The 140,223-nt window shown below is 44.1% G+C and overlaps 3 protein-coding genes across 5 annotated transcripts; 1 reads left to right on the top strand and 2 right to left on the bottom strand.

Moving 5' to 3' along the window:
- Window positions 1-46,354: 46,354 nt before the first annotated feature.
- On the bottom strand, window positions 46,355-48,488 carry DNAJC28 (DnaJ heat shock protein family (Hsp40) member C28). Its single transcript, XM_063447683.1, has 2 exons — window positions 48,402-48,488; window positions 46,355-47,617 (listed from the first exon to the last, which is right to left on the bottom strand). Exon 2 carries the CDS (start codon window positions 47,583-47,585, stop codon window positions 46,461-46,463), a length of 1,125 nt encoding a protein of 374 aa, XP_063303753.1. The 5' UTR covers window positions 47,586-47,617; window positions 48,402-48,488; the 3' UTR covers window positions 46,355-46,460.
- Window positions 48,489-50,052: 1,564 nt separating this feature from the next.
- LOC134586843 (trifunctional purine biosynthetic protein adenosine-3-like) lies at window positions 50,053-98,644 on the top strand. The gene is made up of 21 exons (XM_063442719.1): window positions 50,053-50,103; window positions 67,831-67,995; window positions 68,083-68,178; window positions 68,575-68,749; window positions 69,012-69,123; window positions 69,336-69,404; window positions 71,528-71,656; window positions 71,876-71,939; window positions 72,977-73,062; window positions 73,779-73,941; window positions 75,400-75,510; window positions 77,935-78,044; window positions 79,172-79,370; window positions 80,275-80,526; window positions 80,683-80,835; window positions 81,806-82,009; window positions 83,434-83,565; window positions 96,634-96,764; window positions 97,279-97,420; window positions 98,140-98,243; window positions 98,346-98,644. Coding segments are annotated over exons 1-21 (2,781 nt in total). The 5' UTR covers window positions 50,053-50,102; the 3' UTR covers window positions 98,529-98,644.
- A 10,199-nt stretch (window positions 98,645-108,843) lies between these two features.
- On the bottom strand, window positions 108,844-132,046 carry GART (phosphoribosylglycinamide formyltransferase, phosphoribosylglycinamide synthetase, phosphoribosylaminoimidazole synthetase). 3 transcript variants are annotated; one of them, XM_063447658.1, is made up of 25 exons: window positions 131,969-131,995; window positions 131,721-131,739; window positions 131,224-131,256; window positions 128,795-128,941; window positions 126,979-127,074; window positions 125,193-125,367; window positions 124,534-124,645; window positions 124,209-124,277; window positions 123,888-124,013; window positions 122,402-122,489; window positions 122,210-122,295; window positions 119,930-120,098; window positions 119,356-119,587; window positions 119,014-119,108; window positions 116,666-116,775; window positions 114,646-114,844; window positions 114,205-114,456; window positions 113,822-113,974; window positions 113,419-113,622; window positions 112,832-112,981; window positions 110,943-111,073; window positions 110,705-110,846; window positions 110,491-110,606; window positions 109,868-110,060; window positions 108,844-109,405 (listed from the first exon to the last, which is right to left on the bottom strand). In XM_063447658.1, the coding sequence occupies exons 4-25, from the start codon at window positions 128,937-128,939 to the stop codon at window positions 109,398-109,400; spliced, it is 3,051 nt and encodes a 1,016-aa protein (XP_063303728.1). In that variant the 5' UTR covers window positions 128,940-128,941; window positions 131,224-131,256; window positions 131,721-131,739; window positions 131,969-131,995; the 3' UTR covers window positions 108,844-109,397. The 3 variants fall into 3 exon arrangements, with proteins under 3 accessions (XP_063303728.1, XP_063303719.1, XP_063303738.1); XM_063447649.1 differs by lacking the exon at window positions 131,721-131,739 and having other exon boundaries at window positions 131,969-132,046; XM_063447668.1 differs by lacking the exons at window positions 131,721-131,739; window positions 131,969-131,995 and adding an exon at window positions 131,441-131,461.
- Window positions 132,047-140,223: the final 8,177 nt, after the last annotated feature.

The following is a 140,223-nucleotide window of genomic DNA, read 5'->3' as shown; positions in this document are numbered from 1 at the left end:
GTTAAAGGGAGACTGTAAGCGCTTTAATAATAACTTCATTTTATTGATGTTGTTATAGTGGCTGCGTTCCTGCCACAAGCTCCTGCAAGAAGCTAAACCCAGCTGTGCAGGGCCGGTGATCGATCAGATTTCTATATCTATCAGATTTCTATACCTACATAAACCGAGTTGGTAGCCAGTATTTTACTGATACAGCTGGTATTTGACCAGTCTGGCTGTGATTGTAAAAATAAAAATACTGGCAATGCAAAGGCCGGTATTATTCTCTGACTGGACTCAGGGCGAGTGGCGAGAGAAAGATGGAGCCACTATTACACACAACAGGTGCACACATTGCAATATACACAATGGCACATACTCAGACACACAATGACACACACACACACTGTATATACACACTTTCTCCCCCCTGTCAGTTTCTTTCTCCCACCCCCCCTGTCAGTTTCTTTCTCCCACCCCCCCTGTCAGTTTCTTTCTCCCACGCCCCCTGTCAGTTTCTTTCTCCCCCCCTCCCTGTCAGTTTCTTTCTCCCCCCCCTCCCTGTCAGTTTCTTTCTCCCCCCCTACCTGTCAGTTTCTTTCTCCCCCCCTCCCTGTCAGTTTCTTTCTCCCCCCCCTCCCTCCCTCCCTGTTTCTTTCTCCCCCCCCTCCCTCCCTCCCTGTTTCTTTCTCCCCCCCCTCCCTCCCTCCCTGTTTCTTTCTCCCCCCTCCCTCCCTCCCTGTTTCTTTCTCCCCCCCCTCCCTCCCTCCCTGTTTCTTTCTCCCCCCCCTCCCTCCCTCCCTGTTTCTTTCTCCCCCCCCTCCCTATTTCTTTCTCCCCCCCCTCCCTGTTTCTTTCTCCCCCCCTCCCTGTTTCTTTCTCCCCCCCCTCCCTGTTTCTTTCTCCCCCCCTCCCTCCCTCCCTGTTTCTTTCTCCCCCCCCTCCCTCCCTCCCTGTTTCTTTCTCCCCCCCCTCCCTCCCTGTTTCTTTCTCCCCCCCTCCCTCCCTCCCTGTTTCTTTCTCCCCCCCCCTCCCTCCCTCCTTGTTTCTTTCTCCCCCCCTCCCTCCCTCATTGTTTCTTTCTCCCCCCCTCCCTCCCTCCCTGTTTCTTTCTCCCCCCCTCCCTCCCTCCCTGTTTCTTTCTCCCCCCCCTCCCTCCCTGTTTCTTTCTCCCCCCCCTCCCTCCCTCCCTGTTTCGTTCTCCCCCCCCTCCCTCCCTGTTTCTTTCTCCCCCCCTCCCTCCCTCCCTGTTTCTTTCTCCCCCCCCTCCCTCCCTCCCTGTTTCTTTCTCCCCCCCCTCCCTCCCTCCCTGTTTCTTTCTCCCCCCCCTCCCTCCCTGTTTCTTTCTCCCCCCCTCCCTCCCTCCCTGTTTCTTTCTCCCCCCTCCCTCCCTCCCTGTTTCTTTCTCCCCCCTCCCTCCCTCCCTGTTTCTTTCTCCCCCCCCTCCCTCCCTCCCTGTTTCTTTCTCCCCCCTCCCTCCCTCCCTGTTTCTTTCTCCCCCCCTCCCTCCCTCCCTGTTTCTTTCTCCCCCCCCCTCCCTCCCTCCCTGTTTCTTTCTCCCCCCCCTCCCTCCCTCCCTGTTTCTTTCTCCCCCCCCTCCCTCCCTGTTTCTTTCTCCCCCCCCTCCCTCCCTCCCTGTTTCTTTCTCCCCCCCCCTCCCTCCCTCCCTGTTTCTTTCTCCCCCCTCCCTCCCTCCCTGTTTCTTTCTTCCCCCCTCCCTCCCTCCCTGTTTCTTTCTCCCCCCCTCCCTCCCTGTTTCTTTCTCCCCCCCTCCCTCCCTGTTTCTTTCTCCCCCCCTCCCTCCCTGTTTCTTTCTCCCCCCCTCCCTCCCTGTTTCTTTCTCCCCTACCTCCCTCCCTCCCTGTTTCTTTCTCCCCTCCCTCCCTCCCTCCCTGTTTCTTTCTTCCCCCCCCCCCTCCCCTACCTATGATGTAGCGTGGCCGAGCTTTGTATGGTCCGCGGGTACAGGGAGCTTTTGTTTCCTGTACCCGGCCGGACTAAAAGGAAGTGAACACTCAGTGTGCACTTCCTGTTAGTCCGGCCGGGTACAGGAGACAGATGCTCCCTGTACCCGTGGACCATACAGCGCACGGCCACGCTACAGTGAGCGCTGAGCTCCCTCCTGTTAGTCCCTCTCCTCATGCTGCGCCCGGGCGGTGCGCCCTCATGGACGCACCAGCCCGGGCAAAGCTGCAGCCGCCTGAGGCTCTTTACAGAGCGCTCGGGCGGCTGCAGCATTAGGGGGGCCGGCGCTCCTGGCGGCGCCCCTTCCCAAGGGGCGCCCTAGGCGGCTGCCTAGTCCGCCTAACAGGTAGCGCCGGCCCTGTGTTTCTACAAACATGAAATATGTGATTAAAGATCTAAAGGCTACTATGGAGAGAGATATGAAAAGCCAAGATTAAAGAGGCAGTCTGAAGTCTTCAGGTTACAACTGACATCTTCACAGAAACTTCCCTGGATGTAACTAGGATATTCTCTGGATCAAATGGCTTTATCTATAGCAGCTAAGAAAGCATTATGGTTCTGTTTCTGGGATGATGAATCATACTCCAAGTCTGCCCTCTACACCATTCTATTTAAAGGGGTGGTGCTGTTTGGGAAAACTTTGGATAATTCCATTGAAAAGGCGAATGAGGGCTGCAAGATATTGGTACCTCAGGATGGAAGTTCCAAGGATCCCAGCTCCTCATAGTCTGACTGGAGAACCTCCAGTGACCAGTATTTCTGAGATACATGGAGCTACTGGCCCTGCAGGGAATACTCCGGAGGTAAGTCATGGCAGTTGGTAAGCCTGCCTTTCAAGGTTCTAATGGAGCTATAAAGCAGTTGTTTTGCTCTTCAGCAATGAACATATCTCCTCCAGTACTAGGAGCCTCATTTTTCTGATCACACATACCTGGGCTCGTCATACTTTGGAGGCTTGAGTGGTATCCATGGTCCAGATTGATATAGACTGGAGTTTTTTCTTAACGGGCACAGGAGTCTCCATACCAACAGGAGTATCAAGACCAATGAATCAAAAGGTAAAGCACTGAAGGAAGAAGCCTTCTGGGCGAAGAGTTGATTTTTTTTTTTAGGTCCCAGAACAAGAGCAGTTCCAGGGACAAGTTTCGCCTCTCTTCTGGTGCTAAGAGGAAAAGCACATGAAAGCCTACACTGGACCTAAGAGGGGCCAACAAGAGGCTGAATGTCAGAGTCTTCGGGATGGAGTCAATCAGATCCATATCTCAAGCAATCTGGAAGGATAATTTCCTTAACTCTATATATCTTGTAGCGGAGAGCTGATTTCTCGCAGCTATTCTCCACTTTAGATCCAAGGAAGGCTCAGGAACAAGTCATTAGTAAATCCACAGCAGAGTTTCCAGCAGGTAAAAAGGTACAGCAAAATCCCCACAGCACTCCCAATAACTGGACGACACACAGTTTCAGGAGTAGAACTGACAATCGTTTATTCCAAGGTTTCTTATAAAGCCTGCTCCCATGCAAGGGAGGGAACTACAGTAATTATGACAGTAACCAATGCAGTGCTTGTTACCTCCCACACATCTCCTCCCCTCAGAGTGAGTCATAATCCCCTTAACTTGTACAGTACTTTACCCCAAACTTGGATGTACCCCTAAACCATCACATATCCTTAATACTAGGTAGCCCTGATCTGGGTGAATATAATATCCAAAATTCACCCAGATCGGACCAGTGGTTCGGCAGTTACAGGAAGGTGAAGTTTGACCGACCGCACACGAGTTGGTATCCGAAAAGGGTTCCATGAGAATGGGCCCTGCGGTCGGTCTCCGTTCGGCAGTTAAAACAGACATTTATAATTGCCATCCATACTTTAATTCACCTAGATAGTGATTCCCTCATTCGGTACTTTGTAACTACCGAATGGGGATTCGTTAAGTCTCTCCGTTCGGCAGTTACGGAGCTCTGGAGGTCTCAGCGGTGTTTGGTTGTTTGAGTGTCCGATTTGAGTTCCAGACACTCGACGACAAAACACCGCTGAGATTTTCATGCGTAAGATGGCCGCCGCCACGTGTACGCATGCCGAATGGCGGCCACCCAGACACACTGTTAATGAGCCGGTTAACTTGCGGTTTGGAGAGAATGTGAACCTTAATTGCTGGCACACTTCTCTCCGGGGTGGTCTCTCCGTTCGGTAGTTTCCATAAGTATATAGTACGGATGGAAACTACCGAATAACATACAATTCACATATTAAATAGGCGAATAGCAATTTCAACATAGGTAAAAATATAACAATTACAGTCACACAGGCATTTTGCAGGACAGGCTTACTGCGTTCCGCTACACTGCTCCCCCTTGCCCACAAGCCGGCATACACAGTCTGATCCCACACGGATCGGCTTGGGGATGACCGGGGTGCTCACGGATTATTTCTCCAGATCAGTTTGTCGTGACAACCCGTCGGCGTTTCCATTTTGCTTACCCGGGCGGTATTGAATTTTAAAGTCAAAGGGCTGCAGCGCCAAACTCCAGCGCAGCAGCCTGGCATTGTCCCCAGCCACCCGGTTCAGCCAGACCAACGGGTTGTGATCCGTGAGCAAAGAAAAAGCCTGTCCATACAAATAGGGTTGTAATTTCTTCAAGGCCCACACCACAGCCAGGCATTCCTTCTCGATGGCGGCGTAGCTTACTTCCCGGGGTAAAAGTTTGCGACTGATGTAAGCCACTGGATGTTCTCCGCCATCGGCCCCGACTTGGCTCAATACTGCCCCCAATCCAAACATAGAAGCGTCTGTGTGAACAAGAAAACGTTTAGTTGGATTGGGAGCGGCCAAGACAGGGGCATTAACAAGTGCATCTTTCAAGTGTTGGAATGCCTGCTCACACTCCGGGGTCCAGGTTACTTGGCGGGGAAGGTTTTTACGTGTCAGGTCAGTGAGGGGTTTGGCCAGGGTACTATAGTTGGGCACAAACTTCCGGTAATACCCTGCTGTCCCTAGGAAGGCTAACACCTGGGTTTTAGTTTTCGGGGTAGGCCACTGTGATACTGCCTCTACTTTGGCTGGTTCCGGCTTTTGTTTACCACAGCCTACTCTGTGGCCCAGGTACTGTACCTCGGCCATCCCAATGCTACATTTCGCTGGTTTTAGGGTCAAACCAGCCTCCCTGATCCTGTCTAGAACCGCTCCTATATGGGCCAAGTGTTCCTGCCAGGTATCGCTAAATATGGCAATATCATCGAGATATGCGCAGGTATAGTCTTGGAACCCATCTAGGAGGCGGTCCACCATCCGCTGGAAGGTAGCCGGCGCGTTTTTCATCCCAAACGGCATGACCTTAAATTGGTACAGGCCGAATGGGGTGACAAAGGCGGACTTAGGGATGGCGTCCGGGGCCAGGGGAATCTGCCAATACCCTTTACACAAATCAATAGTGGTAAGGTATTGACCCCTGGCCATCCGGTCCAGCAACTCATCTATCCTAGGCATCGGGTATGCGTCGGATACGGTCTTCTCATTCAATCTCCTGTAGTCCACGCAAAAACGGGTCGTGCCGTCCCGCTTTGGTACGAGGACTACTGGAGAGGCCCAGGGGCTATCTGAGGGCTCAATGACTCCTAACTGTATCATCTCTTCAATCTCTTTGCGCATATTCTCCCGTACCGCTTCAGGGATGCGGTACGGAGTCTGGCGCATGGGAAGTTGACCAGGGGTTTCTACTCGGTGGGTAGCCAGAGGGGTGTATCCAGGTACATTAGAAAAGGTCTCCTGCTTTTCTTGCAGTAGTTGTTGTACCTCGATACGCTCCTGTGGGCTCAACCGATCCCCCAGTACAACCGCTCCTAAATCCCCAGCCAGCTGTCCGTCTTCTAACAGATCGGGGAGGAGTAGGCTGTCGCCTTCTTCAGAGGTGGGGGCGCAGATAGCTGTCACCTCCTCTGATCGTTCTTGGTAAGGCTTCAGCATGTTCACATGGATCATGCGTCGCCCCCCATTCCCTGCGCAGTGGCCAATTATATAAGTGGTGTCACATCTTTGTTCTACCACTTTATAAGGGCCTTGCCAGGCGGCCTGTAGCTTATCGTGTCTGACAGGTTTTAAAATTAAAACTTTCTGTCCGACCTGAAAACTGCGGTCCCTGGCGCCTCTATCGTACCAGGTGCGCTGACGTGTCTGAGCTGCCTGTAGGTTTTCCTTTACCGTCTTTGTGAGTGCTTCCAGGCGATCTCGGAGGGCCAACACATATGGTACAATAGGGGTGCCGTCAGCGCTACGGTCTCCCTCCCAGTGTTCTCTAATCAAGTCCAGGGGCCCCCTTACTCTCCTCCCGAATAGCAGTTCAAAGGGGGAAAATCCCGTAGATTCCTGCGGCACCTCCCTGTACGCAAACAGTAAGTGCGGCAGGAATTTTTCCCAGTCTCGGTGAGTCTCTGCGAAGGTTCGGAGCATCTGTTTTAAGGTGCCATTGAACCGTTCGCAGAGCCCATTAGTCTGGGGGTGGTACGGAGCACTAATTATGGGCTTAATTTTACAGAACTTCCAGAGCTGTTGGGTGACCTCTGCCGTGAACTGAGTGCCCTGATCCGAGATGATCTCCCTGGGTAACCCCATCCGAGAGAAAATCTGCATCAGCGCCTCAGCCACCGTCTCTGCATGTATATTAGTTAAGGCTACCGCCTCGGGGTAGCGAGTGGCGTAGTCCACTACGGTCAAAATGTACCATTTGCCTGATGGGCTAGGCTTCCGGAAGGGGCCTACAATGTCTACTGCAACCCTATGAAAGGGTTCCTCAATTATGGGTAGGGGGTGCAGCTTCGCCTTACGCTTATCCCCTCTCTTTCCTACCCTCTGGCACGTATCACAGGTATTACAATACCTGTGCACCTCCTGGCTAATCCCTGGCCAGAAGAAACTTTGGGTCAGCCGATATCTGGTACGGCTGACCCCCAAATGTCCGGATAGCGGAATATCGTGCGCTATCCGGAGTAATTCGGTTCGGTACCTCTGAGGTACCACCAGCTGTCTTGCAGTAATGGGGTCTGACCCAGCTATCTCTTTACTCGTTTCCCGGTATAATAACTGCCTGTCCCATACAAATCTTTCCCCCTCCGCCCCCGGTTGGATAGAGGTGACCTTGTCTCGGTATACTTGTAAGGTAGGGTCAGTGATCACCTCGGCTACAAACTCGTCAGGAGGGGCCCAAGGGATACAGTCTAGGGAAGGGGAGGAATCTCTTACCTGGACCTCCGGCAGTGCGTTGTTGTGTTGGGTGCAGGCCTGTTGCCTGGTGACTACTGGGTGTGCTTCCTCAGTAGTTTGTGGTTCAAATGCGGAGGTGAGTTTGCCCAGATCATTCCCTAGGACCACCTCAGCAGGTAATTGCGGCATTAGCCCCACTTCCACATTCCCAAACCCCGCACCCCAATGCAAGTGTACCCTGGCTGTGTCCAGCCGATACACGGCTCCCCCTGCAACCCTGACAGCCACAGTCTTATTCAGTTTAGCTTTGTCCGAAACCAAATGGCTTTGCACCAGGGTGATGGTGGCCCCCGAGTCTCTGAGCCCCTGCATAGGCTTCCCTTCCAGATACACGGTCTGCCTATGGTGTTGTCGATTATCTGCCTGTGCTTGTAAGGGGTTGGCCTCATGCAGCACTTCCCACTGTTCTACAGTCGTGACTGGGACGGCAGAGCTGTAGGGAAGTGGTACCTCGTCCTGGTAGTGATGCGCTGCTGCTCTCGGTGGTGGTGGTGGAGGCCCTGGTCGGATCCAGGTGGTGCGGTCTCTAGACTGCGGACAATCTCGTTGGAAATGTCCCCACTTCTGGCATCGGTGGCATTGCACAGAAGCAGGTGTGCGGTATCTCTGCTGCGCTGCTGCTGGTGGAGGGAGTTGTCTTGGTGGGGGTTGAGGGTTAGGAGAGAAGGAATTCCCCCCTAGTGGTCGCATGACAGGTTTGGTACTCACTGCCTTGGTTTGTCTGCGAGCGTCCATAAAATCATCTGCCTTTTTGGCAGCCTCGGTGAGGGTGGTGGGGTTACGATCCCTCATCCATTCCTGTAGTTCTGAGGATATCCCCTCATAAAACTGCTCCAACAGCAGCATTTGTAACAAGTCCTCCATGGACCGCGCTTTACTCGACTGCATCCACCCAAGAGCTGCCCTTTCTAGTCGGCAAGCCAACTCTGCGTGCGAATCTTTGTCCGCCTTTTTCAATTCCCTGAAGCGCCTCCGGTATGCCTCTGGTGTTATTGCATACCGGGCCAGGATAATTTCTTTTACCCGGCTATAGTTCCTAATTTCAATATCAGGCACAGTGCGGTAAGCTTCAGCTGCCCTTCCTGACAGCCGTCCTGCTAATATGGGTACCCACTCTTCCCTTGGTATGTTATGCAGCGTACACAGTCTCTCAAAATCTTGGAGGAAGGCATCTATATCCTCCTCTGCTTCCACATACGTTTTAAACGCTTGATAGGGAATTTTAGGCTTACCCTCTTGTGCCACAGCTCCTGCTGCACTTCTTTCCGGTGTTTGTGGTCTCCTGTTTCTCATCACAAACTCCTGATGTGGGATTATTAAAAAATCCTTATTGTACTTATATTCAATTATTGCACTAACTCCATTTTAACCTCATATTGTGAATCCTCCATTTTGTCCTCCTAACCTGACTTCTTCATTCCTCCATTTTGTCCTCATAACCTAACTTGTTCATTTTAAAACTACCTTACTTGACAGAATTTCCCAGCACATCTAATACAATAAGACAAAGACTGTATGTTCTAACAAAGACATGATTAACACAGGAATTGCTGACTTTTCCTTAACTTGCAACATAGTATAATTTGAAGGCCATGAGAACACAGTAGTAATGAAATGTTCTATTCATAAGAGACCTTGCACCTGGCCACGAGGCCTGAGATCACCGACTGTGTAAAATGACGCTCAAGACCCCCTTGTCCCCACCCGTGTCCAGAACAATCCCACCTCTTGGTGGGTGGGCACGGGACTAACCACTTAGTTTTTAAGCCAATTAATAATATTGATAGGAGGACACTAATCCCGACACTTAACAATTAATCCAATTAATGATGTTTATTTGCTGATATTCTAATAATCAATGATGACGTAAAATGCCTCTTAAAAGGGCCTGCGCGCCCGCTTTTTAATCACTTGCCAATAAATTTTCTCGAAGTTATTTTAACCTGAACCTTGTGTGTCAGACTTAATTACTTCAGCGTATATACGCAATTCAATTTTATTAATTTGGACAGGAACAGATAGACATTTAAACATTTTGGTTTACTGCTAAAAAGTACCATAACAACTTGGCGCCCAACGTGGGGCCATCGGGCTATGTCCGGCCGGTGAGCCGTCCTAAGGAAGACAAGGGTGGACGGAGGAATCCAGGGGGAAGGAAAGGAGATTGATCACCTCCAGGTACACGGTAGAGACTTCTGCAGAGCCACCGGTATGTTCCGGCCCCTTTGATTGACCCGTCCACGTGTCTGTGACTGCTTCCCGGGAGGACATCAAAGACAGGTAATATCTTGCCCGGTGTCTCGTTACTCACTTGTTTACCTGCATTTTAGTCTATCTGTTGCCTGGGTGTGTTTGAATTGTTTGCCTGTTTCCCCATTTTGAGATAAAGGGGGGTGGACCTGCAGGGGATTTGCCTGGGGTTCTCTGTTTTGCTTGTTTTCCCCTTTTTGGGATAAAGGGGGGTGGACCTGAGGGGACTTGCCTGGGTCTTCAGTTTGTCTGTCTATCTGTTTGTATTTTACCCCTTTTGGGATAAAGGGGGGTGGACCTGTGGATGCGTTCCTGGGGGTCTTCTGTTGCCTGTTTTACTCCTTTTAGGAACCACGGTGCTGTGGTTGTAGGGAAAAAGGGGGGTTGACCTGTGGATGCGTTCCTGGGGGTCTTCTTTGCCTGTTTACCTCTTTTAGGAGCCTCGTGGCTGTGGCTGCAAGGAAAAAGGGGATTGTTGGAACTGTGGATTTTGTGTAGACTCATAATTTCCTGTGATCCTTCTTGTGACACTTTGAGAGCCCAGCTAGCCTCATTGTGCACGTGGTAACCCACAGCTTCGAGTGCTGGGGCTAGTGGAATTCCAAGTTTGGTAACCACTGCCCCGAGTACTGAGGCTGGGGGATTTCCAGTTTTGGTAAACCTCAGCTTCGGCTGGGGGGATTCCAGTTTTCTTTTGGTAACCACAACCCCGAGCGCTGGGGTTGGTGGAATTCCAGTTGTCTGTTTATTTGTGGTAGGGGACTTAGTCTTGTGGCAGGGGACTCTGTTTCCTGGGGGGATTCAAGTAGGCATTGCTTGTTTTCCGCATCACGTGGTAGTGAGACTTATAAGTGGGTTTTATAGGGGCACTACGGGAGTGAGGATAGAGGTGGCCACATTCTTGTGGACTGCTGAGTAGAGGGAGGCTGACGGAATTCGGACCGGTGTCAGTTGTTTTCCGTGGCCGCTGGTAGTGAGACTTATGAAAGTCGTTCTCCGAGCGGAGACACTACGGGGTTGAGGGAGGTGACTTTGGAGTAAGCACACGAGTAAAGGAAAGGGATTATTGTTGATTTCATTTGAACTGTGATGCATGCACTGTATTTCAATTGTATTGTTGTCTTGTCTGTTTAATTAGGAGTCTCATGAACTCCTGTGTCTGTCTCTAAGGATTTTCCTTGCCTTTCATCTTTTCTACACTTCCTATATTATTATACTATCCACTCCCATTTCTCTTAAAAGAGAAGTGATTGGTCACACACTTCTCACCTCGCTCCAATCCGTGTCTACCACCCCGGGTAGGCGGATTCAGTGACTAGTCTACGTTTTGGGAAGACGCACCTGAGAAAGTCCCACGGTTCTCGGGTGGCAGTCGAGCATTGTAGACGTTCCTGTTCAATTTTCTCTCTCTCTCTCTATATCTAGGACGCTGGTATAGGGGTAAAGGGACTATGGGACAGGATTTAGGTAAGCCCAGTAAGGGCTGGTTAGCATGTGATTTGGTAGAAAACAGAGAGGGTGAGGAGATGGTTAAAGGTGTTGAAAAGATTGCAAAAGTATGTAAAATTGCTGTACCGACATGTGGAAGATTGCAACCAGAAAGTTGGCGCAAGTTACTGGCAGAAATGAAAGGCAAGCTTACAGATAATGATTTATTAAAGACTGCTGAAGCATGGTACAGAGTAGCGAAGGCTATTCAGTTAGAAGGTTGGGTTGAGGAAGAGATAAATCACAAAGGTGTGAAATTGTTTGTGTATCATAAGAATTGTGTTGCTGGGGTTTACCCTCAGCCAGCGCCCCAAAATGGCGCCCAGGGGATGTCTATCCCCAAGGTTCAGTCAGCAATAGGTGATAGCCAGCTGACTATGTTCCCCACTCCAAATCCTCCCGAATCCCATCCCATCACCTCCCCTGTCTGCCCGGTCCTGAATTCTGATGGATCTTTCTTTACCCCTTCCCCGTCTCTAACAGTCCCATCATCCTCATCCATCCCCACGCTACCTTCCATGCCTAATCCTAACATTTCATCTGCCATTTCCTCCCTGCAATCCCTCTCCGTAGCTAATCCCCTCCCATCAGCATCCACCCAACTAACTACCCCTCCCTCCCTTGCTCCGACTCCTCCTTCTGCACCCATCCCTACCAATCCCGTCCCGTCTCCTCCCATAACCGGCTCCACCCCAGTCCAATACCCTACTTCCTTAAATGTACCTACCCACCCTACTCTACTGCCCTCCCCTGCCTGGCCCTACCCCTTCCCATATCCCATGGCCCTGCCCTACCCCGGTTACCCTCCCTTTCCCCAAGCCACTCCCCAGGTTCCGGTCATGCCCAGTCCGGCTCAGTCTGCCCCGGAAGTACCCATATCAAACATGGCCGCCACTTCTTCCCTTAATCCTAATGCAACTCCTTTTCCCGCCTCCAATATGGCGGCCCCCAGTTCAGCCCTGATGCCGGTAATCCCCGGTGACTACCTGTCCCCAGGTTATGACTCGCTAGCCACCCCTGCATCTGGGGCTCTTTCCCATCCCCCGATCCTTTCACCTCACGCGGGGCTTGCACCACGTAAGAGAGCCAATATCATAGAATTCGATGACGAAGAGGAGGACAGGGTGTCCCATGTCTCATCGGAGGTTGCTGCGGGAGCCTCAGCTCATCGTTCTATCGATGACCCCTTCGGCCACAAGGGTCGGGGAGAACGGGCCCCTCCTAAGTATGTTGCTTTCAACCCCACTCAAGCTAGTGCTCTAATGAAATCACTCCCTGACCCAGAAAAGCAGCCTATGCCCTTTTACCGAGGGATAGTTCAAATTCAAAAGACTTATTCCGCCGCATGGCGTGATCTACTCAGCATTTGTGCTATTAAAGCAGGGGATGCATATTGGCCAAGCATGGCCCATCACCTCAGTACAGATCTGCTTTCCAGTGATGTTGATTACCCCTCCGGGGTAACCTTTTGCACCCAATTAAGAGAATGGGCTAAGGACAAACTTGCAGATCAGGCCGCTGGCCTTACTGATGTTATTCAAGATAAAGGAGAATCAGTGGAAAGGTTTCATGCAAGACTGTATCAAATGTTTACAGATTTGGGGTTTGATCTTACTGACAAGATTCATTCACAAATGCTGTCAGGTGCGTTTGTCCAAGGTGTTAAAGACTCTATACGCAAGGGAATCATTGCTGCACGCCCTGAATATAAGGTTGTTCCCCTGGATACCCTGCTTTTAGTTGCTAGAGGTTTGGAATCTGCTCAGACCCCAAGAAGACCCACTTCAGCTCCTCTCATGGTATCCCGCTCCACTCCAGTCCCAAGAGGTACCAGACCGGAGGAGGGGGGACATTGCTTTAATTGTGGAGCAAAGGGGCACTTTAGAAGTGACTGTCCAGAACCAAAAAAGGAGCCAAGGGAGCCCAGAAAGCCATCCAAGCCTGCCCCGGCTCCCAAAGCCACCAAACAGGTTCCAATAGTTGAGGAACCCGATGAATAGGAAGTTGGCAAGCCTGTGTCCGTAACCCCTGTCATGGCAGTGTCTACAGGGGATAAGGGGGGGCCACTTGCCACAGTGACTTTGCCCATTGAAGGCCACCCTACCACATTTCTAGTTGACACAGGTGCAGCCCGTAGTGTTCTGCGAGAACAAGACCTGCCAGACCCATCCTTCCTGTCAAATATTGATGTCTCTTGTGTTGGAGTGGATGGCCAGCCAAGACATAGACCTTTAACAACTCCACTACGAGTTGGCTCTAGCCTGCTTGCTCGCTTTGTGGTATCCTCCACATGCCCAATTAACCTGTTAGGTGCTGATGTTCTCTCACGCCTGCAAGCATCCATCACCTTCACCCCAGATGGGCAGGTAGAAATGTCTACACCTCTATCTGAATCAGACACCTCAGCCCTGTGCTCCTTGCCTCTGATGCTGCATTTAGAAAAGCCCCGTGAGGAAGCAGCAGAATTAAGGTCCAATTTCCCAGAGGTATTAAAAACACAGGTGCCCGCCAAGTTATGGTCCTCAGGCCCAGAGGACATAGGTCACCTAAATGTTCCCCCTGTGGTGGTAAAGCTTATTCCAGGAGCTAAGTTACCAAGAAAGCCACAATATCCATTAAAACCAGCACAGGCTGCTGCCATTTCTATCCACATCAAGGCACTCTTGGAGAAGGGTGCCCTGGTAAAATGTAAATCTGAATGCAACACCCCATTATTCCCTGTGAAAAAGAAAACTCCAAAAGGTGAGCCAGAGAAGTACAGGATGGTTCAGGATCTCCGTGCTGTCAATGAAGCTACCGTCCTGGACACCCCTCTTGTACCAAATCCCCATACTCTGCTCTCTGGAGTCCCACCATCTGCAAAATTTTTCACAGTCATTGACCTAGCCAATGCCTTTTTCAGTGTCCCACTGGACCCATCCTGCCAATACCTGTTTGCTTTCACCCATGAGATGCAACAGTATACCTGGACTGTCATGCCCCAAGGGGCACAAAATTCTCCAAGCCAATTTGCAAAGGCCATGGCCACCATCCTTGACCCATGGCAAGCCGAGCACCCAGAAGTTGTTCTGCTCCAGTATGTGGATGATTTGTTGCTCTGTGGAGATGATATACCCACTACTGAAAATTGCTCAATTAGTCTCCTTTGCTATTTGGCAGAACAAGGATGTAAAGCTTCGCTCATCAAGCTCCAATTCTGCCAACCTTCAGTAATTTTCCTTGGACATTGCCTATCTCAAGGTACCAGACATCTTACTCGGGACCGGGTAAGAGCTGTACTGGACATTCCACCTCCAAGGACTTCAAAGTCTCTTCATGCCTTCCTAGGCCTCATTTCCTACTGCAGAGCATGGATCCCAGAAGCCTCTCTGCTTATGCAACCTCTCTATGATGCTCTTAAGTCTGACCCATTCTGTTTGACCAATGAAGCTCTGGACAATTTCAATGCTCTAAAACGTGCCATTGCTTCTGCTCCTGCCTTGGGCCTACCTGACTACTCCAAACCTTTCAAATTATTTGTCTCCGAAAGACAAGGCCATGCAACAGGAGTTCTCACCCAAACTAATGACTTAAGAGGCCGCCAGAGACCTATTGGATATTTCTCATGTCAACTGGACATTGTGGCCAGAGGGACTCCCTCCTGTCTCAGGGCTGTTTTTGCTGCAAGAGAGCTCATAGAAAGAACCTCAGACCTGGTCCTTGGCCACCCTCTGGTTGTTTTGGCCCCTCATGACATTTCTGCCATCATCAACCAAGTCCAGCTCAAGCACGTGTCTCCAGCCAGACACCTACGCCTACAGTGCCATCTTCTTCTGCCTGACAACATTTCCATCCAAAGATGTCAAGTTCTTAACCCGTCCACTCTTCTTCCACTCCCTGAGGGGGGTATCTATTATGGATTTATCACGGATGAAACCTACATTTACCTGCTCTGTGGATGTATCAAGAAAGTCATGCATCCACATTTGACATTTTATGAAGATGAGACACCTCTTTGTGAAGGCCCGGATTACGCCTTCTGTACCATGTGGTACAAGCCGAACATTACTCCTGAACCTTGCTATGAAGATGAGCTTTACCACTGGACTGATGTAAAGCTCACTGCTCAAGATTTCTATTGTGACTCTGAAGGCAATAGCATGGTCTTGGTCCAACTACCTCAACAACTCAACTACCTCTACCGCCATTGGGATACTGCTATCCCACATATTCCTGTTACCAAATTGAAGACAAGGTCATGGAATGATCTTGGGCCCATGGCGAAGCTATGGGCCACCATGGATGAAGAACAGCTACAGGAAAATGGTATTGTCAAATACCCAACAACTGACCTTCTGGAAGCATGGCCACGCCACTTCCTAGAAAAAGAATTTCAAGATCTGGTCATAGTGAATGATTATGACCCTGAAACACCTCATGACTGTTTTGAACAGATGAAAATGGAGACAGTGCACCTACCAACTGTGCATGAGAATCCGTTACCAGATCCAGATTTTACCCTGTTTGTGGACGGTTCAAGATATGCTGATGAAGAAGGAAGATATCATACAGGATATGCCGTAACCACAACAGATGAAGTTATCAAATCATCACCCTTACCGCCAGCAATGTCTGCGCAAGAAGCTGAATTACAGGCTCTGACTTCAGCATGCAAAATTTCCGAAGGAAAACGTGCCAACATCTATACAGATTCAAGATATGCTCTGGGCGTGGCACATGACTTCGGCCTAATTTGGAAGACAAGAGGATTTCTTACCACCGCCGGTACACCAGTCAAGCATAGTACTGCAATCAAGGAGCTAATGGATGCCCTCCTACTCCCTAAAGAAGTGGCCGTTTTGAAGGTAAAGGCCCATGGGAAATTGGATACAGATGAAGCAAAGGGCAACCATTTGGCTGATCAGGCTGCTAAGCTAGCGGCCAGGGATCTGCAGGAAGTGGATGAAGAAGTGTCCGGACAAGAAGAAGAAGTCCCTATTTTTGCTCTGCAAACTCTTCCTACTGATTTGCGAATTTTGCGAGAACAGCAAGCTGCAGTCACTCCTGAAGAAATCCAGAAATGGAAAAAGAAAGGAGCTGTCCAAAAGGACGGAGTATATTACAACAACTTCAAATTTTGTCTTCCCAAAAATTTATATCCAGCAGTTGTCCAATGGGCACATGGGCCTGCACACCTGTCAAAGGAATTGATGGCCGCCCTCATACAGAAGTATTATGAAGCACCCGGAATCACAACATTGATCAGCAGCTTCTGTAAGGCCTGTGTCATTTGTGCAAAATGCAATCCAGGAAGACCAATCAAGGTGCCTGCAAAACACCTGGCAAAGCCCATGTACCCCTTCCAGCGAATTCAAATTGACCACATCCAAATGCCCAAGAGTGGGCCCCATGAATATGCACTAGTCATAGTGGACATGTTCTCAGGATGGCCAGAGGCCTACCCAGTGGCCAATATCACTGCAAAAACAACCGCAAGACGCCTACTTACAGAGATAGTATGTAGGTTCGGACTCCCAGAAGTCATTGAAAGTGATCAAGGCCCAGCCTTTACAGCAACAGTGACTAAAGAAATTTGGACTGCTCTAGGGGTGACCCTAGCCTTCCACACCCCTTACCACCCACAAAGTAGTGGTAAAGTAGAGCGCATGAATGGCACTCTAAAAGCCAGAATGTTAAAAATGTCACAAGAAACAAAAATGCCCTGGCCAGAAAGCCTGTCAATAGCTTTATTTAGCGTTAGGCACACACCTAGAGGGAAGCATTCACTGTCCCCATATGAGATTCTATTTGGGACAGCACCCAGACTAGGTTGTTATTATCCGCAGCAGTTACAGCTCCAATCAGATGTTTTAGTAGACTATGTAACTGAACTTGCAAGTGCCTTAAACAAAATACATGCCCAAGTTTTCTCTTCAATTCCAGATCCCGATTTGGATACAGGTACCCATAACCTGCTTCCCGGAGATTGGGTTCTGGTCAAGAAGTTTGTGCGGAAAAATACCCTGGAACCAAGATTTGACGGTCCATTCCAAGTTCTCCTGATTACCGCAACCTCCGTCAAACTGGCCGGTAGGCCAAATTGGATCCACGCTTCCCACTGCAAGAAATCTCCTGCCCCCGAGGAAGCAGATACCGCACAAGCATGTACCTCTGGTACACCTTCTCCTTAATTAGCCTCATAAAGGCCCAGCAAGTAGCCATCACCAAAGATATTAGTGGGTATACCTTCTGGTACAATTCATCATGCACCCATGTGGCTACTTACACCTTTGACTACTGTGATATTGTAGAATGCCCATTTCCCACATCACAAATCCAGAGTATCTATAGAGATATCCCTCATTCAAAAGACCCATATGTTTGTGTAGTTGACAAACAATGGGGGCACAATTGTAACCATTGGGGGGCGGCGGGATGGAATGCCGGGCCTGCCTGGGGTTACAAACCAAAAAGTGCCTTATCTAAAGTAGATGATCATGGTAGATCCCTTCTCCAGAGAATAACTTTGAGAAAGCCTGGGGGGGGTACACCAATGAAATTAATTCTTAACATTGAGCATCCAAGCCCAACAGATGCAGACCAGTATGTGATGGGAATGTATTGGAAAAAAGGTTCCTACCGTAAATTAGGGCATTTCTACCTCAAAGATATGTGTAACTCTTCTGAGTGGCAAGGGGCTACCCATATGGTCCCTAACCCATTAAAACCTCATATCCAGACCTTTCAAGACATGATGGCCATTGCTAACCCCACCTTTGAAGATACCATGGCCGCTGAAACAGGTTTTAATGATGTAAATTTATGGTTAGAATGGATGAAATATAATGCTAATAAGCATAATAAGACCGCATGCTATGTGTCTGGCGGTGCCCGGCCTCACCTGGGTACTGTACCTCTTATCCTGCCAGTAGATGTAGAGGAATGTGTTTTAAGCCTTTTTGCCTATCACTATAATTTTAACAGGTCCATATGTATTGCATGGACAAAGGAGTATCCTCTCCTAACCAAGGATGTCAAACCCCCAGATGGTATTACCGTGTATAAAGGTAATTACACTTGTTATGCTAATTATGATGGAATTGGTAAATTCTTAGGTAACTTCTCTAAGGGGTATTGTGCTACCTACAGAAATGTCTCTATGAACTTGTTGCAGTTTCACACCAGGTCATTAGGGGATATTTACTGGTTGTGTGGGGATTTACAGCTAAGATCCAGAATGGACAAAGAGTGGTGGGGGGAGTGTACTCTGGCTAAAGCCATTATGCCTATACATATCATCTCTGACACACACCTCGTCACCCATGAGTCCAGGCACACTAAGGTTAAGCGTGACGCCCCAGTGAAAGGAAGTTTTGATCCTCATGTGTATATTGATGCCATTGGAGTGCCTAGGGGGGTGCCCAATGAGTTTAAAGCAAGAGATGAAGTTGCTGCAGGATTTGAATCACTTTTTGCCATAGTTACCACAAACAAGAATTTAAATTGGATAAATTACATTTATTATAATCAACAGCGTTTTGTTAATTATACCAGAGACGCCCTCCAGGGGTTGGCCGAACAGTTGCAGGCCACATCCCAAATGGCTTTCCAGAATAGAATGGCCCTAGACATGATCTTAGCCGAAAAAGGAGGGGTTTGTAAAATTTTGCCCGACACCATGACATGTTGTACCTATATCCCAGAAAACACAGGCCCTAATGGTAAAGTCACATTAGCCATAGAGAAATTAAATGACCTGTCTGAAGAGTTAAAAAGGAATTCTGGGATAAAAGATCCCTGGGAAAGATGGTTTGGTTGGATGACAGGATGGCAAAAGGCTTTAATGCATATTGGTATGGCTATACTAATTTTTCTTTTTATCTTTGCTCTTCTCTTTTGTTGTATCCTCCCATGTCTGAGAAAATCCCTCATGAAGACTGTTGACCAAGCGGCACCCACTTTCACCCATCTCGAAGTTGATGACCAAGATTTCCAAGACATCAACTCACCCTGTCTGCCGCTGCAAACAATCCCTTTTGTTGATAAAGTGCAGGAATTCTAGGAAGGGACTAGCTTAGGGACAGCATCTGTCAGTGAATGGTAAAGGCCCCGTGTGGAGAAGTGGTGGGTTAGCTGCCATGGGACACCCATGGGTGTGAAGTGTTCGAGAGCCATACTGACGGATGAGTTAGCCTATCAGGGTCAGATCTAGGGACAGTCTTGCACTTTGCATTAACACCTAGCTAGCGGCCACAGGGTTTCTGTGCCTTTGGGTTAACACGTCTTCCTGGTACTAACTTAATAAAGTTTTATCTCTTAGAATCTAACATTTCATAGGGGGGACTGATGTGGGATTATTAAAAAATCCTTATTGTACTTATATTCAATTATTGCACTAACTCCATTTTAACCTCATATTGTGAATCCTCCATTTTGTCCTCCTAACCTGACTTCTTCATTCCTCCATTTTGTCCTCATAACCTAACTTGTTCATTTTAAAACTACCTTACTTGACAGAATTTCCCAGCACATCTAATACAATAAGACAAAGACTGTATGTTCTAACAAAGACATGATTAACACAGGAATTGCTGACTTTTCCTTAACTTGCAACATAGTATAATTTGAAGGCCATGAGAACACAGTAGTAATGAAATGTTCTATTCATAAGAGACCTTGCACCTGGCCACGAGGCCTGAGATCACCGACTGTGTAAAATGACGCTCAAGACCCCCTTGTCCAGAACAATCCCACCTCTTGGTGGGTGGGCACGGGACTAACCACTTAGTTTTTAAGCCAATTAATAATATTGATAGGAGGACACTAATCCCGACACTTAACAATTAATCCAATTAATGATGTTTATTTGCTGATATTCTAATAATCAATGATGACGTAAAATGCCTCTTAAAAGGGCCTGCGCGCCCGCTTTTTAATCACTTGCCAATACATTTTCTCGAAGTTATTTTAACCTGAACCTTGTGTGTCAGACTTAATTACTTCAGCGTATATACGCAATTCAATTTTATTAATTTGGACAGGAACAGATAGACATTTAAACATTTTGGTTTACTGCTAAAAAGTACCATAACACTCCTGCACCTCTGTCATTGTTTTAGAGATGATCTCTGTTGGTGGGTTTTCCCCATAAAAGGCCAGTCTGAATTGTAAATGCCTTTGGAACTCCTCCTGTTCTGTTTCAGGTCTTTGTTCCGTGGCCTGGACCTCTTCTGCTCTGTACTCTGCCATTACTTCGGTGATAAGCGTTGCTTTGGATTTGCTGCTGGCAGAAACACCTTTCGCTTCCAGAAGGTCTTTCAATGTGGTTCTCTTTAGCGTAGAAAGGTCAATCTCCATTAATCCTTGTTCCTCTGTGAGTCTGGATCCCACCGCTGCCAACCAATGTAGCGGAGAGCTGATTTCTCGCAGCTATTCTCCACTTTAGATCCAAGGAAGGCTCAGGAACAAGTCATTAGTAAATCCACAGCAGAGTTTCCAGCAGGTAAAAAGGTACAGCAAAATCCCCACAGCACTCCCAATAACTGGACGACACACAGTTTGAGGAGTAGAACTGACAATCGTTTATTCCAAGGTTTCTTATAAAGCCTGCTCCCATGCAAGGGAGGGAACTACAGTAATTATGACAGTAACCAATGCAGTGCTTGTTACCTCCCACACATCTCCTCCCCTCAGAGTGAGTCATAATCCCCTTAACTTGTACAGTACTTTACCCCAAACTTGGATGTACCCCTAAACCATCACATATCCTTAATATTAGGGTACCGCTAGGTAGCCCTGATCTGGGTGAATATAATATCCAAAATTCACCCAGATCGGACCAGTGGTTCGGCAGTTACAGGAAGGTGAAGTTTGACCGACCGCACACGAGTTGGTATCCGAAAAGGGTTCCATGAGAATGGGCCCTGCGGTCGGTCTCCGTTCGGCAGTTAAAACAGACATTTATAATTGCCATCCTTACTTTAATTCACCTAGATAGTGATTCCCTCATTCGGTACTTTGTAACTACCGAATGGGGATTCGTTAAGTCTCTCCGTTCGGCAGTTACGGAGCTCTGGAGGTCTCAGCGGTGTTTGGTTGTTTGAGTGTCCGATTTGAGTTCCAGACACTCGACGACAAAACACCGCTGAGATTTTCATGCGTAAGATGGCCGCCGCCACGTGTACGCATGCCGAATGGCGGCCACCCAGACACACTGTTAATGAGCCGGTTAACTTGCGGTTTGGAGAGAATGTGAACCTTAATTGCTGGCACACTTCTCTCCGGGGTGGTCTCTCCGTTCGGTAGTTTCCATAAGTATATAGTACGGATGGAAACTACCGAATAACATACAATTCACATATTAAATAGGCGAATAGCAATTTCAACATAGGTAAAAATATAACAATTACAGTCACACAGGCATTTTGCAGGACAGGCTTACTGCGTTCCGCTACATATCTCAAGGATGCTGACTTTCAGTCCAATCTGCAGAGATCTTTGGCTTAGCTCAGAAGAGAACTTCCATGTTAGTGCCCTACCATTTGGCCTCAATGTGGCCCCAAGAATCTTTATGTGCTTATAGTGTTATTGAGAGTCCAGAACTCCACCTGGTTCCATTATCTGGAGGATCTACTTCTGAAAGCCTTAGACCCTCAGAAGGCAGGCACACAGAGGTATATAGTTCTTTCATAACTCCTAAAGTTTGGCTGCTTGATGAATATCAAGAAAAGCAGTTTCAGACCAGCTCAGTGGTTGACATTCCAGAGTGGAAAATTATATGCTCTGCTTTTCCCTGTCTCGGGAACAGTTCCACAGATTGTAAAGGTTTTCTATCCCAGTTTCTTCATTTCTGCTTGGTAACAGCAAGAAAATAGATGCAACTACTAGGAATCCTGGCTTCCACCAGCAGACTTGTCAGATGGGCCCAATGGCATCTCTGGATTCCTTACAGATCCTTCCTATTTTGGTCTAACAAGAGGAAGATTATTGGAGCCAGCCACTTACTATGTCCCCATCAGTGGAGTTACACCTTACCCTGGCAGCTGAAAGAGGGATTAGATCTCTGAGTTTCCAGTGAACAGAACCTCATTGGTCAATTATTAGCTTGAATTCCAGTTTTTATAAGATTGGTTGCACAGTGTTTGGACCATGTTGTGTGGTGGAATCTCGGTAAAAATAAATTTAGTAGGCCGAGATTACCACGTGGCATGTGTACGTGCATATGCTGACTTATCGATCAGTTAGTTGCACGTGGCAAGATACGATCAGTAGTGTACGGAGCATGTGCGAGAATACAGGATGTAGTATTCCCCTCCTCCATTGTGCTGGACAGGCCATGCGGTCAAGCAGGAAGTTAATTCTTATTTGTATTGATTGGTGAAGAGAATGTGCGGGTGGAGCTTAATATGGGAGGAGTTATATGCCTATATAAGGAGCCTGCACTATGGTCCGGGGCTCAGAACTTGCTGTATTTTGGTGACATTAGTCCCTCTGAGTCCCGATCGGTGAACCGAATAAAGAATCTCTTCCTTCCTGAAGAAACCTGTGTCCATCTCTCTGTGCTTGGCTTCCGTCAGTTTCTCCGGTATCATTTGGTGCATTGGCCGGGAAGCTCATCGTTCAACGGTAGCTGAGAAGCAGAGGCGTGAGACGGTCTATCTTTGCCCACTGTCAGGGTCTTACCTGAGTTGGGAGTCTGTAGCGCAGATATGTTGCTCACCCTTGCAGATAGCCACAGGCCGAGGTGGTCAGGTAAGAATTCACCTGGCCTGTGGGTCTGTGCACGGGGGCTGTGCAGGATGCAGTACCAAATACGCAGGACAGGCAAGGACAGAACCAGCAGGATAGTCGAGTGATAGCCGAGGTCAAATGATGCCAGAGGTCAGGAACAACGAGGAGTAGCCGAAGTCAAGGGATGCCAGAGGTCAGAATAAACGTAGTCTGAAGCCGAGGTCAAATATACGAAGCAGATAAACTGGAACACTGGTACGACACAGGAACACTAGATCAAAGACTTGACACAGGGCGAGGCTGGGTTTAAATACCCTGCTGATGATCGATCAGAGTCAGGTGAGACACAGACAAGTCAAGGTGCAGCCCCCGGTGTAGTAGCCATGCCAGGATGAACAAGACCGGAATCAGTAGTCTCTGTGTAAAGCTGCTGTGGCTCAGAGGCAGAAAGCAGGACTAGGATTGATAAGTTCCCCGGTTCAAGTCCCCTGTTGGGAATTCCAGGAGTGACCACGTCTGGCCGTCTGTCTCACAGGTGAGAACCCTGACAGTACCCCCCCCCCCCCCCTTTAAAAACGACCTCTGGGCGTAAGTAGGTTCTCCATCGAAATAATCTGCATCTCCAGAGTCACTATCAGAATCCATTGAGTCCCCATAGTGGAAGTCCTCAGTATGGAATCCCTTATTAGCTCGGGATTTCCCAGTACCAGCTTCTGGTACGGCTGACGATCTGTCCAGGTTTTTTAGGTTCCGGGTACAGGTGGCAAGGACTTCCACAACTTCGGCAGGAACAGTGCTCGTAGCTAGCAGTGCTTTTTCGAACACTTCTAGGTCTTTTTTACAGACCGTAGTGCCATTAGAAGCAATGACACAATCCTTAGGTAAATCCTTTTCAAGTGGGCAGGAAGTAGTGGTGGTACTACAGGAAGTAACTTTGGTAGTAGATGCAGACGACTCTGGAGCAGGAGGTGTAGTATTTTCCATGGAAGCCAAGCCTGGACAGGAATAACGGCTCCCTTGTAGCTCTTTAGGCTGATATGCGGTGTACACTGGACGAAGGATATTATTACCCAGTCGGAGAGCTGGAGGTCTAGGAGGGCGAACAGGACAAAGCGTGATGAAGTGCCCTCTTTCTCCACAGTAAAAACACAGACCATGGCTTCTCCTTCGGTCCCTCTCCCTAGGTGTGACTTTGCAGTGGACAAGTCCAATTTGCATAGGTTCCTCAGGGTCAAGTGGAACACAGGATACCTCTGGAGTTTTCCTGGGAACTGGATCATAAGAGGGCATCACTGGAGTGTGGTGATAGTACTCTGTTCCTTGGTTACGTAGACTCTGCGATTTTTTAGTAGGTGGAGCTGGCTTGGGCTTAGTGGTCCTGCACTGTGAGTCCATAGCAATAATAAAGGATTCCCAGCTGACAAGGACAGGACTCTTCCTCTGCAACATTTGGTAAGACCAAACTTTGATGCGTCCAGACAACAGGTTGATAGCCGCTCTGACCCTGATGAAATCCGTGGCGTAAGTTCGAGGCTTTAAAGAAAACAATACCTCGCAATCCATCCTGAATGACTGAAAGGACGTGTAGTTACCATCAAATCTGTCGGGCATGATGACAAAGGGTTCCGGAGCTGGATGTACTGCGCCTTTAAGAGAAAAAATTTCTTGCTGCAACTCCGAAACAGTCTGGGCCAGGCTGGACACTTGCTGGAGTGAGGGTGAGCACATTTCTGCGGACTCCATATTGGTCAAGTCTTTTGTCAAGGTCTTACCTGAGTTGGGAGTCTGTAGCGCAGATATGTTGCTCACCCTTGCAGATAGCCACAGGCCGAGGTGGTCAGGTAAGAATTCACCTGGCCTGTGGGTCTGTGCACGGGGGCTGTGCAAGATGCAGTACCAAATACGCAGGACAGGCAAGGACAGAACCAGCAGGATAGTCGAGGGATAGCCGAGGTCAAAGGATGCCAGAGGTCAGGAACAACGAGGAGTAGCCGAAGTCAAGGGATGCCAGAGGTCAGAATAAACGTAGTCAGAAGCCGAGGTCAAATATACGAAGCAGATAAACTGGAACACTGGTACGACACAGGAACACTAGATCAAAGACTTGACACTGAGCACAGGGCGAGGCTGGGTTTAAATACCCTGCTGATGATCGATCAGAGTCAGGTGAGACACAGACAAGTCAAGGTGCAGCCCCCGGTGTAGTAGCCATGCCAGGATGAACAAGACTGGAATCAGTAGTCTCTGTGTAAAGCTGCTGTGGCTCAGAGGCAGAAAGCAGGACTAGGATTGATAAGTTCCCCGGTTCAAGTCCCCTGTTGGGAATTCCAGGAGCGACCACGTCTGGCCGTCTGTCTCACAGGTGAGAACCCTGACACCCACGTTCTCTACGGCTGCACCCCTGAACTTCTGCGTGGACCTCCCTTTGTCTCGGCGCCACTGGTTTGTTGTCCAGGAGATCATCGGCCTCTACGTAGTAAGTGCTGGGGTGTCCCCGTCGATGAGTGTGAACTCAGGTTCAGGAACGAGGAGGTAAGACGACCGCTGTTTTAGACGGCGGACCCACTAGGGGTATACCGATTGTGCGGTTAAATCTGTGTATGGAATCTGCCCCCTCTGTCGGAGGGAAGGAGCGAAGGCGCACCGCTCAATCGAACGCTCTTTAGTAAGACCGTTTGATTTGGTTTGGAGTCAGGCGGGGTTCTGTGTAAATAGCCCTAGCCGGACACCGGTGTCTTGTCTAGACTAGCGTTCTAGGGTGTATATTACGTTCGCTAGGTCGGAGGGACCGGGAGACTAAGCAGACTCTGATGTACATTATCGTTTGCTAGATCTCAACCTATCTTGGCTAAGTGGGAAGGCGTGTAAATTTGGAACCCACTAGACCTTTGATAGAGTAGAAAGACTAAAAGGGTTCTGTTGTAAATTCCGCCCTCTAGTTCGCTATATGTGGTGCTTGGGCAGTGTGGCTAACCAAAACGGATGTAGATAGTTTTAGGTAGTACTGGCCAATAGTTTAGTTGGGATTGTATATGTGTTAAAGATTGTTAGTAAAGTCTTATCTTTTTAGATAGCGCGAGCTCAGCCGTCTAGCGAGAGTGTTAATAGTGTGTTGTCTAACACCATAACCACTAATAATTGTATTGTGACCTTAAATTGTACTTTGACCTATGCTAACCGTACTGTAACTGCTGTTTGTAAAAGACGATGTTACTGGGGTATGTTATAGACGGGTAATTCATATATAGAGAATTATAGCGTGGGTGACTGTATAGTTTCGCCAAAGGGCATAATATTGATTACTTAGTGACTGGTGTAACAGCTGTGTGTGTACGGGAATTCCCTGAGTGTTTTTATCGTGTTATTGTGTACGTTTCACTTGGTAACTGTACCACGTGGTGCTGTTGCCGGAAGAAACGGGTGTGACTGTTGAATAGAGTGTGTGTATAGCATTCGTTGTTAACGACGCTCCATTGCTAAGTATGGGTGCGTCGGAGTCGACGATTTTGGATCCCTTAGGTTGTATGGTGAAGAATTTTAAAAAGGGATTTACAAAATGTGATTTTGGGGTTAAAATGTCTTCTGTACGTTTGGTCACTTTGTGCACTAGGGAGTGGCCTACTTTGGTTGCGGCATGGCCGCCACGTGGCAGTTTGGATCCAAATCTTGTACAGCGTGTTCACGTGGCTGTATTAGGTAGGCCTGAACTTTACGGACAGTTTCCATACATTGATTGTTGGAGGCAGGCCGTAAACGACTCGCCAAGATGGATCCGGATATGCCACGAGGAGCAATGTCGCCTCATGGTGGCCAGGACTTGTTTGTCCACTAGGACCACGGTTAAGCCCATTTTGGACACGCCCCCTGAGTCCGAGATCCCTATGCCGCCCCCTTACTTCCCTGTAGAGGGAAGTGATACAAGTACAGGAAGTTCCACACCCACTCGTCCGTTGTCCCCATCTACTTCCTCCTCCAGCTCAGAATCCATCCCACCCGTTACTAAACCTCCCCTTCCGGTATCAACCCCCGTTAAACCCATATATCCTGATTTGGCGCCAATTCAAGCTTCCGGTCAGGCTTCTTCTAGCCCGGCTCGGAATATTCTATTTACCGACCTTCCCCAAAATCAAGCTTCTACATCCTCATGTCTTACTACCCCCCGACCGGAACCTCTAACCGACGCACCTCCACGTAGCCCTATACTAACCCGACAATTGACCGGTACCCAACGACCCAAACATTATCAGATGCCTCTTCGTTTGAATCCTGGGTCAGCCTATCTTGATGCCACAGGTCAAATGGTGTATGCTGACCCAGTCTTTGTATATGTCCCGTTCAGGACTACCGATCTCTTGAATTGGAAGACCCACAATTCCTCGTATACTGAGAAACCACAAGCCATGACCGACCTGTTCACCTCGATAGTCCAGACGCATAATCCAACCTGGGCTGATTGCCAGCAATTATTAATGACATTGTTTAATAATGAGGAGAGGACTAGGATTAATCAAGCGGCCATTAAAGCGCTAGAGGAAGAAGCCCGTACTTTAAATCAAGCCAATCCAGCAGCATGGGCCGCAACTCATTATCCTAATACCGATCCCGAATGGAATGTTAATCGCGCAGATATGCGTCATCTAAAGGCCTATAGAGATGCTATAATTGCTGGCATGAAAGCCGGAGGGAAGAAAGCCATAAATATGTCGAAGACAGTTGAGGTGATTCAGAAAAGTGATGAAGCGCCCAGTGTCTTTTATGACCGATTATTGGAGGCATACCGCCTGTATACCCCCTTTAATCCGGAAGACACCGAGAATTCCCGAATGGTAAACTCTGCCTCTGTCAGCCAAGCCTACGGGGATATTAAGCGCAAGCTACAGAAGTTAGAAGGGTTTGCAGGAATGTCCATTACCCAACTAATGGAGGTAGCGAATAAGGTGTATATGAATAGGGAATCAGAAAGTAAGAAAGAGGAAGAGCGCAAGATGCGTAAAAAGGCGGATATGTTAGCGGTAGCGATCGCAGGCGTAGATAGACGGGGCCCAGATAGAGGCGATAGTAGGTGGAATAGGGAGCCCCTGAGTAGGAATCAGTGCGCGTATTGCAGAGAAGAAGGGCATTGGAGAAGCGAGTGTCCGAAAAGAGAGCAGTACGAGAGAGACCCACCCAGGGCAGGTTATGGAAACTTTAGAGGCAGAGCGAGAGGTAGAGGAGGTCCCGGAGGGAGTAATGGTAACAGAGGAAGTGTAAGAGAAGACAGGTACTATCCTGCAGCGCAAAGGTCCCGCGATAGAGAAGGTAGGGACTTCGTAGGATTGGCTGACACAGTCATGGAAGACTATTGATACCGACCGGGCTCCATCCCCCTTGGTCGAGCGGAGCCTATGGTCGATGTATCAATAGGGGGAAAAAGGAGTGCATTCATGATCGACACTGGTGCTGAACATTCGGTGGTGACTAACCTAGTTGCTCCTCCATCTGCAAGAACTATTACCGTAATAGGAGCAACTGGAAGAAGTGCTGCAAAACCGGTTCTTAAAAGTCGACTCTGTACATTGAGAGGCCACGTAGTAAAACATCAATTCCTTTACATGCCTGAATGTCCAGTCCAATTGCTGGGACGTGATATGCTATCCAAATTACAAGCGCAGATTACGTTCCTACCAAACGGAACAACATCCTTAAAGTTTAATGGACCTTCAGGTATTATGACATTATCCATACCAAAGGAAGAAGAGTGGCGACTTTATACAGCGTTGACTAGCCAAAACCCTAGGAGTGATGAATCCTTATTCAACATACCAGGAGTTTGGGCAGAGAACAACCCACCAGGACTGGCCCGCAATATTCCACCTATTAAAATTGAACTAAAACTTGGGGTTTATCCAGTGAGCCTACGACAATATCACATTCCGCAGAAGGCTAAGAAGAACATTCAATCTTATCTGGATAAGTTCATACGGTATGGTATCCTAAAATTCTGTACTTCCCCCTGGAACACCCCATTGCTGCCTGTTCAAAAGCCCGGTACAGATGAGTATCGCCCTGTGCAGGACTTGAGAGCAGTCAATGATGCGGTTGTTAGTATACATCCAGTTGTGCCCAATCCGTATAACCTGCTTGCTTTAATTCCGGGCGGGGCAACCTATTTTACAGTCTTAGACCTCAAAGATGCCTTCTTTTGCCTCCGAATTGCCGCAGAAAGCCAATGTATCTTCGCTTTCCAATGGGAAAATGCTGTAACGGGCTCAAAACACCAAATGACTTGGACAAGACTGCCCCAAGGGTTTAAAAATTCACCTACCCTGTTCGGTTCAGCTCTAAGTCAAGATCTACTGGAGAGTGTGTATTGTTACAATATGTAGATGACTTGTTGATAGCCGCAGTCACAAGGGAAATATGTCAGCAAGCAACGCACGATCTACTACACATTCTCTGGAAGGCAGGATACAAGGTGTCTAGGAAGATGGCTCAGTTGTGTCTGCCAACTGTCAAATATCTGGGATTCCATATCTCTGAAGGTCAAAGGATAATGGGGCCAGCGAGAAAAGAAGCTGTGTGCCAAATACCAACACCCAAAAATAGAAGACAAGTGCGAGAGTTCTTGGGGGCAGCAGGCTTCTGTAGGATATGGATTCCCAGTTATGCGATATTGGCAAAACCTCTGTATGCAGCTATCAAGGGTACAGGACACGACCCCTTCTTATGGACTCCAGAACAGCAAACGGCATTGGAAGATGTGAAGAAGGCTTTGATGAGTGCCCCAGCATTAGGTCTACCTGATCACACACGACCATTCTACCTGTATGTACACGAGCAAAGAAGAATGGCTGTGGGAGTATTGACACAGTACTTGGGATCATGGCAAAGACCTGTTGCCTATATGTCTAAGCAACTGGATGCAGTGGCCAACGGACTTCCACCTTGTCTAAGAGCCGTAGCTGCAGCCGCCCTGCTGGTAGCTGAAGCCGATAAACTCACTCTGGGTCAAGAACTTTATGTACGAGTCCCACATGCAGTACAGACGTTGTTGGATTACAAAGGAAATCATTGGTTTAGTAACAGCCGTATGACCAAGTATCAAGCAATGTTGTGTGAAAACCCAAGAGTGCATTTAGAGACTGTAAATACCTTAAATCCAGCTACCCTTTTGCCACAACCTACTGAAAGTCAACATGATTGTTTGGAAGTGATGGATGAAGTATTTTCAAGTAGACCAGATCTTCGTGATTTTCCCATCCAGAACCCCGATGTTCAATATTACACAGACGGCAGTAGTTATGTGAAAGAAGGAATCCGCTATGCAGGATATGCAGTAACAACGATAGACAAGGTGATAGAAGCTCGGCCACTGGCAAAAGGAACATCAGCACAGAAAGCAGAATTGATAGCACTGACACAAGCGTTACAATTGGCTGAAGGTTTAAGAGTGAACATCTACACGGACTCCAAGTATGCGTTTTTAACCACTCATGCCCACGGAGCTTTGTATAAAGAAAGAGGACTATTGAATTCAGAGGGCAAAGAAATCAAGTACGCAGCTGAAATCCTACAACTATTGGAAGCAGTATGGGAACCGAAAGAAGTCGGTATTATACATTGTCGAGCGCATCTGAGAGGAGTGTCAGGGTACCTGAGGCCTCTACCTCTAAGGGAGGTAGAGACTTGGTGGTGTATCCGTCCAGGCGAGCTGTCTCCTCCGTTCCTCGCGGTTCATCCAGTCACTTAAACACCGGCCGCGAGGAATCCACGTCCTTTTCTAGCAGGACGCTCAATACGTGACGTCATGACGCTAGCACGAGCAATCTGTCACTCAAGTGTCCGATATCCAATCGGTACTTTTCAGAGGCGTGATTTCCATCCAGAACCAGGGTATTTAAGCTTACTCCTTACTTCAGCTCATTGCCCTGTCGTGGTTCTAGCTTGTCTAGTCACTCAGTGCTCTGGTATTCTAGTTTGCTCTTTTGGTTTTGACTCGGCTCGTTGTACTACCCTGTTTCTCTGTTATCCCTTGAACCGGCTTGTCTCTCGCTTATCTGTCTTCTCGTTCCCTCGACCTCGGCTTGCCTCTGACTATTCTTTACTCTCGGTACGTTAGTCCGGCCATTCTAAGGCCCGGTATACGTACCTTTCCACTCTTTGTACTCTGCGTGTTGGATCCCTGTCCCGATCCTGACATTACGACAGGGCCAATGGATCCTGCAGGTACAAACAGTCAGCTTGGTTCTTCGGATCCCAGGTTTGACGCCATGGAACATAGGATGGATCAGATGGCTTTGGCACTACAGGCACTTTTGTCTCGTGCTAGTAATCCACCTGAGGAGACACGTACTCCTTCTATCTCTCCTGCAGTCTCAGGTCTAGAGGTAGCCACTGTAGGTGCTTCTTCCCGTATTACCCCACCAGTACGTTATGGCGGGTCACCGGAGAAGTGTCGTGGCTTTCTAAACCAGATTAGCATCCATTTCGAACTACAACCCCGCTCTTATCCTACAGATAGAGCAAAGGTTGGATTTATTATTACTCTGCTCATTGAAAAAGCTTTGAGATGGGCCAATCCTTTATGGGAGAATGATAATCCACTCGTCTATAATTATAATGCCTTTGTAGCTGCGTTTAGAAGAACTTTTGACCCTCCTGGCAGAAAGGTCAATGCAGCTAGATTAATGTTGCGCCTTAAACAGGACAATCGAACACTTGTGGATTATGCACTAGAGTTCAGATCCTTGGCGGCAGAAGTTAAGTGGAACGAACAGGCTTATATAGATGTGTTTCTGAATGGGTTATCAGATGTAATTCTTGACGAGGTCGCTACTAGAGAACTCCCTGAAAATTTGGAGGATTTAATTTCTTTTATATCTCGTATTGATGAACGCTTAAGAGAGAGGCAGAACACTCGAGATAGGACCCGTAGACCCTCCTTTAAACTAGCGCCTACCTTTCAAATATCTGAGTTCGAAGACTTACGTATTCCTGAACCTATGCAGATAGGCAGTACTCATCTCACTGAAAGGGAGAGACAGTACAGGAGAAGGGAGGGTTTATGTATGTATTGTGGAGTCAGGGGTCATTTACGCCTAAATTGTCCCAATCTTTCGGGAAACGCTCGCACCTAAGTTCCTCTAGAGGGCAGGCCTTGGGTGTTTCTACTTTGTCCTCTATGCACAACTACAAGGAGCTCAGGCTTGTGTTACCCGTTTCTTTAAAGTGGGAGAAGGGAGTAGTTAAGACTATAGCACTAATCGATTCTGGAGCTGCTGAGAGCTTTATAGATCAGGGTTTTGCTGCCAAGCATGCTATTCCATCCCAGTTAAAAGAGACACCTCTGGCTGTTGAGGCCATCGATGGTAGACCGTTACTTGAGCCTGTTATTTTTCATGAGACCATACCGATTAACTTGACTGTTGGCATCTTGCATAAAGAGGATATATCCTTGATGCTCATTTCTTCTCCGTCTATTCCCATAGTTCTGGGGTACTCCTGGCTGAGGAGACACAACCCTATTATTAATTGGGAATCAGGGGAGATAGTTTCATGGGGAGAGAATTGTCAAGAAAAATGCTTGCGGAAGGTCTTACCTCTTGGATTAACTAATACATCGAATACCTCTGACAATCCTACAGAGACACAAATTCCGCCTCAGTATCTAGATTTAAAGGCAGTATTTGACAAAAAGAAGGCAGATACCTTACCCCCACACAGGTCCTTTGATTGCAAAATTAACCTACTCCCTGGTACCATGCCTCCCAGAGGTCATGTATACCCATTATCTATAAAGGAGAACTCAGTCCTAGAGGAATATATTCACGAGAATTTAGACAAGGGATTCATCAGGAGGTCCTCCTCTCCTGCCGGGGCTGGATTTTTTTTTGTTAAAAAGAAAGATGGTTCTTTGAGACCTTGCATTGACTATCGAGGTCTGAATAAGATAACCATTAAAAATGCCTACCCGATTCCCTTGATCACCGAACTCTTCGATCGTTTGAAGGGCTCTACAATTTTCACCAAGTTAGACCTCAGAGGGGCATATAACTTGGTGAGAATCCAGCAGGGACATGAGTGGATGACGGCATTCAATACTCGATATGGCCACTATGAATATACCGTCATGCCTTTTGGGTTATGCAATGCACCAGCAGTATTCCAAGATCTGATTAATGAGGTTCTTAGGGAATTTCAGCAAGAGTGCGTCATTGTATACCTAGATGATATACTCATTCATTCTAGTGACATTGAGATTCATCACAAACAAGTCAGGAGGGTTTTGCACAAGCTTCTCCAGCATGGCTTGTACTGCAAGTTGGAGAAATGTAGCTTTGATCAAACCCAGGTAACCTTTCTCGGCTATGTGATCTCTGGGGAGGGATTTAAGATGGATCCGGATAAGCTCCAATCCATTCTAGAGTGGCCTTTACCCACAGGTCTTAAAGCCATACAGAGATTTATTGGTTTTTCCAATTATTATAGGCGCTTTATTAAGGGCTATTCTTCCATTATTGCACCTATCACTAACATGACCAAACAGGGGGCTGACACTAAGAATTGGACTACTGAAGCTCTCCTTGCGTTCAAGACTCTCAAGGAGCTTTTCGCTTCCGCTCCAATTTTAGTTCACCCTGACACTTCTCTGCCATTTTTGCTCGAGGTAGACGCATCAGAGACTGGTTTAGGTGCTGTTCTATCTCAAAGGTTGGGTGTTGATAAACCATTACATCCATGTGGATTTTTCTCTAAAAAATTGACCGGTACTGAAAGCAGGTATGACATTGGTGACAGAGAATTACTAGCGGTTATCAAGGCTTTGAAAGAATGGAGACATTTATTGGAAGGTACATTACATCCTGTTACCATCCTGACAGACCACAAAAACTTGTCTTATATCGGAGAGGCCAAGCGTCTATCCTCCAGGCAGGCTCGTTGGTCGTTGTTTCTTACCCATTTCAATTACGTTCTGACTTACAGACCTGGGTCAAAGAATTCTAAAGCCGATGCGCTATCTCGCCAATATGAACCCTCTGCTTCAGTAGAACCACTTTTGTCTTCCATTGTACCCAAATGCAATATTATTGCTAATACCAGTCTCAAAATTCATTCCCCGCTACTTGACCAGATCTTGAAGTCACAACATCTAGCTCCCGGAAACACTCCTGAGGGAAGAAACTTTGTTCCTCCTGAACTGCAACTGGAGCTCTTACAATGTTTTCATGAAAGTAAAATAGCTGGTCATCCTGGTATTCGCAAGACGTACTCTCTGATATCCAAGGATTTCTGGTGGCCTTCACTTCGTAAGGATATTGAGGAGTTCGTCGCAGCTTGTGAGACTTGTGCCAAGACTAAACTATCTCATGCATCCCCATGTGGCCTGTTACACCCCTTGGACATTCCTGAGAAACCTTGGTCCTGTTTGTCCATTGACTTTATCGTTGATTTGCCTGCTTCCAAAAGACAGACTGTTATTCTCACGGTGGTGGATAGATTTACCAAGATGGCCCATTTCGTGCCATTACCTAAACTTCCGACTTCCCCTGAATTGGCGGAGATTTTTGCGAGAGAAGTTTTTCGCCTACATGGGATCCCTTCAGAGATTGTTTCTGATAGAGGTTCTCAATTTGTCTCACGTTTCTGGAGATCCTTTTGTTCTCAAATGGGCATCAAATTGAACTTTTCCTCTGCCTATCACCCTCAGTCTAACGGAGCTGCTGAACGTACTAATCAAAAGATCGAACAGTATCTGCGTTGCTTTGTTTCCGAACACCAGGACGATTGGGTCGGTCTGATTCCTTGGGCGGAGTTCGCACACAATAACCTTGTTTGCGATTCAACTCGCTCTAGCCCTTTCTTCATGAACTATGGCTTTCATCCTTCGATTTTTCCTTCGGTTTCCTCTTCTCAGGGGATACCGTCGGTTGATGATCATGTCGCCAACCTGAAGAAATTATGGGATCAAACTCGACAAATTCTATTACATAGTTCCTCGCTGTTCAAGAAACACGCCGACAAACATAGAAGAGCGGCTCCTGTTTTTGTTCCTGGGGATAGGGTATGGTTGAGTACTAAGAATATTCGCCTAAAAGTTCCGTCCATGAAATTTGCTCCTCGTTACATAGGTCCTTACAGGGTTCTCACTCGTATCAATCCGGTTGCGTATCGCCTTGCTCTGCCACCTGCCTTACGCATTCCTAACTCTTTTCATGTCTCCTTGTTGAAACCCCTCATTTGCAACAAATTCTCCTCTAAGGTCTCCTCGCCTCGTCCTGTTCAGGTGGAGGGTCGGGAGGAGTACGAGGTCAGCTCCATCATTGACTCCAGAATTTCGAGGGGAAAATTGCAATATCTGGTCAACTGGAGGGGATATGGTCCTGAGGAGAGGAGTTGGGTACCTCAGGAGGACGTCCATGCTTCTCGCCTTCGCAGAGCATTTCACCTTCGCTTCCCATCTCGCCCCGGTTCATTCCGCCCGGTGGGCGTATCTGAGAGGGGGGGTACTGTCAGGGTACCTGAGGCCTCTACCTCTAAGGGAGGTAGAGACTTGGTGGTGTATCCGTCCAGGCGAGCTGTCTCCTCCGTTCCTCGCGGTTCATCCAGTCACTTAAACACCGGCCGCGAGGAATCCACGTCCTTTTCTAGCAGGACGCTCAATACGTGACGTCATGACGCTAGCACGAGCAATCTGTCACTCAAGTGTCCGATATCCAATCGGTACTTTTCAGAGGCGTGATTTCCATCCAGAACCAGGGTATTTAAGCTTACTCCTTACTTCAGCTCATTGCCCTGTCGTGGTTCTAGCTTGTCTAGTCACTCAGTGCTCTGGTATTCTAGTTTGCTCTTTTGGTTTTGACTCGGCTCGTTGTACTACCCTGTTTCTCTGTTATCCCTTGAACCGGCTTGTCTCTCGCTTATCTGTCTTCTCGTTCCCTCGACCTCGGCTTGCCTCTGACTATTCTTTACTCTCGGTACGTTAGTCCGGCCATTCTAAGGCCCGGTATACGTACCTTTCCACTCTTTGTACTCTGCGTGTTGGATCCCTGTCCCGATCCTGACAAGGAGATGGTGATGTAACCAAAGGAAACCGGATGGCAGATAATGCAGCTAAGCGTGCCGCTGAATCAGGAAGACAGGAATATGTGGAACATATAGCTGCTCTTATACCAACCCCACTGTCTCAATGGACTCCAGTTTATACAGCTCAAGAAGAAGAGTGGTTAAAGACTGAACCTGGAAAGTATTTGGAGAACAAATGGTATCAGTTAGAAGATGGGAGAATAGTTATCCCAGCATCACTAGCGGTAGAAATTGTCCAAAACTATCACAACGGGACACATTCTGGGAGAGATAGTACAGAAGAATCTCTCAGAAAACATTTCTACATACCAAGATTGTCCAACTTAACTCAAGCCATTGTACGAAGATGTGTGACGTGTGCTAAAAATAATGCAAGGCAAGGACCAGTAAAGCCACCAAGGGTTCAGTTTATGGGGGGACTCCCTATGTCCGATCTACAAATTGACTATACAGTAATGCCTAAATCTGGTGGAAATCGCTACCTACTAGTAGTTGTGTGCACCTATTCAGGCTGGGTAGAAGCATGTCCTACTCGTACAGAGAAAGCAGGAGAAGTTGTGAGATTCCTGCTACGAGAAATAATACCCCGATATGGACTACCCTGCTCTATAGGATCGGACAATGGTCCAGCTTTTGTTCATCAATGCCTACAACAACTGACTCATATGCTTGGTATAAAGTGGAGACTTCATACGGCATATAGACCTCAGAGTTCTGGTAAGGTAGAGAACCAGTTGGCAAAAATGTGTCAGGAAACCCAACTTAAGTGGAACGTTCTTTTGCCCATAGCTCTGTTACGAATCCGCAGTACACCTACCAGAAGGATGGGCCTCTCTCCTTTTGAAATCATGTATGGGCGACCACCTCCCGTACTTGGTAACTTAAGGGGGGATTTGAGTCAGTTGGGAGAAGGAATTACCCGGCAGCAGGTTGTAGAGTTGGGTAAGACTATGGAGGAGGTACAGAAATGGGTACAAGATAGATTACCTGTGAATATTTATCCCCCTGTTCATAGTTACCACCCAGGAGACCAAGTGTGGATTAAAGAGTGGAATAATGTACCGTTAGGGCCCAAGTGGAGAGATGTTGTTCTTTTGTCTACCCCTACAGCGATAAAAGTGGCCGAAGTGACTCCGTGGATACATCACTCCAGGGTTAAACCAGCAGCGGTCGATTCTTGGCAAGTTACCGCAGACCCAGAGAATCCCTGCAAGATCCGGTTAAAGCGCACGACTCAGTCGGAGTGACGAGGAACCTTGTGGATTACAAATTTTATTGTTTCAGAGATTGGTAAGTGAGTGAGACGGCCATAATAAAGCTTGTCCGCTCACCAACGAGTGATTTAAAAGTCAGGAAAAGTCTCGAAGGGACCCCTGTGAAGACGAGCAGAACTCCATTCCCTGCAGCCCTTACATCCTAGAAGCTGAGGTGCCTTCGCACGGACGAAGACTGAGGATGCCGACGAAAGATGTGTTTCTGATAATGTTTTTATATATGTATTTTTATATTCAGGAAGGTAGAGGTACCGACACTCCTAGCTGTGAGGTATGCATTAAGACTACAAGAACAGGTAACCATATTTCCCAGACCCTAATTTGGCATTCGCAATACGAGTGCAAAGGAGATGTATCAAGATGTAGATACTTAAATATAGAGTATAGTGTGTGCCATTTAGGAGTAGGAGAACCTAAGTGCTTCAGTCCAGAGTATCAACCCCGTACAATTGGTTGACTCTCAGGAATGGAGATCCTCAGGGGACCCTAATTAATAAAACGGTATTAGAATCCGTACATTCTTCGGGTGTTCTGCTATTTGATGCATGTAAGGCGATATCAAGTGGTAGAAAGCCGTGGAATGTATGTGGGGATCTTAGATGGGAGAGAACGTATGGGTCTAATGATAAATATATTTGTCCCAGCAATAAAAATAAGTATGTGAGTCCTAGATGCCCAAATAGAGAGTATAACTTTTGCCCATATTGGTCTTGTGTTGGGTGGGCAACTTGGGGACAGACAGCAGACAAGGACATGATTGTGACTAAGTTGCCTACCAATCCATACTGTAAGTCTATGGAATGCAATCCAGTCCATATTCTTATAAATAATCCTGACCAATTCTTGGATAGATATGGTAATTTATTTGGGTTTCAAATATATGGGACGGGTTTAGACCCTGGGACAGTATTGTTTATAGGGATAGAGACCGATACGGTAACCTCCCAAACTCATCAGGTATACCATTCCTTTTATGAAGAGATGAGTATAGATAATAAGATCCCCCATAACGCTAAAAACCTGTTCATTGATTTAGCTGAAAGTATTGCCGGTAGTCTTAATGTTACCAACTGCTATGTGTGTGGAGGTACTAACATGGGAGACCAATGGCCTTGGGAAGCAAAGGAGGTAATGTCCGGTTCTGAGGCAGTTGAACAATTAATATCTACACAAGCAGATTATCAAATGAGTGTTAGAGGTAAATCTGAGTGGAGATTAAAGACCTCCATCATAGGTTATGTTTGCATAGCAAGGAAAGGAATGATGTATAATACGTCTGTAGGAGAATTAACTTGTCTAGGGCAAAAAGCTTATGATGATGATACAAAGAATACAACTTGGTGGTCGGCTTCAAATGTCTCAGAACCATCTAACCCGTTTGCAAGATATGCCAATTTAAAGGATGTGTGGTTTGATTTATCCATCACATCTAGTTGGAGAGCCCCAGCAAATTTGTACTGGATCTGTGGTAAGAAGGCCTATTCGGAGTTGCCACAGGACTGGGAAGGGGCATGTGTGTTGGGTATGCTCAAACCATCCTTCTTCTTGTTACCTATTGAAACAGGTGAGACTTTGGGTGTTAAAGTGTATGATGTGAATCATAGGAAGAAAAGGGGACCCATAGAGATAGGCGCCTGGGAAGATAATGAATGGCCTCCCCAGCGTATTATAGATTATTATGGGCCAGCCACGTGGGCAGAGGATGGTACCTTTGAATATAGAGCCCCAATTTATATGCTCAACCGTATAATAAGATTACAGGCAGTGGTTGAGATTATTACTAATGAGACCTCACAAGCGCTCAATCTTCTAGCGAAGCATAATACCAGGATGAGGACAGCAGTGTACCAAAATAGATTAGCCTTGGATTACCTATTGGCAGTAGAGGGAGGTGTATGTGGGAAGTTTAACCTGAGCAATTGCTGTCTTCAAATAGATGACGAAGGGCAAGCAATAGCTGAGCTTACTAGCCATATGGTTAAACTAGCACATGTGCCTACTCAGGTATGGAAAGGGTATAATCCAAGTAGTTGGTTTGGTAGCTGGTATGAGCAGTTTGGAGGGCTTAAGGCATTGGTAGGCGGAGTCCTACTGATTTTAATGTTGTGTCTACTCCTGCCATGTCTTATCCCCTTAGTAGTTAGGTCTGTGCAAAGCCTGATAGAAAATATAGCAGAAAGGAAGGCTGCAGCACAGATAATGGCCATATATAAATATAAGGCTCTAGATCAGGGAGAACCAATGCAGGAAGAGGAGTGTTGAGGGATTCACATCATAGGAAAAGTCTGGTCTGGTTCATGGTAACCTGAGGTGTATGCAAACCAAGGTTAAGTGATGCCTCAAGTAATTGTGAAATATTAAGAGGCATCAAAGGGGGGAATGTGGTGGAATCTCGGTAAAAATAAATTTAGTAGGCCGAGATTACCACGTGGCATGTGTACGTGCATATGCTGACGTATCGATCAGTTAGTTGCACGTGGCAAGATACGATCAGTAGTGTACGGAGCATGTGCGAGAATACAGGATGTAGTATTCCCCTCCTCCATTGTGCTGGACAGGCCATGCGGTCAAGCAGGAAGTTAATTCTTATTTGTATTGATTGGTGAAGAGAATGTGCGGGTGGAGCTTAATATGGGAGGAGTTATATGCCTATATAAGGAGCCTGCACTATTGTCCGGGGCTCAGAACTTGCTGTATTTTGGTGACATTAGTCCCTCTGAGTCCCGATCGGTGAACAGAATAAAGAATCTCTTCCTTCCTGAAGAAACCTGTGTCCATCTCTCTGTGCTTGGCTTCCGTCAGTTTCTCCGGTATCAGTTGCACAATATTTCCATTCATTTGTATGGTATTACAAGTCATTTTCAAGGCTCTTCACTTCAGAGGCTTGCTGAAGAACGAGTTGGTCCAAATTTGCTCAAATATCAATGCAACTGTATCCTATATCTACCAAGATGGGTCCCACAGATACGTATTGATGGAATTCCAGACCATAATATCAGGGCACAGAAGAACAACCAGTGGCTCAGAATACAATGGCTGTTTGCTGGAGCCGAATAACTGTGGACAAGGTGGATTGGCAACCATGTCCTGACGTATCCTCGGGGTTGATGCAGATTGTCTGATACCCTACATAGATCTGATGGCCATTTCTTGGAACTACCAGGTCCAGAAGTATTTTTTACTTGCTAGGACCAGAATACTCAGGTTCCGGATAGACTGACTCAAATTTAGAATTTTAGTCTGATGTACATATTTTCCTGTTTTCGACTTTCCTAAAAAGGCAATGCAAAAGGTGACAGTGGAAGACCGTGTCGCCTCTAATTCCTATGATGAATAAGATGATTCTGGAACCTCCAAGGGAAATTCCTGTACGTCCAGACCTATTATAAGGCTCCATGACACACAAGGATCCTCAAGTTCTGGTGTTGATGCGGGAGTCCATATTAGTATAGGCATCACTGAGACGGTCATTGAGATCCTCTTACAATCCTATACAGGCTTTACTAAGCTTGACGTGCTTTTGTCTGTTGGAATTACTCTTCGTTCAGGCCTTGAAAGGTTATGTGTTATAACACTCTAGAGGAGCACTTAGCTGCACTTTGCTTCATATTGGCATTGATTGAAATCATGCCTCCACTGAGTGTGGTGAAGCCCATGTGTGACGTACCACTGGTCTCACGGGCCCTGACTGAACCCTTATTCGAACCTCTAGAAGGAGCTTCCATGGTGGTAGCACAGAAAGTGCTGGTGGCTGGTACCCCAGCAAGGAAAATGGGTGAACTCCAGCTTGATCCTGTGAACCCCCTTTCACTACTTTTCAACAGATATGGTCGTCTTGCATTTGGCACCTGAAGATCCTGCCTATGGTGAATGCTTATCTATGTCATTCTCTACCTGTACTGAAGGGTACCGATTGAGCGTGGTTGCCCCTGGTGCTTTGCTTCATGTAAGCAACAATTGAACTCAAGCCTCCGCTGAGGGTGTTAAAACCAATATGTGACGTACCACTGGTCTCACAGACTCTGACTGAACCTCTAGGAGGAGCTTCCATGATGTTAGCCCAGACGTTGCTGTTGCTGGTGACTGGTACCTCAGCAAGGTGAATGTGTGAACTCCAGGCTTGATCCTGTGTACCCCCATTCACTGAATTTCAACAGGATATGGTTGTCTTGCATGTAACACCAGAGATCCTGCCTAAAGTGAGAGCCTTTCAATGCCATTCTCTACCTGTACCAAAGGATTTGAGGCATTCTCCACTAGTACGGTTACAGCATCTCGTGGACTTCCATGGCAATGGTCTCTGCTGAAACTTTGTAAAGTTGGCATTTGGACCTCTTTGAACTAGTTTGTCCTGCATTACATATTGGACATTGAAGCAATTAATGAGGCACAATTTGGACGTCACGTCCATTTTCTACCTGTGCTGGAGGGTACCAGGGCACTCTCCTCTCATGCTGTTGTAGCATCATGGGTTGCCATGGCAATGGTTTCTGCTGACACTTTTTGAAAGCTAACATTTGAACCTCTTTAGACACGTTTGTCTGGCATTTCATACTGTTCCTTAAAACAGTCTAAGATGCACAATTTGGTACTCAAGTACTTAACTCCGTTCATTCTTCTATCTATGTTGAATTATTCTGATTATTTGATTAACTAATCCGTCCCTCCCTTTGTAAGCTTGGGTATTCCCCATGTGAATATGCTGCTATGATTAGCCAGGAAAGTGGAAAATTTATTCATACTTACCATAATTTTGTTTTCCTATTATTCATGGCAGCATATACTTCCCACCGATTAATGTCTCCATTTATGTACTGTAGAGCTTGTAAACTGACTGAGGACCTTAGGGATGGAGCCTCCTTTTAAAACCTTGGTGGTTTCCTGTCCTATCGGCTGTAGGGGACGAGCTAACCCATGTGTATATGCTGCCATGAATAATAGCCAGGAAAAGAAAATTACGGTAAGTATGAATACATTTTCCACTATATATACACTGATACACATTCAGACACATGCGCACACACTATTATACACAGACACTCACACAGTATACACACAGTGTACAACACACTCTATCAGAGAGTATAAACACGACACATACTGCTTTACACAGCAAACACACAATGGCAAAATACTACACACGCACTCAGTCGCAATATATACATGGTAGATTTTTAGTGATTTAGAGATTTTTTCCTTTCCAATTTTTTTCTCTCTTATGTCACTTCCTGTGATATTAGTAAAATCCAGTGATGTCATGTCCTGTGACGTTACACATATATAACTGGTTGTGCAAATTACCCCGGCTGGTATTTTTTTCCCAAGAAAGTTGGAAATCCTAAGTTCGTCAGCTGAGCGCACCTAGCCAAAAAGCAAAGCAGGTCTTAGCTTATGAGAGCTAAAGGCATTTCCTGCTTCAGAAATACTGGCTGTCGAACCTTAGTGGTGTAGGAGAGCAGTGGCGCACAGCGGCCATGAGCTAAGAAGTCAAAACATTTAAAAATCGGTTTTACAACTTACAAATGTGGAGGGAGGAGGCAGGGCGCTCTACACAACTCTCGCGGTTACGATGCTGATGCGTTCATTTTAGTTTCACAAAATAAAGAAGATTAGGCGTATTCCCTAGCTTGACAAACTTTGGGAGCGCCAGGAGGGGGAGTACTGCAGCTGTTGTACTGCTTTAAATAATGGTCTAAAATATTTTAATCGAGGGTATCATTGAAAATATGATCCCTAATGGAAAAAATAATAAATGAACAAATAAAACTTAATGTACCGCCACCATTATAAACACACTGGGGTGGGTCTGTACACTGAATCAGTAACACACACTGAACCTGGTGCTGTGGCAGGGATAATCCAGTTACCAGTGTTAAATTATGCACTAGAGACTTGTATCCCTCAGCATCAGTCTGTAGAAAAACCTATTCATGAAGAGAAAACGAGTGGCTCGATCTCTAGCTGCCACTGCTGGGGAGTACAATATCCCTATATATCTAGAGGGACACAGAGTTGCCGCCTGTCCTGCTATGGATACAATGTAATAACCCAGCAATGGGGCTAACTGAGTGGTAGCAGTGGATTACTCCAATTACATAGCGGACTCTGTGAGCCTGCTGCAGGAAGGAAATATGACTCCTCCAATACCGGCCCAATTCAAACCAAAGGCTGACAGCACTCACTCGCTGCAATGCTTGCCCTTACTGTATGAGGAGCAATGGTTAGGCCGCTGTGGAAGGAAAAAGATTTCTACTCTGTTCAGAAACCAGTAACTGATATAAGTATACTCTAACGTCGGTTAGCAAAGATAACGACCCACTACCCTCACCCAATGGTCACATCAAAACGTGCTGGTGAATATTAAAAGAAAAGGTAACGACCTAACGTCCGTTTCGGCGCTGCTCAAGCGCCTTTGTCAAAGGTGCTTGAGCAGCGCCGAAACGGACGTTAGGTCGTTACCTTTTCTTTTAATATTCACCAGCACGTTTTGATGTGACCATTGGGTGAGGGTAGTGGGTCGTTATCTTTGCTAACCGACGTTAGAGTATACTTATATCAGTTACTGGTTTCTGAACAGAGTAGAAATCTTTTTCCTTCCACAGCGGCCTAACCATTGCTCCTCATACAGTGAGGGCAAGCATTGCAGCGAGTGAGTGCGGTCAGCCTTTGGTTTGAATTGGGCCGGTATTGGAGGAGTCATATTTCCTTCCTGCAGCAGGCTCACAGAGTCCGCAATGTAATTGGAGTATCCACTGCTACCACTCAGTTAGCCCCATTGCTGGGTTATTACATTGTATCCACAGCAGGACAGGCGGCAACTCTGTGTCCCTCTAGATATACAGGGATATTGTACTCCCCAGCAGTGGCAGCTAGAGATCAGTTACTGGTTTCTGAACAGAGTAGAAATCTTTTTCCTTCCACAGCGGCCTAACCATTGCTCCTCATACAGTAAGGGCAAGCATTGCAGCGAGTGAGTGCTGTCAGCCTTTGGTTTGAATTGGGCCGGTATTGGAGGAGTCATATTTCCTTCCTGCAGCAGGCTCACAGAGTCCGCTATGTAATTGGAGTAATCCACTGCTACCACTCAGTTAGCCCCATTGCTGGGTTATTACATTGTATCCATAGCAGGACAGGCGGCAACTCTGTGTCCCTCTAGATATATAGGGATATTGTACTCCCCAGCAGTGGCAGCTAGAGATCGAGCCACTCGTTTTCTCTTCATGAATAGGTTTTTCTACAGACTGATGCTGAGGGATACAAGTCTCTAGTGCATAATTTAACACTGGTAACTGGATTATCCCTGCCACAGCACCAGGTTCAGTGTGTGTTACTGATTCAGTGTACAGACCCACCCCAGTGTGTTTATAATGGTGGCGGTACATTAAGTTTTATTTGTTCATTTATTATTTTTTCCATTAGGGATCATATTTTCAATGATACCCTCGATTAAAATATTTTAGACCATTATTTAAAGCAGTACAACAGCTGCAGTACTCCCCCTCCTGGCGCTCCCAAAGTTTGTCAAGCTAGGGAATACGCCTAATCTTCTTTATTTTGTGTATATATACAAGGGTTACCCCCTATTGAGTTCTGCAGACACACTCTAGTTCCCTCTTTGGGAACCTAGCATTTCGGTGCTCCTTCGTTTCTATGTTCATTTTAGTTTACAAGCTTTTTGTAAGTCTTAATAAATAATTGCAAGACACAGCCAAGTGTCGTTCCCTGCAACAAAGGTCCAAACCACCTACATATAGGATGAACCACTGGGTGGTTGGAGAACACCTATTGTAACCCCACTATCATTGGTCATCAGCTATTTCTATGAATACTGAAACAAGGCAGGTAGGACTCAAACTCCAGTCCCCACAAGATATTGCTGGACTACAACGCTCATTATTCTCTCAGATTTGGGGCCTGCTGAGTGTGCAGTGCCTGTGTAGATGGTTAGGCTTCCAGCCCCTTTAGAGTGTTATAAAGAACCTTTTGCATCCTTTGAAAGTGACTGTTTCGTATTCTGTCTGTATTATTTTGGATTTATATATTTTATTCAATCTAACAAATATTTGAGTACCCCTTCCATCCAGGCATCTCTATTTTTTTTATTGGTCCCATCACAGCATCTCATTTCAATGGTCGGTAGTAGGACCTGCATTGACAAAGGAGCCCGGTACCCTTTTTTAATGTAATGCCAAGATAAGGAGAGATGGACTTTATAATGTCACTTATAAATAATAATGCGCAAGAGGATACATAAACAACTGTATAGTCATAGAATAAATCATTTTTATTCAAACCGATGTTGTAAAATAATAAAAGTTCAGTTTCTGAACTTTGTACAGGAGGCAAAGTGACTCACAATCTATACGTTAAAATTGTACATTTTAATTGTCAGGGCATGCTGAAGTGACAATGCTTGCTGGGTCACATGGTGTAAACGTCAGCATGCATTTGATATTTTTATGACAAAGACGTTAATTATGAAATTAAGGAGAGTTAGAATCCAGGGCTGGTATTTTATACTGAGACTGAAAAACGACTTTCACTTCAACAAATAATTAAAAAATACTGCTAAAAATTATACTTTGTGAGCTGGGACTATACAAATGCTTCTGCCTTTTGATATATCTATTATATGATCCCTCCACACACATATAAGCTGAAGTGCTTTTAATTGCAGTTTCTATTGAAGTGCTGATTTCTATTTGAAATTGTGAGTTTTAAAAATAATTGCAGAAACGCCTCACTGGCTGTCAATTAGAGCTAACGGAAGTGGCTGGCGAGTTCTCCTAGTGTGCGCCTTCTTTGTTTCTCAAATGGCAGTGATCTTGTAAGCGCACGTATATGCACGTCTACAGAGTTTATTTTACCTCTGCGTTCCTCGCTTCCTGGCTCACTATGCAGTACCGATTCTCAATGTGAAGCCTCTGAAAGTCTGTGCCGGGGAAACAAGAAATCTGCAGCTTTTGTTGCCTCTTTTTAAATATACCCACAGGGAAACAAAACATAGTTAAATGCATGCATGTTTTCATTGAGGGCACATCTACTAAATAGTGATTTATTTGGGGGTGGCGGGGTTGGCAGCGGAATGCTCCTTTAACGTTTATTTGTGTTATACTATAAGATCCTACCTTTTTCTATTTTAACTTTAGGACCATGCAGAACATTTCTGATTAAAATGAGTTCTACTACCTCACTTTAAACTAAATTTGTGTGTGTGTGAGTTAAGTTTTTTGGTTAGCCTGCCTTATATAATTGCACTATTATATAATAGGATAATTGCACTATTTTATTTACACGTTGTATTTTTTTAAAATAGTTTTTCTTGAATTAACTGTTATCTGCAATGTAGAAAGGTTAGCACAATGAAAGTGATTACAAACACTTCAAACTATATTGTAACCCTTACTTCTATATTTTTGAGGTTTTACAATTTGCACATGAATAGTTTTTTCATTTACTTAATTTCAACCATTTACTACGACATTTTAAATTGTTTTATCAAACTCATTAGTGTCTGCTTTAGATTAAACTGTTTATCATCTAGTTGGGCATCTGCCTTCTTTTCTCTTGACGTTTTTCGCTCGTTCTCCTTCAACGACAAATATGCTTGTTCTACTTGGGATATCACTTTATCAGCTTTGAAATGTACCATTTGCCTATTCAGTAGAGGCACAACCAAGTTGAAATCATTTATCTTTTTGTTCAGTTGTGATATGTCTTCTTTTAAATGCTCGCAAATTTTATCCCATTGCTCACTGGTTGCATTAGTCATTGGGTCGCCTAGCTTTTTCCGAGACGCCAAAGCTTCGCTCCTGAGTTTCTCAATACTCTCCCGGATTTCTTTCTGAAGAACAATCCATTCTGGCTGATAGCCATTGTCTATCAATATCCTATTGAGATTGTGCGTCATCGGATCTACATGTGGGCAGTAAGAGAACTTCTGGAGTGGTTTCCCTTTGCCACTTAGGTTATCAAAGTCGCCCTTTGCCATTGACTCTTGAATCAGGTCCTCTACCAAACGCTCAACGGCTTGAGTTATCTTGACTTTTTTACTTTGCTTGACATCTTTTGCTATCATTGTGTTCTCAGCAGATTGCCTCTCTAGTTTTTGCTTTCTAAAGTCCAAAACGTGTTCACTGGCCCGATCTACACGAAACTGTATGTATTGCTTCTGCCTCTGACTTGGTGTCCCATAGCCAACACCTTCGTAGCTCAAGTAATGTCTGTGCTGTGGAATTTTAAAGTCGGTTGCGCTATCGTCATCATCAAGACTTTCCCCTTTTCTAGTCTCTTCGGATAAATGTGCAAGCAAATCTCTATATGCTTCATCAATCTGTATAAATTTGTTGGCGTCTGCAGTGATGGACCCGCTGTCCGGATGATATTTCTTTGCCAGATTTCGGTATGAATGTTTTACTTCCTCCGCCGAGCAGTCCTCAGGAACGTTTAGAACTCTGCAGCAATCTCTGATACTTCTTTTTTGATTAAATGTTGAGTGTAACCGTAATCCAGAACGTTGACATAAAATGCGATATAATATTACAGGAGCACAGAAAGAATATTTAGAATTTTGAGCCAATAAAATTCCCAGCAGTTTCATTATTACTGGCCAAGTATACAATGATTATTTTTCTAGAAGACAATAAAAAAAAAAAAAAATAATGTAAGCAAAATGTAACAAATATAATTTTAAAAAATATGCATTAATTTCTAAAATAACAAAAACCTTCACTAACTTCATTTTAGTTAAACGTATGTGGTAAAACAATATATTCTAGCACATTATTGCAATATTTATCCTGTAAGCCAAATCTGTTCCTGCCAGGCTACATCCAGTCTTTTATCTGTTCATCCACCTGAGGTAGATAAATTATAATTTTTGAGTTGGGTAATGCTTTTTTTTTTCCGTGGTCAATTCCACAAACTCATGGCAAACAATCCACAAAAGACAAACCAAATAAACACATGCTGTATTCTTTTTACATAAAACATTAAATGTAATAAATACGAAGTAACTGGCAATGGCACTGCCGATGCTCGAAACTACATTTCCCATAATGCACATCGACCCTAATGGCCGGCTCAGCATCATAGCAAATGTAGTTATTATTATTATTATTATTATTATTATTATTTATAAAGCGCCAACAAATGTTGTAGCGCTGTACAATAACAAACAGTGCATTGTCAGTGTTAAACAAATATTGCAGTGATTTGCATTTTTGCTGATTTCTGTCAAGGTGCCTACATTTTGATAAGCACACCTACATTAAACAGCCCAGACCAGGAAGGGTAATGTAATACTAAAAGCCAGCCTGTACCTAGCTATATGTTGACAGCTGCTCACTGTAATAATGTCTATATGTAGCTATGCTTTCTTTTAAGTGAACCTAAACTGAATTATAATATCTCTTACCAGTATTTACTTCATTATTATAAAGATCAACTGTCCAGATCACCTCTCCAGGAAGGCGACATGTTTGTTGTGCCGCATGGCCTTCTGGGAAATGTAGTTTTTTGTGTGAAGCTGACATGTGATCACAGTGCCCTCTTCAGTTCTGTTTGAGAATGGGAAAAAAAAAGTTTTTAAGAGAACTGTATAAGAACCAGAACCACTACAGCATGCTGTGGTGATTTGATGCCTGGCAGGGTGGACACTTACCTTGCTGTGTCAGACACAGTCTTACCGATCGGAGTTGCTATGATAAAGCCCATAAGCAATGATTATTATAAAGAAATAACATTACAAATAGAGGTCACTACTAGCACCTATTTCATAGATAACACCATAACGAAACTGGTTAGATGGGTCCAATATACTTCAATAGTTAAAAGGATTAAAGAACCACTATAGGCACCCAGACCACTTCAGCTTAAGTGGTCTGGGTGCCAGGTCCAGCTAGGTTTAACCCTTTTTTTTTTTTATAAACATAGCAGTTTCAGAGAAACTGCTATGTTTACCTATGTATTAATCCAGCCTCTAGTGGCTGTCTCGTTGTGATTTTCATAGTGAGAAGACACCAGTGTCCATAGGAAAGCATTGTGAATGCTTTCCTATGGACTGGCTGAATGCGTGCGCGGCTCTTGCCGCGCATGCGCATTCAGCTAGTGACGGAAGAAGAGGGAGGAGAGCTCCCCGCCCGACGCTGGAGAAAGAGGTAAGTTTAACCCCTTCCTACCCCCAGAGCCCGGCGGGAGGGGGTCCCTGAGGGTGGGGGCACCCTCAGGGCACTATAGTGCCAGGAAAACAAGTTTGTTTTCCTGGCACTATAGTGGTCCTTTAAGTTATTCTATGTATATTATATTGTTAATTTATTGTATAATGAATTAAATTCATATTATCATAATAGTATATTTTTATTGTAACCATTTTCCCATGGGCTATTTGCACTGACAGTGTGTAAATATTACGGATATCTTTATTTTCATCTGACAAAATTCAGGTGAATTTAATTTGCTATCCACCGCATTCCTCCCAACAAATGGATTTTTGGATCTGGACACTGCACCCGGGTGGCCATGAACTGCAGACTGCATGGTAAAGGGACAGTCCTGTCCAAAAAGTTGAATGGGTGGGTGTTCCCAAAAAGGTGTCACCTCGAGGGACCCCCGGTTGCAAACCTGCGTAGCAAAACAGAGCCTTGATTTTGGGATAGTCCCCAGCTGATTCCAGGAGTATGATACCAGATTTGTTCAGAGAGAATCTAGTTAGAGTTTGCTACTTGATAGATATGGAAAACTCAATTTTTTTTAATGAAATTGTCATGTGAAAAAACCTGAATTTAAAGAGGCCACCAGATGGTATTGATTCTGAATGATGTGTGCATTTGGGTAAAATAACTGAGTGGGCCTTTAGTAAATATGACCTAAATAATAATAACAGCATGTTTCTCTTGCAGTTGAGCAGCTTACAAGTTCAGTCACTGTGATATGGTAAAATATGTAAATTAAGCTTGAATCCAGATGTTCCTCCACCTTTGTTGCATGAATCACAACCAATGGAAAGTTCCAACTCTACCGCAGCAATGCAATACTGGCTTGCAGTATTGATGGGTTGTGGGAAGCGTTAAAGAATTGCCCAACTTTATCTGGACATGAGATATCCTGATCAGAAATTAGTGAGTATACGCTTGTGCAAAGCATACCTCCAACACTGGGAAATATGATGCAGAAGGGTTTTGTTGGCTCACAAGGGGACAGGAATGATCAGCCGAGGTCAAATTGAGAGACATTTAGTGGGAGTTTTTTTTTAAAACACTTTAACAATTTTTTTTAATTTAAATTTTACTAAAGCAGATATGTCAGCTTTGAGGGGTCCTCTGCAACAGACAGATCCGTGTGGGTCTGGTGATCGTGGGGTGCGAGGAAGGTGAGTTTTGCTTACCTCAGGCTGTCCCTTGTAGCCCCCACCATCTTCATGTAGCAGGTCCTCTTCAGCTCCTGTCGCTTCAGTTGCCAGGAGACACGTCAGTACTGTACTCTCGCGCATGCATGAGAGTACAACACTGAGGTCTATGGAGGGTCCTGGGGAACCCTCCACAGACAGATCCTGAATCCAACAGCTGTCGTTTTTGACAGCTGCTAGGATTTGATAAAAGAGGACGGTGGAGCTCTGCCTTTTGTCAACTTTGGTCAACCACAGGTTTCTCCATAGACAAAGTAGTCACTAGTTTGTCTTATGATATCTTTGGATTATGTTGGAATTTCAATTAATTCCAAAACATTCTTAATCAGTATTTCATAAACATTATATCTGAGAAGTGACAGATCAGACAGTATGTGCATTATACAAGAAACATTACATAGATGGGTAAACAAATCATAAGGATAGATAGTATCTGTAGCGAAAGCCACTTCGCCACTGTGTTTTGGAGGGGGCTGCTTGCCCGCCTCTTACCGTGTGACTACGGTCCCTGGGCGATTTAGCCCTTTATGCACGGTATTTGGGCATACTGTGTTTTATCGTGCGGCTACTGGCCCTTTAAGCACAGTGAATGGACTTTTATTGTACTGTGCTGGCCTTTTAAAAACAGTGTATGGACATACTGAAACTTTTTGGACACTTCCTCTTCCCCTCCCCCGGATCCATTGTTCTCCAGCAGGGTGTTGTCCCAGGGACAAGGAAAAGCCATGCTTGCAAGTGAAAACAAAGGACTTCGACCTAACCGTTAAACCCCTGAACCTATTCAAGTGAATTTTGGATATGTTTGTCCCCAAGTTATACTGGTTAAAATAATATAAGTTTTATGTATGTACGATGTTAACTCACAAAGTTATAAAAATGTATAAAAAGTGTAACTTTTCAGCTTGGAGATAATTGAGTAGATACAGTAATTGACTCAATTATCTCCTAAGCAGAGGGGAGGAATATGCTGGGTGTGTTTCTATTGTCCCATTGTGTCTGATTGGCTGCTGTACTTGCATTGTATGTGTTGTAATGTGTTTATTGGTTGTTCTGCAAAACCCTGTGAGCAGTACTAGGTTTTGTGGATTGTGAATAAAAAGGGCTGCAAGCTAGCAGCCAGAGAGTTCTATTTTTACCCTCAACTTGAGTCCTGTCTCTTATTGGGGGAATCTGCTACAAGGGATTGCTATGCTAGGCATATTCCCTTGCTATAATCACTGAGCTCTTGTAAGAGCTTGTTCCTGCTTCGTTCTGAAGGGAGATAGCTGCAGCCTGCGGTGCTTATGGTGTCTGGTGGAGTGCTTGGAGTCCTCTGGAAGCGCTAGGAGCATCCATCAACGGAGGGTACTCGGTCGGAGTACACGGAGATCCGTTACAGTATCAAGTGTAGCGGAGAGGTAGTATAATCCACATGACATATGCACCGTCGTTATTCGGCAGGTGCCATTTTAGTTTACCTTAAATAAAACACTGACACCGAATTTATCTGTTGGATTATAACGTCCACAGCTTTATTAATTATTAAATATGTAAATAAATAAATTAACAATTTAGGGTCATTGTCCATCTAACATTATATTACTATCCCCCCGTACAATACCCCTGACAATGACCCTATCTTTTGAACAATAATTAACATTCACTTAACATATAACCAGAAACACACGGCCTACCAGAGAGGCCCCAAAACCATCTGTTAACTGTAGGGGTGTACCCAGACACCCCTACCCCCTAGGTTCGTAGCCACCGAAGAGCTTGAACCTACCAACATCTAATCCATCTGGCCTACTCCAGCCTAGGCCTTGGCCTGTCCATTCCCAATTCCATCTAACTCCTGGCTTTAACACGCCCTGTTCCGCCATAGCACATGACTTGATCCCTTAAGGACATGTGCGCCCCCCACCACCCTGAAACAGGGCCAAGCTAATCCCTTCCTGAAAGCCTAGATTGAGCAAGTCACAACCCACGTCTGACAAGTGTACCCCGTCTCTCCTAAAATAGCCCGGAAGCATGTCCTCCAGTTCCCTATGCCGAACTACAACACCCCCCACTCGCCGCACAAAACTCGCCATTGCCCTGTTAACCTTGCCCCTGCATCGAGCCACTGCAGCCGGATCCCTGGCGTGCCGCCACGTGAAACGGGGGACCATTTCCGACCACACTACCACCACGCCAGGGACCAGGTCCAACAGCCGATCCACGTCTCTCTTCATCCGTCTAACCAACTCCCTTTGCTGAATCAGACCCAAATCATTCCCACCCCCGTGTAATAAAACTATGTCCGGAGCAGACCCCCCGGCCAACCTGCTAAACAACAAACTACTAAGGCTTTGCCAGCTAAACCCCCTAAAGCCAAACCAAGAAATCGACACTTCTCCTTGAGTAAAACCCAGCTGTGCTCCACTTCTCCGAACAGCAGCCCTCTTCTGAGCCCAATAGACATACGAGTGGCCCCAGATCCACACTTTCCATCCTGCAAAGAAAAACACGTTAATACCAAACAGATGGATTCCACTTCCATCACAGCATCCCATCGCCCTGCTCACACCAGCCTATCTGGTCTAACGTATGATCTAAAACGCAAGGATTCCCACCTCCCTATGCGTTTAATCCTCTCGTCCCCCAGTCCCAGCCGTGCGGCCTCAGTTGCCGCCCCAATTCTAAAGGAGTGAGTCCCAAATTGCCCAGGCTCTAGGCCCAGCTTACTTACCCCCATCCTAAACACCCTCGCGAACTGGAAGCGCGACAGGGCCGAGCCATCCTGGTGCACCAAGAAGCAACCATCACCCCCCGGGCGCAATGCCCGGTACTCCGACCCCTTTTCAACTGGGCACACCCCTGACCCAGGCAACCCGAACAACACAACTGCGCAACCTTTGCCAAAAATGTCCGTCTTCGAACGGCGTAACTGAATTCGCACCCTGTCCTCGCGAACCTCCACATCTGTGAGCTGAAGACCCCCAAGGCCCTTCTTGTTTGCGCTCACCAACTCCCCGATCCGAAAAGCCCCGAAAAAAGCCCACACAAATGCCACCGTGAACAACGACACTTCAAATGAGGAGCTGCAAATACCCGGAAGAACGCCCACCAGCTCCCGCAACAATTCAAAGGACACTGGTCTACGCGAGTCTACCGTTTTCTTCCCCCTCTTGAATCCCTTCACTGCCTGACGGACCAGGAAGTGTTTGGTATCTTCAACCCAGCCATTGAACTTAAACAGGAAAGCCAAGGCAGAGAGATGCCTATCCACCATGGCAGGCGACGCCTGAGCCGCGAACAGTCGACAGAGTAACCACAAAAGTGCATCCAAGCGTTGCCCCTCCGTAGGGGCGCTACTCACCTGAGCCACCGTCTCGTCCCACAGTTTCCAAACCTTTACGTAGGACGCCCACGTGCTCGGCGCCAGTGACCTCCTCACACAGTCTCCAAGCAGGCCGTCCCGAGTTGCCACATCACACCCGGGCACTCCTGACCCTGGGCCAGCGCGTCCGGCGCAGCCTCCCGGAAGCGTTCCCACTGAAAACGAGACAGTGAGTCAGCCACCACGTTCTGGAGCCCCGGGATGTGCCTAGCCCTGAACACTATGTTGAATGACATACAACTAAGTACTAATTGTCGAAGCAGGCGTACTACCGGGGGCGACGAGGCGGTCAAGCTATTGATCGCTTGCACTACCGCCATGTTATCGGAGTAGAATACCACCTTTTTGTCAGCCAACTCCGTACCCCAGAGTACCACCGCTACAACGATGGGAAACAACTCCAAGAACGCCAAGTTCTTAATCAAAGGACTCACCTTCCACGGTTCCGGCCACGCCTCCGCGCACCACTTACCTGCCAAGTAGGCCCCAAAACCAACACTGCCGGAAGCGTCCGTAAACAACTTCATTGCTGCCGACGACACCGTCGGTTCCCGAAAGAACACTGTCCCGTTAAAGTTGCCCAAAAACTGTTCCCAAACCCCCAAATCGTCCTTCATCTCGGCCGACACCCGAATGTAGTGCGACGGCCGCCGCACCCCACTCGTTGCCTGCGCCAACCTCCGGCAAAATATCCTCCCCATGGGGATCACCCTGCACGCAAAATTAAGGCTCCCCACGAGGGACTGGAGCCCCCGCAAGGTCACCTTCCTTGCCCCCTTGACCACGTCCACTAGCTGTCGCAGATGCCGCAGCTTATCCCTAGGCAGCCTGCATTCCCCGAGCTCCGAATCAATTTCGAGACCCAAGAAGCTAAGGCACGTGGTGGGGCCCACCGTCTTGTCCCCCGCCAACGGCACCCCAAAGGTATGCGCCACCCGCTGAAAAACTTTCAGTACCTGAGCACACCGCTCCGAGTCCCGTGGGCCGACACACAGAAAATCATCCAGGTAATGCACTACAGCACCCCCGGCCGATTCCGTGCGCACCACCCATTCCAAGAAGGTACTAAACCTCTCGAAGTAAGCACAAGAGATGGAACAACCCATAGGCAGACACAAGTCCACGAAGATTGCACCCTCAAAGTGACACCCCAACAGGTGGTGACAGTCCGGGTGTATGGGCAGCAGCCGAAAAGCCGCCTCCACGTCCACCTTGGCCATCAGCGCCCCACGCCCCGCTCTCCTAACCAGCTCGACGGCTTTGTCGAATGACGTGTAGGAGACCGAGCATAGGTCGGCGTCGATGTCATCATTCACCGAAGACCCTTTCGGGTGCGATAAATGATGAATCAGACGAAACTTTCCCTCTTCCTTCTTGGGAACCACCCCCAATGGTGACAACCTCAAATTCGCCAAGGGCGGAGCCGGAAATGGCCCTGCCATCCTCCCAGCTTGCACCTCCTTGGCCAACTTCTCCCGCACAACCCCCGGGTGTTCCCTGACCGACCTGAGGTTCTCACAAGGTGCCCCCGGCCCCGTGGCTTTGAAGGGAATTTTGAAACCCTCGGCAAATCCCGCCCGAAGGAATTCTGCCACGGCCTGATCAGCGTATTGCCTTAGCCAAGGCAACATCGCGCCTACCTTCACTGGTGACACCCCCAGCGGGAGCTGTGGGAGCGGCCGCTCCCGCTGCTCCTCCCCCTGTGGCCGACTTACCTTTCTTGAAGCACCTGTTGACCCCGTGGTTCCCGCCGCACCCTGAGCATTCGTGCCGGAATCTACAAGCGGATCCCCACTTACACTGTCCTTCGTTGAAGGCCCAGCAGGCACCTTTCTTTTGACCTGCCGCCACCGCCCCCCCGGGAGCGGTGCCGGCAGTCCCTGGAAAGGGCGCACTCTTTTGCGCCATCATTAACCGCATCCAAAGCGGCAGGTCCATTTGGTCCCAGCGCATGGAAGGGTTGGCCGCCAGTCGCTGGCGGAACTGCTCGTCATACCTCCACCATGCCAACCCTCCATAGGTGCGGTATGCGTCCCCGATTCCGTCCAAGTAACAAAACAACTGGGAGCAGCACTCCGGCCGCTTCTCCCCAATAACACTGGCCAAAATGCAAAAGGCTCGCAGCCAATTGCCGAAGGTTTTCGGTATCTTGCGATACCTCCGCCTTTTCTCCTCCTCCTCCTTCTTGGCGTCTTTTTTGTCCTCCTCTTTTAAATCTAAGAATTCCTCCAGGGGAAGAAGGGAAAATATTTCCACGAATTCCCCTTTCGCAATCTTCTCTTTCACCTCCCCTTTCAAATGGCAACCCAACGGCCCCGCGAAGGACACATGTACATTCTGACGTGCTGCCTCCGTAATGTCCCCCCCCGTCACGTCGAGTACCCCGTCCCCCACCGATGATCCGTCAGGCTTATCAGTGGGACGCGTTTCCTCCCTAGTACCACCTGTCACTCCTGAGGATACCCCCACCAACCCCGACCCACCGCCTTCACCTGCTGACCAAACCCTATCGAACCTAAGTGGCTCCCTATCCTCTGACCACGAATCTATAAATGATTTCAAACAATGTATGAATGTCCCCGGGTGTGGTGTAGAGGTAGACTCACCGCTGATGCCCCTGGCCGCCGCAGGCCGCGGGGTTGCTGTCCCTCCATCCGCCATTGCTGACACTGGAGCTCCCAGTAGACGCCGACTCCTGCCCGCCTGGTCCCTCCTCGGAACCGCTGGTGAGTTACTCCGCGACCTGTAAGGAGAAGACATCCTGGGTAGTCTGCCCGAGTAGCTCCCTACCCGCCCTTCCTCCCTACGCTCTTCTCCGACTGCCCTGGATCCTCTCCACTGCTCTTTCCGACCTCCCTTGCTGAGCTCTCCCCGTCGCTGCTCCCTGAAGCTCCTCTCTGAAGATCTCGAACCACTGTGCCTTCTGCTCCGCCTCCCCTCCTCTGACCTGGACCTCCTTCTCCTCTCTCTGACGCTGAACCTGGACTCACTGCGGCCTAGCCGTGAATGGCTCCTGTCCCTGCTGTCCCGTCCTCCCGACCAGCTCCTGTCACTGCTGCACCTGGCGCTGCTGCTGCGCCGCTGGCCGCCCCGGCCCTTTGCGGCCGCTTCCTTTTCACTAGGCCGTACCTGAGGGCAGCCGGATGGGCCCCCCCGCTCTATACTGCCATCTCTAGTTCCCCGGTATCGTGCTGACACCACAGGCTCTCCCACAGCCGCTGCGCCTGGCCCCCCACCGGCCGCCCCGTCTGACTCTGCCCTAGCCCCTAAGGATAGGCCGCCTGTCGCTTTCCTAGCTCCAGAGACCCTCTGAGCCGCCCGACCCGCTCCGCTGTCCTCTACTCCTAGTCTACTGCTCTCAGTCCTGGCCCTCCCTCCGGCCGCCCCTTCGGATCCCTTGCTGGCCTGGTCTCCCCGTACTGCCTGGCGGACCGCTGGTGCTGTAGTAACCCGACTAGTATTCCCACCTTGCCCCTCAGTGATACCGCTGGAGGTTGACTCACCGGGACGCTCAGTCCGTTGCCCACTGGCCGCGTGGGTGAACCCATCCGCAGCCGCATGGTCCACTGGAGGTGCCGCAGTCCCTCTTTCCGCTGTCCCGCCGGCCGCCATTACGCGGGGCGCCTTCTGACTTCGTGGCCTCCGTTTTGCGCCCACAGTCGCCTGCCCGGCGGGTCCGCCCGAAGGCGCCTGCCGCATTCCCTCCGCCGTCGCCGTGCTCGGTCCGGCCTCCGAACCGCCGACCGCTGAAGGGCTCCTCCGCCGCCGGGCCGCTGGGGCCTCTCCCGGGCTCAACCTCTGTGGCGGCCTGGTCCTCCGCGCCGACCTCCTCTCCGGTCCCTCCGCGTGGGTGGCAGCAGCCCCGATCTGTTCATGCAGCCACGCCAGCCCTCGATCACGAACCGCCGCCCGAACTCCGTCCAAAATCTCCTCTAGGGACGCCATTACCTGCAGAGGGAGAAAAAGAAAAAAGAACTCCGCCGACCAGCCACAAGTGACAGGTCAGTGCAATTCAGATTAACTGGCTCCTCACTTAAGATGGCCGCCTATTTACACTACCTGACTCCTCCCCTACTTAGCCCCGCCCTGAACATCCCAAACCTTTCCACCTGCCTACTTCCTGGCCTTGTCAAGGCCCACTCCCCTGTTTCACTGTTCCATGGGCTTCAGTATCTCCGCTGGGTAACAGGAACAGCATAAAATAATCCAGGCAAATAAATACAGCATACAATAATCCCGGTAGCGTTGTAAGAATCCTTCCTTCCCAAGAACTAGACGACACATAGGCTGGGAGTCAACTGAGCTTTTAATCACAGGTCACAGTATTTATGGGATTCCCCATGCAAGGGGTTTCCCTACTGACATTACAGGGGTTGTACAGTAGGGGACTACATGGGGAACTGAACAACCTGGACATTTCTCCCATCATGCACTGCTGTACGAGAGGGATACTGCCACTTGAATATACAGTTAAGTGGATTATCCCTCCGTACAGCAGAACCAATATTTTACATGAAAATACATAACTTTTATAATATTCGTTAGATTTAAACAAATGGACATTCGGTAGATAGCTGGGGTCTGAGCGCACATTTCGTGAAAGTACCGCTCAGATCCCAGCCTAAATAACCGAACGTCGCACGAAACACACATTATTTCTAATTTATATTCAAACTACCGATTGACCTAAGGGAAACACATTACCGAAGGACCGGGGCTCCCGAACGGCTTGGAAGTCCAGCGGTATTCGTGCCGTCAAGTAGCCGATTTTAGTTCCAGGCGCTCGACGACCAAATACCGCTGGGCTAACAAAGGATCCAAGATGGCCGACTGCCGCGTGGCCGGTAGCCGAACGACGGCCACCCTGAATCCTTCTAATTACCGATTGCAACAATGTTGCAATCCTTAATGGGAGCCACATGACCTCCTGTGTGTGGTCTCCCTTTGGTAGTTTGTTCGTTTCACGAACAGTGTTGAAATTCACTGTTCGTGAAACTATTGCATGAATGCTGGCGGTTTTCATGCCGCCAGCATACGAACGCTATTGTTCACCTGAAACACATGACACATACATACGCTTGGTTCTTAAAGCTGTACACACACATTTAAAAAAAAATAGTTTTAGAGTGGCTGCTTTTGCCACATCAAGAAAGAAAGAAAAGTGTCAGGGTAAATATACAAACCCTTTAAGATGCCAATCGAGAGTGTGCTGTTCCTGAAATGGAAACTATAGTGCCAGAAAAACAAATTTGTTTTCCTAGCATTATAGCTTCCACCTCTCTCGTGGTGCAGAAGGGTTTAAAAACCCCTTCTGTTACATACCTGGGTCCAGCGCCGATATCCCTCATTGCTGGTACGGGTCCACCTTCGCTCCTCCGACGTTGACAACAGCTGGCGGGAGAGACCTAATGCGCATGCGCAGCAATGACCACGCTAACATTAGGATTTCCCCATAGGAAAGCATTATGCAATGCTTTCCTATAGGGATTTGGGTGACTCTGGAAGTCCTCATGCAAAATCGCCTAACAGCCCGGAAGTCCTTCTAGTAGCTGTCTGGTAGACAGGCACTAGAGGTGGAGTTAACCCTGAAAGGTAATTATTGCAGTTTCTTAAATACTGCAATAATCACCTTTGCAGGGTTAAGGGACCTGGAACAGGTACATTTATACATTTTATAAGTCTTTCTAGCATGAGGTGGTGTGGCTAATGTTTTGTAACATTTTGCAAAACGTTCATCCATTTTGTGTAAAAACTATATAGATTTGAGGATGCAAAAAATACAGCATGTTAATCAGGCCAAAATCTATCAAATGCATTAAAGTTGTATTGGTCTGGAGCGTCCCTTTAATTTATAAATACATCGACTCATAGTGTTATACAAGATTTTCAAACAGTGGGGATGGTGCTGCCCATTGCCCTTCTGTATTTATTATATGCCCTATTAAGCACAGAGAGTAATCAGAAACTGGAATATTTCCCTCATCCAACTAGAGATTCCATTAACTCCCCTCGGACAGAGCGGTGGCTTACACTGGCAGCCAAGGACAATAACCACAGCACAGATATGTTTAAACAGGGGCTTTAAAGAATTTTCGTACGGTGATTATCTTGTAAGTAAATTATCTTGCTGTCTGTCGATCCATGTGTTTGTGAGCTCTTCAGTAAAATGTAAATTGTCAGGAATGTAAAGTATCATTTTTCCAATTTATGTGTTTTGGCTTAAAATTTGAAATTTGCTTTGATATTTTTTTTTTAATTCTTTATTTTTGTGGTGCTTTGGGATACGTACAGGTTTACAGAGACATTGCAATTGGTTTCAGAATATTATCCAGTAGCATACATTACATGTCAGATGAGCAGCACTTTTTGTTTTTATAGTTTAACATTTGAATAATATCAGAGTGAACATGCTGGTACGGCATACGGTCAGGTTAGGTATGATTAAACGAGGAAGGACAATATGGTGCAACGTGGCAGATATTAACATTGTATGACCAGAGCTGTCTGATTACACGTTTCTGATTACACTTTTTAGCAACATATTTCTAGTCTGACTAGGCATAGTGTGTGTGATTACATGGTGCGCTAAGCTTAATCTTGACAGATACCTAGTCTAACTAAGAACAGATTATACACATATGCATTGGGACTTAGCCTTGCAGGAGACCATAGTCACAGGATACATGAGGGTATTACCACCCAGAGAAAGTCCACCGGCTGCAGAATATGTGTGCTTATTAGCGGGCTTAGCCTTGTGCCCAGAGTCCTGTGGTCATCCATTTCTCGTCGCCAGCAGGTCATACTATGGCCAGTTGTCAGAGTCTTGCGGCAGGGGTTCGATGCAGTGGATCTCTGAGCGTGATGGGAGTTGTTGAGGTGGGTCTTCAAGCCGGGGTATGGCTGCTTTCTGGCTCTTTGTTTCGGCTGCAGTGTTTGTGTCGCCGTTCTGTGCCGGTAGAAGGGCAGTTCGATTCTCCGCTGTCTTCCCGGGCTGTTGCAGGGTTGGTGGTCCTTGCTGTAGGTCGTGCGGTAAGCGGCGGCGTGTATGGCTCGAGGCAGGCTTCCGTTTAGGCCTCCGCTGTTGATCGCTTGTTTCGTGGCGTGTGCAGTTTTGAGATTGCCTGTTGGGCAGCGGTGAGGTAGAGCCACCAGCTCCTCTGATCCCATGCGCCCCTGCTTAGCAGTCTCGCTGAGTGTTTTGAACTCCGCCGAAAGGTAGGCCCCTCTGAGGCAGCCGCCATCTTAGGTGATGCAGTCGGGCCATCGAGTTTGGTTGCAGCACCTTTGAGCTCCAGTGGTCTGGTCTCCGGGTGGGGACCGGGATCACCCCCCCGGCCCATGGGGGGGGGGAAACGGGGCCGGGTCCGCCCAGGTTCATGCCCCAGGCTAGGCGCTGTATCGCAGGATAGTGGGGCGGCGGCCGTCCGCCCCACTCACCGCCGGAGAAGGCCCCAAGTGGGACCACGAAGTTTTCTCCGCCAGGGGACTGCAGCTTGATAAGCCAGCCTCACCCTGGTTTCAGCCGGCCTTCTGCTTTGGGCAGTGTTGCTATCGGTAGGTTTTGCTGGTGGAAGAAATCTCTTTTTAATCGTTTTTGGAGTTTTGACGCAGGAGCTCCTTTTGCCTGCGACCGTCCAGCCAGGCGGTCCGGCCCCGCCCCATTTGCTTTGATTTTAATTTAAATTCTGCACAATTCACACTTTGGGGAATTTACAACTAAAATGTGTGTGCACCTTTAACACAATTCTACATCTAGTAATTACTGTACAGCACTATATGCCTACCTGATAGCTACATTTTATCAATACAGTATAAAAACAGTAAAACTAAAGAGATTCATAATAACACCATAATTGCAGTTAATAAACTCTATGGAAATACAGAAGGTGTGTACTATAGCGTTAATCCAAAAATAGAAATAGAAGATGTGCTATCACCAAGAGTGTACCTCACTCACTCAATGATAAATAATACAGAAACAAAAAATAGCAGATATGGCTAAACAAGCAATATACGCTATAAAAGAGGGATAGCACGTCAAAATAGAGAATACAACCTTAAGACAGGGCGGGATCTTGTACCAGATCTAAAACATAAATATAATAATATGGTGAAATATGAATGGACAAAAAATCAAGTATCCAGGAGGTAGAGAACTTACAACAGGTATAGTCGTTCTGCGCTTATCTCCCTTTAAGGGTGTCTGTAGCGATTCACTGTATGGCATGCACGGTGAAATTCTTCCAAATGTTAAATCCTCAAAATAGGCAGAAAAAAGATATACATAGAGTAGTACTGTATAAAATTATCAAAAGTTTATTTCACTGATTGTACTTACATAAAGGTTAAAATCAGCGAGCATATCTCCACTGATAAGTGGACCAAGGTGGTAAATGGATAAATGATGCAGATGGAATATCAGCTGATCGTACCGTATAAAATACAGGAACAAATAGTAAGTAAAAACAAATACAATAATAAAATAAATTAAAGTAGTATAAATACTCAATCCAACGCGTTTCGTCTTGTGGAGACTTCTTCAGGGATATGAGTACTATTCCAAAAAGTTCTTGTTTTATATCTGTTGATCCAGGTGATTTCTGTTAAATCTTTTGAAAAAAAAACGCGGAAACGGGCACTTCCGGGTTTCTCCATACGCTCTCTCATTGGGCAAACTTAGACGGACGTCATGCGTTCTTCCGGGCGTGCTTGTACTTCCGTGTTCCAACGGTGGAACGCATGTCGTCGTGTTTATTCTTGCGTTCCAACCGTGGACTAAAATGATAATGATAACTAAAATGTGTGTGCACCTTTAACACAATTCTACATCTAGTAATTACTGTACAGCACTATATGCCTACCTGATAGCTACATTTTATCAATACAGTATAAAAACAGTAAAACTAAAGAGATTCATAATAACACCATAATTGCAGTTAATAAACTCTATGGGACCTCAATTCTTCAGGACTCTCAGCAATTAAATCTTATATTCAGACTTTTATATTGTTTATATTGTAGACTTTTTTTTTTTTAAGTGCTATATCTGGTTTATTTCACTAATTTATAATTCTTTATTTTTCTGTGCATAGAGTAACAGACAGGCATGTACTGTCACAACAACATGTACAAGCTTTTAAGAACAATTTAAGTTAAACAGTATCATGACAGTTGATGGAACTGCACAATTATTATTTTTTTAGGTAAATATCTATGCAGTGTAATTCTACCACATGACAAAGTCAAGTAAAGATTTACTACTATTTTGTGCGGAATGGGATATAACATGCAAGACTCTAGATTCCACTGCGTGGTCAGCTTAGAAAGTTGCAGATAAGTAGGCGTATTATATGATCAGGACACTAGCACAGTATTAGCAGGGATATATTCAAATAGCTGCCTTGTCAGTTATTTAGGAGGGCGCTTGACCTATCGCTGTGAAGTGAGTGTGTGGGTAAGCTTAGCCCAAAATCCTTGGTGTTATGTCGAGTGGGTGCTGCATGGTAGTGGGGATGCTAGAGTGCTATAAGCTGGTCTAGACAGGATGGCTGTTATGCTTACTCTGGTAGATGCTCGATAGGAGATCATGCTTTATAGTGTTATGTCAGGCTGAGCACGTGTATTTCCCCTGACCAAGGCGGCGGGGGGTGGGGGGGTGAGAGGGATTCTCTTTAATCTTGGTGGGTACAGCGGACTGAAGTTGTACCTCTTAAGAAGGGCCTGTCAGATGTGAGAGCCATCATTAAAATTAGAACAATATAATAAAAAACAAACAAACGGTCAATCAGTGCGAATAAACATAAGTAAGTAGAGAAAGGCATTAACAATTAGGGCCCCAGGTGTGGATTCTCTGCATTTCTCTCAGGTTCCCTGACGGGTATCAGAGGTGCTTCGTTGGATGAAAGGGACAACTGTGGCCGGATCCCAAGATTGCGGATTATGTGGCTGAGTTTCGTTGGCAGTCAGTGGGGGGAGTCCTAGAGCACTGAGAAATGCTGGAGCTTCTGTAGTTGATCAAAGTTTATATAAAGTTCCTTGGTGGGTCACCAGGAGAGTTTTCGAGAGGCTCGATCTGTAGGCCAAACCCGCGTCTCTAAGCCGGCTTGTCACCATGCTGAGAGACTTGCGCCACTGGAGCGTGGCTCTGGTGAGATCATGAAAAAAGGAGAGATGGGAGTTCTCAAAGGGGTATGGTGGTTTACCCCTAACAGCATTCATAAATTGTCCCTTATCCTGTAGTGTGGTACAGTGGACTATGACGTCCCGTGGTATAGCCGTCGTGGGCCGTTGGGGTTTCGGAAGGCGGTATGCCCCATCTAGTGTGAATTTCCTGGCCACATTTGGAGGCAGTATCGCAGCCACTAGGCGTCTCACATATTGGGGTATTTCCTCTGCGGGGACCGTGTCTGGTATGCCGCGGATCTTAATATGGTTCCTCCGGTATCTGTCCTCCATGGAGGTTAGTTGTGTGAGCGTCTGGTGGGAGGATTGGACTTGTGTAAGTCGATTCTGGGTAGCTTCAAGGTCCCTGCGCAGATCCATGATGTCCTCTTCAGTAACTCGGACTGTCACAGCCTGTACCTCCGTTTTTACTACAGCTATGTCTGCTGTCAGCATTTGTTTAATTTCGTGGAGGAAGTTTTGAATGTCCAGCTTTGTGGCCAGGTCAGTCTCCTCTCGGGGTAGATCTAGGGAGGCCTGTGTTACCGGTTCGGGGGGCTGTGAGGTAGTGGTGGACAGCTCTTTCGGGCTGGGTGAGGTGTCATGGCGGGCCTCTGTCGCCCTTTTAACTTGGGGCGGCCGTTGGAGCATGGATTCAATATCCCTGGTGTCTGCTGCGGCCCCAGCCATCTGTTTCTGGGTGCAACGTCCCATTGCCGGTTCGTTACCAACCTGCCCTGTCGGGTCGTGGAGCTCCGCAGTGGGAGATCTTACTCCATGGGAGTTACTGAGTAACGCGCTGAGCACAGCCCCGGGAGCTGAGTAGTCGGCTGCAGGCCTGCGTTTCGATCGGGAGACCTTTGGCATATGAAAAAATGGCATGGGTCTAATCGGTGTGACCCCAGGAGGCTGATGCCGGGTGTTGCATCGCTGAGAGGGGAGTCGGTATCAGTTTTTTTTGGGGGGGGAATTACAGGCAATTGACCGGAGCTTTGAGAAATGGCGTCCGCTCTCCCTTGCAAGCAAGTTCCGCACCCCATATTGTAGACTTTTACTCATAGATTCATTCCTTTAAATGTATCTGCTTGTTGGGAGGCAGTGTACAATACGAGTAAAAATAGTGCCATCATATCCTTATTTCCAAGTAAGTTTCTCCACGATTCCACCAGAAATTGTTGTGAATTTCAAATGAATCTCAAATTTTAGTTCAAAGTACCCAAAGTGGGGAAAAAAACAAACTATTCTGGACAGGATATTTTTTCCAAATCGGCTACTATGGTCTAATTTTTTTAATTTGGTTTAAATATCTGACCATTCACACTTTGCAGGGTTATTTAAAAACCTTCATACAATAACAAATTAATATCTGAAAGGCAAAATTAAGGCTGCAAGGGGTAAGCTGTAATTTCTCCTTTATTGGAGAATTATTCCACGACAGCCATATTTGCCTTCATTTTGCTATTTTAATTCTGTACAATTTAAAATTATAGTGAATATCCTATATAGTGGATAACTGTGTCAGTGATATAATTACACAATGAGCCATGTAAAACAGGGGATTCTATTCCAAAAACAAACGACAGAATAATACAATTATGCAAATATTATTGGCTTAAAATAGGACAGTTTATTCATCTGAAAAAATGTATATTTCATATTTTAGGTTTATTCACGTGTATCAACCTGCATGTATATTTTCTCAGTTCTAAATTATTTTTCATACAGTTCACTGTGTCAGAGCTAAACAGTCAAATATCAGCCTCAGCGGTGAAACGCGCAGTAAATTAGTGTTAAAATATGAAAATGAATGTGTCAACTGAAAGGTCACATTTTAATTCTGTTCTTGCCACGCGCCTGCTCGTTTCTGTTCCTGTGTATCTAATTGCCAGGCAGGAAGAAATAAAGGTCACATTCTCCTGGAATTTTAATAAATGCTTTATTATGGGTCACCTGGTGTGATTATACCAATAGATACTGTATCAACGCGTTGCTTTATCAGCAAGTATGTAAAACAAGCTTTGATGCCTTTTTCGTTTCAATTATTCCTGTACTTCTTGATTGCAATAATTGCAGCTATTGTATATTATATTTTGTATATTTTGTAGTTTTTACATATTTTATGCAGTCTTAACTCCTTCACTGCGGACTGTGTTTCCATTTTAACATGGGATACATAGCTGCAACGTAAACACAAGATGTGATTTTGCATATAGATTGCAGCTCAGGAATATCTGAAAAAAAATCTAAATAATGTTAATAATAATAACAAAGTATTTAACCAGGAAAGGTACATTCAGATTACTCTGGTTTTCAAGTACGTCCTGAGGATGTTACCGTAGCCCAAAATCCAGGGGTTGATACTATTACCCAATTTAATGGTACTCATTTTATCTACCTCGGAAATAGAGTTCAATTATTTTATATTCCTTACAGGATTTTGCTTGCTATATAAAACATTGCAGGACTGAATAATTCGCATAGAAGCAGAAATAAGTCAAATACCCTGTGTGACAGAGTTCCTATACTCTGACTGATTAACACTTCGCTTAGTATTCCCTTTGCCTGGAGTAAGTCAACTTGATTGATTATAGCAACGATCCCAAACATCAGCTGCGGCTCGATTAAGGATAAAGCAAGCACTGCTTTCATTCAGAAGCTTGCAAGTTTATATACACACATTCCCAACATGGGGTCATCAAGGCACACAATATAATCCCACCGTGGCACCTTTGTGTCTGGGACATAACTTAATCAACAGCCAGATAATTTAATTAAATACCAGACATCAGGGTGCCTAAACAAAAACACCCCAAAAATGTTGATATCCCCAATGGTCATACATCCCCGGAGAGCTCCCGTTGTAAGGAGCAAACTGTCCAAAAAGTGCACGGATTGGAGGTGTCTAGTCCGTGCAATCACTGGATGAAATTTGACCAGGCCACAACCAATCTTCAATCTGGCAAGAGTTCTGTGATGTTTGGTGGTGTGTCCTGGTCCATGATAATGGCTTAATGTGGCTCCAGAGAAGAGAGCTCCCACAAGTCCAGTGTGTCATTTGATGCCTCTTCACCTCCCCAATCTCCCCCCGAAATAGTGCCTTGTTTGTTGGCCAGGAACCGCTGCATATTTCCGATCGGAAAACATTTTCCTGGGTGATTCAGGTTATTTCCCAGTCAAGTTCTCTGTGCCTATAACGAACCTAGATAGCTTCCCAGAGTCCCTGGATCTAGATGGATAGTGCAAGTAGGTGTCCTGGATTTCCTTCAAGGTGAAGGGATGAAAAAAGTGATTTTATTCCTTTTGGGGTGAGGTTAGTGTGCAGTCTTGCACCAGTTATCATAGTCACACCCTGCTTATGGGTATTTTAAAATAGCCTGATTAAAATTTTTTTAACTGCATCCTTCTATCAACGCCCCTAAAAGTAAAATACAATGTCTGTATTTGGCCACAATGCCAATTACACCAAGTATCTGCACCAAACACTGAAGAATGCCATTGCACACTGCAAAGAAGCTCTCTTGTGTACTGATGTTGCTCTGAGACCCCCCTACCTCTTCACAGACTATCAGAATAAAACCTGTAGTGCGACCTGCAAAAGTTTATAAAACCTGATAAACACAATCGGATACTCCCTCTAAAATATAAGGTCTCCCATTTCTTTTTATAAATGTAATTCAATCTGACAAACAATTGTAGGGTACTTGGAGTGAATAAAACCTGTTCAAGTAAAATATGTGGTATAGAGAGAGCTATCTCCAACAGCTTGGAGATAAATTGGTAAATTAGATGAGCAAGTGAGACCTACTTAGTAATTGCAAGTCTACCGGCTGTTATACATCCCATCTAGAACTACTCTGATTCAGGTGACAATGTTCCAACCTTCTAATGTAAATCCTGGCACATTTTACCATTTTACAGTGACGTTCTCCAAGGAAAGAATGACTGACCGACTCCTGGTGGTTGGTAGAGGTGTCAGGGAGCAGGTTCTCTCCCGGAAGTTGGCACTATCTTCCCATGTGAAGCAGATCCTAGTTGCTCCAGGCAATGCCAATACAGCTGACGGCAAAAAGATCTGTAACTCTGGTTAGTAGCTAAAGCTCGAGAGGACATTGGATGCACAAAAATAAGGTTGACTAAAAAGTGATTTCTGCATATTTTTAATTTTCACAGCTGTCCTAGTCAGTAACCCGAGTATTCTGAAACAATTCTGCAAAGATCACAACATCGGACTGGTGGTGGTTAATACGATTTCTCTTCTAACTTCTGGTAAAGTACTTTTTATTTATAAAGGATATTTTTGTGAAGAAAGAATATGGGTATTCAGATGGGTGGAATTTAGTTTGTAGGAACTGTGTTTTAACTTCATTTGTCTGCCTCATATAATAATAATAATAATAACAACAAAGTATTTAACCAGGAAAGGTACATTCAGATTACTCTGGTTTTCAAGTACGTCCTGGGGATGTTACCTTAGCCCAACATCCAGGGGTTGTTACTATTACCCAATTTAATGGTACTCATATCGTGATATTATTTTCCACATAAAAAGTTTGCCCATACTTTAGGCAAAAAGTAAGCTGTATAATTGAACCATTTTGCAGGAGAGTTCATATTTTATCCCAATTAATATTGTCGTTAATAGTCACTTATTTAATTTGCCAGGACTTATTGATGAACTGACTGAGGCTGGAGTGAGGTGTTTTGGACCCAACTCAAAGGCATCACAGCTGGAGGCCAATAGAAGTCTTGCCAAAGAGTTTATGGACCAACATGGTATCCCAACGGCACGGTGGAAATCTTTCACTAACCCACATGAAGCTTGCCGATTTATCACTTAGTAAGGATGCATATTGATACTAAAGAAAACTGAGAATTCTGTAGAAAGTGGCTGATGATTTAAGATGTTCTGGGCAAAACAATATATGTTGTGCATATTTATACCTAAAATAGGGACTGTCCCTCCTAGATAGGGACACTTTGACCACATAGTTGTTGTCATAGTATACACATTCTGTAAACAATGACCACTGCTATGATTTCTATACTAGTAATATGTTTTGTAAAATCTTTGTTTACTGACTATTGTGTGTTTTTTTAAGTTCAGACTTTCCTGCTCTGGTGGTAAAGCCCAGTGCGTTGGCGTCAGCGAGGAATGTATACGTTGCAAGTGATAAAGATGAGGCCTGCAGAGCTGTTCAACAACTTACAACAGTAAGTTCCTCCATTGTGTTACAATTGGTTTTAACCATTAGGGGATGTGCTATCCAATCTCACCCTCATCTCAACACCCAAATCAAATCAACACCCTCATCAAACAAACAACAAGGTCAGATGTAGAAAGTAAAGGTCGGGTCTAATTTTAGTGTTTGTTGCATATGACAAGGAAGGTAATGTTCTGACTAATAAACATGTGTTTGTCACAGGACTGGACATCTGGAACTCCAGCAGAAACATTCATTGTTGAAGAGCGCTTGGAAGGGGAAGAATTTGCAGTAAGATGAATTGTTCAATTTAAAGCATAAACTATAGACTGTGGAGGGACATGGGAAGTTTTTCTTCCCATAGATGTAATGGGGGTTCTGAATTAAAGGGACACATATCACTTGACAATTAGGAAGAAAACATTCTAAAACAACGATATAAACCAAAATAAAGCAAGTAAAACATTGAAAAGTATGTAATAAACCTTGTGTACAAACTCTATAAACATAATCAAATTGCATTGTTGGGCACGCCTTTCAGCCAGGGGAATTTTTTTCAGCCTCACCCCCTTCATTTTTGCCCGCACATTATCTGGCAAAAAGAATGCGTCAGGGGCTCATAGTGAATTCATTCACCACAAATAGATGACTCTATGGACACTATTTCAACTAATAATTTCCTGAATATGGCTGGTGTAGTGTAGGGGATTTACTGATTGTTTGTTTCTTTCCCCTGTTCATTGCTGACCTTTAACCCCTTAATGACACAACTTCAGAAATAAAAGGGAATCATGACGGAATATTTCCGTCATGTGTCCTTAAGGGGTTAAAAGATTTCTCCTCATAGTGAGAATGTTCTAAGGGACTTTTAGTCATTCAGCTTTTTTAATTGCTTAGCAGATAGGTGCCCTTTAAAGTACTTTAGGGCCAGCCGCCATCCAGGGTGCTTTAGTAGTTTATAATGTTTTTTGTAGATTTGGATGTGCATGTTGGCACACAGGGTGTGTTGGTGTCTGGATGTTTACATTTATTTATTTATTTTTCCATTCTCTAGATTTAATTGCAACAATGTTGCTCCTTTGACTTATTAGTTCCCTTATAAGAGATACTTTATATATATATATATTGATAATTAATAAGTTATATAATTCGTTCTGCCGCTTTGTACTAGAATGTAATTACTTTACCCACCACTGTGACGTGTTAAAGAGCTAAACTGGCTGTCGCTGGAATCCTGACGCATTCTTCATCTTTCCAGTCTTGTGCATAAGAGCATTTCTGGGAAACTCCCGCCCTACCTGAGTAGAATGCTTTCTCCTGTTGTTCCCACCTCCTATAACCTCCGATCCAGTACTAGCACAATATTTAGCATACCGCAATACAAAAATAAAGTGGCTCGATCCTCATTTTCCTACAGAGCACCGCAATTATGGAATAACCTCAGGGACACAGTCAAATCTTCATTCAATCTAAAATCTTTTAAGAGATCTATGGCAATATACCTCAGCACAGAATGCACCTGTCATGGTTGAATATATTTATTACCTGTTATGTATTAAATTTATATACGTGTGTGTATGTATATATATATAGTTTGGATATTGTATTTTTATAATATTGTATCCTATTGTAACAATGCAATGTTTTGTGGACCCAGGACATACTTGAAAACGAGAGAAATCTCATTGTATCCTTACGGGTAAAATATTTTATAAATAAATAAATATGTAGAGATTGTAGCCATATTAGTGTATCTGTTTTTTACATATATATATAGTTAGAGCATTAAATATAAAGTAGCTCTTATAAGTCAAAGGAGCAACATTGTTGCAATTATTAAAATAAAATTGGGCTAGATGGACCGAATGGTTCTTATCTGCCGTCACATTCTATGTTATGTTTCTATACTTAAATATAGAGAATGGAAAAATAAATAAATGTAAACACCCAGACACCAACAAGTCCTCTGTGCCAACATGCACATCTAAATCTACAAAAACTATTATAAACTACTAAAGCACCCTGCATGGCCCTCACATGCGTTAAAGGGCACATATTTGCTAATATATATATCTATATATTTAGTGAATTTGAGTAGATTTATTACTATAAATGATATCAGGAATTTATCATCTCATTAAGCACAATTAATTTCTAACTGTGGGGAGTTAGCATTTAAATTAAGATAATGCTCAAAGGGAGTTTCAATGTCTTATAAAATTGTCTTATTAGTCTTTTTAATTATTGTTAATAAAAGGTAAGGTTTTAATATTTCATTTTTCCCTTTCACCACCCACTATAATCAAATGCATGCTTACGGATACATATTCTTTTTTTTATTGATAATTACAAGTATACTTCATCAGAAATATTAGAATTTAATAAATATCTCCCTTTTTTTTTGTTTTTTGCAGTGCCTGGCTTTTACTGATGGGTCGACGTTCGCTCCAATGCCTCTTGTGAAAATCCAGGACGTTCAATCTGAGTTAAATCAAGGCTCACAAACTCCTGTTGCAGAAGGGTTAATCTGCCCTGCAAAAATGGTAAGATCCAGAGTTTTGTTTTGTGAAAAAAATGTATCTTGGATAACATTTTCAGACTGTGGTCCTCAAAACAGAGAAAACCAAAATCATAAAAACTTGTTAAAGTGGAAGCTCTGATTGTAAAATGTTGATATCACATAGGATTCAGAAACTAAGTTGACTGTAATAATCATCAATAATTATTGTTTATTTGCTGGTGACCAATCCATTTTCTCTAAGGAAATCCTCACCATTCTCCAGAAAATAACTGATGCTTTAAAGAAGGAGAAATGGCAATATGCAGGTAGGAAAAAAAAACATCACTGAATGGAGACATATGTATGGGCACTATTTAATAAAGATAGATATAAAATTGTTCACTTTTAATATTTATTTATTTTGTTTTACTTTAATCTTATGACATTTAGTTATTCTGGTTCTACAAATGAGTCTTTCCTCTCCTTATAGACTAAAACAATTAACAAGCATGTAAAGCGCTGCGGAATTTGTTGGCGCTAAATAAATAATAACATAATAATAATAATGTTGCAATTTGCATGCAGAGGGTAGAATACCGGGCATGTTCGCACAATAACAGAGGAACAGGCCACGTGTGTGTTTAGCTCTTCACTGTTTCACACTCAACAGGGGACGACGCTGGGCAACAACTTTATTGCACCACGGACAATTGAGAGAATCTTAGGATTATATCCCCACTAAAGTATAACGTATTGGGCTCATCCATATGAACAGTTCAGATCTGAAACACTAATAATCTCCTCTGTAGCAATTCTTTATGGGTTGTGTATGTGTGTTGTGTGTAAAGTGATTATGTTTGTGTGTGGTGACTGTGCATGTTGTGTGCGGGGAGGTGTCTGTGTGGGTTGAATTAACACCAATATCCAATGGATGTTTGCGGCTACAGAATACTAACAGCCTCGTAGTAACAGGTTTCCATGACCCACCCCTTTCTATAATATTTGTGCTGTACTCACACTGGTATCAATATGGTGTATGGAGGCTGTGTGTGTGTGGGGGGGGGGAGGTAACCGTGTATGCACTCTGTGGGGAGGGTGTGTTAGTGAATAAACCCTAAATCATGCACTAAGTATGGTTAACTGCAAATTTTAGAACCTAATAGCTAAACTGAAAAAAATATCCGGGATAGAAAAAATTTCAAACTTTTTGGCTAAACCACACAATGTCTGTGTTTATTCATCACAGATTGAGTTTTATATAATAAACCTGTTTATGCCACTTCAGTAACATAGAGTCCATGATCTACATTGTGATTGTGTTTACTAATTAATGAGAATTATTATCACTACTATCAATTAACAGGTATACTTGGAGTCAAAGTAATAGTCACCGAACAAGGACCTAACATTCTTGGATTCAAATGCCGATTTCAAGATCTCGATAGCCAGGTAGGGGATGATCTGTTAGTAACACATGGGTTCCCTCTTAATGCCATAGGTTGATACATGGTATAATAAATACATTCTATGCTATTACATATAAGCAATAAAGAATATGGACAACAGGTAATTAATAATATGCATAACCTAATTAGTGTAAGCCTGGATCATACCCTGCTTTAAGTAATTAATTTCAGACTTAACTTTCCAGTATAAATGACTACAATAAGCACATTACTAGCATGCACTAAATAAGGTAACATAAATAAGAGTTTATAAAGACTCTTAGAACGGACATCATCTCAAGTAGCTTGACCTTCAGTGGGCTCCCACTGCACAAGAGATGCAGCAACCCCTTTGTTTGGCCTTGTACACATAAAACACTAATGTAAAAATAGGAGACTATACCGTCCCCTCCCTGTCTGAGGTCATAATAGATTTTGGATAACAGGCTGATGGATACGCTTATAGCTCTTGCTCATATATCTGTGTCATCTTTCTTTAGGTAATGGATAAAGCAGGGGAGAATGTTTTATTTTGTCAGGATTGGATTTAAATTTCCTGTGCCTATTGGCACAGAATTTGCAGTCATCTCTATTCACTTATCGATATCTTCTCTCTCTGTGTTTGTCTCCCTGGTTTTTTTCTCTCTTATCAGGAAATACAGCTCTCACTCTATTCCGTTGTGTATACGACATGTCACACAGATATTTTTTCCCCCACAGATAATTCTTCCCCAGCTGAAGTCTGATTTCTATGATGTGACCCAAGCAGCGATTGGTGGCAAGCTTGGCTCTTGTATACCAGAGTGGGCACAAGCGAAAGCGGCCGTTCCAGTCAATGCATGTGTGCAGTCCTCTGAATACCCTGAGAACATAGAATTCAAAAGTGGGATTTTTTTTTATTTTTAGTAACAATTGTCAGCATGTTCCTTGTTTTTTTTTTTAATTCCAAAATACCAAAAGCCTGGAATTTACTGTGACCGTATTGGGTGACCAATTTTCAAATAATCTAATTAACAATGTGCTGCTAATATGGCTTCTGTGCCATATACCTTTTGCAGATTGAAGGCTGCCTGAGTTTCATGGGGTATGTAGTTGAAGACAAACATCTTCAGAGCCACAGTTATTCACCACTGTCCTATGGCCTAGGAGTGTGTTTCCCAACCCAGTCCTCAAGGCACACCTACCAGTCCAAGATTTAAGGATTACCCAGTTTTGTCTAAGGTGTTTTTTCTTTTTTTTCTAAAAACACCTTAGACAAAACTGGGTAATCCTTAAATCCTGGACTGGTAGGTGTGCCTTGAGGACTGGGTTGGGAAACACTGGCCTAGGATACAGTTTGGGTCTTCATTCAGCTTAGAACTGAATATACAGTAAATGTCAGCACAACACGACTTTAATGTCAGAGTATTTTTTTTTTTTTTTATTCTTTATTTTTGCAGTGCATATAGTGGTAACAGTCAGGCACGTGGTACCCCAAAGGCAATCCGCATGCATATTTCTAAAACAAAGAGTGACAACATGGAAAGCATTAGGGTATGGTAGTACAATGCACTATTTTTATATTTATGAACAGGCTTAGATCATGCTATTTAGTCGTATTATAGATTATAAGATAGCTTTACAATAGTGGTAATAAGCGCTGCCAACGTTGGGTATTACTAGTAGTCAACGCTACCGACAACAGGTATCCGAAGGTCTATGTAAATTAGCGGTTACACAACATCACTGTTTATAGTTTAGGTATGCATGTTTACTAAGACAGTCTGCGAGGCATTACTGGTAATGGTAAAGTGTAGCTGGAACCCCACCTGGCAAGGTTACTGCCCCTTCCCCACTCACTGACAGTAAGGGAGTAACAGTAGGTGAAATTAAATGAGCGGTGCCCGACCGGCTAGTTATGTTAGCGTAATTGCGATGTGGGGAAGGTAACTTAGCTTTAGTGCACTTCCTCTGAGAAAACCAACCAAGTACTCTGAACTGACAGGTTATACGTGTTATTTAGTGGATGTGTGTGCAAACGAGCCGTTAGGGTCGAAGAACGATTATTAGTGTAGCCCTATGCCATGTTGCTAGTATTAGAAAATGATGAGGGCTTAAAAGTGGCGGTTAGGTATACATGCTAAGCCAGACTAGCGAGTCTCCAGTGTGGGGCGCGGTGTTGCGCTAAACGCCAACCTAGTGGATGTCAGAGTATTTTATTGTCAAACAGATACGCATTGTCATACAATGCATACATTTTATTGTCATACAGTATGCATTGGCTGAATCAATGTAATAGGGGAACGTCACAAAATATATCGCAAAACACCCTCCATTAAATCAGATTTATTATTCTCTATAGACGAGGACCAAGATCCAGAGACTTCCCACACCTTTCCAAAAACGATGATAAGTACAAAAGGACTTCATATTGCTACTTGTGGCCTTGTATCTCCAGAGGACTCTGCCAGAGGTATGTTCTCAATAGAGATCCTAGCTGGTATATATTGGGAGGGTGTCTTGTTGATATAATTTCTGTACTTGAGGGTAAAGAAATGATTTGGGTTTTAAACGCTTAATTTTTCATTTAATTTCTTCAACAAAATCGAGGTAAACTAGCATGTCCAGATCCAACTGTAATTGGTCATAATTGGGGACCTCTTCTAAAATTAAAAAAATTAACTTTTAATAAATGATAATTTCAGGTCAAATTCAAAGATTTTGAAAAAAATGTTTTATTATTCTTTATTTTTGCTGTGCTTTAAATTACAAACAGGCTTGCAACGCCACGACAGCGGGTGCGAGTAGCAAACAACGATCAGTGTCATGACATAGAAAACCAGCACATTTTAAGGTGTTAGAGAAAACAGACTAAACATATAATATCGTAACATGGGGAAGAAATTCACATGTTGTCAATATAATGGACATGCTTATGCCAGAGACGTCAGTGAGTAGAAGCCATAAAAATAGATAAAAACAAGCTAGATAAACTGACTACAGGATTGGTCACCATAGTGAAATATTATATGCTTTGATGAAAGAGAGAATCAAAGAAGGGAAAGGACCACCAAGTGGGAATCACAGATTATATTATCCTAGATGTGATAGCCAGACAATATAGTAAAAGGGAATGCATCTGAAGGTCATTCAGGCATCAGGCAACAGGCTCCACATGCTAAAATAATAGGAAAAACTTAAAAGGAATGTAAATAATAACAATTGAGGAGACTGTGACAGAATAGCACAGGGACAGTAGGCAGTTTAGTTTCAGCCAATACCACGTGTATGAAGCAAGCGGAATCTGGGGTTTTGTGCTGGCAAGTAGTGCTGATCGAGACCACCTTCACCCATAGGTCTTGGTCGGGAATCCCTCAGAGCATGCAGGCCAACATAGCGGCATTTATGCTCCTCCTCCCCACAAGCTCGGGCTTGTATGTATGTATGTATGTAAGCCCATGCCTCTTCACCACTAGGCTCTCCGTCTTCAGTGGCAGGGCCATTCCTCTGCAGAAATCCCCCATCACCAACAGGCTCACAGGGTTGTGGACTTGCTGATGGACTCAACCTTTGCTATTCCACGCCACAATGTTTCCTTAGCAGCGGCCATCTTAGAACCTTTGCTTTCAAGCTCGCATGAGTTGTACTGCCATGCTTGTGCAAGAGGGCTGAGATTCCTTAGTTGGGTCCGGGATAACCCCCACCGGACCACAGGGGACAGGGAGAATACGACACTGACCGTGTGCAAGATCAGAAGTTCGTCCCTTTCTCCCGCTTCGTCCGTGGAGTAGGCCGCAGGTTTTGACCGCTAGTCAGCATAGCCATATAGTTGGGTAGTGTTTGCTTTGCTTCCAGGGAAGCCCAAGAGTTGCCAGGCATAAGCAGGAAGCCAGGTATGGGATGAAAGTAACCATTGTGGGGCAATAAACAGTTAGTTGCTCAGGAGCCGATACTGTCAGGGTACCTGGAATCTCTAGATTTTCAGACGGCCGTCCTCTCAGAGGGGCTGACTCACCCGATCCTCGCAGCTCTCCCGGGCCGTTTACACGCCGGCCGCGATAGCTCCACCTCCTTTTATGACGCGGCGCTCAGTAGCCGACGTCATGACGGCAATCACGTCCCGACCTGTCAATCTAATCCCGAGCAACGAATCAGGGCTCGTCAGGGGCGGAGTCATCAATTAAAGAGCCAAGGTATAAAATAGGGATGTGTGTAATGGTTCATTGCCCTGTCGTGGTTCTAGCTAGTCTGGTCACTCAGTGCTCTTATTACTGTTTGTCTTTTTGGTTCTGACTCGGCTTTGTGTTTTCGACCCTGCTTACCTCTCTTATCCTTTGACCTCGGCTTGTCTCTCGCTTACCTGCTCTCTCGTTCCCTCGACCTCGGCTTGTCTCTGACCATTCTTTGCTTACTCCTTACGTTAGTCCGGCCATTCTAAGGTCCGGTATACGTACCTAGCTCCTGTTTTGTATTCTGCGTGTTGGATCCCTGTCCCGATCCTGACAGATACGACCAGCTTCTGCTCGGCTTGACGGTCAGGCCCCGCTCCCCCAATTCCAAGACTTTAAACACCATTTGCGTTGCGACCCAATTGATATACTGATATATTGTATACTGCAGTATTCATTTTCTATACGTTTTTTTCAGTACTGCCATCTGGCCACCCCACAAATGGTAGACAAGACTGTGCATCAAGAGATGTAGGAGTAAGATTTAAAGGTGTTTTTCGAATTATACAATAAAACATAAAACTACTTGAATATAAGGAATACACATTTTTTCAGTGGCGTTTATGAAGCATTAAACATTTGGATATGCATGATCTTGCCATAACAATTTCTAATTATCAGGCAGATTAACTACTTCTTAGCTAATTTTTTTATTTTATTTTTTGCAGGTTTGCCTGGGGATTCCAGAAAAATGTTTCATCACTTTGAAGTGAACATGTCTCTGTATAAGGATCCAGTATTTGTATGCACAAATAACAGTGCTGGATGCAAAATTAAAGTGAGGATGTGTTTCACACCTAAAAAGTATATAAATAATATTTCTTCTTAGCATCTATTCACTAACCAGCAAGTTGTGGCAAACTGACTACAAACCAGCAAAATATAAAATAAATACATTTATTAAGATAGATTTTTAAGTCAATTTTCAACTTTCCACAACTCACTTCTTAATGAATGGACAAGACTCACAGTAACCTGCTGAAAATGATGCTATGAAGGCAGTGTTGAATATGAGAAGGTCTTGTGCTGAGGATAATATTAAAATAAAATCATGTTTTGCCATCCTGGTGGTAGTCCCATACAATGCAGCAAATTGTCATATGAAAAAATATAGTATTTTGTTCAATATCTTTAAATATCTTTAAAACTCTTTGGGTTATTTACTACAGTGCAATTTACAAGGAATTCAAAGTGAATTTCAAAATAGTAATTCACCTTGAGACTACTTTGAATTCCCAAAAAGTGACATTTCTGTGAATAACACTGTGTATGTGTTATATAAATACTGAAAGTGAATTTCATTAAGTCACAGGATAGGGGTTGGCAAGCTTAGGCACTTCAGATGTTGTGGACTACATCTCCCATAATGCTCTTTCATAAAACTGTGGCAAAGCAACAAAGGAGCTGTCATGAGGTCCATCCGCCGGGTCTGAAATCCCACTTTGACAGGAGTGGATCTGGATCCGTGACAGACAGTTTGGAGGCCTGTAAATATATTAGAGAAAAAAATGAAATACCATAGTCTGCTAAAAAAATAATACTTTGCCTCTCCAAACATTTATAACAGTCAGTATGTTCGGTTTGGGATGGGGTGTTCTTTCCATGCTACTACCTTAGGAATGCTGACGATACAACCAAACAGTTCCCTTTACCAGATGAGATAACTCAGGAGATAGGACTCCACCTTTAGTATCTCAGAATCACCGGTTTGACTTCCTGCAAGGTCAACTGAACCCTTCATCCTCTCAGGTCAATAAAATAAGCAGCATTAAGATAGGTAATAGTAACATCTAAACCTCAGAGTGTACTTGGAAATGAACACCTAGCTAAATGTACCCTAACAGTCTAGTTTTACTTTCGTTGTATGGGGCTTGATGATATTTTCATTGCTTGATCTGGTTCCAGATTGCCCAATCTTGTGAAGAACACAGTTTGGTGGCTCAGGACCTGGTTGCAGTGTGTATTAATGACCTCTTGTCTCAGAGAGCAGAACCTCTTGTTTTTATGCCACTCTTCGCCTGTGGGAAGCTTCCAGTAGCCACAAGACAATCAGTAGTAGATGGACTGGCCTTGGCTTGTAAATTGGCTAAAACTACTCTATTGGGTAATAACTGGAATATTTAATTTCACATAACAAATGTATTAACTTTTTATAAGTAAGCTTAAAACATTTTTTCGCAGTTGTCTCTAAAATTTCTACATTGTGTTTATGACCTGCATGAAGAACTTTGTAGCAGACAGTGAAGTACAACGCTTGGTGATGCTCGTATCTGGACCAAACTAAGCGCAGAGTCCCTACCCTGATAGTGTCACATTTTTAACTTATCAGATATAAATAATTGGTGACATCGCAAGGCTTTTATGAAAATGTAAAAAATACAACATTATGGCACTTTGTACGTGTTTTATGAAAAAGGGGTGATCCTTACACATGCAGAACCTTAAAAAAAATGAGTGCCATTCTACAACCCAGGAGAACCAAAAAATATGTACATACATAAATATAATGTGTGCAATGTTCAATAAAGAAATAATTATATAAAATGTACAGACTGAGATAGAAACACATATACCCTTTAAATTATTGCCTCTTAGTGATCCTGTCATATATTAAATGGTGTATAATTGTTTCCGACCCAGTGTGAATATTTTTGTAATGATTTATTTATTTATTGCACTTTTTGTGTATGTGACATATTCTATTCAAATAAGCCTCCTTCCTGTCTTTCTCCTGCTTAGCCTGTTGAAACATACACTAAGACCTTGTTGATCCATCTTAGAAAATACTGACTACATAGTCTGAAATAACAACAAGAAAGAATTTAAGATATTTGGGGTCTATTCTATTCATCTTACTGTACAAGCCCACAAAAAAAGTCTATGAGAAGACCTCATGACATATTGTCCTCATTCAATGGCTCGCTTATCCTATTGTTATGCATGGTTCTCCTGCCTTATCTGTTTTTAGAACTGACTACGTTTGTCCCAGCCTCATTCTTTCTCTACAGAGAGAGAAGTTGTCCGGGATTCAGACGTGTACCCTGAAGGATGCTACAGTCTCACTGGGTTTGCTGTAGGTGTGGTGGAAAGGAAGAGTAGACTGCCAAGACTGGATAAAATCGCAGAAGGAGACATTGTGATTGGCGTTCATTCATCAGCATTGCATTCCACTTGTATTAAACTAATAAGGAGGATAATCGAAAAACGTTCCGACAAATACTCAACATTCTTACCGGTGGGGAACGAAGACCACACCTGGGGTATGATACATGTTTGATGCCTTGAGTGTGGAAAGACGTCTTGACATTTTAACTTCTCTAGATAGTACTCCTCTTGCACTGTAATGAAGATGTCATCTGTAGACATTTTTGATTGATTTCCTTTTTTTCTTCCTGTATAACCATCTCCATTTTTAGGTGAAATGCTATTAACTTCAATGAAAATGTACAGCCACTCATTGCTTTCTGTACTCCAGACTGGGCACGTCCGGGCCTGCGTTCCAGTGACTGAAGGGGGACTTAAAGGATGTATCCTCCAAGTCCTTCCAGAATCATTAGGGTGTATTATAGGTAAAACAATAAAATACAATAATATATAATAAAAAAATATGATATAGAGGAACCGGGACTAGACATGGTGTGGTTACATGATGTATCGGAAACATCGAAGGGAAAGTACACTAGCTGAATGCCAGTACACAGAAACAGGCACTTGATACCTTTCTAGAGGAACTGAATCTCTGCTCAAACTCATGACCCCACACACAGTTAGGCTTACTGAACCAATGACTGTTATAACCTCACATGTAGAGAGTATGGATAAAATGCTTTCTAACTCCTGAGGTAGGACCAAAATTTGGGTCCCCATTCTATTTCAGTGGGTATAGGGAACGGGCACATCCTATTTATCAGGACTCAATCAACAATTAACATTAAATTTGCTGTAGTCAGTGGGGACACCTTTGATGTTGGGAAGAGTGTAAATCTGGGGTTTTGCACAATGCATTTTTTATTTATGGTGATATGACACTGGGTCACTGAGTTTATTTTACAGTTGATGGGTGAGTCATCATGCTAATGTAATGTACTTAATTTGGGTCCCTGTCAAAAAAGGTTAAAGGGTTACTCCAAGCACAATGACCACATCAGTGATTTGAAGTAGTCGTGGTGCCTGGAGTCTGTATGTGCAGCGTGTCATGCTGAAATTCAGCTCATACAGAGTTTACCCACTCTGCAGCGTACGATGTTTGTGGCTCTGCAGAAGCCGGAAGCATGTCACTGGACCACCAGGAACCATCGGAGACCGGCTGGGACCCAGGTAAGTGGGCAAACTATTGTTAAGTGGGCTGTAGTGGCTGTGATGCTTGGAGTAACCATTTAAAACTCATTTAGAAACCCATGATTTTAGCAATGTATTAGACACAACACACATTGTACTTATTTTTACTGTATGACGTTCTGGCATAGACATTGTTTTGCGTCTAACATATTATTTAAGTGTGTGTAGTATCAGTAACTAAAGTGGTCTCGGTTACATCAGATGCTCTTTGTTGGAAGATCCCACCAATCTTCTCCTGGCTGTATAAAGAGGGTGGCTTGTTAGAAGAAGACATGATTTGCAGCTTTAACTGCGGCATAGGAGCTGTGCTGATCGTCAAGAGGAACGTGGCCCAGCAGGTGCTTTCTGAGGTGCAGAAACAAGAGGATGCATGGCTGATTGGGGCGCTGATCCCAGGCCATTCAGGTCCGTTCTCCTTTCTACCCATATATAATCCTAGATAATAATTCTGTCACATTTCCAGGTGGATATACAGGCGAATACACACAATGGCTGCCACTTCTCCAATAAAATAATTGGACTCAATTTATCAGTTGGAGTCGAAACCATTTTAAATTATTGAATAAATTACATTCAGAGGTCAGGAACAATATTTATTTACTAATTTGGTTTGACATCTGAGTGTGACTCGCCACTTCCAGTGTACATTTTGGCTGTTTTTGGTGGAAGTGCTGGAATAGCAAAAGGGTAGAAAACATTGGGGCTAATTACAGCTGTTTGTGAAAAAATACAAGCAGTGAATATAAGCAGTATATGTATGGAGTCTGTGAAACCCCAGCATTAAAACTCTGAAAGAGCCGACAGTTGATGTTCCCAGGACCCCAAGACTACCTCGACGGGCTCATCAGTTTGTTCCTGTTTTTCATTTATCACGTAAGGCAGGCAGGGAACCTTCGGCACTCCAGATTTTTTGGATTGCATTATGTCTGTAAAAGCATCTTGGGAAATGTAGTCCACAACATCTCAAGTGCCGTATGTTGCCTACACCTGACGTAAGGGATCAGTGGATCCTCTAACTCGTATTTTCCCCTTATATCATCACCTCTAGCCCATGGACCAATGGGTGGAAGACGGAATGAGGGCATTTCCGCCCTATCTGACATTGATTACACTCCAACCAACTGCAGCACATAAAGGTGGAGAAAGAGGGTATTTCGGGGGCACCTTTTCATGTTGCTTACTCTCTACTACATCACATGCTATGAAAGAGGGGGTGTTATTCCTAATCTTAAGCTCGGACATAAATTGTACTAACCGTATAAACAGTATCACATTATTATTATTATTTTATTATTTATATAGCGCCAACAAATTCCGTAGCGCTGTACAATGGGTGGACTAACAGACACATAATTGAGATCAGACAACTGGACGTACAGGAACAGAGGGGGTTGAGGGCCCTGCTCGATGAGCTTACATAGACATAGTTTATGCCTTAAAATGAGCCAGTTTCGACTGACAAATAGTAACACTACTTACTGAATGAGATATATACTTGATTAGTGTATTATTTCCTATACAGTGATTTTGTTTCATTTGGAGGCTATTCTTCTCCCTGTGCACCTTACTTATGCCACCTAGTAAATCACAACTACATTGCCCACTTATAAGCTAAAATACCTTAAGTAGAAAAATGATAAGCTGGATAATTTTTCCAATTTGGAAAATGAATTCTTGGCTAACCAAATAAACCTTTGTGTAAGACAAGGTGAGTAAGACAGTCCTCAGCATGTGTGTTATCATTTTGTGATATGTTTTAAACGTTGTGTCACTGTGTCTGTCGCTGTAGTAAAAAAGACAATTTGTCATTGTTTCCCTCTCCCCTGCAGACGCAGGTCGCGTACAAGTCCGCCATTTAACAGAAGCTTTGAAAGTGAACGTGTTGCAGTTATGGAAAAATATCTCTCTGCATAAGAAGTCCACTAACATCAGAAATGTGGCTGTTTTCTTCTGTACGACAGGTGTGCCACGCATATTGTATTTTGTGAAAGTATATGGCATGTACCGTACTATTTTATTTGTTTACACTAGGCCATCAGAAAATGTCAGACTAAATCTGCAAACCCCACTGCCTTTCTTAATTTTATATTGGAAGATTTACACTAATACAGCTAAAACCAGAATAAAATATTAGTAACAGAATACAGTTACATATTGTAGTTCAGTATGGGGCTGTTAGACAGCATCCCACAATTCTCTCTATGATAGTGGGCTGGGGACAGCTGCCCTCCCCCCTTGTCAGTCCTCCACAAAAGATCATACAAACTAGGCCAGTTCTTGTCAAACCATTGCACGAGCGCCACCTGTGGCCCAAGATTTAATGACTTAACGTTACGTGCTCTAGTGGGCTAGTTAACTAAAGTTGGACCTTTTGGTGTTCAAATTAAGACAAATTGGGGGTTATGTTTAAAAATTGTTGTGGCTGTATTTTTTTTTTTTTAATTCTTTATTTTGGTAGTGCATTATTCAGTACATAGCTTGGCATGAACATGTTATTAGATTGTGTTACAGAGTATCATGAGTAATAATGTTATACATGTTAAGATTGCTGCACATTTGTTTTTTTATATAAGACAAGAAATGGTAACGAGATGGTTATATTCACCGCTTATAGAGGGAAACTAATGTACTGCCATATGCTGCCTATTGGATATGATAATTAGCATTACAATATAGCGAGAAATAGCAAGCATGAATCTTTAGCAATTAAAAAGTAAAGATGAAAGCCACCGGTGTTAGACCTGTCCTTAAGCATGTCCCTGTCCCCAGAGTGCTGCTTGTTCCATCAGTGTTCTGAGGTAACATAGGGGGGCACTGCGTGGTCGGCAAGTCCGAGGCTGGGTTCAGCCATCTTCATTAGGTGATGAGGTATGGAGGTCTGTGCTTGAGTCTCCTGGTGTGGGCGAGCCGCTCGTTGGTTAGTGGCGCCTAGTTATATGCGAGTGGTGAGGGTAGCTGATGGGCTTTATTGCTGTGGCGTCGGCTTAGGTTTTCTGTAGGTGCCGCTACTGTGTCGCTTCCGTCGGCCTTTGTCCAGGCCCAGCCTCAGGGATGTCAGGTGAATGGTGCTTCTGTGGGCTCCGTTCAACGATGATACCTCTATCTCCTGCCCCGGCCCGTTCTCCATGCAATCAGAAGGTGTGTGCAAACTTATTTTGTTTTCGCCTGCAGGCATGCGAGATTGTGTGGCATAGTGTAGATCGCAGTGCCGCCATTTTAGAGGCCTGGCTCGTGGTGCTCGCCTTCAGGTAGGTCCGATGCTGGGCTTTGGAGGGTGATGATTTCCTCCGGTGGGGGCCGGGATAACCCCCCCGGTCCATGGGGGGGGGAGCGGGGCCTGTGAGGTGCATCACAAGGCTGTTGCATGGCGGCCAGGTTCGCAAACAGGACGGCGGCCGTCCGTCCCGCTCTCCACCCTCATAGGCCGCAGACCCCGAAGTCCCATATCGCCCACGGGGGGCTCCGGCACTCCCGATCTCAGGGTCCGCGGTGGCTCCAGCTGCTGCCCGGATGCTCGATATAACTTCAGGTCACTCAAATTGCTTTATTGCTTGTCTTTTTACCAATAGTGGACCAGATTTATCGGGAGCCTCTCTGGCCTGCGACCGGTCAGCATGGCGGTCAGGCCCCGCCCCCGTGGCTGTATTAACACACAATATTTGCATATTTACAGTTTTTCATTTTTTTCACTTTGTGCCTCTTCTACCCAGGGCTGCCATCAGAAATTTTGGGGCCCCTGACAAAGCACAAGGTCTGGGCCCCCCCGCCCCCCTGCCCCTCCCTCCTGGGCCCGCCCACGCCCTACCTAGTCCGCTGACAATGATGCGGGACTGAATGTGGTGTGTATAGTGGAAGTGAATTAGAATGTGTGTAATGGATGTAGTGTTTGTGTGTATTAGATACTGTTTGTGCAGTGAATGCAGAGTGTGTGTTTGTGTAGCGGATGCAGTGTGTATAGTGAACGCAAAGTGTGTTTGAGTAGTGGATGTAGTGTGTGTACAGTGATGTAGTGTGTGTTTGTGTAGTGGATGTAGTGTTTGTATGTACTAGATGAAATGTGTTTAGTGGATGCAGTGTCTGTAGTGGATGTAGTGTGTGTATTAGACGCAGTGTCTGTGAATAGTGAATGCAGAGTGTTTTAATTTGTGGTGGATGTAGTGTGTGTACTGTGAATACAAGATGTTTGTGTAGTGGATGCTGTGTGTATAGTTGATGCAGAGTGTATGTTAGTGTAGTGAATGCAGAGTGTGTGCATAGTTTAGTGAATGCAGAGTGTGTGTTAGTGTGTAATAAATGCAGAGTGTGTGTTAGGGTGTAGTGAATGCAGAGTGTGTCAGTGTAATGAATGTAGTGTGTGTGTAAATTTGTAGTGAATGCAGAGAGTGTGTTAATGTGTAGTGAATGCAGAGAGTGTGTTAGTGTAGTGAATGCAGAAAGTGTGTTAGTGTAGTGAATGCAGAGAGTGTGTTAATGTGTAGTGAATGCAGAGAGTGTGTTAGTGTGTAGCGGATGCAGAGTGTGTGTTAGTGTAGTGAATGCAGAGTGTTAATGTGTAGTGAATGCAGAGAGTGTGTTAGTGTGTAGCGGATGCAGAGTGTGTGCTAGTGTAGTGAATGCAGAGTGTGTTAATATGTAGCGAATGCAGAGTGTGTGCCAGTATAGTGGATGCAGTGAGTGGGTTAGTGTGTAGTGTATGCAGAGTGCATGTTGTATTAGTGAATGCAGTGTGTGTATTGTATTAGGGTATTAGTGTATACACTGTGTGTGTTAGTGTATGCAGTGTGTGTGTGTTGTATTAGTGTATGCAGTGTGTGTGTGTTGTGTTAGTGTATGCAGTATGTATGTTGTGTTAGTGTATGCAGTGTGTGTGTTAGTGTATGCAGTGTGTGTTGTATTAGTGTATGCAGTGTGTGTTGTGTCAGTGTATTCAGAGTGTGTGTTGTGTTAGTGTATGCAGTGTGTGTTGTGTTAGTGTATGCAGAGTGTGTGTTGTGTCAGTGTATGCAGAGTGTGTGTTGTGTCAGTGTATGTAGTGTGTGTGTTGTGTCAGTGTATGTAGTGTGTGTGTTGTGTCAGTGTATGTAGTGTGTGTGTGTTGTGTCAGTGTATGCAGTGTGTGTGTGTTGTGTCAGTGTATGTAGTGTGTGTGTTGTGTTAGTGTATGTAGTGTTTGTGTGTGTGTGTGTGTGTTGTGTCAGTGTATGTAGTGTGTGTGTTGTGCCAGTGTAAGCAGTGTGTGTTGTGTCAGTGTATGTAGTGTGTGTGTGTGTGTGTGTTGTCAGTGTATGCAGTGTGTGTGTTGTGTCAGTGTATGTAGTGTGTGTGTTGTGTCAGTGTATGTAGTGTGTGTGTATTGTGTCAGTGTGTGCAGTGTGTGTGTTGTGTCAGTGTATGTAGTGTGTGTGTTGTGTCAGTGTATGTAGTGTGTTGTGTCAGTGTATGTAGTGTGTGTGTGTTGTGTTAGTGTATATAGTGTGTGTGTGTTGTGTTAGTGTATATAGTATGTGTTGTGTCAGTGTATGCAGTGTGTGTGTGTTGTGTTAGTGTATAGTGTGTGTGTGTGTGTTTGTGTGTGTGTTGTGTCAGTGTATGCAGTGTGTGTGTTGTGTCAGTGTATGTAGTGTGTGTGTGTTGTGTCAGTGTATGTAGTGTGTGTGTGTATTAGATACTGTTTGTGCAGTGAATGCAGAGTGTGTGTTTGTGTAGCGGATGCAGTGTGTATAGTGAACGCAAAGTGTGTTTGAGTAGTGGATGTAGTGTGTGTACAGTGATGTAGTGTGTGTTTGTGTAGTGGATGTAGTGTTTGTATGTACTAGATGAAATGTGTTTAGTGGATGCAGTGTCTGTAGTGGATGTAGTGTGTGTATTAGACGCAGTGTCTGTGAATAGTGAATGCAGAGTGTTTTAATTTGTGGTGGATGTAGTGTGTGTACTGTGAATACAAGATGTTTGTGTAGTGGATGCTGTGTGTATAGTTGATGCAGAGTGTATGTTAGTGTAGTGAATGCAGAGTGTGTGCATAGTTTAGTGAATGCAGAGTGTGTGTTAGTGTGTAATAAATGCAGAGTGTGTGTTAGGGTGTAGTGAATGCAGAGTGTGTCAGTGTAATGAATGTAGTGTGTGTGTAAATTTGTAGTGAATGCAGAGAGTGTGTTAATGTGTAGTGAATGCAGAGAGTGTGTTAGTGTAGTGAATGCAGAAAGTGTGTTAGTGTAGTGAATGCAGAGAGTGTGTTAATGTGTAGTGAATGCAGAGAGTGTGTTAGTGTGTAGCGGATGCAGAGTGTGTGTTAGTGTAGTGAATGCAGAGTGTTAATGTGTAGTGAATGCAGAGAGTGTGTTAGTGTGTAGCGGATGCAGAGTGTGTGCTAGTGTAGTGAATGCAGAGTGTGTTAATATGTAGCGAATGCAGAGTGTGTGCCAGTATAGTGGATGCAGTGAGTGGGTTAGTGTGTAGTGTATGCAGAGTGCATGTTGTATTAGTGAATGCAGTGTGTGTATTGTATTAGGGTATTAGTGTATACACTGTGTGTGTTAGTGTATGCAGTGTGTGTGTGTTGTATTAGTGTATGCAGTGTGTGTGTGTTGTGTTAGTGTATGCAGTATGTATGTTGTGTTAGTGTATGCAGTGTGTGTGTTAGTGTATGCAGTGTGTGTTGTATTAGTGTATGCAGTGTGTGTTGTGTCAGTGTATTCAGAGTGTGTGTTGTGTTAGTGTATGCATTGTGTGTTGTGTTAGTGTATGCAGAGTGTGTGTTGTGTCAGTGTATGCAGAGTGTGTGTTGTGTCAGTGTATGTAGTGTGTGTGTTGTGTCAGTGTATGTAGTGTGTGTGTTGTGTCAGTGTATGTAGTGTGTGTGTGTTGTGTCAGTGTATGCAGTGTGTGTGTGTGTTGTGTCAGTGTATGTAGTGTGTGTGTTGTGTTAGTGTATGTAGTGTTTGTGTGTGTGTGTGTGTTGTGTCAGTGTATGTAGTGTGTGTGTTGTGCCAGTGTAAGCAGTGTGTGTTGTGTCAGTGTATGTAGTGTGTGTGTGTGTGTGTGTGTTGTCAGTGTATGCAGTGTGTGTGTTGTGTCAGTGTATGTAGTGTGTGTGTTGTGTCAGTGTATGTAGTGTGTGTGTATTGTGTCAGTGTGTGCAGTGTGTGTGTTGTGTCAGTGTATGTAGTGTGTGTGTTGTGTCAGTGTATGTAGTGTGTTGTGTCAGTGTATGTAGTGTGTGTGTGTTGTGTTAGTGTATATAGTGTGTGTGTGTTGTGTTAGTGTATATAGTATGTGTTGTGTCAGTGTATGCAGTGTGTGTGTGTTGTGTTAGTGTATAGTGTGTGTGTGTGTGTTTGTGTGTGTGTTGTGTCAGTGTATGCAGTGTGTGTGTTGTGTCAGTGTATGTAGTGTGTGTGTGTTGTGTCAGTGTATGTAGTGTGTGTGTGTGTTGTGTCAGTGTATGCAGTGTGTGTGTTGTGTCAGTGTATGCAGTGTGTGTGTGTGTGTTGTGTCAGTGTATGTAGTGTGTGTTGTGTCAGCAGGGCCGGCCTTAGGCATTTGGGCGCCCTGTGCAAAAAATCTTCACAGCGCCCTCCCTTCCCGCCCCCCCTCCCCCACTCCTTACCCCTTCCCACACACCCTGTCACACACACACACACACACACACACGCAGACAGTCACACACACACGCGCAGACAGTCACACACACGCGCAGACAGTCTCACACACACACACACACACACAGGCAAACAGACACACACAGGCAGACAGCCACACACACACACACACAGTCAGACACACACACTCACTAACAGACAAACACACTCACAGACACACACTAACTAACAGACACAGACACACACTAACAGACACAGACACACACTAACATACACAGACACACACTAACAGACACTGACACACACTAACATACACAGACACACACTAACAGACACACACTAACATACACAGACACACACTAACATACACAGACACACACTAACAGACACACACTAACAGACACAGACACACACTAACATACACACACACTAACAGACACAGACACACACTAACATACACACACACACTAACAGACACACACTAACAGACACACACACACTAACAGACACACACTAACATACACACACACTAACATACACACACACACACACACTAACAGACACAGACACACACTAACATACACACTAACAGACACACACTAACATACACACACACTAACATACACACACACACACCCACATTAACACATTTTTTAACATTTATTTAGACCCCCCCCCCCCAGCCTCCTTACGTTTGGGAATCCCAGGTGGGTCTCTTCCTCCCTGGTGGTCCAGTGGCTGCTGGGCTGGGCGGGCAGCGCTGGCGGGCGGCTGGCGAGGGAGCACTTCCTCTGAGCTGTATGCTCAGCTCCCTCGCGCGCTGCAGAGTGAGGCTGGGAGCCGGAATATGACGTCATATAAGTGCTCCCTCGCCAGCCGCCCGCCAGCGCCGCCCAACCGCCCAGCAGCCCGGCATGTCTGTTAGCCGCAAGGCTAACAAGACATTTGCCTTGGGCATTTGGGGGCGGCTTTTTTTGCCGCCCCCTGGAAAATGCCGCCCAAGGCAAATGTCTTGTTAGCATTGCGGCTAACAGACATGCCGTGTGAGCTATGCGGCCGCAGGGCGCCCCCTGCACCATGGCGCCCTGTGCGGCCGCACAGCTCGCACACCCCTAAGGCCGGCCCTGTGTGTCAGTGTATGTGTGTAAATGTGCAATCTGGGGTGAGGGGGAGGAGGGGCATTTTAACATAATTAAAAAAAAAATTACATTTATTTAAATTGTTTCTCCCCCCTCCCTGCTTACCTGTGTCTAGGGAGGGGGGAGATTCCATCCCTGGTGGTCCGGTGGCATGGTGGGGCCCCCCCGGTTCCCTGTTACCGCAGAGTGGGCCCAGGCAGCACACAGCCTCTTCTCTTCTCTCTCCTCTAATAACTCTCGCGAGACCCGCGGAGCGTTGCCATGGCAACCGGGTCTCGCGAGAGTTATTAGCAGAAACGAGAGGAGAAGAGGCTGTGTGCTGCCTGGGCCCCCTCTGCGGTAACAGGGAACCGGGGGCCCGCGGCTGCACACATAGATAGCGATATTCAGTATCTATGTGTGCAGGGAGGGAAAGTGGGGCCCAGGACTGCCAGAGCAGTCTGGGCCCCCCAGGGCCGCCGGGCCCTGCTTCTACCCTTTATTTTCTGATCACTTTTTTTTTTATCTAAGTCTGATCAAAATTAGGACACTATCTATTAAAAAAAAAGTGCATTATTTCACCTTCTTTTTCTTCAGATTGTGTGGTGGAGTCACAGACAATCATTGCACTTTCTGATAGTAAAGTGACATGTATAAAGGTTAAGGTATGTGATTCATGCAGAAGAATGAGGAGTGTCGGCAGAAAATAGGTGCAGGCATCAAATCAAAAATGTCCCTTTTTACACATGACACTTTAGTCACCTGAACAACTTCAGCTTAATGGGGTTGTTCAGGTGAGTACATAAGCTCAATGCAGGCCTTTTCATGTAAACACTGTATTTTCAGGGAAAATACAGTGTTTACCTTGGAGTTTAGGAACACCTCCAGTGGCAGTCACTTAGATGGCCACCAGAGGGATTTCCGAGATAAATCCTGCCTGATGCGCAGTACTCATGTTTGACGTCTTCACGCTTAGCTGAAGACATCAAATGTGCTATCAGGACTCAGGAGGCACTGTGAATGCGCCTCCTGTGTCCTGTAGTAACCCTGGAAGTTGTCAGCAGCCAGAGCCGACAGTGTGGGGAGATAAGATCTCCTGCAAACACACAGCGTCGGCTCTAGGTGACAGGCTGAAGGCAGGAGACCGAAGACCGAGCACGAGGATCCAGAGATGTGATCTACTGACTTCAAACAGTAAGTAAACTTATTTTAAAAGTGAGTGAGTGAGGGTAAGTGATAGAGAGAGTGGATGGATAGAGAGGGATGGAAGGATGGTTGGATGGATAGAGAGTGATGGATAGAGAGGGATAGATATAGATGTATAGATACTAGATAAAAGAGTGTGTGTATGTTTACAATTTGTGTGTTTGTATCTATCTATATATATATATATATATATATATATATATATATATATAGTGTTTCTATGCAAACACACAAACTTTGGGCTTAGGAGGGTTACAGTAGGAGGGGGCGGGCATAGACAGCGAGCTCAGTTGTCCGTCAGCTCAGTTCGCGAATGCACATACCGCGCACATGCTTGGTAGGCCGCTCAGAGTTCATTCATAGAGCAGCATTCATCTCAATGCCGCTCTATGAAGAAGGTTGGTGCAGAGCGGCATGTGCACCACAGACCGATGACGCTTCTCTAAGAGAAGCGTCTGACTTAGCCCTGCTACTTCGTCAGGTTGACGAAAAAGGGGGCATGGCCTTCAAGGATCTCAGTGCTGAAACAGAGGTAAGGTTTTATAATGGAAAGCACTCAAATGGATTTTTTATTAAGGGGAAACTAATATAAAAGACAGGGACCTACTAGGCTGGTTAATTCTGTTAGGCTCATAACCCACATACCTCCTAATGTTGATTGCCACCATGCGGTGCAAGATCCATAGGCCACTCGAGCGGTACCCCTACTGGCGAACCGGCTTGCTAATAAGCTGCTGAAACCTGTGTAAAACCTCTATCCCGGTCTGGCTGACATAGGCCGTTAAACATCATACCTAGGCTTAGCTGCACGAGACACTAAGTGGCATTTTGTACGATATGCTGGCCTACCTGTTATCTGTTAGCATAACTAAATTATACGACTGTCATAACCCTGTGGTCTCAGTTTAACTTGTTACTATCTTGGCCTCCACGGCTCAGTTCTAGCCTGAATCACTTACTTTAGATGCTCCACATGATAATACTCTTGAATGTAAAGCTTTTATTTGATGTATTCAGGGCCGGATTAACATAGGGGCTGATGGAGCTGCAGCTCCAGGCCCAGGCCCATGGAATAGGCCCATTGGTTTAAAAAAAAAAAAAAAAAAATTTACTTTTTTTTTTTTTTTTTTTTTTTTACACACTACTCTTAGGGTTGCCAGGTATTTCTCATGTATTTCTTAGGGTTGCCAGGAATTTCTCAGAAGTATTTCTCAGGTATTTGAGGCTGCCTAGCCGGTGCCGGTATTGCAGTAATACCGGCAATACAAATGTCTGTCTCAGTTTAAACATAGATTATTCTGCAATACCAGCACCGGCCAGTAGGGGTCGCTGTTTGTGTGGAGAGAGGCAGTGATAAGAAGTTACGGCATCTCCCTCCCTGCCTCTCTCTACTCACTGATCCGCGGGGGAGCAGCTTTGCAGAGAGAGTCCAGACAGCAGCTCCGAGACATGGGGACGCTGAGACATTGGGACACTGGGGAACATGGGGACCCTGAGCATGGATGTCCGCAGGAATTTTCCGGGGGGGGGGGGCATAATTGTAATGACATCCATGCTTGGCCCCTTTTTGACAGTGTCATGAAAGGGAAGGGGCATAGTCATTTTCACATAAAGCAAGGATGAATAGCGTTTTCACAACTATGGTGTCAGGAATATATGTTTGTATTCCTGACACTATAGTGTTCATTTTATCAAATTACAGGAAGATTCTGGTCACCATAACAACTTTATCTAAATGAAAATGCTGTGATGCAAGGTGGCCCCTGGGTGCTCTTTCTTTGAAGGGGTGAAATCACTCTCAAATGGTTTACCCCCAAAGGCTTCCTTTAGCTCCAGATCTCCAGGTCGCTCAGTGGTATTCGACTTCTGAAACAGAGTGTCAGGAAGTGCAGATTGACGTTGGGCATGGGTGCCGCTGATTGGCTACAGTGGTCAGCTGACACTCTAAGCCAATCGCTAGTTCCCGATTCATAAAAATGTTTTACGTTTTTATGAATGGGGAGCTACTGATTGGCTTAGAGTGCTAGCTGACCCATCTAGCCAATCAGCGGCACCCCTACCCAGCGGCCCTCTGTGTTTCCTGACACTCAGTAAATAAAAGTGAACGCATTAACACTGATATTGTTTGTTTTTACCTGGGGAGATGAGAAGGTCCAAAGTTTCCCTGCCAGGCCCAGGTACCAACGCCTTATGATGTGGTGTCCAGAATGAAGTGCTCCAATCTCATTTTCTTCTCCTTCATTTGACACAGTCTTCTTTGTCTTCTGAGGCTCCTTCACCTTTCTGCTACTTTCTGCTTATTTTGCGCCCTTCTGCTCCTTTCTCTTTCTGATCCCTTTCTGCTCCTTGATGGCTCTTCCTGCTCCTTGATGGCCCTTCCTGCTTCTTGCAGACCCTTCCTGCTTCTTACTGCCCTTCCTGCTTCTTTCTGCCCCTTCCAGCTTCTTGCAGCCCCTTGCTGATCCTTTCTGTTCCTTCTGATTCTTCCTGCCCCTTCCTGCTCCTTGCACACCCTTCCTGCTCCTTGCAGACCCTTCCTGCTCCTTGCAGACCCTTCCTGCTTTTTGCAGACCCTTCCTACTACTTTCTGCCCCTTCTTTCTCCTTGCTGCCCCTTCCTACTCCTAGCAGACCCTTACTACTCCTTGCTGATCCCTCCTGCCCCTTGCAGACCCTTTCTACTCCTTGCTGACCCCTCCTGCTCCTTGCTCCCTCTTCCTACTCCTTGCTGCCTCTTCCTACTCCTTGCTGCCTCTTCCTACTCCTTGCTGCCTCTTCCTGCTCCTTGCTGCCTCTTCCTACTCCTTGCTGCCTCTTCCTACTCCTTGCTGACCCCTCTTGCTCCTTGCAGACCCTTCCTACTCCTTGGTGACCCCTCCTGCTCCTTGCAGACCGTCCCTACCCCTTCCTATTCCTTGCTGACCCCTCCTGCCTCTTGCAGACCCTTTCTACTCCTTGCTGACCCCTCCTGCTCCTTGCTGACCCCTCCTGCTCCTTCTACTTTACCCTCCTGCTCCTTGAAAACCTTTCGACCCCTTCCTGCTTCTTGCTGCCCCTTTCTATTCCTTGCTGACCCCTCCTGCCCCTTGCAGAACCTTTCTGCTCCTTCTACTTTACCTTCCTCTATGCGGTCTCCCCCACCTCCCATCCCTCACTTACCTGCTCTGTAGGCTGCCTCTGTGCATATCCCCTGCGGTTTCAGTCATGAGAGAGAGGCAGGGATAAGCTGTAGCTTCCTGCCTTTCTCCATTCACAGCGCTACCTACTGGCCAGCGCTGGTATTGCACTGTATTCTCACACTAAAACTAGAAAAATAGCCGCACAAGCTGAAAAATCCAGGGGGGGGGCAAGTACCCCCTACCCCCCACCCCCATTCGGACGCCCATGACCCTGAGACACTAGGGACACAGTGGCCCCATGTCTCCCAGTGGCCCCTAGTCTGTGTCCCCATGTCTCCCAGCCACTGTCCCTAGTGTCTCAGTGGCCCCATGTCTCCCAGTGTCCCCATGTCTCTAAGTGTCCCCTAGTGTCCTAGTGACATCAGGACACTGGGAGACATGAGGACACAAACTCTAAGGGACACTGGGAGACATGGGGATACAGTGTCCCTAGTATCTCAGTATCCCCATGTGTCCCTGGTGTCTCTCAGTGTCTGTAGTGTGCCAGTGTCCCTAGCGTCTCAGTGTTCCCTAGACTCCCAAAGTCCCCTAGTCTCCCAATGTCTCTGTGTCCCCATGTCTCCTAGTGTCTCAGTGTCCCCTAGTATAAAATAAAAAATCTCAGACACTCACTGTGATAGATTTAGACAGGTTTATTGGACACCGCAATGTTTCGACCTGTACCCAGGTCTTTATCAAGTCTCCAATGTCCCCTATGTATCAGTGTCCCCTATGTATCAGTGTCTCGGTGCCCCATGTCTCTCAGTGCCCATAGTGTCTCTGTGCCCGTAGTGTCTCTGTGCCCGTAGTGTCTCTGTGTCCCCTAGTATAAAAGAAAAAAATCTCAGGCACTCACTGTGATAGCTTTAAGCAGGTTTATTGGACACTGCAACATTTTGTCCTGTACCCAGGTTTTTATCAAGTCTCCCGTGTCCCCAATATATCACAGTGTCTCAGTGCTCCATGTCTCCCCGTGTCCCCTCGTGTCTGTCATCCAGTGTCCCCAAGAGTCTCAGATTTCCCAGGTCTCCCAGTGTTCCCTAGTATCTGTGTCCCCATGTCTCCCAGTGTCCCAATGTCTCTCAATGTCCCCTAGTGACATGGGGACACTGGGAGACATGAGGACACAAACACTAAGGGACTGGGAGACATAGAGACACAGACATTCCCCCTTTTTGTGTATGTTCGCCCTTTCAGCCGTTCTGGTTATGTGATTTGTGTCAGTAGCCCACCCTTTTACCGCATCCATAGACTTCCTGCTTTACTGGACACTGCTGTTAGGGGGTATGGGTTTACTTGAAAGATGTAAGCATGAGATTAGCAAAGGGTATGTGTTTTCTCATAGTTGCATCCTATGAGTTTCCCTACAGCATCATCTCCATCAGATACATGACGCTTAGGAGGTAGGACTGTTTTAGTGTTTTTGGTCAATAAGATTTTGTAATTAGGCCCATCATAATTATCAGCACCAGGCCCATTGGGCTCTTAATCCGGCCCTGGATGTATTGCATCTATTTCTAGCTTGCTTAGAATCGTCTTCACCGTACGAACCATAAGCGTAATTATCTTGTAACTCTTTTATTTGTTTAGTCTGTGTAACCTGTACGGATAACTCTACTGTTAAACTTTCAAAAAAGAAAAAAAGAGGCTGCTACTCTTGGGAATACATGCAACTATTGTGTACACTTATGCAAACTGTATGTTTTACATGCATTAACCCATCACTTTATTTTCTGTACTGAACCATCATATGCCTCAATAAAAACAAAGATTGACAAAAAAAAAAAAAAAAGACAGGGACCTGTCTTTCTTGCTTTTATTTGTTGACTATAGAGCTATTTTAATCTATAAGAAAAGGACTATTTTTATCATTATTAAATCAGAATGTTCTATACACTATATCATCATGTTGTCTTTTCTTTGTACTTTTATTCATTCTTTCTTCATTAGGAACTAAGCTACAGCATCTTATAGACAGCACCAGGATGCTTGGGAACTTGGCACGTGTGACCCTGGTGATCTCTAACCAGACTGGGGTGGAAGAATTGAAAAAAGCTGCCGGGATTGGAATTCCTACACGGGTATGCATTCAAATACTACCAATGCATTGACTCCAGCAGAAAGCCTTACCCAAAGCCAGACCAGGAATTATTCACAAGAGGCCAAATTTGTCTTGGATCAGCAAGATAACCAATTTGAAACAGAATTTGCAATTCTCATATTTGAGAACTGACTGCTGTTTGGTGTACCTAATATTTTATATACTAGTAACACAGTCTATAAAACACATTTAACAGCATTTTGAAATAGACTCTTTCTCGATGCCTTTAAAGCACATTTACAATGTTTATTTCTATGTGAAGATCAGATTCTTATTATCAGTATACATATTTTGTCTCCCATACCTGAAGCCTGAACTAATGTGCATGTTTAAGCCTTTTGTCACAGTGATGATCGTTTATCTCTCCAGTTTCACTTAAATCAGGGACGGTCACTAACTGGTGTCACAATATTAATTTGGGGCACACGCTCGGACCTTCCTGCTCTTATAGTACATTCGCAATGTAATCATGGGACATTTTATACTTCCTATAGGTAATCGACCAGACGTTTTTCAGCTGTCACGCTGATTTTGAACTCGCGGTGAGCAAAGTATTGGAAGTGTTCTCCATTGATCTTATCTGCCTTGTAGATTTCAAGAGGACTATGTCAGGTCCGTTTCTGGACAAATGGAAAGGTATTATTATCCTAAATTATATAGCACCAACTAATACATTGTGTAGTACTTCACAATTACTGAAACAAGGCTATACTCTAGAAAAGGGTAAAGGAATACAAGAGGAAGAACAACAGGACTTATGTATATAATAAAAAAAAAAGTCAAGTTCTGAAATGTTCTAGTTAAGCTAGTAAAGTGGAGTGCAAAAAATATATCTACAGTCTTTCCGCCTCTCTTCCCCCTTTCTTGCTTTTTTTCTTTCCTTTTCCAAACATTTTGTTTCTTAACGTGCTACAAACATGATGAAGCTTCAAGCTATCATCCTCTTGTAATTTGCTTTTACCTTGTGTTGTATTATTATCAAAAAAGAATTTTAATATAACAAAACACCATCAAGGTAACGAGCTTGGCGCATTGGTGTAATAAGTGTTCCATCTATCTCGCCGGAGATGGGCAATGAATGGTGGAGTAGGATATATATAAGAAGTTCTGCTTTAGAATGATCACGTTTTAGAAAATAAAAGATAAACTAATATAGATATAGGAGAGCAATTAGTCGTGGTATCCAAGAGAGCAGGAGAGATCATTCTGACTGTAATCAGGAGTATAGAAGGTTCTGAATCCAAATGGACTAATAAGGTCACCTGAGAAACAGTTCTTTGGAAACAGGACCAGTCTGTCCACTTATAATTAATCTAAAGGTATTCTGTTGGGACTAATCTTCTTTACATGTTTAGGGAAAATATTGAACACATACCGAACACTTTCACCCTTGTATAAAGTGGAAGGTGGTGTCCTAGCTGGAGCCAAAGTGTGTGGATGCACGGTTTGTTTCACAGTAGTGAGTACAACATTACATATTAATAAGACACATTACTCAGTACTTTATAAATCGGATGCAGTGTTTGCAAATTGTTAATCAGCCATTTTCTGGTTTGTGTAGGAAAGCTCAGCTCCGGGCCCTATGGTCCTGCAAGAGACAATAACTGTCCAGACGGACGATACAGAGATCACTCTGAGTGAGAGAATGCAAGAAGCACACCAGAGGGTAATCACCAAGGCAGTTCTTATTGTGGCAAGTGGTACAGTCAGCTTAGACAAAGATGGCAGAGTCTGTTGGAAGTAGAAACCTGAATCCCTATGAGTTGCTGCTAAGAGGATCATGGAACTGTTTCCACTAAAACCACCACATTCTACAGATTGCTCTGCTTCTGGGAATTCAGGCACTCTTTTTTTTCCAATAAAAAAATTACATACACACACATACACATACATATATATATATATATACACACACATACACACACTATATGGACAGACATATTGTGATAACTGACCATTACACCAACAGGGATTTTTATGTCATCAAATTCTAAATAAATAAGAAATTAATATGGAATTTGTTCCCCATTTTCTGCGACAAAAGCATCCACTTTTCTGGGAATGCTTTTCACAAGAAGGCAGGTAACGTTCTCGTGGCATCCTCCAAACCTAGACTCGCCAGTCAGACTGCCTAACAGAGAAGGGCAATTCATCACTCCACAGAACACATTTCCACGGCTCCAGAGTCCAGCGGCGGCCTGCTTTACACCACTTGGTCTGAGGCTTGGTATTGTACTTGGTGATGTGAGAGTTGCAGGAAGCCCCTCGGCCATGGAAATGCCGCACAGTTTTTGCGCGGATATTAATGTTAGTGAAAATGTAAAACTTCTTCAGCTATGGAATCAGCAGAGCGTTGGCAACATGTGTGCACCACTGTGACTTTACGTGGTCTTCTGCTTCGTGGTCGGTTTGCTGATGTTCCTAAACGCTCCCACTTTCCTAGAAAACCACTTACAGTTGGCCGAGGAATATCTAGAAAGGATAACTTTTTGCGAACTAACTTATTGCAATGGTGGCATCCTATCACAGTACCACGTTTGAATTCACTGAGCTTTTCTGAACGACCTCCCCCCCCACTAATGCCAATGCAGACTGCTTGGCTAGGTACTTGATTTTACACACCTGTGGTGATGGGTCTGACAAACACCTGAATACAATAATTAAGAGGTGTGTTTCCCAATAATTTGTCTAAATAGCGTGTTAGATAAATTTACAATATATATATATATAAATATATAATGCGCTATGGTCACAGTTTTTTTCTTGCTTAAAGGTCACTACTTTATTACAATTCAGAGTTCAGTGATTATATAGTATAAGTGAGAATTTAAAGGGACACTATAGTCACCAAAACAACTTTAGCTTAATGAAGCAGTTGTGGTGTATATATCATGCAACTGAAGTTTCACTGCTGAATTCACTACCATTTAGGAGTTAAATCACTTTGTTTATGCGCCCTAATCACACCTCCCGGCATGTGACTCCAGCTGATGCACAGTTTTATAGGCACATTTTTATAGAGGGTATTTTCCAGAGTCTTTGTGCTCTTTCATGATTCCCCACTTAGCTATTTCCACAGAAGGCTTCACCCTGCAGTACATCTGTAAAACTAGCCTAGGATGGATGGCCCTCCGGGCTAAAGACTCTTTTTACCGCCAAATTAGAATTTTCCTTGTATTTTATCCTATATAAGACTGTACTTGCCAGATATGTGCTTGATTACCAGTTAAAAAAGCCTGGTGTGTGTGAAACATGTTGTGGACTAATTTTATCATTCCTATTGTTCTAATAAAGGTTGGTAACTTTTACTACCACTTTTAGTACCATATACCTTTTTTCTTCCTTTTTATTTTTTTTTAACCTGTCATTCAGTTTATTATCATTCCAGTGAGGACCTCACAAAGTATCCTCGGTGGGGATTATACCACCCACGCTGATTCTACTGAGCAGGCTATCTGCTCAGTTAAATGTGAGTATTATTCTTTTTTTTTTACTCCTGGTTCTAATATTTTATACAGAGAGCACTAGTCTTGCACACCTTGCTTTTATTTTCACGTTACCTGCCGACAAGATACGTACCGGCCAATACCTTCCACCATATCCCTGAAGTGGAGGAATAAATCCACTGCAAGCGCTTCACACTAGAGCTGGTTTTAGCTCTACCGCATGTGAGTAGGCCATTTTGGATTTCCTCTTATTGAAGTTTTTGTTATATTTTATACATATTGCACTATTTGTACTCTTTCTTCTCTTTTATGTCCCTGGACTTCGATTACCTGGAAGACATATTTACCTGAAGATAAAGGAAAACTTTTATAGACTTTTCTACACTTTCATATCTCATCCTGGACTTTTTGCTTGTCTTTTATACTTATTTAAGATTTTAAATTATCTTACTGAAAGTGTATTATCGGTTTATCACTTGTCTTATTGAGTATCACCTTGTTTCCTAACCCCCTGGCGCACCCTATTGCTTTGTATTATTGTTTGTTCATTTGGGTTTTTAGGAGAGATTTACCCGTTTCGGTGTGCTGCCTTCCCCACCCCCAACTTAGCGCTATTCCATCTTTTGTGTCTTTAAAGACTCTTTATGTCTAAGTCACCCTGTACCCAAAAGAGTGCAATGCAGGCCCACTGCTTATTTGTGTGTTTTTCCCGTGTATTGTGTGTTTCTCCATGTATTTGTATGCATTATGTGTATTTTGCCTGTTCCCCATTTGAGAGAGCTCATACGAACAAAACCCGTTCATCTCCCAAACGGGCACCACCCTGAGTTCCCATTTAGAACATTCATTAGAAAGTTCTGAAACCGCAGGGGTCCCGCTGGCCACCTGGAAGTTCGCGCCCCGACCAATAGGAGAAGGAGCACCTATTCTCCCGATGGGTCGGCACGAGGGAGCGTAGATTGGTCGCTGCGGGGTGCAGGCGACCAATCAGAGAGGGAGCGCCTGTTCAAAAAGTGTTTCACGCCCTTTCCCCTGATTAAGTGGCGAAACCCTTCTTCTCCCTGAGCGCTGATTGGTGCAAATTGGTTTTGCGCCTTTCAGCTGATTGGTTGTTGCTTGGTTCAGGCACAAAGTTTGAATTTGCCGGACTAAACCAAGCAACCCCCTGGAACTACTTTCGGGATGTACAGAGCATCGAGTCCAGACTATGTACGAGGGAACAGACCTGTGTCCCAACGTACAGGGATAGTGGTATAATATGTAGGGATAATCGTGCTTTGAGAGTAGACTTTCATCACACCCTTACTTAAAAAGTCTATATGGCCAGCATAGAACCCTTTCAATTTGTTTGACGGTTTTAATAAAGAGGTCCTATCTTGGACATAATAGATTAGCAAAAGCAAGAGTTCAATGAATGCATAGATCTATTGGAATATCCCTTTGGTTCATAAAAATATTCTGTTTTTTCGATTCACATAACCACAGCAATGACTTAAACGGATAATCCAACCTGCACCAGGACTACTACTGCTTTTAGAGCAAGCAATCTGTACATGCAGAGTTTTAGTATGCAGAGTAATCTGCATTGCAACACATGCTTTAGGCAGCCTGGCCGTCTGTTCTGGACTGCTGAACGTTCGTGCTAGGAAAAGTTAAGTCTTGTCCCCACACACCAAGCTCTGATGACATAGTCCACTTCTACCATTGCAAACAGCACGCTTGCATATTTATAGTAGATGTAGTAGATGTAGTAGATGTATAGTAGTTATTTTTGGGGGGGTTGGGAGAGGGAGGGGGGAGGGTTTCTCTGCCACCTTTATTAATGTGATCCCTCCCAAAATGCTCTAGTGTGATGATATAGATGTGGTATGAATCCAGTTACACTAGATTTGTTCAAGGTGGATAATAAAAATGAACCTGGACCAAGTATTGCAAACCAAACGTAACCCTCTATGTGCCGATATATTTATTAATATTGCAAGATGACTTGAGAACTTGCAGTGGTGAAAAACAGTTGGAATAATGCTTTACAGAAGACCAAGACGGGGCTTGTGACCGAAGCTGATCAAACGGCATCTAAGTTTTCTCTATTCCTTGCCAATCATGGCAGCATCACTTATGGGTAATATCCAAGCTCACAGAAATATAGGGTGGGAATAGAGAAACTGAGGGGGAAAAAAAGAAAGAAAAGAAAAACACTATACAGAAACTCATGCTGCAAAGAAATTTTATAGCAGTGGGATAAAGAAACCGTAGACAGAACACTCTTCCCAAAGGAGGTGGAAGAAGAGACCGCGTCCAGTTTGTAGTGTTTTATGAACGTCATCGGTTGCTCTGCAAATCTCATCATATGGAACCACTGCCCAATTAGCCCATGAAGTCAACAATGCTCTGGTAGAATGTGTTCTTTTCTTTATTGAAGGAGACTGACCTTTAGAAACATACGCTTTCCTGATTATTAGCGAAATCCAACGTTTCAGTATAAAGAAGCTGCCTCACCGCGCCTAGCTCCTGAAGGTAGAAGAGTTGGTCAGTCTTTCTGTATGACTTAGAACAAAAAAGGTATTGAGACAGACAGTTCTTAACATACAAACTTTGCCACCTAACTTCATTATAAGATAGAATGATGGAAGGACCACTTCTTGAGAGAGATGAAACCAGAGAGCCCACCTTCAGAAGAAATTCAGGTTTTGGTCTCACACCCTATCCTGATAGACCTGTAGGCAGGAAGACATGATAGGAAAGGCTTTAATCTCCGAAATTCTTCTTCCACAAGTAATAACCACCAAAAACAGTCTGGTAAGTCAGAAGGGTACTATCCAAATTTTCAAGGGGAACAAACAGATCAGTCATGTAATTGAGAACAAGAGGAAGGTCCCAAGGAGTAGTACCGGATCTGGAAGGAGATCAAGCTGCCTTGAAGAATCTTGGGAACAAAGGATCCGGAGCCCATGAGATATTGCATAATGCTGAAAGAGCCGAGGACTGAAATCTAAGAGTCCTGAAGCTAAGGCCTTTGTCCAGACCTTCTTCCAGGATCCGAGTATTGCAAGAAGTCAATGTTCTTGGCCGATGCCCATTCTCTGAATATATCTCAGATTCTATGGTAGCACGAGGAAGAAGAACACTTCCTAGACTGCAAAAGGGTATTGACCACTGCTTCCGAAAGGCCTAATTGTCGAAGTCTTTCTTTTTCAAAACCCACACCCCCAACGAGGTGTTCTGGATGAGGATGGGAGATTGGCCCCAGAGTCAGCAGATCCTTCATTATCGGAAGAGGCAAAGGCTGTTCCTGACACATCATGGTTGATAGAGGAAACCATGGCCTTCGAAGCCAGATTGGGATTATAGCAATTACTTTTTTCCTTTCGTCCAAACCTTCCGCAGGAATCTGGGTATCATGGGTAGGTGAGGGAACGCATAACCCAGATTGAATGACCAAGGAAGGGAGAGAGCATCCTGGCCCATTGCCCGATTGTCTGGACAGAGTACTTCTCTACCTGAAAATTCTGTTAAGTTGCCATCATGTGGATGTGGGGTATGCCCCACCGATGGGCAATCCATGATAACTGCCTGGTGAAGCCTCCATTCTCCTGGAAGAATTTCTGTCCTCCCGAGGAAGTCATAGAAACATAGAAACAGACGGCAGATAAGAACCATTCGGCCCATCTAGTCTGCCCAGTTTTCTAAATACTTTCATTAGTCCCTGGCCTTATCTTATAATTAGGATAGCCTTAGCCTATCCCACGCATGCTTAAACTCCTTTACTGTGCTAACCTCTACCACTTCAGCTGGAAGGCTATTCCATGCATCCACTACCCTCTCAGTAAAGTAATACTTCCTGATATTATATTTAAACCTTTGTCCCTCTAATTTAAGACTATGTGCTCTTGTTGTGGTAGTTTTTCTTCTTTTAAATATAGTCTCCTCCTTTACCATGTTGATTCCCTTTATGTATTTAAATGTTTCTATCATATTGCCCCTGTCTCGTCTTTCCTCCAAGCTATACATGTTAAGATCCTTTAACCTTTACTGGTAAGTTTTATCCTGCAATCCATGAACCAGTTTAGTAGCCCTTCTTTGAACTCTCTCTAAGGTATCAATATCCTTCTGAAGATACGGTCTCCAGTACTGTGTACAGTACTCCAAGTGAGGTCTCACCAGTGTTCTGTACAATGGCATGAGCACTTCCCTCTTTCTACTGCTAATACCTCTCCCTATACAAGCAAGCATTCTGCTAGCATTTCCTGCTGCTCTATTACATTGTCTTCCTACCTGTAAGTCATCCAAAATAATCACCCCTAAATCCCTTTCCTCAGATGTTGGGGTTAGGACTCTATCAAATATTCTGTACTCTGCCCTTGGGTTTTTACGTCCAAGATGCATTATCTTGCACTTATCCACATTAAATGTCAGTTGCCACAACTCTGACCATTTTTCTAGTTTACCTAAATCACTTGCCATTTGGCTTATCCCTCCTGGAACATCAACCCTGTTACATATCTTAGTATCATCCGCAAAAAGACACACCTTACCATCAAGACCTTCTGCAATATCACTAATAAAAATATTAAAGAGAATGGGTCCAAGTACAGATCCCCGAGGTACCCCACTGGTGACAAGCCCAAGCTTCGAATATACTCCATTGACTACAACCCTCTGTTGCCTGTCACTCAGCCACTGCCTTACCCATTCAACAATATTGGAATCCAAACTCAAAGATTGCAGTTTATTGATAAGCCTTCTATGTGCAACAGTGTCAAAAGCCTTACTGAAATCTAGGTAAGCAATGTCTACTGCACCACCCTGATCTATAATTTTAGTTACACAATCAAAAAAATCAATAAGATTAGGCATGATCTCCCTGAAGTAAACCCATGTTGTCTCTGATCTTGAAATCCATGTGTTTTTAGATGTTCAACAATCCTATCCTTTAACATGGTTTCCATCACTTTCCCCACTACTGAAGTAAGGCTTACTGGCCTATAGTTGCCCGACTCCTCCCTATTACCTTTTTTGTGAATGGGCACAACATTCGCTAACTTCCAATCTTCTGGGACTACTCCTGTTAACAATGATTGGTTAAATAAATCTGTTAATGGTTTTGCTAATACACCACTAAGCTCTTTTAATAGCTTTGGGTGTATTCCATCAGGTCCCATTGACTTATTTGTCTTTACTTTTGACAGTTGAAATAGAACCTCTTCCTCTGTAAACTCACGTGTAATAAAAGACTCATTTATCCTTTTTCTTAACGGAGGTCCCTTTCCTTCATTTTCAGCTGTAAATACCAAACAAAAATATTCATTGAGGCAGTCAGCTAGACCTTTATCCTCATCTACATACCTTACTTCTTTTGTTTTTAATCTAACTAATCCTTGTTTTACTTTTCTTTTCTCATTTATGTATCTAAAAAAAAGTTTTGTCCCCCTTTTTTACTGACTCTGCTATTTTCTCTTCTGTGTGATTTGGAAGCTCTTTTAACTTGCTTAGCCTCTTTCGGCCTAATCTTATAGGTCATTCTGTCTTCCTCACTCTGGGTTTTTTTTAGAATTACTAAATGCTTACTTATTTTTTTTTTTTTACTATTTTGGCCACATCTGCAGAGTACCACAGTGGTTTCTTGAATTTTTTGCTTTTACTGACAAGCCTAATGCAATTTTCTGTTGCCTTCAGCAGGGCAGCTTTTAAATAATCCCATTTCTTTTGGACTCCATTAAAGTTGCTCCAGTCTGATAATGACTCCTTTACACATATTCTAATTTTAGAAAAGTCTGTTTTTCTAAAGTCTAAAACTTTTGTTTTTGTGTGGTGTGACTGTCACTGTTATATTAAACCACACTGACTGATGATCACTGGATCCTAAACTTTCACCTACAGTAATATCTGATACCAAATCTCCATTTGTTAACACTAAATCTAGTATGGCCTCTTTACGAATTGGCTCCTTAACTACTTGTTTTAGAGACAATCCCAGTAGGGAGTTTAGAATATGTGTGCTCCTGGCACAAGTAGCTATTTTTGTTTTCCAATTCACATGAGGAAGATTAAAGTCACCCATGATGATAACTTCCCCCTTCATTGTCATTTTAGCTTTTTCTTCAACTAGTAGAACTCTTCAATTTGTCCTGGGGGCCTATAAATCACACCTACACGAATTACTGTGTGATTACCAAATTCTAACATAATCCATACAGACTATGTTCGCCTCACTAACCTTTATGAGGCTAGATTTTATGCTATCCTTCACATACAGGGTCACCCCTCCCCCTTTCTTGCCTTCCCTGTCTTTTCTATATAAAAAGAGTACCCTGGTATTGCTATGTCCCAGTCATTATTCTCATTATACCATGTCTCAGTAACAGCGACTAAATCTACACTATCAGTTGCCATTATTGCCACAAGTTCATGGATCTTATTCCCTAAACTCTGAGCATTTGTAGACATGACTCTACGCTTATCATTTTTTAACACACTTGCTACAGGCACCTTCTGTCCTTGTTTTGGGGGACAATTGGATTGATGTTTTATCACCCTTTTGCACTCCCCCCCTCCTAATTTAAATACATCCTAGCAAAACCTCTGAACTGCTCACTGAGAACATTTGTTCCCTTTTGAGAAAGATGCAAACCATCTTTTTTGTACAGTTTATTTCCATTTCAAAAAGAGCTACTATGAGCAATAAAGTCAAATCCTTGCTCCCGACACCATTCACCAAGCCACAAGTTAAAGTCCCTAATACGCATCAGCCTGTCATTCTGAGTGTTATGCACAGGCAGAACTTCAGAGAATGACCGTGTGGAAGCAACCTGCCGTATATCATTGGCAAAAACCACTAAAAACTTCCTTAACCTCTGAAACTTCTTTGCAAGCCAAGTCATTTGTCCCTAAATGGACAAGTACATCCAATTCCCCTTCCTGCTTTGCTTGCTTAACAATATTACAGATACGTCTCCTGTCTCTGTGAGCAGTAGCTCCGGGAAGACACCTCACAAGACCACCATTGTCCATCTCCACACCTCTTATGATGGAATACCCCAACAACAACTGCTTTCTATTAGGCCTCACCATAGTCTTCAAGCCTCTCTCCACACCACCACTAGCCTCAGTGCCTCTCTCCACACCACCACTAGCCTCAGTGCCTCTCTCCACACCACCACTAGCCTCAGTGCCTCTCTCCACACCACCACTAGCCTCAGTGCCTCTCTGCACACCACCACTAGCCTCAGTGCCTCTCTGCACACCACCACTAGCCTCAGTGCCTCGCTGCACACCACCACTAGCCTCAGTGCCTCGCTGCACACCACCACTAGCCTCAGTGCCTCGCTGCACACCACCACTAGCCTCAGTGCCTCGCTGCACACCACCACTAGCCTCAGTGCCTCGCTGCACACCACCACTAGCCTCAGTGCCTCGCTGCACACCACCACTAGCCTCAGTGCCTCTCTGCACACCACCACTAGCCTCAGTGCCTCTCTGCACACCACCACTAGCCTCAGTGCCTCTCTGCACACCACCACTAGCCTCAGTGCCTCTCTGCACACCACCACTAGCCTCAGTGCCTCTCTGCATGACACCATTACACTCTGAAAGTGCAGAAAATGAATTATGTAGAGCAACAGACTGTGCAGACTGGTCATTCAGTAATGTTCTCTGAGCCCGGAAGGATGGATGGTCTTCAGACCTTGGAGACTGTTCATGGCCACTTTCATCAAGTGAGCTAGTTCCTTCAAGCGCAATCTGCTTCTTGTGCCTCCTTGGTTGTTCACATACGAGGCAACCGTTCGCTTGTCTGTTGTGATCAGGACCCAAGATTTTTCGATCAGAAGGAATTCCAAGATGGCTCTGGAAGAACGGACCCGGCTCCCTGACTGAGACCGCATGCCTATCAGGCCGGATACAGTATTGTTTCTGGTTACGAACAAATGTATACATTATTTGTATATCGTTATGGCAAAGGTCACTGTCTGACAAGGAGCCAGTCTAAGTGGCATTATAGTTTGCAACCCCTCCCCCCCGCAATTAGGAATAACAAACTAATCTCGTCAGGTTGGACGTTCTCGGTACCTACTTAGCCACCTTAAGATCTCCCCATCTAGCCTATTAAGCAATATTAGTACTCTACTATATTCCGTACGCCGACTCCTCAGGACTTGTTTAACCCGGCATAAACAAATCACTGGACTGACCCCTATCTCGAACAATACTGGACCCATGCTCAGCTAGGCTGAACACACTGTCTGACAAGGCATGTTTCACGGCCGATCTCCCCTTTAGAGCAGGTCCACACCTACCTAGAGTCATACAACAGACAGGTCCAAGAGGACTGATTTGAGCAATTCCCTGTTCCCATCTCATTTTGCACTTGTTGGCACTAAATGTAGGGTTCGATGAAGCCAGCTAAATGGGACAACGCAGTGAAATATCTTTAGAATGGAGTCTTATTCCGGTTTACACCATTTCAGTTCTTTGTTTTTACATAACCTAGCTTGGGGGTCCTTACAACAAACTTAAAAGCATGTTACTCTTAACTGCTGGATTATTTTCTTAATTGTATAAAAAAAAAAAAAAAAAAAAAAAAAAAAAAAAGGATAAAGATGACCAAGACAGCTGTAACAGAGGCAGAGATAAGTTTATTACTCGACACAAGCCATGGTCACCGCATACTTAGATGGAACAAGACATCAGGTCAAAGGCATCTGGAACGATTGAACAGGGAAACAAACTAAGCTTTATGAAAGCCAACATCACTTTAGATACTAAAGGGGGCTAAAAGTTAACCCACAGTAACCATTTCTCTGTTAGACTGGATGTGTGATATCAGTTTCATGCGATCTTCAGATCGGTTTGTTCCTCTGGATATTAACTAAACAATGGTAACCTAGTGAGGGGCAATATGGAATTATTTCAAATTAGACCCTTTATCAGGAATGTAATAAAATACAACAGAATGAGAATAGGAAGTCTTAAGTCAGTGTTGGAACTAAGAAGGCACTGAGCAAGTTGTGAATATCTTGTTTTGTACTGTAATAAACAGATGTCAATTTATAAAAAGCAATCTTGATTTCTCTCTCAATCATGAAGTAGTCTTTGAGGTGATGCCATTGAAAGTGCCATAATCTTCAAGTCAGTCAAAGAAGGTCAAAGCAACCGGTTGGAACAGCAAATCAGCATTCTGCAATAAAAACAAAATCAAAACCTCAATAAAATGTATAACAAACTCCTTAATAGTCGCTGACCCTAAAGTCACTTTAAAGCAGGTTGCCCATCGTCACTAAATAGCCAAATTTTAGAAATTGAGTAAAGTTGGTGACTTTATGGAAACCCATATAATGAAAGGTTCCCCTATAGTCCCGGCCCTACAGTGGGCTTGTAGATTGGCACACTGCCATTTTAGGAAGTTTGTATGAATTAGCAATGACCTGATTGTGAGTGGCAGTGTCTGTGTTTTAGAATCCTTCAGATTGTGAATATAGAAGCTATGATGGCTATAGACGTCAGGGTACAGTGAGGAAGAGTGCACAGAGCTTGCATAAGTGTGAAGGACAGAGTGGGTACACATTAAACCCTTTGTTGACACAAAACGAAAACAAAACTGACTTTAGTGTTCAACCAAAACTACTTTTCGTCAACTTACTGTTCTTTTTTATATTCCACTTTATTTTTCCATCTTCTCCGAGTGATGCCTCCCCACTGGTCACCATCTGCAGAGCCCGGGGGTACGCTCTGTGTTCTGCCTTTTTAACCCTTTCAGACAGTGTCTCCACAGAATCATCCAACTCCACAGGAACAGCTTCCTGGCATATAATCGCTCCAGCATCTACCTCTTCCTGCACAAGCGTACAAAAACCAAAGTAGCAGAATCTTCCAATGGGCTGTACTGCACCTCGCCAAAGGTTAGGAGGGGACCCAGCACTTTACATAAAAACACAAAGCGCCCCCTTCCAGGGGAAGGAAATGACCCAGTTTATACGCATTCTAGAAACTACTTAAATATGCACTGGGGAATTAAAATAAAGTTTCACAAACCAGTAACGAAGTCTCAAACTGTCAGAAGGCTCACATCTCTTGCAATCAGGTTGAGGGGTTTGTGTTTTTGAATTTGCTAGTGGTAGGAGAGTTTAAAACCCAATATTAAAGACACTTCATAGTTTCCAACAAAGTTTTAGCTAGCAGCCTGTTTTTGACACGCAATCATTTAAGATAAATTCTATTTATGGACTACAAATTAAGAGGTGACCCAGAAACACACATACTCACCACTACAAAGTGCACAGTACAACCAGTAACTCTCACACCGGCTGCCAGCACCTCCTTGTGTGCATTCGCCCCCCTAAAAGATGGTAACAAGGACGGATGGACATTCAGGATTTTCCCTGTAAGGAAAGGAGAGCTTTAAAAAAAATAAAAAAAAAAAAAACAACATTTTTACAATAGCAGAGAACGTGTGAGCATGAGTCTATACAAGATTTACCACGCCACTTGTTGACAAACATTCCAGATAAAATCCTCATGAACCCAGCAAGGCAGATAAGCTCAATTCGGTTGTCACAGAGGGCTTTATCAATGGCAGAGTCAAAGTCCTCACGGCTGCTGTACTGCTTGTGATCAATAACCTAAAACATGGCAAGGCATGGGTTAACAATACACACATTGTAACTGTACAGATGGATAGGATACAAGTCTAAGCCACCTAGTCAACAATCACTTACCAATGTAGGAATTCTTGCATTTTGTGCCCTGTTCAGTCCCTCCACACCAGCTTTGTTAGAGATCACTAAAGCAATGAATGCAGAACTACTGGGGCCCACTGATGTCCTTATTAAAGCCTCGAGATTTGTTCCTGGAAAAAAAAAAAAAAAAAAAAGTATACACCAATAATGCAGGGTTAAATATATGCATTTTATAAATCAACAAAGGAATGAATGAATGAATAAGAATGGAGGGGGATCTCACCTGGACATAGACCCCTTTTGTTCTGGTGAATAGCCAGGCCCTCCAGGTTTTTTTTTAAGTATAGGCAGTGTTTACATTAAGCGTGCAGCACAAACATTCAGCATCTCCACGCTAAGCATGGAGACGCCAAACTTTCCTCAGAGATGCATGGATTCAATGGATCTATGAGAAGATGCTGATTGGCCAGGGTGGCATTTGTCTCCACCCTCTCCTTGGCAGATACAAGTATTGATCTCAGCCAATCCAATGCCTTCCTAAGGGACAGCATGATGAATGACAGATCATCAATTCTGTCAGCCAAGGAGGCAGGTCAGAGAAGAGCCAGCACTGGTGGACCTGCATGGTGCTGCAAATAAGGAGAGTTCACAGGATTGTGTTCCTATAAGTATGTGATAATGCAGAGATGTTAGAAACATGCCCAGTAAAGCAAACATACTGATGTCACATCACTTCCAATTTTTCGTATAATTTTTTATTTTTTTTTATTTTTTTTAGGCATGCTGTCTTTGCACCAGATTACCAGAATGGGAGGATATATTCTCTATCAAATTTAAAGCAGCAGCTATGGACTTCATTCTAGAGCTACACTTGAACTTTAGGAATTACAGGTTTGTGTGAACTACTTGTTTTGGCCAATGTCTTACCTTCAGCATGGTAAGACTTAGAGCGTTCAGAGAAGGGCTACTAAACTGGTTCATGGATTGCAGGATAAAACTTACCAGGAAAGGTTAAAGGATCTTAACATGTATAGCTTGGAGGAATGATGAGACAGGGGGGGGGGATATGATAGAAACATTTAAATACATAAAGGGAATCAACACAGTAAAGGAGGGGACTATATTTAAAAGAAGAAAAACTACCACAACAAGAGGACATAGTCTTAAATTAGAAGGACAAAGGTTTACAAATAATGTCAGGAAGTATTACTTTACTGAGAGGGTAGTGGATGCATGGAATAGCCTTCCAGCTGAAGTGGTAGAGGTTAGCACAGTAAAGGAGTTTAAGCATGCATGGGATAGGCATAAGGCTATCCTAACTATAAGATAAGGCCAGGGACTAATGAAAGTATTTAGAAAACTGGGCAGACTAGATGGGCCGAATGGTTCTTATCTGCCGTCACATTCTATGTCTTCCTATCAGGACGAGTACCTCAGGAACTTTGACTGGAGCAGGTTTTGCCATTACGGGCTTTTAATTGATCGTTTTTATTTTGCTTTACTTTGGAGTCTCATTTTAGGTGTGACATAGTGGTAATGCTAACATGGTCCCATTTTGTGGTTTCCTTGATGTTTGTTTTTATTGTTTTTTCCCCAGTTTTCATATTTTCTGATAGTGTTTACGGCGTTCATAATAAATGGTTTTATTTTTATTCATGCATCAAATTTTAAATATTTGGCCAAGCACCATACAGTATTAAAGATGAACTTCTGTCAATAAGCACAGACCGTTTACTTTTCAGGTTTCCATCCCACATGTACATCGGCAGAGTTTTAAAACATGTGGGTTTTCACGTAGCTTTAAATGGATTCCAGTGACCGCTACATCACTTGGAAGTAGATTTAAGCTTTCCGTTTATTTAAATATCCTTCTATATAAACCATACATTCTTTGCAAACCACTTGTTTTCACATAGGAATTTGCTTACCTGAGCCGGAGATTAGTACAGCCACGGGTACTCTTCCACGCGTCAGGGTGTCCTCAATGATGTATTTCAACTCCATGAGGAGGGGCTGTGGCTCAGGATCTGTCCTGTGTAGAGCTTCCATAAAATTCCTTACTTCAACAGGGCTAGAGACTGGGGGTGGGATACGAAATCTGAGTGATTCAGTTTCCTGAAGCTTTACCCACCTCCTTGAGTTCAGAGACATACAGCATATTTTCCGGTCAATGCAACCGTCAAAACTGAATTTTTATTCCCGCTCTCAACATCTTCCCTAGTTCAGCCTTCAGTCTAAATCTAAGTGAGCAGTGTATGCTCCACAGTTGCTAGTTTTAGTGAATAACCTCATTACTGCATAGCCCACACCAATAACCCAAAAATTATTTTTTTATTATCTCAGACTCAAGGGTCTGTCCTGAGTCACACCGTATGGCTCCAGATTGAAACCCAGGACAGTTCACATGTAAAGGTCTTAAAAAAAAAAAAAAAAAAAAAAAAAAAATGTAAAGTGTAGTTTCCCTTATATTAACCATTCACAACACAGATCAAAGATACAATTTGTGCCATCAGACCTTTGTCACGCGTGGTCACTGTTCCAATAAGCCAGGCTTCCTCGCTTTTATACACCTCGTCAAGTACCATGTCACAGATGTCGTTTTCCAAGATCAATATGGCGCCAATCCCACAGTTAAAAGTACGGACCATCTCCTCCATTGTAAGATTTCCATGTTTCTGAAGCCAGGAGAATATGGGAGGTATTTTCCAGCACAGAGCATCTGGAAGACAGAATTCACACACAAAAAAAATATAAAGCATCACTAAGCATTATGGCTTCCAAAAAGGAACCCTAGGGTTGGGTACCTGTGCGATTAGTACTCATTGCATTGTCCCAGAAAACAATTTCAGTTTACAATCTGTTTTGTGCCAAGAGCCATAGTCCCCATGATTTAGATTCAACACAGAAAGGTTTCTTACTCAAAATGACTCCCAAGGATGGAGGTAGAACCCTTGGGATGTTCTCCACCAGTCCACCTCCGGTGATGTGAGCGTAGGCCTTAATTTCCCCCGATCTGAGGATAGGAAGCAGGCTCTGGGCATAGATTTTGGTCGGTGTCAACAAAAGCTCTCCTGTCAAAACAAATGGGTTAACCTTTCAGTTTGACACGTTAGTGAATGACTTGAACCACTGAGGTTTTTAAAACAATGTTGAATGTAAAACTAAGAGCTACAGTTTGAGCCCCAAACTGGTTATTTAAGCCTTTCTGATTTGATTCTCTGCCGCTTGTAAATCTCACAGTACAAAGCTAAACACTAAAGATGGCAGCAAACAAACTCAAGTTATGCACTTGTACGCTCACCAAAGGTCTGCTTTCCACAGCATGGAGGAGCTGGAGAAGAGAAATTTAGGGATAACTTGTCGAGAATCTTCCTCACAAGACTGAAACCATTACTGTGAAGTCCTGAAGAAGCGATTCCAATAACCACGTCTCTCTCTCGTATCCTTTCCATCCGTGGCAGCACAAACACCCTCTCCACGGCACCCACAGCAAAGCCTGCTAGATCATACTCGTCTTTGGCATACATGCCAGGCATCTCAGCAGTCTCACCTCCTGTTAGGATGCATTAACCAGGCAGCAAAAATACATTAAATAAAAATAAAACCCACACACCAAAACAACCACACAGCTTAACCAATCGATTGGGAGGGGGGTGGGGAGAAAAGTAGAGTGTTGGGAATGATAACTAAAACATTCTACACCAATGGTTATAAAGATCCCTATATAAAAAGCACATATTACCCAGAAGAGCACAGCCAGCCATTTTACAGGCATTGGCAATTCCAGACACCACAGATTCCGCCACTCCCACGTCAAGTTTCCCACACGCAAAATAATCCAGGAAAAACAGTGGCTCTGCGCCCTGTGCCAAGATGTCATTGACGCACATTGCTACCAAGTCCTGGCCGATGGTATCATGTTTATTACATGCTTGGGCAACCTAGAAAAAAAAAAAATAAAAAAAAAATAAAAAAAAGTGTGTTATGTGCCTGCATGACATTTAAAGTACAGATAGGACGTGTATGTGGGAATGTTCTGGAGGGCTGTACAAGCACACTCATGCGCTGCATGAAGACATCCAGTGTCAAATATCCCCATAGGAAAGCACTCGTTCAATGCTTTCCTATGGGAGGGCCGAACGTGCTCGCCAAGCCTGCGTATTAGATTCCTACCCCCCACTGAATGACGAAGGAGGCAGAGCAATGTCCCCGACTTCAGGCACTGGTAACTGGCAAGTAAATAAAAGGTTATTTAACAGGGGGCAAGCAGATTTCGGTATTCCTAACCGTATAGTATCCGTTTCAGGAGACTGCCGGGGTGTGAACAGATTCACACAAGGCCTCCCTACATGCTTGTGATTGGTTCAGGGCAGCTGCCAAAGCCCAACACCAGTCAGTGTAATAGGAAAGCATGCTTGGTTCAGTATTAAAAACTAAAAGGTTTCTGTAATACTGAAAACAACCAGTAGATGGCAGCAACATACCACTGTCATGACTAGGAAACCAACCTGCTAATATTCGTGTTGTTTTTAGGGTTAGGCAAGGTTAATGCAGTTTATAAATGACCACTTCACACCCATAGAGGACTTCCTCATACAGAAGCACTTTATGGGTGAGGAGTATCCTATAATTACTACACAGCCAGACACAATAACAAAGCAAACATTAAGGGATCATATTCGTGCACATCTGGGAATGTGGTGTACATGATACAGTGTGTGACAAAGGTTGCTACACTGGAGAAACTGGCCTTAAGCTGCATCTCAGAATGAATCTACACCGACAATCAATCAACAACCACAAGGAAAATGGATATTGTACCCCTGTTGGGCATCATTTCACCCAGACTGGTCACTCCATCCAAAACCTCAGGATTAAAGTTCTTAAAGGGAATTTCAGACTCATGAACAAACGATATTTGAGATGAAAATGATCACACATGACACCAGAAATGAAGGACTTAATATAGACTCTGGCTCTCACACACTACCAAAACTTTATATAAACACACATCTTAAGGTCTCAATTATTTTTCAATATTCTTGTTTCACCTCTATTGGATCAATTTATATACATACATGCCGCTGTATACTTGCATGCCCTGCGGTTTTCTTGTTTTTCTTTATATCCCCTTAAGGACTGAGCCAAATGTACATGTTTTGATCAAAATAAAACGTAAACAAAACTTGGAATTTGACTATATGTCGGTTCAGCCATAATTCACCTCTTTCATATTAAGTGCACCCACACTTATATATCATTTTACTTGGGAGAAACAGGGCTTTCACTTAAATATTTACCCATGAAACAAATTTAATATGAATAAAATTAAAAAAAAAGTGAGAAATTAAGAAATTGTTTAGTTCTGCATGACATTTTAATTGCGAATGTCATAATCTGGTTTGCTTTTACTGCAATAAAATGAGAATTACCCCCATGATGGCATACCATTTGCAAAATTAGAGAACCCAAGGTACTGCAAATGGGGCACTTTTTTAGTAGCCACTTAGTCAGAAACACTAGCCAAAATTAGCATTCATATTTGTTTGTGTGAAAAATTCAAACTAAATTGAACGCTAACTTTGGCCAGAGAGAGGGGGGGTTGGAATAAAATCATGTTAATGAGTCTAAGGCTAATCACATGCATTACAGTTATGTTTGTGCCAGCCATTAAACTTTGATAACGTAGATATTTGAAGTATTGATACTTCTAGAAAGTTTTTCTAAACCATGCACAGTCTACTTTTCAAAATCTCCGATACCTTCAGTTTGGTTCCAACACCGTCTGTCCCAGATACAAGGAGGGGATCTATAAATCCAGCAGCTTTCAGGTCAAAAAGGCCAGCGAAACCGCCAAGCTCCGGATTACAGCCTGTAAAATTTCAACAAGTCACACCCACACACGATTTAAAGGTCTTGGATTACTAGGTTTATTTGTGCGGGTTTTCAAAAGTACTAGACTAGCAATTATTGGGACAATCCATTGCCATTTACTCATCTCCTGCTATAACTCTGGACGCTGCAGCCTTTCTCCGAATTCACACCTAGAGGAAAATATGCCCCCAACCGTGGCACACTAAAATCAACACGCTACCTGCAGAGATGTTCGCGTTCTGCTGGAGAAAGTCTCACACCGAGTCAGACTTTCTACACTACAAATTCATTTTGCGTTCATGGAGCACAGCCCTTGCCAAACAGTCAGTTTTCTTCACTCATTAGTTCATGCTCTCGGAATCCCAGGTGCCTCTTTGATACCTTTAACTCTTTTTGCCCTGCTGCAGCCACCCCCCAAACTAATCTTACAGCCGATAGTTTTGCATGCTACTTTACTAACAAGATTGAACAGCTAAGGAAAGAATTCTCACCCCTCACTTTCTCAACCTCACCTAGATCATGCCTCTCCAACCTTCTTCCTGGCTACTGAACAAGAGGTGGCTGCGCTTATCCTCTCACCCCACCACTTGTCCGCTTGACCCTGTCTTACCTTATGAGATCTCCTCTTGTGCCCTCCTTAACACATCTTCAACTGCTCCTCCTGGCACTGTCCCTGCGGTCCTAAAAAACATGCTACTGTAGTATTTTTTATACTCTCCCATATCCCTGCTCCCTTTTTCCTCAAAGCTTCTTGAAAGACTAGTCTTTACCAGTCTGGCACGCTTCCTCAACTCCAACTCTCCATGACCCTCTTCAGTCCGGTCCGCCCACTCCACTCTGAGACTGCCCTAATCAAAGTCACTAACGACATGATCACAGCTAAATCCAAAGGTCACTACTCCATACTAATTCTTCTTGACCTCTCTGCTGCCTTTGACACCGTTTATCATGTTTTCCTTCTCCAATCATTTGGTCTCTGTAACTGTCCTCTCATGGTTCTCCTATCTCTCCCAATGCTCATTCAGTGTCCACCATTCATCCTGTCTTGGTTGGAGTCCCTCAAGGCTCTATCCTTGGTCCCCTTCTATTTTCTCTTTATATTGCCTCTCTTGGCAAACATTACCTCATTTGGATTCCACTCCCACCTGTACGCTGATGACACCCAGATATATCTCTCCTACCCGGACCTCTCCCCTGATGTACTGCAACATGTCACCTATTTCCTTTCTTCTATCTCTGATTGGATGTCCTCCTGCTTTCTGAAACAATCTTTCCTCCTCTCGCTCTCCCTTCAGATTGGTTGTACCCATATCAACCCAAACTTACAAGCACGTTGTCTTGGTGTTACTGTTAATTCTGGCCTCATATCCAGCATGTTGTCAAATCATGCCAATTCCACCTTAAAAACCTATCGCCCGCATCCGCCCCTTTCTTACACAAGATGCAACTAAAGAGCTTTTCCATGCTCTAGTAACCCTCTAATTGGTCTTCCCAGAAGCCGTATTGCCCCGCTACGGTCTGTAATGAATGCTGCCGCTAGACTGATTTTCCTCTCTAGTCAGTCTTCTCACACCTCACTCCTCTGTCAGCCCTTATATTGGCTTCCTGCATCCTATAGGAGTCAATTAAAAATCCTAACCCATACCAATAAAGCACTGAATTAGCCCCTCTTATATCTCCTCAAAGATCCATAGGTATGCCCCTTCCGCTGCCCACACCCATACAGCCAACTAGCGATGGCAGGACTTCTCGCGGGTGGCTCCCTTCCTATGGAATAGTCTGCCTACCGCCATCAGACTCTCCCCTAGTCTTCAACTGTTTTAGAAGTACCTTAAAACCCATCTCCTTAGGAAAGCTTATGGCATCCCAGACTAACCTCTACCTCTTCAATCTATCGTTTCTGTAAGTTTTCTTGTAATGGTCCTATTTATAGTTACATCCCCCCCCTCTAATATTGTAAAGCGCTACGGAATTTGTTGGCGCTATATAAATGGCAATAATAATCTCAGCACCATAACCACTACAGCCTACATATAATCGGGAGGGGCAAAATTCACAGAGTTATTGCTGAAGGAGGTTTGCTTTTAGGAAAAAAATAAAATTTAAAATTTAAAAAAATTAAAAAAGATACTGTGATCAGTAGAAAATTTTACGTTATAACAGGGATCCAAATTAGAATGTAATCTAGCAGAGTTGGACTCTGCAATGTATGTAATAAACTCAAGAGAATAATTACCAGTTCTGGCTGTAGCTGTAGCAAGTGGTTTAATTCTCTGCACAAGGGTGTTCCCAGCCGCAATGTCAACGCCGCTGTCTTTGTATGTTAGAGACCTGCAGTGCGGCAGAAAGTAAAGTCGCTACTTGTCCCAAAAAATAGAAATGCTGATAGTTTCAGGTCATACTTTCCTACCTCAGCACCTTGGGCGATGGATAGATAGGATAGATAAACACAAACAAACACAAGTTGGAGATTTGGGGAAGGGGGAGTGAGGAAGAGAGAGACACTTCAACTGAGACAAAATAAAAAAAGTTGTCTCAAATACTAAGGATCCCAATAAGACCGCCTTCTCATACACACCTGGTTTTCTGGAGATAGGAAATTGCACGGAAACCAATGTCTTTACGGTACACAGCGCCTTCGAAATGCAAGGCAGATACACCTTGGTTGGCCTCCAATAGTGCAGCGAGAAGACCTCTCTTTATAGAAGTTACAGTAAGAACTCTGCCTCCATTGGTCACCACCTTCCCATCCTTCAAGGCAGTGCCTGCATGAAACACTTCCAAACCAAGGAGTTTTGTCTTCTCAAATCCTGGAGGAAACCGGTTATACATTCAGCCTGGTGAGACCGACAACTTAAATAAAAACAGTTTTCATGCTTTGTTACTGGTGGTCAATGGGGGGGAGGGAGGGGTGGGGGCGGCTAGAGACAGCCCCTTACAAGTCCGCAAGATAATAAACGTTAAGAATATGTGCAGTGGATACAGGATTACAAGATCAAAGTTTGTCACAAGTATTATCAATATATTCTGATTTAATATATTGGACAAGCAGCCAAGTCTTTCCCTCCTCTTCAAAACATTAAAGTATACAAAAATATTCCAAAACCAAGACCATTAGCTTCCCTAATAGGAGGTCAAGAGTTTTAACATACCAGTGATCTCCAAGCCTTTGGCATAGTTGCCAGGGTAGCCACCACTGGCCATAACTACAGTAACAGCAGCATGGTCTTCTAGCCAAACCGGCATGGCGTTAACCAGTTCACCGTCAAGGATTGCCTGGATCAGGTCATATAGATCACTCTTAAGTAGGGGAAGAATTACCTTTAAAACAATAAAAAAAAAACTCATTAATGAAAATGGAGAACGGTTATACACAGACTGCATTATGCTGCATATAAATTGAAGACAAGTTGGAATAAAAATATTCACAGTCAGTCACACCACTAAAACCATCTGTCTAATATCATTTGTCCCCCTTGTGCTGCCAAGACAGCTCTGATGCATTGAAGCATGGACTCCACAAGAGCTTTGGACAAGTTTTGTGGCATCTGCCCCCAAGACATTAGCAGCAGATCCTTTAAGTCCTGCAAGTTGAGGTGGGGCCTCCATGGATCAGTTGTGTTCTTTCAGCACAACCCACAGGTGCTCGAGACCCTGGGGATATGGAGGCAAAGTCAACACCTTGAACTAGGTCATATTCCTCAAACTATCCGAGAAATGTTTGCTTTCGGTGGTGGACAGGGGTCATCAATGACACACTGACTGGTTTGTGGTTATGTAGCAAAATTATGCACGGTGTGCTCTGACACATTTCCATCATGGGCATTGGAAAAGATTTTCAGTAATTTGATCTACAGTAGCTCTGCGTGTTTGGACCAGACAAGTTAGCTTTTGCTCCTCACATGCATCAATGAACCTTGGGTAGCCATGACCCCGACACCATTCACCAGTTGTCCTTCCTAGCACCACTTGTTCGGTACCAACCAATGCATTCGTTGAACACCATCCAAAAATTGCCGTTTTGGAGATGCTCCAACAAATTAGACTAGCCATCACTATTTGTCCCTTGTCAAAGTCATCTAGATCGTTTTGCTTGCCCATTTTTCCAGCTTACAACACATGACATTCAAGAACGGACCGTTCACTTGCTGCCCAATATAGCCCACCCCTTGAAGAAAAAAATAAAATAAAAAAATAAATAAAAAGCCATTACTTGACTATTTTATGAGCCATCAGGCAATTCCAATGGACTTGTGTATTAATTGGAAACGTTTGTGCAATAAACAGATTTGTATTAATATTTTGCACTATGCATAGCAACTCCAACAGGGTAATTCTCTCAAGTGAGAATTCTTATTTTATTGATTTTTCACTTTTTTCAAAGATAGAATGGAAAACGAAGAGGAAACATGCAGGCCTCAAGTTTACAGTGATAAGTCATGATTACGCAATGTGTAGAATTTTACAATTTGTAAACCAACGAGGAGAGAAATAATAATAATAAACCGTATGATGCCCTGGCGTGTGACAGCACTCACGTGCTTTTGAGTATCGGGAGCATTCCCATTGTAGCTTAGCTAAAGTGATAATTCAGGGTGCATTTCAAACATTAAGGCCAGAGAAGCTGAATGGAAAGCATAGCTTTACAGAGAGAACTTTTCCAGCTCAGCGGTTTTGAAATTAGATGGAAATTTCCCTTAAATTCTCATTTTAGTGAATAACCTGCTAAAGACCATTCCCTTGACATTTGATTGCACTTTGAGGTTCCCAGTAATTTCACAGGTTCTCTTTGAACCTTTTCCCCTCCTCCTCCCCCCGACTACTTTCCTTAAAATCAGATTAGGAAACGCTTCACAAGAGGTGCATGCAACATCAATTAGGCAATCCTAATTTCCCTGTTTAATAAGGTTAACATGATGTAGGGAAGCACAAAGGCTCATTTTATTAAAGACGAGGAGAAGGAACAGACACAGGACAGTCACTTGACACAGATTAACATAGCAGATATCCGGCTTAGAAAGAGCAAAAGGAAACAAGATGCAGAGATTTGTGCCAGAAGAATTTGAAGAGAGAGAGATCGATAGGTTAAAACAAGAAATATGACCCTTTAACCCCTTAAGGACACATGACATGTGTGACATGTCATGATTCCCTTTTATTCCAGAAGTTTGGTCCTTAAGGGGTTAAAGAACTGGACCCTCATAGACACAGTAAAGAATGAAGTCAGAGCATGGTGTAATCACAATATAAAGCCTCAAACTAAAAACAAACCATTAAAATGGTTTAACCCTTTAAGGACACATGACATGTCATGATTCCCTTTTATTCCAGAAGCTTGGTCCTTAAGGGGCTAACAGAGCCAAGTTGATGGTCACTAACTAAGCTGCATTGATCCAGGGTGATGGGGCAATAAAAGGATGGAGAGGTTATACCTGACACTCTGGGTCCCCGAATCTACAGTTGAATTCGAGCACTTTTGGTCCATCCTTTGTGAGCATAAGCCCTGCGTACAGCACACCTGTGGGGTGAATATGTAGAGATATATGGCTGGGATATCACAAAGCTTGGCTACTCGGAAATGCAAAAGACGAGTCTATAAACGGCTTAGTCAGAGCTAAACTCACCAGTGTATTTGAAACCGTCTGCTCTTACTCCATTAACCGTTTTATACAAAACATTCTCCAGGATATTCGCCAATAAATCTTTAGAAACCTGGGGGGGGGGGAAAAAAAAATTAAAAAAATTGGTGTGTGGTTTTTATTTCACTTACACTTTTTAAACGACAGTGGTTACTAGGAGAGGGGTCAGGTAGCGTTTGCAGAGTCAATATAGCCTCTCTGCCCTGCTTGCAATAACCCTTAGCGGATCAGTTTGGGAACCACCACAAAGTCAATGAAATCAAGTCATGGTGCCAGGAGGTCCCTGGTGCTTCCTTACCATTAAGGGTTAAACCACTCACAAATGGTTTAACCCCAAAGTGGTCTCTCCACCTCCATTACTGTCCAAATGGAAGTCAGCTTAATGAAGCCACAAACTGCTGTCAGGCAGGAATACAGCTGATTGGCTTACACAAAACTTTTTGGAATGGGGAGCTACTGATTGACTTTGAGTGGTCAGTTGTTCATAAACAGTTTATGAACCGTTTAACCTCAATGGAAAGGAAGCACCAAAACCTTCAAATCAAGCACTTCAGCAAGCTAGAGTCCTGTTTGGAGTGGTCTTTTAAGCTAAAGTGGGGTTGGTGCTTGAAGCATCCCTTTAAACTGCTTTATCTCAGCCCACATTACTATAACTGAAAGAACATGGTCTCACCCACTTCAATAAGTGCAATTAATGTGGCGGAGACACGGGATGTTTTAGCTGTGCCTGCAGGCTACCAGATCCTGCAAAGCTTTGTTAATGTAACAAGTCATTTCCAGCAGCCAGACTGATGGGCTGCAATTGCCTTATTATTTATATAGCACCAGAAAATTCTGTAGCCCTGTACATTAATGCTTAGTTTTCAATTCTAATATTGACCTGTATTCACAGACTGCGCTGATGGCAAACTAAGATCTCAGCCATAATTATATTCATGCCAGTCTGGGCTGGGTTTTTTTCCACAGTTAGTCCTGTGTGATTATTATTGCTTGAACTTTTTGATTGGTACCATGTATTGTACTAGTTAACCAGAGCAGATTCAATGATTAGCATGATTAGTACTGGCCACAATGCAGTACACCTTCTAAGAGCATTAAAAGATCTCAGAAAAACACCGCTTCACACATCTTCCAAAATGGTTTGTGGACAATGTGACAACTAGCAGCCGAGGAGCGGTCTTTAAATGTCACAAGTTATGTTAATATCGTGGGGGGAGGAGAAAATGGGGAATGTTAGTAAAGTAGGTGCCCTTTAAGGTATTTAGCATTATCCATGTTAAACCGATATGCATATAGACCTGCATTGTACAATTACAACACTGCATTCTAACTAGGAGGGCACACAGCTTGCATGACTTTCCACAGTTACAGTCACGTTCACATTCGTCCCAGAGTTGACTTGAACAGAGTAGTAAGCCCACACACCCCTAGAACATCTTACAATATCACAACGGAATGTTCAGTTACAGACCTGGGGCGCCGGACAGTACGCTCCCATCCCTCCTGTATTGGGTCCTTTGTCACCATCCATTAGCCTTTTATGGTCTTGTGCTGGTGGCATCGGGGCAACATGGATCCCATCAGTAAAACACAAACACTGCAACAAAACCAATAGGGATTTTATTTAAAAAGCAGGAGAATGGATTATAAATGGGGGGGGGTGACCATTGTGACGGTCAGATGGTTACCTTGGACACATACTGCTCTACAGAAATTACCAGATAAAGGACTTCAGGGGAAAAACAAAACAATACACAAGTTTTTAAAAGGCAAGCAGAGACCAGACACTCACAGAAACTTCCTCCCCCTCCAGCAGCTCTTCCACCACAACTGTTTCGCCAGCTTCTCCAAACACTTTATCCTATTAGGAAGAAGAGATATGATCTCAAACCAGATACTACAAACTGCCTTCATAGTACAGCAATATTACATTATAAGTTAACTGACTAAACATTGTCACTCCAGTCATTTCTAATTGTGAAGACAGTTCCAGAGTCGGAGCATTGATAAAAAGGATGTCAATTACATATTAACTCTTCAATAACCGTGACGCAAGACATGAGAGTACTCCCGCCACAATCATCCAGTCCTTCCCCTCCACCCACCCCCCAGCTCACCGTCAAGATTTCATTAACAGCTTTGCAAGCTTCCTCCTTCGTAGAGGCTACAATCACTCCTTTACCAGCCGCCAGGCCACTCGCCTTTACAACCAACGCTGGAAAATCCGCACTACAATACAGACGGAGAAAATGCAGTCAGTGACTACAGCCATTGTTTCTACAATAGTAGAAGTCATTAAAGCAAAATATATAAAAATAAAAAAATAAAAAAAGTCTAATTAAACTTGAGAGGTAACTTGTAAAGGGCTGAACACGGGGCAGTCCCCATGAAAACCTACAGAATTTTAATTGATTACTCTACATTTAGAATGTTGCCAGTAAGCTTGTTTTGGTGGAAGTTTATAAGTGGGGTTAGACAGTTATTCCATAAACAGTATATTCTGCAAGAGTCCAGAATGTAGAAAACAAACTCGAAATAGAGAATGTGGGCTAAAAAACAAGTTTGGAAAAATTGATGTTAGAAGAAAATACAACAGGAAGGTTACATGTGTTTAACCCCTTAAGGACACATGACATGTCAGGATTCCCTTTTATTCCAGAAGTTTGGTCCTTAAGGGGTTAAAGCCATGGTAGTGAACTACAATTCCCAGTATGATTCATGAATACAGCCAAGTAAGTAGACCCAGGCATGGATAGAATATGATGTGGCGCATTACTTTGTGATAAAGCTGCAGGCCTCTGGCGCACTAGTGAAGGATTTCCACCGAGCTGTAGGGATACCATGTCGGTCCATAAAGTCTTTGGAAAAACTCTTACTGGATTCAAGTTGGGCTGCCTTGGCAGTGGGTCCAAAGCATCTCACCCCAGCCGCCGTCAGATCATCAACAATACCTGGAAGAAGAATGGCACTGGGCAGAATTAAACAAAAATAAAAAATAAACTACACACCACATAAAGGGCGGGAGACTGGAGGACCAGGGCACTCCTGAAAACCAGTCGCAATTCTAGAAGCAAAGATTTTTTTTTTTTTTTACATATACTAGTACATACAAGAACTTGCAAAGACAGTGTTATCTGTAAGGTTCCAGTAGATAACAGAATATACAAATAGGCCCAAAAATGGAGAACCGTCCAATAGATAAAATGGTAGAACAACTTTATTAGAATAATTAGATTGAGACAATCCATATGCACATTAAAAGGACATGAAGCTGTGGTGCATGTTGGGGGCTAAGAAGGTACATATATAAAACAAACCATGTCACAGAAAGAGAAAGTCAGAGACCGTTCTTCTGGTCATATACCATGTGGGAAAAAAAAAAAAAAAAATTAGGAAAATAAAATAGAAAAATATATCTATCTCCAAGTCCCAATGGTGATTATTAATTAATGACCCTCCAACCTCCCTTAAGGTTTACCAGTGAGTTATCCCCATCAGCAGCCAATCTAGTGAATCAAAAAGTGCTCAAATCATAAGTGAAATGAATGAGCCTGACACCCGTTTCAGCGACAAAATTGTACCCTCGTCTGCGGCATAGACCCTGGTGAATTGTTCCTTCTATGAAATAGTTTATTTGTATCTTAAAGGGACTCTCCAGGGCCAGGAAAACAAACCCATTCAGTGACGGGTTAAAACCCTTTCAGTGACTTTCCTGATTCCAGCGCCGACGTCCCTTCGTGCTGGGTCAGGCTCCACCCACACGCATTAGACCTCCTCATAGAAAGGAATTATTCAATGCTTTCCTATGGGGATTCCGGCGACGCTGGAGGTCCTCATGCATAGTGTGAGGACGTCCAGTGTCACTTAAAAACACTTTTCGTGTTCTAAGAAGCCGGAAGTCCCTCTAGTGGCTGTCTGATAGACAGCCACTAGAGGAGGACTTAACCCTGCAAGGTAATTATTGCAGTTTTTATAAACTACAATAATTACCTTGCAGGGTTAAGTGTAATGGGAGTTTACACCCAGACCACTCCAACGGGCAGAAGTGGTCTTGTGCCTGGAGTGTCCCTTTAAATCTAAAGGCACAGTGCTTAACCCCCATCATGCACCACAACCTCATAGCTTTTTAATATGGATATGTTTGGTCTCTTACTCTAATTATTGCATGTTCTAATAAAGTTGTTCTACCATTATCTTCTCTATTGGAGGGATCTCCATTTTTGTACTCTTATGCCTTTTTGAGCCTGTCTTTTCTGTAATCTAATTGAATTGCTGTGGGTTACCCCTACTTGGAGCCTATTCGGCAGTTATTTGGCTCCCTAGTTGTACCCTTTTGATTTAAGGTTCCAGTAGAGCATAAGCATATTGCACAAGTTGATAGAGCTTTCCTAGAGACTTTCTTCAAACCCCCTACCAGTGTCTATTGTGCCTATGTAACCATAACAGTCAGTCACACAGAGCCATGTACCGCTGTCAAAGTTACGTTAATGCGTAAACATGGACCAGTTCAGATGCAGATCCTGGATTATTCGGAAAGTGATTGTATACATAAAACAATCTACCTGCAGCAAGGGGAGCCTCAGGACCAACCACAACAAGGTTAATGCTATTGGTCTTGCAGAATTCAGTGAGCTGTGCGTGATCGCCGGTGGGAGCCGCTAAAGAGTAGAGAGGACAGAATAAAAAATAAAATAAAAACCACCACACACCAGAAGTCAGTGTTACAACTAAAATAACTATATATAAAGAATTTCATTATAAAATTTTATTTTAATATAGTCAGAGAGGGAGTAATTTAAAGGAAATATTTTGAGCAATGAATCAAAGTCTGTCTTTTCTAGGAGGGACAAATAAAGTAATTTTTTTGTTTTAACATGAAAAATCCTGCTATACATGTAAACGGGGCGTGGGTCTCATTCAAACAAGAGGCTTCAATCCCTGCTGAACTGTGACACACGAATTTCTAATGAATTAACTTGTGATCTACATCTATTAAGGGGGGAGGAGGCAATCCTTACACTGAACATAAAGTAGGAGGGAATCCTAGGGTTACAACCATTTGTCCTGCTCACTATGGAGTTTCCTTAGCTAGGTTTTAACACTCCAGTTTCTTACCGAGTAGCTGAACTGCAGCTGGAGTGAGGAACGCCACAACAAAGTTTTGTCAAGTAAAAGGCATGGACCATAGGTGCTTGGGGAACCGATGGATCAACCATCTCAAATTGTCTGACAGAATCAGGGCAACCCCAAAGTATCTTTCGCAAACTAATGATAGGCTTACGCTCTATCACTAGCAACCAGTCCGAGGGCTCTGCATGGCAGCAGAGACTTGTACCATCTACACTACAAACAGTTTAACCCAAGAATTAACGGTTTAATCATTTAAAGTAAGAGTGCACCCAGGACCACCACCACCAACAACTTTATTAAAAAGACAGCTGCTTATTTATTTATTTTAAAAACAGGAAAGATCCGGTGTTAAAGAATACCTTTTGTGAAGGAGCTCCCTGTACACCAGCTGGGTACCTCCGCCAAAAGGACTGCTTTCTAGCTGGAACAGGGGAACTAGCTTTTAGTCCTTACAAGGACTTTTCCCCACTGCATCTTCCACCAGCTGGCCCAGGTATTAACCCTTTCTTTCCCCCCCCCCCCCAGCTCCAGGGATTCTCTGTACGGAGCTACCTCCACTTAAGCAGCCCCAGGGAGAGCGCCCTTAGGCAGCTACGAGCCTGGCAACGCAGCTTCTGGGTAAGGGAAGAAGTAAGCAGGTGGGGCAATCCCCGATACGGGGACCTGAGACTGTGCGGGTAGGTCCGTTCGGGATACAAATGCCTCCCCTGGTTGGCGTTCAGATATACGAATCGTCAGCCACCCAGTGGAGCATTCGTTAAGGATTTCCCTTGCGGTTTTAGAACGTTCTAAATGGGAACTTAGGGTGGTGCCCGTTCGGGAGACAAACGAGTTCTGTTCGTATGAACTCTCCCGAACGTGCAGCAGGCAAAATACACAAACTATATAACAGATACATGGGGAAAACAATACAAGGGGAAAACACATAGGTAAGCAGTGGGCATGATACTTAGTGACGGCGGTCCGTCACACCTTTAGTAGGACAGGTTCCTTCATCCATATACCTGCACCTTGGATCAGAACGTGAAAACCTCTATGGTCGGATTCAAGGTGTATTTATATAATTTAATCTAAACAATGAATTTCCGTTCAAAACTTGGTCAGCCATTAAAAGACCATGTGTAGGGGACAGTTCTTTGTTTACAGTGTTCTTTTCCTGTACATTTATAATTGGGTGGGGGACAGTTTCAACATGGAGTGATATTAAAAATGCCTATACACAGGCTAAATATACCGGTTACCACTAACCTGTATTTGAGATCTTTCCACTGTTAGCTGTGCCTGCGTTTCCTGGAGCAACAAGCACTTGTTTCACGCGAGTGGACTGTGCCAACTTCCATGCTAGAGCATGCTCCCGGGCACCGCTGCCAATTACCAGGATGTTCTCACCCATTGCTGTAATAAAATTAGTGACTAATCAGGCAGCGGATAGCAGATTACACCAAGATCGATGTTCGTGAAGCATAGAAAAATGAGTGGAATGTTACATGGGTTACGTGGTACTGGATAGAAGCTCGAACAGCTTGTTTTAACAAATGACATTGAATTTTTCAGTTTGCCCGATTTTGATAGCCAAGCGCCAATTAACCCGAGTTGGGTCTGTCTTTCAGCCACACCAAACTCTGCTAGGCCGTTAACGTCAGGACCAAAATGAGTCAAGTCACATACAATTTGCTCGCTGGCAGCACTAACAGACAAAAACAGGGGGAAGGTTTTTTTTTTTTTTTTTTTAAAGAAAATATTTTCCAGTATGACAGTTATGTGGCAGCTGACCAGTGCTCGCTAGCCAGGTGCAAAATTAAAATAGAAAAAGATATAAAAATCCTATGGAAGTGGATCTGAATGTTATAATAGGATTCACTGTATCAATGACAAACCCAAGCTTCAGCTCCTTCAGTTGAGACTTTAAACATTGCCCAAATGTACTCACACAGAGCTCCATAGGATTGGTACCTTCCTTTCAGAGTACTGATCCATCCCAATACATGGAAAGTACTGTTCCCATGCATCTCAACCGTACTGCTGTATGAGCAAGAGAAAGTACGTTTGATCAGCATTTAAAGGAGCACTATAGCGCCAGGAAAACAAACCCGGTTTCCTGACAGTATAGGGTTATTAGTTTCCCTCCTCCCACTGAGCTGAATGAGTTGAAACCCCTTCAACCACTTACCTAAATCAAGCGAAGGCCTCCCTCTGCTGACGTCAGCTCCGAATGCTCATTCAAATCGCCCATAGGAAAACATTACTCAGTGCTTTCCTATGGACGTCCAGCGTGTCCTCAATTCAATTTTTGCATTAAGGATTGCAGAAGTGGCCTCTAGCGGCTGTCACTAGACGCTGGATTAACCCTTAATGTAAACATAGCAGTTTCTCTGAAACTGCTATGTTTACAGCCACAGGGCTAAAACTAGGGAGACCTGGCACCTAGACCACTTCATTGAGTGGAAGTGGTCTGGGTGCCTATAATGGTCATCTAACTCCTTAAGGACACAGGACATGTCATGTGTCCTTTATTCTGGAAGTTTGGTCCTTAAGTGGTTAAAGTCTCTGTATCGGATACATGAAAATGCAAGAGTTTTAAAGACAGTCCCTTTCATTTGGAATGCACCACGTAATATATTTTGTATTTCTTTTACGTCACCAGATATTAAAGAGATTGATTTTTAAGTTATTCGGAGTTTGTTGGTTAAATACACATGCACACTACTAAGTTTTGGCATCTTGTAACAGTTTTTGTTGCAGCCATTTCATTTAAACTCCTTTCAATTACACTTTTTGGTACTTGTAGAATGTCCATGAGTGTCCAAGTTGCTTGCGTTTTTATTTTGGGCCATTTACCTCCTACACACACACACACACACACACACACACACACACACACACACACACTGTAGCTACAAGACGACAAATTGGTCATTAGCAAGTTCGTTTGTCCAAAGATTTGAAGAAGCTTTTTTGGTTCCTGTTAAGATTTATCTACTGCTAAAAAAAGTGCACCTTACATTTGAGATAGTTTGTCCATAAATTTTTTTTTTTAAACAAAAAATAAAAAATGACTGAATTCTGGAGAAACCTCAAGTGTGCCGGTGTATTTTATTGCATTTGATGTTCTCAGGGATTAACCCTCTCTTTCTGGAAGTATTCCCCCTGCTTTAGTGCGTGCATTATACATTCAAACAGACACACACATTCACTGACATATACACACACACTATATATTAGTCTATATATTAGTCAGAATTCTCCAGACAGCCTAAAAAATTCCAGATACAGTACTAGTAAATATATTGCACCATAACTAGTATCAATAGCCTAATACTCCAGCTAGACACCATTAACTATACTTCTAGAGAAATAGCTGCAATGCATACAAAGCCTCAATAAAAATTACCAACACCCATATTTAATACAGATGGTCTGTGAAAAGGTATTTTATAGTTAGACTTCACACGTGCAAGCTGCCAGAAAATTGTGAAGTGCTCATTTCAACATAAAAACACCTTTTATTCATTTTTACACAAAATAAAAAAAATGTATTTTAAAAATAAATAAAAAATGGTTAATTCTAAAATACAAGAATGAACCAGAAAGGATTTATAGCTCATAATACATTAAATTAGCACAAGAGCCACTTAAAAACTACAAACAGGAGCATCATCACAAATATATAGAACTACCTTAGATGAAGGAGGTTGCCCTTGTTAGAATACCTAGAACAGAAATAAATAGTGATTTCTCAGATTTAACAGAAGATATATGAAAAAAATAAGCAAGGCAGGTCTGCATTAAAAGGATACATGCATTATGTTAGTTATGTAAATTGCATGTTTTATAAACGGCTTTAAAAAAAAGCACAAAAAAAAAAAATACAAAGAAAGGAAAAATGGGACCTACCAAACTTCACAAGCAGCCTGCCTCTCACAGAGCTCTGCAGCAGTATAAAGCAGGAAATGCTTCTTGGAGAAATCTATGTAACTCCCACATGCAAATTAGGCAGTGATTATTGGGATACGATAAACTATAAAAACATAACTGTCTGTATCCTGGTGTGATCCCAGAGCAGCAAAACACACCACGTGTTCCCTTAAAACAACTCAAAAATCACAGTGAGTGCTGCTTAACCAGGTCTACAGAACAGGAGACTCACATATACACATTAGGAGTAAGCACTGACCTCAGCAGGGTGGGAATTCCTAAAATTACAATAATAATGTAAATATTATTAAGGTTACAAATAATATATTATTAGACTTAATAAAATTACAAGATATAGTTATATATAGATATATATTTCTGTAAGTTGTACCCACTTGATATTATATATATAATATATATATGATTTATTCTAGATCGGGGGGTATACTGACTTTCCCCCCCTGTGTACCAGAGGACCTGTCACATGGGAGCTGCACTCAGCCTTACCTGGAGCAGGACAGCTGCCTGTTATTCCCAGCACACTGATAGCGACACCCACGTGTTTTGCATTGAACGTGAACTTAGCGCAGGGCTTTTATAATGCGCGATAGGAATGTCAACAGCGACCTCTAGTGACCGGAAGACTGTATCCTAAATCAATTGGAAGATTATTTTTTTTTGTTGTTGTTTGATTTAGGGGCCTGAAACTGACAAACAATAAATCCTTGGCCCAATCAGAGAAGTTGAATTTCCATTGTTATAGCAGTTGTGGACTATATGTCTGACATAGAGCAAACTTATTGCTGCTCCCCTCCACTTCTCAACTCTCCTTTCTGAGTGCATAACCACCAAGTGTCCTTATTCAGGAAGGACAGTCCCTATTAAAGGCACAAATCCCTCTGTCCCTCGATTCTGTTCCAATATCCATCTTTTCATCACTGCAATAATACTCATAACAGAGCTCCACAGTAATAATACTCCCAGTAATTGACATGTCTGTTCCACCCATTGTAAAGCGCTGCGGAATTTGACGGCACCCTATAAATATCATAATAATAATAATAACAGAGCTCCACAGTAATAATATTCCCAGTAATGTATCTGACTGTATAACAGAGCTCCACAGCAATAATACTCCAAGTAATGTGTCTGAGTGTATAACAGGGCTCTACAGTAATAATATTCCCAGTAATGTGTCTGACTGTATAACAGAGCCCCACAGCAATAATACTCCAAGTAATGTGTCTGAGGGTATAACAGAGCTCCACAGCAATAATACTCCAAGTAATGTGTCTGAGTGTATAACAGGGCTCCACAGTAATAATATTCCCAGTAATGTGTCTGTGTGTATAACAGAGCTCCATAGCAATAATACTCCCAGTAATGTGTCTGAGTGTATAACAGAGCTCCACAGTAATAATACTCCCAGTAATGTGACTGAGTGTATAACAGAGCTCCACAGCAATAATACTCCAAGTAATGTGACTGAGTGTATAACAGAGCTCCACAGCAATAATACTCCAAGTGATGTGTCTGAGTGTATAACAGAGCTCCACAGCAATAATACTCCCAGTAATGTGTGTGGGTGTACAACAGAGCCCCACAGCAATAATGCTCCCAGTAATGTGACTGAGTGTATAACAGAGCTCCACAGTAATAATATTCCCAGTAATGTGTCTGTGTGTATAACAGAGCTCCATAGCAATAATACTCCCAGTAATGTGTCTGAGTGTATAACAGAGCTCCACAGTAATAATACTCCCAGTGATGAGACTGAGTGTATAACAGAGCTCCACAGCAATAATACTCCCAGTAATGTGTGTGGGTGTATAACAGAGCCCCACAGCAATAATACTCCCAGTAATGTGTCTGAGTGTATAACAGAGCTCCACAGTAATAATACTCCCAGTAATGTGACTGAGTGTATAACAGAGCTCCACAGCAATAATACTCCCAGTGATGTGTCTGAGTGTATAACAGAGCCCCACAGCAATAATACTCCCAGTAATGTGTCTGAGTGTATAACAGAGCTCCACAGTAATAATACTCCCAGTAATGTGACTGAGTGTATAACAGAGCTCCACAGCAATAATACTCCCAGGGATGTGTCTGAGTGTATAACAGAGCCCCACAGCAATAATACTCCCAGTAATGTGTCTGAGTGTATAACAGAGCTCCACAGTAATAACACTCCCAGTAATGTGACTGAGTGTATAACAGAGCTCCACAGCAATAATACTCCCAGTAATGTGTCTGAGTGTATAACAGAGCTCCACAGTAATAATACTCCCAGTAATGTGACTGAGTGTATAACAGAGCTCCACAGCAATAATACTCCCAGTGATGTGTCTGAGTGTATAACAGAGCCCCACAGCAATAATACTCCCAGTGATGTGTCTGAGTGTATAACAGACCTCCAAAGCAATAATACTCCCAGTAAAGTGTCTTTAAACTAGAATACATATGTTTACAAATATAAATTTAATTTTCATTCCATGTGTTGCTATTAGTAAATAACACCTACAATTTCTAAGAAAAACCCTGCTCCTAGCCACACTACCACTCAAAATGCTAACATTAAAGGGATACTCTAATGACCAAAACAACTTTCGGTTTACTTTAGCTTAACACACTGACGCGTACACACTCTCAGATACATATACACTGATAGACACACACATCCTCACTCTATCACATCATTGTGATAGACACACACATCCTCACTTATTTGACAAACTCTGACAAACACACACAATCAATGAGACACACTCACTGACAGACGAACATGACAAACACACACACTCACAGACAGACACACACATTAACTGAGACACACACTTTAATTGAGAGACACACACACACTCTATTTAAATCCACCCAGCCTTTGGGAGAATTAGAGTGGATTCTTTCTCTCGGGTCCAGTGTGGCTGCTGCCTCAAATCACTCTCTCAAGGGCCTTAAGAGTATGGCTTGCTAATTTGGAGGGGACATTGATTGATCGGGGAGTCAGTAGGGAACATCTCTTGGAGAGTCTCAAGAACTTTAGCCTTGCCACTGAATTCTGTTCAGAAGCCTCCCTAGACATCACTCGTATGATTGCTAAAAGTATGGCCCTGTCTGTGGCCTCTAGAAGGGCTTCATGACTTCATTCGTGGGGAGCCGACTATGCCTCCAAGGCATCCTTGTGTGGCCTTCCGTTCCAGGGAGATCTATTATTCGGTAAGGTTCTGGAGGATGCCATACAAAAGGCTGCAGATGGCAAAAAAAGCTTTTTTGCCGCAAGTTAGCAGAAATACTTTTTCCTCTTCCTGGAAGACTAAACACTATAATGATCGGTCCTTTCGGGACAGTAGAAGAAATAAACCAGGAAGGGAGTATTCTAGAAATTCCTCTTGGAAAAAGTTCTCCCGTTCGTCGACCAATAAGGCTTCCAGAGAAGGAGGAGCTATAACCTCTGGGTCTTCAGGCCCATTCAGGGATTGTGGGAGGAAGATTGAAGATCTTTTACCCGGTGTGGGCCGCAAATATCACAGACGTCTGGGTCAAATCCATCATAAAAGAAGGTTACAGGATAGAGGTTTCCTCTTACGCAAAATCTGCTTTCTTCAGGAAAATGAAGGTGTCGGCGGGCATCAAACGAAGGGCCATGAGGGTCTGCATTTCTACTCTTCTGGAACAAAAGGTTATAGAAGAAGTGCCAAAAAAGGAAAGGTTCCAAGGAGTTTACTCCACAGTGTTCTTGGCTCCAAAACTCCAAGGAAAGTGGCGTCTCATCCTGAACTTAAAAGGAGTGAACTCAATGCTCAATGTAAGAACATTCAAAATGGAATCTTTACAGACCATCTTAAAAAGCGTCAAAAGAGGGGATTGAATGACCACTACCAAATCCCTATAAACTGCGATCATGTGAAATTTCTCAGATTCTGGGCTCTAGGAAGGCACTTTCAATTCCGGGGACTCCCATTTGGCCTCAGCTTGGCACCAAGAACGTGCTAAAAAGTTCTTGTCACTTTGATAGCCTTCATAAGGGTGAGAGGTATCAAAATCTTTCATTACTTGGACAATATCCTTATCACAGGTCCATCTCATAGGATAGTGGCTCATCATACTTTGGTGACGATGAACATTCTTCGAGACCACGGTTGGCTTCAGAACGTAGAGAAAAGCTCCCTAATTCCTTCGCAAAAGATCATATTCCTCGGAGCAGTGACAAACACTATCTCTGCCCATGTGTTCCTATCTCCAGAGAGGGCAATAAAGATCCGAGACAAAATCAAAAAAACTGCAAGGTCTCGAGACTGCCTCAGTGAGAGAAGTCATGAGTCTCCTTGGTTCTTTGACATCAAAGATTGGGCTGGTAAAATGGGCCCAATGGAAGTTTTGCCCTGTCCAGAATTGCTTCCTTCTTCAATTCGAAAGAATGGAAACGGACTGGGAGCAAAGTATAACTCTGCCCCTGCTGCCAGTAAGAAAAGGGTTGAACTAATGGAAGGGCAAGAAGAATTTGACAAAAGGCTTCCCGTTGGAGGAACCTCCTTGGAACATTATTACAACAGATGCCAGTTCCTTTGGATGGGGTGCCTACTTCAATTCCACATGGATACAAGGGAAGTGGACCCGAGAAGAGAGCCGCCTACACTCAAATCTAGAGCTAAGCTAAGAGCTATTTCCAAAGCCATCTTGGTTTTCCTCCAGATGATCCAAAATTCTTGGGTCTTAATCAAAACGGGCAACCGAGTGGTTGCCTCATATGTGAACAACCAAGGAGGCACAAGAAGCAGATTGCTCTTGAAGGGACTAGCTCCCTTGATGAAGGTGGCCATGAACTGTCTCCAAGGTCTGAAGGCAATCTATCTTCCGGGTTCAGAGAACGTTACTGCGGACTTCCTCAGCAGAACAGAAGTTCTTCCAGGAGAATGGAGACTTCACCCGGCAGTCTTCTCATGGATTGCCCATCGGTGGGGCATGCCCCAGATCGACCTGATGGCGTCTTACCAGAATCGTCAGGTGGAGAATTACTTCTCTCTCCATCCAGACAATCAGGCGATGGGCCAGGATGCTCTCTCTCTTCCTTGGTCATTCGATCTGGGGTATGCGTTCCCTCCCCTACCCATGATACCCAGATTCCTGTGAAAAGTCTGGCCTCGAAGGCCATGGATTCCTCTCTTAACCATGATGAGTCAGAAACGGCCTTTGCCTCTTCTAATGAAGGATCTGCTGACTCAGGGCCCAATCTCCCATCCTCATCTGGAACACCTCAAGTTGGGGGTATGGGTTTTGAAAAGGAAAGACTTCGACAATTAGGTCTTTCGGAAGCAGTGGTCAATACCCTGTTGCAGTCTCGGAAGGCTTCTACTTCATCGTACCACCATAGGATTTGGGATATATTTAGAGAATGGGCTTCGGCCAAGAACGTTGACATCTTGCATCCTCGCAATAATCAGATCTTGGATTTCATACATTGTAACAAATAAACATAAAAAACATACAAACAATACATTTGAAACAGCGCTTTCAGAATTAACATTTTTAGTCTGTCCTGATATAGTTATTGTCTTTCTCTTGAAAATTAATTATAACCTTTTTTCCTTTTCCTGTTTTTTTTTCCTTCCCCTTTTACTTCTTTCTTTTTACCCCTTGTTTATCTACACCTTTTTTATAGTTGTGTCAATCACATATAGGTCTTTCAAGAATCTTAATCCATTTATCCCATATTTTATAGTTTTGTCATACTATTACAGTAGTAGGAGGATATTCCTCTTTCCATTTTACATGGATATATGATGGCTTCTTTGCATTGTTGCCAGGAGTCTATTGCTGTGTTTTTCCAGTTTCTGGCAATGGACATTTTAATAGCCATCAATGCATGGATTATAAAGTATTTCTCTTCTTTCGCTAATTGTGGTAATTTCAAATGTAACAGTACCATTTCTGGTGCCCAATTTTGTGCGATGCCCAATATTTTGTTAATCTCTGCTAAAAAAAACTCACATGCTCCCCTCAACGGTGCACAGTTCCACCATATATGTAATTCGTCTGCCTCTTCTGCTCCACATCTCCAAAATCTCAAACTTTCTGTATTTGAAAACTTTTGTATCTTTGCCGGGATTAAATACCATCTGTTTAATATTTTGTAGTGTGCCTCCATAATGTTTAAACAATGGACTGTAGAATAAACCGTTTGGAGGGCCTTATACCAGTCTTTTAACTCAATTTTAATTTTTAAATCTCTTTCCCACTTAAACTTAGCTTGAGGTTGGATCTGCACTTTAATTGAGTTTAATATTTCAACACATTTTGTTAGTAACTTTGTGTTTTTTTCTGCATTTATCAATTTATTCAGTTTAAAAGCTGGAGAATGTTCATTCAGATGGGGTACAACTCTATATAGGAAGCTTTTTATTCTTATAAAATTTAAATTCTGTGATGTTGAGATATTAAAGATAGTACAGAGATCCTTAAAGGACATAATATTATTTTCATCAAATATGTCAGAGATTTTATTGATGCCATGTCTAGTCCACTGACTTACATCTATATTGTCTATCCATTTCCTCATATATCTAAACGTTACAACATTTTGTCTTTCACTTCCATTTGTTTTTTAAGATGAGTCCAGTACTTGACCTGAGGGTTAAATATTATATTTTCTGTTTGACATAATTTATATTTATTACGGGATAGTGTTCTTATAGGCCACATCAATTTGACTATATTATGTGGTTCCGTAAATCCTCTCCCTCTAGGTCACACCAATCTTGTGAACATATCTCATAATTAATTGTATTTACTGTGTGCATCAATTGTGCGGCTTGATGATACAAAAAAATATTGGGAAATCCTGTCCCCCCTTGTTTATATATATATATATATTTTTTTTTATAATTCAAGGTTTATTTGCATAGTTTTTATATACATCAGTAAAGGCAAATATGTGTATCAAGAGTGATATGTAGCTTTACAATTACATGGTATAGCACTTTACTTGATAACATAACAGAAAATAATATGAGGCTACAGCACATGGTTCAATCTGAGTACGTCTCAGTGTATGTTGGTCTCAATATGTTATTTTAATTTAGGTCTGAATATCACAGCAGTATCAAATCGTGTCATTGGTTTGATAGCCAGTTATGTCAGGCAGTTCTGGTTTGGTGGGATTATAAATGATAGGTTCCGTCTCATGAAGTCAGGGATTAATCATGTTTTGTTTGCTAGGTGCTGTTGGCTTATAATGGTAAGACAGTATATTTAGACGTTGTAACAGAGAGCCTATTTCATCTTGAGGTGCCTATCTAGTATGTCCAGCCTACTCGGTCTAAGTCAATGTCCTCAAGTTGTTAGCCTAAGTGTCAGGGTACCTGTTGTCTCTACCTCAGAGGAGGTGAGACACTTAGACGTTCATCCTCTCGGAGGGGTTGACTCACTCGTTCCTCGCAGTTCTCTCGGCCGTTTACACGCTGGCCGAGAGGGATCCGCTTCCTTTTATGACGCGGCACTCAGTAGCCGACGTCATGACGACAATCCGTTCCGACCTGTCAATCAAGTCCCGAGCACTAATCCAATGGCCAATGGATCCTGCAGGTACAAACACTCAGGTTGGTCCTTCCGACTCTAGATTTGACGCCATGGATCATAGAATGGACCAGATGGCTCTAGCGCTGCAGGCTCTATTATCTCGTTCTAGTAATCAACCAGAAGAGATGCGTACTACGTCCATCTCCCCTGTAAGTTCAGGTCTAGAGGTAGCCACAGTAGGTGCTTCTTCCCGTATTATTCCCCCTGTACGTTATGGTGGTTCTCCGGAAAAGTGTTGTGGTTTTTTAAACCAAATAGGTATCCATTTCGAATTACAACCCCGCTCCTACCCTACAGATAGAGCGAAGGTTGGATTCATTATTACACTACTCATTGATAAAGCTCTGAGATGGGCCAATCCACTGTGGGAGAATGATAACCCGTTAGTCTATAATTATAATGCCTTTGTCGCTGCTTTTAGAAGAACTTTTGACCCTCCAGGTAGAAAGGTCAATGCAGCTAGATTACTGTTGCGCCTTAAACAAGATAACCGAACACTTGTGGATTATGCACTAGAGTTCAGGTCCTTGGCGGTAGAAGTTAAGTGGAATGAACAGACTTATATAGACGTATTTTTAAACGGATTATCAGATGAAATTCTAGACGAGGTTGCTACAAGAGAGCTTCCTGAAAATTTGGAGGATTTAATTTCTTTTATTTCTCGTATTGATGAACGTTTAAGAGAGAGGCAGAACACTCGAGATAGAACCCGTAGACCTTCCTTTAAACTAGCTCCCTCATTTCAAAGTCCTGAATCCACAACCTCAATTTTTCCAGAACCTATGCAGATAGGCAATACTCGCCTCTCAGAAGAAGAGAGACAGTACAGGAAAAGGGAGGGGTTGTGTATGTATTGTGGAGTAAGAGGTCACCTACGCCTAAATTGTCCTAATCGCCCGGGAAACGCTCGCACCTAAGTTTCTCTAGAGGACAGGCCTTGGGTGTTTCTATTTTGTCCTCTATACATAATTATAAAGATCACAGGCTTCTGCTACCTGTTTCTTTAGCTTGGGAGAAAGGAGTACTAAAAACGATGGCGTTGATAGATTCCGGAGCTGCTGAGAGCTTTATCGACCAAGTTTTTGTTACTAAACACTCTATTCCATCCCAGCTAAGGGACACTCCCTTGGCCGTTGAGGCCATAGATGGTAGACCATTAGCTGAACCTGTTATCTTTCGTGAGA

Source organism: Pelobates fuscus, chromosome 1 (assembly GCF_036172605.1).
Source record: "Pelobates fuscus isolate aPelFus1 chromosome 1, aPelFus1.pri, whole genome shotgun sequence".
Classification (NCBI taxonomy): domain Eukaryota; kingdom Metazoa; phylum Chordata; class Amphibia; order Anura; family Pelobatidae; genus Pelobates; species Pelobates fuscus.
This window is presented reverse-complemented; position numbering and strand designations above follow the sequence as displayed.

What these genes read in the sequence shown, in the direction of transcription:
- DNAJC28 (XM_063447683.1), bottom strand. Translation starts at nt 47,585, where the DNA reads ATGAAACTGCTGGGAATTTTATTGGCTCAAAATTCTAAATATTCTTTC.
- LOC134586843 (XM_063442719.1), top strand. An exon ending in TTCAAGATCTCGATAGCCAG is followed by an intron (nt 73,063 to 73,778) that starts GTAGGGGATGAT and finishes TTTCCCCCACAG; the next exon opens with ATAATTCTTCCCCAGCTGAA. An exon ending in GCTGATCCCAGGCCATTCAG is followed by an intron (nt 82,010 to 83,433) that starts GTCCGTTCTCCT and finishes TCTCCCCTGCAG; the next exon opens with ACGCAGGTCGCGTACAAGTC.
- GART (XM_063447649.1), bottom strand. Translation starts at nt 128,939, where the DNA reads ATGGGTGAGAACATCCTGGTAATTGGCAGCGGTGCCCGGGAGCATGCT. An exon ending in TGAGGCTCCCCTTGCTGCAG is followed by an intron (nt 125,368 to 126,978) that starts GTAGATTGTTTT and finishes TTCTTCTTCCAG; the next exon opens with GTATTGTTGATGATCTGACG. An exon ending in ATGCAAGAATTCCTACATTG is followed by an intron (nt 110,847 to 110,942) that starts GTAAGTGATTGT and finishes GCCATGTTTTAG; the next exon opens with GTTATTGATCACAAGCAGTA.